General features: G+C 41.0%; 1 protein-coding gene across 3 annotated transcripts; it reads left to right on the top strand.

Moving 5' to 3' along the window:
* Positions 1 to 59,617: 59,617 nt before the first annotated feature.
* Positions 59,618 to 110,137, top strand: LOC126412502 (uncharacterized). 3 transcript variants are annotated; one of them, XM_050082125.1, is made up of 8 exons: positions 59,628 to 61,401; positions 64,359 to 66,356; positions 72,852 to 72,978; positions 90,261 to 90,464; positions 91,205 to 91,298; positions 103,257 to 103,407; positions 107,916 to 107,995; positions 108,074 to 110,137. In XM_050082125.1, the coding sequence occupies exons 1-8, from the start codon at positions 59,699 to 59,701 to the stop codon at positions 109,381 to 109,383; spliced, it is 5,667 nt and encodes a 1,888-aa protein (XP_049938082.1). In that variant the 5' UTR covers positions 59,628 to 59,698; the 3' UTR covers positions 109,384 to 110,137. The 3 variants fall into 3 exon arrangements, with proteins under 3 accessions (XP_049938083.1, XP_049938082.1, XP_049938081.1); XM_050082124.1 differs by having other exon boundaries at positions 59,629 to 61,401; positions 91,205 to 91,319; XM_050082126.1 differs by lacking the exon at positions 107,916 to 107,995 and having other exon boundaries at positions 59,618 to 61,401; positions 91,205 to 91,319; positions 108,074 to 108,222.
* Positions 110,138 to 140,181: the final 30,044 nt, after the last annotated feature.

Genomic DNA, 140,181 nt, shown 5'->3' on the forward strand with positions numbered 1-140,181 from the left:
GACGAAGATCTACAACTACAACTGTCATTAATGTTAATGTGTTTACTAAATCTAATAGCAAAATTTCTTCCTGTTCGATCTATATAAATATTTTCATTCTGTACCGTTAATTTTATAAACCCTTGAACGTGTGGTTTGATATCTTGCATGCTATTTTCGTATGGTCTTACTTAATCTGTTATGAATACAAAAGCCCATTTGTATTCTAATGATGCAGAACTGTCTAACTATTCTTTCAAATACAGATCCGCCATAGGGTGAGACATGCCGGACTGCATGCGGCAGGGTGTAAGCCACATGATATTAACTATATGTCTTGTTTTTGCTTCTTCATGTCATAAACTGTGAGGCGAAGTACAGGGTGTCTAAGAGGAATACTGAATACATTGGGAGTTGGTAGTAGGCGGTCCAGTGATACTAACGTGACCACTGCCTATGTTCGATGTCACTGTGCTATAATCATTCACACGTGGCAGGTGGCAGCACTAGCAATGGATGGTATACAGGGTGAAACGAAATTCGCGCACTCCTCACATGCCAGGAATAAAAAAACGTCTCACAAAATTTCCTCCAGCGCGTACATCCGGCAGAAAAAGGACGTTAGAGACTGGCAATCTGGCAACACTGTAAACACATGTATGACAACTACCTCTGGTAGCACATGTTAGTTGTGCTGTACAGTTGGTGAACTGGATAGAGTTTTGGGTTAGCATACAGGACGTCGATGGTTTGATCCTCAGTTGGGGCGCACTTTTTTTTATTTGCTAATTTCATTCTGACATTTCATACTGTAATATACACCGCTTCTTAGGTCACATGTATCCTAAATTTATAACATTTTGTAACGCTGTACATAACAAAAAATTTTCAAATGTATGTGAATTCCTAAGGGACCAAACTGCTGAGGTCATCGGTTCCTAGACTTACACACTACTTAAACTAACTTATGCTAAGAACAACACACACACCCATGCCCGAGGGAGGACTCGAACATCCGGCGGGAAGGGCCACACAGTCCGTGACATGGCGGCTCAAACCCTGCGGCGACTCCGCGAACATAACAAATTCGTGGTTAGGCAAATAAGAAGTAGGCAGTTGAAACAAATGACCTGTCATAGGGCAGAATAAATACAAAATCAATATCAATTTCAAGATGCTAAAGATGATAGCACAGCAAAATAACAAAACATCTACTTCTCATTTATACTACATGTAACATGAGCGTTCAGATGTACCACATTAGCAACCAGTGACAATAATAACGTCCATATTAATGATCATGTGATCTTCACAATAGAATACGTTGTCCTCAGAACAACAGATGGTCAAAGCAACCTCCCTGCATGTCCAAACATTGCGCAATCCGCTAGATCATACAGCTCTGGACCCTTAGCAGAAAAGCTACATACACAGTAACAAGAGCAGCACGTACATGCGCTACCAATTCTTCCACATTCATCAGTGGAGTAGAGTATACATGCTCCTTCAAGTGTCCCCACAGGAAGAAATCCATGGGGTTTAGGTCAGGTGAACCCAGTGGCCATACAACTGGACCTCCATATCCGAGCTATTTCCCTGGAAATGTTCTGTCCAAATACTGCTGCACATTAATTCAAGACTGTGGAGGTGCACCATCACGTTGGAACCATATCCTCTGCCGAACATGTAGTTGAACATCTTCCAACATGTCAAGCAGACACTGTTACCCAAGGATTTCTACTAGCCATCGTCTTTTACCTCTTTGCTGCCTTCACTGTTTCATCCCTCAAAGCTAACTATTCTTCTTCTACTTATTTCTTTCCCTCATTCCTGTCAGTCGTTCCCTAATGCTCCTGAAACTCTCTATAACTTGTCGTTCTGTCAGTTTATCCAGGTCTCATCTCCTTAAATACCCACCTTTTTGCAGTTTCTCCAGTTGTAATCTACAATTCATAACCAACAGATTGTGGTCAAAGTCCACATCTGCCCCTGGAAATGGCTTACAATTTAAAACCTGCTAGCTAAATCTCTGTATTACCATTATATAATCTATCTGAAACCTTCCAGCATCTCCAGGCCTCTTCCATGTATACAACCTTTTTCATGATTCGTAAACCAAGTGTTAGCTATGATCAAGTTATGCTCTGTGCAAAATTCTACCAGGCGGCTTCCTCCTTCATTTTTTACCTCCATTCCATATTCACCTACTACGTTTCCTTCTCTTCCTTTTCCTACTATCGAATTCCAGTCACCCATGGCTATTAAGTCTTCGTCTCCCTTCCTATCTGAATAATTTCTTTTATCTCATCATTCATTTCTTCAATCTCTTCGTCATCTGCGGAGCTAGTTGGCATATAAACTTGTACTACTGTAGTAGGCGTGGGCTTCATGTCTATCTTGGCCACAATAATGCGTTCACTATGCTGTTTGTAGTAGCTTACCCCCACTCCTATTTTTTATTCATTATTAAACCTACTCCTGCCTTACCCCTATTTGATTTTGTATTTATTACCCTATATTCACCTGACCAAAAGTCTTGTTCCTCCTGCAACCGAACTTCACTAATTCCGACTATATCTAACTTTAACCTATTCATTTCCGTTTTTAAATTTTCTGACCTACCTGCCCGATTAAGGAATCTGACATTCCACGCACCGATCCGTAGAACGCCAGTTTTCTTTCTCCTGATAACTACGTCCTCCTGAGTAGTCCCTACCCGGAGATCCGAATGGGGGACTATTTTACCTCCGGAATATTTTACCCAAGAGGACGCCATCATCATTTAACTATACAGTAAAGCTGCATGCCCTCGGGAAAAATTACGGCTGTAGTTTCCCTTTGCTTTCAGCCGTTCGCAGTACCAGCACAGCAAGACCGTTTTGGTTAGTGTTACAAGGGCAGATCAGTCAATCATCCAGAGTGTTGCCCCTGCAACTACTGAAAAGATTTCTGCCCCTCTTCAGGAACCACACGTTTGTCTGGATTCTCAACAGGTACCCCTCCGTTGTGGTAGCACCTACTATCTGTATCGCTGAGGCACGCAAGCCTACTCACCAATGGCAAGGTACATGTTTCTAGGGGTGGGGGGGGGGGGGGTGTATATTCACGGTACACACTTGAAATGGTCGTACAGGCAAATCCACACATCATCGCTACCTCGGAGATACTGTGTCCTATCGCTCGAGCGCCGACTATAACACCACGTTCAAACTCATTTAAATCTTGATAACCTGCCATTGTAGCAGCAGTAACCGATCCGACAACTGCGCCGGACGCTTGTCTTACGTAGGTGTTGCTGACCGCAGCGCCATATTGAGCCTGTTGACATCTCTGCATTTGAATACGCATTGCGCTTCACGTTTTCCGCGCTATTCCGAGAATAGAATTCAAACAGCTGCTAACCGGAAACTGTACAACTGGCCCTTATTAGTCTAGTGTTATTCCTGTAAGTCGTTTATTTCCACTCTGGTAATATGAAACTACGGATTTCGCTAATATTTATGTTAGATGCTCGTCCGCATACCCAATCAGCCACATGAACAAACAGCAATTGGCAGTCATCCATTCGGGTCTTCCTGCTCTGTAGAAAGCTTCGCTTGAAACAACCTCATAGTTTAAAGCTTGTTGTTTATTCCGATTAGACATGCTTGAACACCTAAGATAACATTCCACGTGTCGAAATCGTATTCTGCGACAAGCGGGGTCAAGTGCACCTTATTGACTTTTGTTTTGTTTCCTGGGTCGGCTGGCCATTCAGTGCAGTGTGGCCGTTGATCGCTGCGCCTCTACAGGTGGGAGCCGTTATCGATCTCACCTTGGCCGCACATACACTGCCAAGGCACCGCAGAGTGTTTCCCTCCTGCTGGCGCGGCAATGTCGTCTTATCGTAACAGCCGAGCGGCACTGAAGCTAACGGCTCACACGGAGGTTACCTGGAACTTTGCAGGCTATCAAAGTGTGTAACACTTAATAGTACAAAGGCTCACACCGGAGCTAGAGGGATATTAAACGTTAGATAATAAGCGAGAAATTCAATAAAACTTACGAGCCATGTTTCTACACTGCGTCTGCATTGTAAGTCCGTCTTTCGTTCCGAAGGTCTTAGCACAGTTTTGAAAAGACTAGTACCAGGATTCTGTAATTTAGTAAAATTGTTATTATTCTTACATGTCCTTGGATCATTTGGGCCACGGCACGGGACGCGTCACATTATTAAGAAATGAAAATTCCAATAAGAGTACAGATACATACATTTATTTATACGTAAGGACGTAAATGTGTGGCATAAATATGTCGGTCTATAAGTATATAACAAACGGGTATCCTAATCGAATTACATAACTACCTACATAGTATTAACGCATGCAAATATACTCAACATGACAAACACATACCTTTAGTATCTAATAAATTGTTCGATTTAGCGAAAATAATTTTTCGGTGAATGATAGCACGAAAAGGTCTTTTGTATTGCCCTCATAACGTTTTTCAAATGTTGAGTCACTGACGCAGTAATTTCTTCACAGGAAAGTGTATCGCTTTTTACCGTATTCGATAAACCTTGGAAACAGGAATATAGTGATATAAGGATTTACGCCGTCTCTAGCGAAACTTTTCGCATAAAAGACTCTGCAATTTGCTATAAATGAAGCCAAGACTACTGGGACTGTTGTGTTTTATATCAAAAGCCCCGTAAACATCTGATAACGTACAGGGCTAACACGTTCCTCGCTTACGGTTTAATTTATGCGATGCATATCGTTGGACACATCTTTGCAGATGATACAAACATTGCAATACATAGTAAATCAAATATAAATTTAGAAAGGGCAACTAATCAAATTTTTACTGACATTAGTAGATGGTTCATAGCCAATTCACTGTCATTAAACTTTGAAAAGACCCACTATATGCGGTTCAGAACTTCCAAGAGATTTCCTTCTAGTTTGTGTGTAACATGATGACATGGAAATAGGAGAAGTAGAGAGTGTAAAATTCTTGGGATTACAACTTGATAATAAAGTCAGTTGGGAGCGATATACTAACGAACTGCTAAAGCGCCTAAACAAGTCTGTATTTGCAATGCGAATGATGTCAGACATAGGAGATATAAATATAAAAAACTGGCATATTTTCCTTATTTTCACTCCATTATGTCATATGGTATCATATTTTGTGGTAACTTCACAAACTGAGAAAAAAGTTTTAGAGTACAGCAGGGTATAATAAGAGTAATGTGTAGCGTAAATCCAAGAACATCATGTCGAAACCTATTCAAAGAACTGGGCATACTAACCACAGCTTCTCAGTATATTTATTCCTTAATGAAGTTTGTTGTAAATAATACATCTCTTTTTCCAACTAACTGCTTAGCACATAGTATCAATACTAGGAATAAGAACAATATACATAAAGATTTAAAATCACTTACCTTTGCCCAGAAAGGAGTCCAGTATTCAGCAGTGCATATTTTCAATAAGTTACCAGCAACCATTAGTTTTGGACAAGGCACAATTTAAATATAATTTAAAAGAATTTTTGGTGGCCAACTCCTTCTATTTCATTCATGAATTTCTCAGCAAGTGCAATAGACCATTTTAATGAAAATTTATTATATTTTAATTTTTGACAATACTTGGTTGTAACAGCCAAGTAACTACCTACTGTGTGAATGATGGATGTATGGAAAGCAGATGTAAGTCTTAAGTTTGTAAACAGTGGAAGTTTAATTTTAATTCTTGTACATAATTTGACTGTTCTTAACTGAGGATCATTTAAATGAATAATTTACTTTAATTTTTGACAATACTTGGTTGTAATAACCAACTAACTAGCTACTGTGTGAATGATGTATCTAATGAAAGCAGATGTAAGTACTAAACCTGTAAATATTATAAGTTTAATTTTAATTCATATACATAATTTTACTGTTTATTGACTGAGGATCATTTAAATTAATGAAACTCAAGTTTTTCTAATTACATTTTTGTAATGGGTTTATCTGACATGTTCCAACCCAGGAGGATCCCCTCTTTTGTGGATCTATGGAATGAATAATTAATCTAATCTAATCTAATCCTTAACCATTAAATGGGTGTACGTTTATTTCCAGTCGCTCTCGAACGCTGTTAGAAAAGCCATCGCACTATTTTTTAATCATAGTTGTTTTAGTGCCTCTGTGGCCAAAATATTATGCGTATTGAGTCTGCAGCAAAATATTTGATCCCTTGCATACCATAACTTGGCGAAACCTTTCATTCGATATCTTGAATCGTCTGTGAAATACACTGAGGCGACGAAGGTCATGGGATACCTTCTAACATCGGTGTCGGATCTCTTTTTCTCGGCGTAGTGTAGCAGCTCGATGTGGCGTGGACTCAACAAGTCGTTGGAAGTTCCCTGCAGAAATATTGAACCACGCTGCCTCTATAGTCGTCCATAATAGCGAAAGTGCTGTCGGTGCTGGATTTTGGGCACGAACCGACTCTCGATTATGTCCCACAACCCTGTTTCCAAGCGATACACTTTCCTATGAAGAAATTAGTGCTTCAGTGACTCAATAGTTAGAAAATTTTGAGGAAAGTCCTCGGTCCTATCAAAGAAAACGGAGATTTTTGCCGAAGACACAACTGTGAATTATACGAACTTACAGAAGACATTGTTACCAGCATGAGGAAGAGGAGAATGATGTTTTTTGGTCATCTGGAAAGAATGAACCCGCAAAGACTTACTCATCGCATACATTCATCAGTTTCAAAAACAAAATCGCATTCAAAATGGACAAGCCAAGTTGAAAAGGATTTACAGGAAGCTGAAATTTCGTTTGATGACATTCAAGATAGAGAAGTTTTCAGAGAAAAAGTCAAAATTACTAAAACCCTTATTTCGCTTTCTACGCCAGTTCCACGTCCTGCCTACAAATAGTCAAAACAGAGAAAAGAAGCACAGTCAGCCAAAATGAAAATCTACTGGCAAAAGAAGAAAACACAATCAGGGAAGAGATAAAAATCTTCGTGGTCCATAGCAGGCCGAAACGATAGCAAAAAAAAAAAAAAAAAAAAAAAAAAAAAAAAACCGGTGGGATTGACCTGGGTGACCAAATTATTTGGCGCATGGCCATCCACAAACATTCCATCGTTGTTTGGGAACATGAAGTTTGCACCCTACCGTCATGTCTTACCAACTGAAATCGGGGCTTGTATGACCAGCCCACGGTTTTCGAGTCGCCTAGGGTGCAACTGATATGGTCACGAGTCCAGGAGAGGTGATGCAAGCGAGTCGTGCTGTTAGCAAAGGCATCTCATCGTTAACCTGCTGCTATAGCCCATTAACGGCAAATTTCGCCCCACTGTCCTAACGGATACGTTTGTCGTACATCGCATTTTGATATCTGCGATTATTTCGTGTATTGTTGCTGGTCTGTTAGCACTGACAAGTCTACGTAAACGCCGCTGCTCTCGGTCGTTAAGTTAAGGCCGTCGGGCACTGCACTGTCCCTGGTGAGAGGTAATGCCTGAAATGTGGTTCCTCGGCACACTCTTGACACTGTGGATATCGGAATATTGAACACCCTAATGATTTCCCATATACTAGAAAGGAGATAAGATGGAGTGTGGCAATTACAGAGGGATCACACTACTTAATTTGAGATATAAAATATTATCTAATATACTATTCAACGGAATACTCCCGATCATACAGAGGGAGACGGGGCCGTACCAATGCGGATTCCTTCCCAGGAACTCAACTATAGATCAAATATTCACCTTAAGACAAATCCTGGAAAAAACAAACGAATACGGGGTTGGCATGCATCACCTCTTTATAGATTCCAAAGCAGCTTATGATAGCATAAATAGAGAGCAGTTATATCAAGCTCTAGATGAACAGGGAATCTCGATAAAGTTGGTAAGGCTGGTGAGAATAACAATGAGCGAAACACAAGGTAGTGTAAGAATAGGAGGAATGATGTCCAATACATTGAATATTAAAAACGGATTGCTACAAGGGGATGCATTGACATGTCTTCTCTTTAATGCCGCCCTGGAGAAGGTGATGAGAAACGCAAACCTTCTGAATAGGGGAACGATCTTCTATAAATCAGTGCAGATACTGGCCTACGCAGATGACATGGAAATAATAGCAAGAACCCAAAAAGCTATGGGAGAGATATTTACAAAAAATGGCTCTAAGCACCATGGGACTTAACTGCTGTGGTCATCAGTCCCCTAGAACTTAGAACTACTGAAACCTATCTAACCTAAGGACATCACACACATCCATGCCCGAGGCAGGATTCGAACCTGCAACCGCAGCGGTCGCGCGGTTCCAGACAGTAGCGCCTAGAACCGCTCGCCCACGCTGGCCGGCGGACATTTACAGCTCTTGAACAGGCTAGTAGGAACATGGGGTTAATTATTAATGAACAAAAAACAAAACATATGGCAGCTGGAAAAGCACATAGCGAAAATATGCCAAATGCAATAACAATGGGCAATTATACGTTTGAGAGAGTTGAACATTTCAAGTACCTGGGCTCGACAGTTACGCATCTAAATGATACCTCCTATGAAATTAAGCAGAGATTAATACTAGCCAACAGAGCCCATTTTGCCCCAACAAGACTTCTATCCTCAAGGCTCCTGACTCGTACCACGGCCGGCCGCGGTGGTCTAGCGGTTCTAGGCCCGCAGTCCGGAACCGCGCGACTGCTACGGTCGCAGGTTCGAATCCTGCCTCGGGCATGGATGTGTGTGATGTCCTTAGGTTAGTTAGGTTTAAGTAGTTCTAAGTTCTAGGGGACTGATGACCTCAGATGTTAAGTCCCATAGTACTCAGAGCCATTTGAACCATTTTTGAACTCGTACCACGGAATTAACTATGTATAAATCACTTATACCACCAGTTCTTACATATGCCTCTGAACTGGGCATTAACAACTAAAGATATTGAAATACTGGATGCATTTGAAAGAAAGGCACTCAGACTAATTATCGGATCAATCTGTGAAAGAGGAAGATGGAGGAGGAGATACAACCATGAGCTGTATATCATATATAAAGGCCAACCCATCAGAAGGATAGTGAAATCATCCAGGCTGAGGTGGGCGGGACATGTGGCTCGCATGAATGATACACAAGCACCAAAAAGAATAGTACAAGGAAAGCCAGGAGGGCAGAGAAGACGTGGTCGACCAAGAACCAGATGGGAAGATGGAGTAATCGAAGATCTTAGGAAGATGGGCTATACATACTGGAGAGTATTGGCAAAGGACCGAGAGAAATGGAAGGAAATTGTAGAGGAGGCCATGGCTGATCATTAGCTGTAGAGCCAAGAAAGAAGAAGAAGAATGGTTTCCGGAATAGAATGTCCCATGCGTCTTGGTTCCAACTACCATTCCGCGTTCATAGCCTCTTAATTACTGTCGTGCGACCGTAATCACGTCGGAAACGGTTTCACATGAATCACTTGAGTAGAAATAACAGCTCCACCAATTCACCGCCCTTTTATACCTTGTCCACGCCATATTACCGTCGTCTGTGTATGTGCATATCGCTATCCCATGAACTTTTGCCACCTCATTGTTTTGTAGAAGTATTCAGCTCAATTGCGTATGTGCAATGTGTAACAGAATGACGTTTTAAAAATCTGAAAGACTGTACAGAATAAAATTTTGAGCGTTTTCATGTTAGGAACCTATAGTCGGACATGTGAAATGAAGTTTCTAGCCGGCCGATGTGGCCGAGCGGTTCTAGGCGCTTCAGTCCGGAACCGCGCGACCGCTACGGTCGCAGGTTCGAATCCTGCCTCGGGCATGGATGTGTGTGATGTCCTTAGGTTTAAGTAGTTCTATGTTCTAGGGGTCTGATGACCTCAGATGTTAAGTCCCATAGTGCTCAGAGCCATTTGAACCATTTTGAAGCTTCTGCAGCCACCAATGGGCTGTAGGAAATCAACGCATTTCATGTACTGTAAGTTACCACGTCAGATTCTCAGTGAATATTTAGGGCTGGAATTCATGGCGATGATATTACTGGAACACACATCTCATGAGATCGTTTGAATGGTGCATGGTGTTTGAACTTTCTGAAGAACGCCTTTCCTGAACTTCTAAAGGAAGTTCTCTTGCAGTGGTTCGCTAGTTTGCGGATTCAGAACGATGCTCTAGAGTCTTTTCATCGTAGAGTCCAGGCATATCTCACATACTACTTCAGGCAGAGATCAATTGGAAGGGGATACCCAGTCCCTCGGCCCGTGTGCTGCCCTGATCTCACCCCGCTCTACTTTTTCCCCTGCTGTTATAAAGACCCTTGCACCAGTAGGAACAGTACCTGAGCTTATTGGGCACATCTTGATAACATTTGATACCATCAGAGGGAAGCATAGAATCTCACAGAGAATCAGGCAAAACATGATTCGTCCCTGCACATTATGTAATGAAGTAGGGCGGTCGTCACATTTAACATTTATTCTATTCAATTTTCAGTTAAAATGGTTCAAATGGCTCTGAGCACTATGGGACTTAACATCTGAGGTCATCAGTACCCTAGAACTTAGAACTACTTAAACCTAACTAACCTAAGGACATCACACACATCCATACCCGAGGCAGGATTCGAACCTGCGACCGTAACAGTCGCGCGGTTCCGGACTGAAGCGCCTAGAATCACTGTCACCGCTGCCGGCCGATTTTCATTATTTGATTGTATTCTACTATTTCGGCAATAAAATTTTTACAAACTACAGTATTCTGGAGTCTCATTCAGCCACTCAATGCGCAGAAACTGCACGATGCTGCAGAAACTTCTTTCACATTTCCTGCTATAGGTTCCTGATATCAAAATGTTCCGAATTTCATCCTCTACAATCCCCCCCCCCCTCTCTCTCTTTCACACACACACACACACACACACACACACACACACACACACACATACACACGCTCGCGCGAAAGTTGCACCTCGATATGTTTATTCATTATGGATTTATTTCCGGTGGTCTGTCTTAACTGCCTCCAGACAACCCCAAATAAATCCATAATGTACAAGTATGGTCTGAGGAATGTTTTAGTTCCACTCCCTGGGAATCTCCTCATTCTGGAAGGCACAGTGGGTGAACAAAAATTTGCATCTGTCCTTGGGGACCATGACCACCCCTACATGCAGTTTGTGTTTCATCAGCACGATGGCATCTACCAGCATTACAATGTACTATGTTACACAGTTTGCACTGTACGTAAGTGGTTTGAAGAGCATCAGGATGAGTTTACCACTATGGTGCACAGCTTTCAGTGTACGTATGTGGTTTTAAGAGCACCAGGATGAGTTTACCGTACTCCTCCGGCCACCAAACTCCCTAGATTTAAATCCAGTCGAGAAGCTGCGGGAACATCTCGATCGGGTTGTTCATGCCATGGAACCTCAACCCATAAACATAGCACAGCTGGCCACGGTACTGGAGTCAGTTTGGTTCAAAAAATGGTTCAAATGGCTCTAGGCACTATGGGACTTAACATCTGAGGCCATCAGTCCCCTAGACTTCGAACTACTTAAACCTAACTAACCTAAGGACATCACACACAGCCATGCTCGAGGCAGGATTCGAACCTGCGACCGTAGCAGCAGCGTAGCTCCGGAATGAAGCGCCTAGGACCGTTCGGCCACAGCGGCCGGCAGTCAGTTTGGTCCACATTTCTGTTGGTACCTTACAGAACCACAGTGATACTCTTTCTGCACGTCTCGCTGCGCTCCATGTTGCAAAAGGTGAATATTCAGGCTTTTGACAGGTGGTCACTTTAATGTGACTGGACTGCGTATTTTGTTTTACGAGCCCTTTCATGTGTGCCTTATTGGAGCTAGTCAAGAAGCTAAGTTAGAAGACCATTAGTCAGCATGTTCAAAGAGCTGCACTTTGGCATCCAGTCTAGGTACTGGGACCCACTGACAGCTAACGACAAATGGCCAGTAACAGAAGACAAGTGACAAGTACATTTTATTTTGTTCCAGCACTATATGATTATGATGATGTTTGGTTTGTGGGGCGCTCAACTGCGCAGTTATCAGTGTCCGTACAAATTCCCAACCTTTGCTAGGTCCAAACTCGCCACATTGATGAATGATGATGAAATGATGAGGACAACACAAACACCATCTCGAAGCAGGTGAAAATGCCTGACTCCACCGGGAATCGAACCCGGGACCCCGTGCTCGGGAAGCGAGAACGAGACCGCGAGCTGCGGACTCCAGCACTATAGGCATCGTTGAACAATACAGTAGTTGTTGGATATGCAGGGGCTTCTGCTTCTTTCTTATAACTTCTCGACGACATTCAGTGACACATATAGTCTCTCTTTAGTGTGGGTGGTGACTTTTTACCCTATCACTGGACGACACGCCCAGGATCTAACAATAATTGTGGATGCGACTGTACCATGGGCGTCCACAGCACTTAAATGAAGACAGGACAACATTTTAAAACTGTCCTTTCGATATAACTGACACTCTGAAAACCATAAGTGCCCAGACCATAGACCGGTTTTGTGGAAAACAGATGTTCGTAAAAATCAAATTTGTAGACATACCACTGGTCTCATAGGACTGATTTGTTTTTTTATCACAATTTTGACATCTGATATTTCCTATGAAAAATATGATATACCCACTTCATGCTATGAAATATAGATTAATATTTATGATCATATTTATTACTATCTGGGGTACCTGGCTGCGCTCAGGGAGTTAGTAATCGAATTTTTTCGTTCATGCAACTGAATCCTCGTGCTCGCTCTTGAATTTTTTCGCGTTGCCAAATTGCCAGATGTTATCCGTTTTTTCGATTAAGACGTGTTTGTGGTTGTTATATTCTTTCTTCGGGTCGTAGTGGAATGCTTCAGTTGTTAGGTTGTACTCCTTACTTGTCCTCGTCCGCACTTCTCATAGAGTGATATTTTCGTGGCTGGCTTGAGTTCGTAATCTTTTATTATAAGATTGTGACGCAATTCTTGACTCTTCAATCCATCTATTTCGTTGTTCTTCTGTTTCTCTACTTCTCACGGTGCTCCTTGTCAGTCGTTGGGAACTAAAACGTGCTTCGCGCTCTTCGTCTGTTTCGTTTTTTCGCTGTTCTCTTTGTTTTCGCCGTTTTACTTCAGAAGTGGCAAGGTCTCCTCCTATTTTAAGTTTGGGCTTTGTCTAAAATATAAATCAAATCAACTTTGTATTAACAAATACATTAAGTACACTTTACACACTTTTCGCGTTTCATCTTCGATTTACGTTCAGTCACTGTATCACTTTGACTACCCACACTTCACTGTTTGTTTCTATTCACTCACTGCGCTACTTTTTCGGTTCCTCCACTCGTCACTGATAAGAAACTGACGTTCGAACCCACGACTGGTCTTGAATTATATACCCTTACCAATGTGTAGCCTCACCAGTGGTGAATTCCAGACCATACCAAAAAGGTCCACAATGTTCCAGAACATTCCACAACATTCGAGTGTTCTGGAATGTTCCATAATTATCTGGGATGTTCCCGAACATTCTGGAATCTTCCTGAGTGTTTCGGACTATTCTCGAACATTCCAGAGCACCCCGGATCACTACGGAACATTCTGGAATGTTGCTGAATGCTCTCGGGTGTTCTGGAACGTTCACGGTTACTTTCGAATGTTTTTATAGAGGGTGAAACTTCCCAGCCCTTACGTCTTCAAAAGCACGCCCTGTAGATAAAAACGGGAACCTTCAACATGGATGTAGGATAGACGGCCATCACACCATATAACTCCCTTGATTCTACCGGGACTCGCTTCTGAGTTTTAGCGGCATGCACATTGTTCATATTGATTAACTGCAATTCATAAAATTTCTACACATAGGCTACTAACTTAGTGCCTTTTGACAGTTGTGAAACTAGAATGAGAACGTAAAGAACAGATATTAACTGCACCAGACACACGATTGTGACCTATTCCAGCACTTTATTGTCCTCATTACCGTAATTGTCATTAAGTACATATTGTGGCTTAAGGTTCAGATAAAACTGCTGATATACCTCCGATTGCGAAGTACTACTGCTACGTACATGACGTAGATACTATATTACGATGCCAAACCTGAATAACAACTGAGCAAGGCAGAGCAATAATATTATGCTTTCTGCTTTGGGCCCAAATGGAAATGATATCCGAGAAATCGGTGAGACAGCTTTTTGTGAATGTACGTACATTCAGTGTGGGCCTACAGATATAGATAAAGCTGATTCACCATAAGATAAACAGATGTCAGGAGGATGCATACATGCTACAATCTCAAAATCGATGACGATGTGCTTCAGGGCCTTATGGCACTCATCGACCTATATGTATTATATCAGAGTATTTAATCACGTAGTGCAGACACCTTACAGGGAGTTCTGAAAACTTACTGTATCTCAAACTATTGATAGTCATCCACTCAGCATTTCTAAGATAGATTACTTTGATATCGAGATAAGCATATTTCATTAGTATAAATTAAATTCATCTTTTCATACATTTAATGTGAAATAAATGGAACGTTTTCATTCAATGACCTGTAATTATACATCCTTCATATGATTAAATTCATGATATCCAATAACTTAATTATAAAAAAATTTTATTCATATACTATTAATATTAGGTTTACAATGGAAATTAAAAATTTGAGAGATAAAAAAAATCAAAATTTATTGAAAAGATCCTATTTGTTATTCAGCAAGAGATGTCACATTAATTGTTCTAAAAATGGAGAAAAGGGAAATAAACTTTAAAAACGCTTTTTCAACAGTTATGCCAACTTGACAATTTTTTCTTACCAAACTTCACGTGCCTTTTATTATTCAATATTGACTAGCGTAATTTAAGTTAAACAAAATGTGTTTGACACGTACATTTTTGGCAAGTTTAGGTAAACTGTAACATAGGGTCAACATTCGGCTATACTAATACAATAAATGTCCCAAAACCACTCTGAAATTGGTCGAGGGAAGCGAATTTTAACAGAGTAGGTTTGAGCTGAGAAGATTTTCATCTCCTCAGGCTGAAACAATATAATGGAACCATGCCAACAGGACTGAGGATTGACTCATAATTTAATGATTCTATGTCAGAGATCGAGGAAATCCCGATTCCTGTAGGGGACATCTATTTTACGTTTTTATGGTTCTATACTTCAGTCGTTAAAAACGGAGCTCGACGTCTGTCTATCCGATTGTTAAGACTCCTTTTTCTCAGGAATGGCTACGTAGACTTGTCTAGTTGATATTTATGTCCCTTGGTCGTGTAAAACGTTTACGCTCCTAAGTCAGTGCAGTCAAAAGATACGGTCATTTTTTGATACTCGAAAACTCACTCATCAAAATCCTTCAAGTACTTTCCTTTGACGTAGAATCACGAAATTTGGCAAGAAGCAAAGTTTCACAGTATAAGTAAAGAACAAAATTCGAAAACTGTTAATTTATCATTATATCAAAAACTTACATTGTATTCGCAATCTGTCTAGAATCCCTGGAATTGCAGCAGGGATTATTTACTAATATTTCGTGCTAATTGACTGAGTTACGATGAAGTGAAGTCTCCTGCCGATACGAAAATGATGCAATCTAGCGGTGATAGGCGTACAGTAAAACTGACCAACTACTACTGCGTAACGCTGACACTAACATCGCTGGTCCTTAACAAACTGCTCATTCTACATACAAACACTCCCCGACAGCCTACCCCTATAACATGTACAGCATCTGTAACGTTTCAAAGCAAAGTAATACTCACATGAAACTACATGGTTCCAGAGACCTTTTTAAGTCTCAAACACCTATTATGTATATATGGAGACTGAATCGACAAATGAAAATTTGTACCAAGGCGGGTATCCTGCTCACTAGGCAAATATGCTAACCACTACGCCACCCTGGCACAGGGACTTTGCACAACTGCACGAGTACCCTAGAATGCCTCCCTCCTCATTCCAAATTCCCATCGAGGCAAGATCCCCCATTTCATTCGATATTGAGGTGCTGTTCCAATACAGCTGGAGATCCTCTGCAATGCTGTGGCATAGTGGTTAGCACCTCTGCCTGATAAGCAGAAGAATCAGTTTTGGAATCTAGTCTTCGCTCAAATTTTCATTCAGCGCTCAAATCTGCATGTATGCATCACAGATACTTGAGGCTTGAAAGCGCCTGTGGAACCATATAGTTTCATTTGATTAAAGCACCTATTCCTGGGTTTCAGGCAGGATCTCCCATTTCGTCTGACGCTGAGGATTTATTCCAATACAGTTGGAGAGCTCTTCAATGCTGTGCGTGTTCATGACGAATACCAAGTGTCTTTAGGCGTGAAAGGGCATTTGGATTGAGGAGGGAGGTGTGCTAGGGTAGTCCATGCAGTTGTGCAAAGCCACTGTGCCAGGATGGTGTAGTGATTAGCACACCTGCCTAGTGAGCATTAGACCTGGGTTCAAATCCCGGCCTTGGTACCAATTTTTTTCATTGTGTCAGTCTGAATATATACATCATAAATGTTTGAGACTTGAAAAGGTCTGTGGAACTATACACTTTCATTTGATTAAAGCACCAGTCTCTCTGAAAAGTGTTTTCAGTTGTAGACACATACAGAACACTTCTATGCTGTGTATTGTTTTTCCTTAGAAATGTGGAACGATTGCAGAACATTGCCCAGAGCGACTAAATCAGCATCGCAAAACCTGCGCCTAAACACCGGCATCAACACTGGGAGGAAGCTACAATATCAACAGCAACTGCTCTTCCAGTATCGCAGGCGGCACGTACACCTACTCCTATACCATCAACCCTGCAGGTACCTACATCTATCTGGATCCTGAACGTCCAGAGGCAGCTATATAGTAATAAATAATAATAATGATCTGTCAGCCAGCAGCAGCTTTTCGGCCTATCTTATTAGCAACAAACATCACCTACTTTTGAAAACTCCCCTTAGAAAAATTAATGAATTACTGTGCTGATAAACATCTTACGTTATTTGATTTTCAAACAGCTGAGCAAAACTGAACGTATTCAGACATTTCTCTCTTTACTTATTCTGATCAACACTAAACTGACACACAATATTTTCAGCGCAACGCAATCTGACTTTCAATAATCCCTACAAAAGAATGGCCCTGACTAACAATAACCTACACCTTTCGTGAATCACTTACCTCACAAAAATCTTCGTTACTCGAACTACTGCAATACAGCGAGCGCCAATACTGCCAGCTAAATAAAAGATTCTAACTACTGAAAGCACTAACTGCTGATAGGCATAGTTAGCAAATGAAAGATTTTAATAGAGAACAAACAATGTATTTACCTTAATAGTGTTCAAAAGTCATTATATATATATATATATATATATATATATATATATATATCAGTTCATGATATCCAGTATTACAAATTTACTCTTTCTGGCGGACACACGTCCAGATCGTCCGCTCTTAAAATTTTGCCATCTCTCCCCACATCCACCACTGCTGGCGGCTCATCTCCAACTGCGCAACGCTATGCGCTGTTAACAGCCAACTGCCCAACACTACAATAGCGAATATTCCAACAATGCAAACTAGCCACAGACTGCACACAGCACAGTCAGTGATTTTCATATAGAGCGCTACGTGACGTTACCAACATAAAAACCTAAACAGCCTACTTACACTTTGTGCCTCAGTACGACATGTTCAGTGATTCAGGGTGCACTTGGGAATAGGATATCACTTGTCCAGATCAAGAATTAGATTGGGTATCATGATGCAGTCCGATTCCTGCACGGGAGTTTTTCAGTATGTTAGATGATAAGTGATAACCTATCATAAAGTGTAATGTAGCGCCATGTTTCAAGTTTTAAGTCACAGGAAATGGTGTTGCCTGAACGGCTCCCATATATCTCTGGGGGCAAAATGGTGTGATGAGGCACCCTGCTTGCTCAGTGTTACGAAAGATCTGTCCAACCTGTATACAGAGCTGATTCTCTGAATTTCAGGTACTTTTTCTGGGAAACCCATGAATAGGGTCCTGCACTTGGTCATTCACACGCACATTTGTGATCCCTCTTTCAGGGGCTGTACCTAGAAAATGAGGCATTATTAATGTCCATATTTCCGACAGCTCTTGCTTTGTCCTTCTGACTTGCACAGTATTGTATATGATTAAATACCACATGGATGATATTTGTTGGTGTTCTAAGTATGAAGATATTGAATTCCTCACGGAACTCCGAATATCGCAAAATTTGAGAAGCACAATATCCAAAAATCGATTCTCATATACAGCCTGATATGAATGATGATGATATGCAGAAGAAGAAAATTGAGCATAAGGTTCATCTACATCTACATCTACATTTATACTCCGCAAGCCACCCAACGGTGTGTGGCGGAGGGCACTTTACGTGCCACTGTCATTACCTGCCTTTCCTGTTCCAGTCGCGTATGGTTCGCGGGAAGAACGACTGTCTGAAAGCCTCCGTGAGCGCTTTAATTTCTCTAATTTTCCATTCGTGATCTCCTCGGGAGGTATAAGTAGGGGGAAGCAATATATTCGATACCTCATCCAGAAACGCACCCTCTTGAAACCTGGCGAGCAAGCTACACCGCGATGCAGAGCGCCTCTCTTGCAGAGTCTGCCACTTGAGTTGGTTAAACATCTCCGTAACGCTATCGCGGTTACCAAATAACCCTGTGACGAAACGCGCCACTCTTCTTTGGATCTTCTCTATCTCCTCTGTCAACCCGATCTGGGCCTCTCCACTTTTCCCAGTTCGCAAGCCAGTTCTAGAAACGTGCTGATTTGTTGATCATCTCCCAGAGGTTAAGCAACACTACTCTGGATCAAGATCATGTCCTCCACAATTTCCTCCCAAGTGAAAGCACACAGTCAAGCACGGCATGGCTGTCTGAAGTGGCTGAATCCTTTTATTGAAGGGAGAGGTTAACAGAGATCAGCGGGACTCCTCTACCCAGCACCCATTAGGTGTGGAGATGCGTACTGAGGTGAAAGTTTCAGAATTTTCTACATGGGGAGCAGATACCTGACACTGAATGCCTTCTTGCTCCTGTGGCGGAATATGGGTATCACCATACTGTCTCACATAAAATGATTGTCCTTTGGACTTCAAAAAGTTGTCGGGAAGGTTGATGAGATGTTTCACACAAAAAATTTTCTATAATAACCACGTTCAGTCACTGTATGATAAAGCAGTTCATTATACAGTATTTGTGGGCCACCATTAACCAACACTGTCACTGTGTATGAATCAATACCACCTAATCGGAAAATTCCATGGCGCAGCACACAATTCACACAACCTGAATTATAAACTCTCACGACACTTACCCATTTTGTTTCCCAGTTTGATTGCGTATGTTGCTCATTTCCTTGTTGAGCGTTTGGCTGATTCCAGTCCGCGCAATGATTAGGTTAGCACCCTAGCTGGGAGCACAGGGAAATATAAACTCCTGGAAATGGAAAAAAGAACAAATTGACACCGGTGTGTCAGACCCACCATACTTGCTCCGGACACTGCGAGAGGGCTGTACAAGCAATGATCACACGCACGGCACAACGGACACACCAGGAACCGCGGTGTTGGCCGTCGAATGGCGCTAGCTGCGCAACATTTGTGCACCGCCGCCGTCAGTGTCAGCCAGTTTGCCGTGGCATACGGAGCTCCATCGCAGTCTTTAACACTGGTAGCATGCCGCGACAGCGTGGACGTGAACCGTATGTGCAGTTGACGGACTTTGAGCGAGGGCGTATAGTGGGCATGCGGGAGGCCGGGTGGACGTACCGCCGAATTGCTCAACACGTGGGGCGTGAGGTCTCCACAGTACATCGATGTTGTCGCCAGTGGTCGGCGGAAGGTGCACGTGCCCGTCGACCTGGGACCGGACCGCAGCGACGCACGGATGCACGCCAAGACCGTAGGATCCTACGCAGTGCCGTAGGGGACCGCACCGCCACTTCCCAGCAAATTAGGGACACTGTTGCTCCTGGGGTATCGGCGAGGACCATTCGCAACCGTCTCCATGAAGCTGGGCTACGGTCCCGCACACCGTTAGGCAGTCTTCCGCTCACGCCCCAACATCGTGCAGCCCGCCTCCAGTGGTGTCGCGACAGGCGTGAATGGAGGGACGAATGGAGATGTGTCGTCTTCAGCGATGAGAGTCGCTTCTGCCTTGGTGCCAATGACGGACGTATGGGTGTTTGGCGCCGCGCAGGTGAGCGCCACAATCAGGACTGCATACGACCGAGGCACACAGGGCCAACACCCGGCATCATGGTGTGGGGAGCGATCTCCTACACTGGCCATACACCACTGGTGATCGTCGAGGGAACACTGAATAGTGCACGGCACATCCAAACCGTCATCGAACCCATCGTTCTACCATTCCTAGACCGGCAAGGGAACTTGCTGTTCCAACAGGACAATGCACGTCCTCGTGTATCCCGTGCCACCCAACGTGCTCTAGAAGGTGTAAGTCAACTACCCTGGCCAGCAAGATCTCCGGATCTGTCCCCCATTGAGCATGTTTGGGACTGGATGAAGCGTCGTCTCACGCGGTCTGCACGTCCAGCACGAACGCTGGTCCAACTGAGGCGCCAGGTGGAAATGGCATGGCAAGCCGTTCCACAGGACTACATCCAGCATCTCTACGATCGTCTCCATGGGAGAATAGCAGCCTGCATTGCTGCGAAAGGTGGATGTACACTGTACTAGTGCCGACATTGTGCATGCTCTGTTGCCTGTGTCTATGTGCCTGTGGGTCTGTCAGTGTGATCATGTGATGTATCTGACCCCAGGAATGTGTCAATAAAGTTTCCCCTTCCTGGGACATTGAATTCACGGTGTTCTTATTTCAATTTCCAGGAGTGTATTTCGTTTTCAAAGAGAGCCATCACGAATATTACGCTGCGCTCCTTAGACTCATTAAGCTTGCTGAAACCATATGTCAGGAAGACATGCATCCCACTCGAGCTGCATAAACTAATGATGCTAAGTTTCAGCTTGCAACAAAGAAAGGGATCTTCCTATACAAATATCTGAATTCGATGGATAATTTCGATGAACCATGTTACCTGGCGTTTCCACATTCTCCACTAAGCTTACAGTTGGTCCCGTAATGGATGCAGAATATGAGGGCATGGTGCATGTTTCGCAGGAGTTCAATATCTCCAGCTTAAGAGAGTACACAAGACGTTATATGTGCACTGACATACACTTACTTGTAGACGTTTCAGAGCAATTCTGGAGTGTATGCATGGAAACATAAATACTAAACTGCACCATGGCTATTGTGGGATGCTGTGCACAGACATACAAGTGTCCAGCTTGGACTCTCAACTGATGTCAACATGCTGTTGTTTTTCGAATGTGGGATTCGTGGAGGTCTTTGCCAATGTTTCCATAAACACACTAAGGCAAATAACACATGAATGTGTGTATTGTACAATAGAACATTCGTTGACTCAATTTATTTCCTATACTTGGATGTTAACAATTTATACGGGTTCACTATGAAACAATTCCTATTGGAGTACTTTGATGGTTGGCTCATCCTGAAATCGACAGATTAGATCTTTCAGTTGTAGCAGATGATTGTTACATAGGATATATTTTGGAGGTAGGCTTAACATATCCTAATAGTTTGCATTATGTACTCAGCTATTTTCCATATGTACAGCGCAACAAGTTTTGCAAAACGTTTTTCACACCACGCTAATGACAATTCTTGGAAAAGACAAGATAAGTAATATATTATAGAACCCTTCAGCAACGTGTCAAGTTGGGGTTGCAACTTACTAGAGTCAGCAACGTTTCTGAATTGAAGCAGAGTCCCTGGTTGAATACGTATGCTGATAAAAATAAAGAAAATAGATCATCTGTGATATGTGATTTTGGTAAAGATTTTTACAGATTAATGAATAATTTAGTTTTTGGTAAGAACAGAAAATACAGGGTGCAGCAATGAAATAGGCCATCTGGCAACAGTGCTTATGTTGATTTTGTGTGAGTGATGAGAACAGTACCATCGTCACCTTGCAGAAAACCTTAAAGCATTGTTAGCTACAATGGAGCAGTGGACACACGCGCAAAGTGCTTATGCTACACAGGTATATCATAAAACGACAATGGCTACGTGATCACTCAACGTGTATTGCGAAGAGAGTTAAAGATTCATCATAATAATGATGTTCCATCAGCCCATGCCATCAAGATGTGGGTGCGAAATTTTGAGACCACTTGTTCGAAAGTAAATAACAGTGGTGGTAGTGGAAAATCAATGTGGCAATAAAAAAGGCCACTGAACAGAATTCACATCGCGCTGAACATTGTCATTCTCTGGCACTTTGGCTTTCAGATCGCAATGTTCAATGACTCTTACAGAAAGATTTCCATTTTTATGCATGCAGGATGTAAACAGTTCATACACTTCAGGGATAGGACTATGGAAACAAACTTCAGTTTCGCCACTTTTGCAGTCAATTAATGGAAACCAGAATCTTGTTAATAACTTGCTGCTGCACTCGTATTAGTCTTAGTCGTGGTAAAGGGGGAAGTGTGTTAAAAATTCAGTAAAGGCGAGGTTAGGCGATGAAGTATGGGTCGCTGGCAGTGTGTGGTAATAATCGGCAGCCAGTAGGCCAGACAGGGTAAACATGGCATGGAGCTATAGCAGCGTATTGCACGTACGATTTGTTTGGTGTGAAGCAACACCGAGCCAGGGAACTGCAGTGTTGCTTGAAGTTATTGCGATGTATGAGGCGGGGGCACTAGGCCAGAGCCAGGAGGGCGATGTGTAAGTGGCTCACGTATGGGAATTTACCCCTGCCATAGTTTCTGTCTCTCTCTGACACTATATCAGAAGCGAGGGGAAAAGCAGTATAAATAGTCAGGCACTTTTAGCTTGAGGGGTGTGCCAGGTCATACAAGAGTCAGGTCGGACCTGTGCTGGTCCACACTCGTAGGGGCCAGTCTGGCAGCGATGTTGTAAACATTCTGTGTAAATCTGTATTTTATTTCAATGTATTCCGCCTCCGGTAACAGAACACCGGGTCGGGATGGAACGGCAGCTGGGTGCTTGGAGATTGCACGGTCTGCCTGAAGGTGGGCAGAGACAGCGGTCTGCAGTGCGTCCAGGACGGGCCACGTTTGCTTCCCACCTGGCATACCGGGGTCCAGGAAAGGCATACACTATGGGTGGCATGGCAGCGCTGCAGCGGCGCCATCCGGCAAGCACCACTAGCAGCAAATTGCGGCACCACATCCAGGTGGGCGCGGGTTCGAGTCCGGTCCTGTCCTGGGAGCAGCAACGGCTGAGGGCTGAGGGCCACGGGTGACTAGTACAACCACCTTCATCCCATGGTCAGACAGAGCAGGCCAAATGGGGCAGAGGGTGGCAGGGACCAGGGACTGTAAAAGTCTCCGGAATCGCAGGCAGCTACGCGACGGAAGATCAATGGGTAGCGACCGGGCAGAGCGTGGCCAACCCCCAGCTGGGTGGCCTTGATGATGGAGCAACAGCGTTGGCATACCAGGAGTTGCTGAGCCGGCTGGACTCGCAGGGCAACTCTGCGGGCAGCACGCTGACACTACACTGCACCCATCGTAGTACTATAAATTATGTGAATAAAGCAATGTTTCCGAATACCACTGTATCACTCTGCACTGCCCCTTGACGCTATTGAACTTGCTCTGCCTCCTGACGAGAAGTGGCACGGTGGGCGCTGGCTTCAGCTCGGCCGTCCAAGGTTCGACCATTGACGCCCCTGCAACATTGCTAATGAGTGACGAAGGTCATTTCCATTTATCAGGGGACGTTACGAAGCAAAATTTTTGTTACTAGTCTAACACAAACCCGCAAGAAAACCGTGAGAAATCATTCCATGGCTTGACAGTAACTCTATGGTGCGCAACATCTTTTGCAATTACTGGACCATTCTTCTTTGAAGAAGATAGGAAAAGGACTGTGACTGAGACACAGCAGAACTTCTTAGGTCATGCAATTGCTCATCAGCCTGCGAACAAACAAACGTTCTTCCACCAAGATGGGGCTTTTGGTCACACTTCACGAAATTCCATGGTGATTGTGAGGAATCTGCTTTCCAATGATATTAGCTCAAGACATGTGAATACTGGATGGCTGGCCAGATGCCCCCGACATTTAAAGCATGTGATTGTTTTTCCATCCAGCTACTTGGAATCACAATTGTTCAGTTCTCCAGTACCACACACAATTCAAGAGTTTAAATGTCGAATTCAGCAAGAAATCCAGCGGGATGCTGGGCACCTAAAATTCGTTATTTTTGCAAAATAAAAACTTTTTCAGTTTCAGAACTAAATGTTTTTGTGTTAACTATGTGTTCTCATCTATTTCAAATAAACAAAGCTAATCATTCACTCGTGATAAGACATTTAAAATCGTCCGATTCACTGCTGCACTCTGTATTGGGAACCATCAGGATATTAAATTAATCCATCATTGTAAAGGGCGTTGTCGTCGGAGACAATTGATCATCAATTCTAACTTTAAATGGGCTACTATTTTCAGCGAAGAATTTATGCCTCTGGAGATGGGAAAGGTTGCAATACAGTTCACAAACCTGTTTGTATTAGACCTATCACATAGTGTATGTCGAATGGTATGATCCATTTGTAACAGTCCTTGTATACACCGATCAGTCAGAACATTACGACCACCGACACACTATAGATATAACCCTGTCCATATGATAGCAGCGTCACCTGGCAATGAGTGACTACTAGTCAGACACACTCATCGTGCATGTAGTATCAGTGAGCATGCTCTCTGTGCGTAGAATGGGGAAGATGCGCAATCTATCTCAGTCTGATCGAGGGCAGATCGTGATGACCCTGAGGCTCGGCGCAAGTAGTTCGGAAATTGCACGACTTGTCAGATGTTAAAGGAGTGCTGTAGTGAGTGTCTTCACCACGTGATGAAACCAAGGTGAAACCACGTCCAGACGTTGTGGAGTTGGGTGCCACGCCTCATTACTGATGCCGGACGTTGTAGGCTGGGCGGACTAGTCAAACAGGACAGGAGGCAAACTGTGGTGGAACTAACATCTGAATTTAATGCTGGGCAGAGAACAAACAGTGCACCGAATACTCCTAATGATGGGCCTCCGCAGCTGATGACTCATGCATGTGCCAATGTTAAGACCGCATCAGCAAACACAACTGAGATGGGCACATGACCACTGGCACTGGACGTTGGCTCGGAGGCAGAGCATTGCATGAGATGATGAATCCTGATACCTTCCTCGTCATGCCGACGGGAGGGATGATAGGGCGCAAATCCATCGTCTTCCAGGGGAACAGCTCCTCGACACCTGCAGTGCAGGACAGAGACAAGCTGGCGCCGGCTTCATTATGCTCTGGGAAACATTCACATGGGCATCCATGGGTCCAGTGGAGCACATGCAAGGCACCTTGATGGCCAAGGAGTATCATACAGTGGTTGCAGACCACGTACACCCCTTCATGGCGATCATGTTTCCTGATGGCAGTGGCATTTTTCATCAAGATACTGCGCCACGTCATAAGGCCAGAAATGTGACGGAGTTGTCGCAGGAGCACAGTAGCGAGTTCCACTTGATGTCCTGCCTCCCCAGTTCGCCAGATCTGGGATGTGATTGAACGTTGCGCCAAAACTCATCGCCCCCTCCCTGGAATTTACGGGGATTAGGCGACTTTTGTGAGCAGATGTGGTGCCAACTCCCTCCAGTGATCTACCACAGCCTTACTGCTTCCGTGCCATGACACGTCGCAGCTGTCATCTGTGCCAAATGTGAACACACTGGCTATTAGATTGGTGGTCATAATGTTCTGGCTGACCAGTGTTGGTGTTAGATGTATTTACACTGACTGACAAAAACCGTGAAGTACATGGAAAGGGAGTTGGAAATGAAATGAAACTTCATGAATCTGAGAGAGTATCTGATATTAATGCTGTGAATACAAAATCAATTCAAATTTAGAAAGAACTTGGCAATATGCGACTGCTTATTAGCATGACATTGCACTCCCTCTATCCTGCATGCATGCACTGATTCAGTCAGCAAGGGCGTTATAAAGCCGTTGTATCCTCTTTTGAGGAAAGGTGGCCCATAATTGTCGTATCTGGTCTTCGACATCCGGTATACAGGCACTGGGACCGATTTGATGTCCAAGCTGGAATCAATTATGTTCTGTCAGGGACAGATTTGGAATATGGCTAGCCACAAAAGTACCTCGACATTACCCAGACATTTCATAGTGATACATGTCATGTCTGAACAAGTACTGTTATGCCATCGGAGATCTCTCAGTCACTATGAGCCATGAACTGAATGGTGGTTCCCCACCCCATGACACCGGCAGTAATACCGCTGTGACGCTCCACAACATTGGAAGAGTGGGACCTGTCCACAGGTCGTCGCGATACTCACCAATAATAGTCATCCACGGTATTTCAGAACTGTGATTCTTTACTGAATGCAGTGCGACACCATTCATCAGAAGTCCATGCATCCTGATTATGGCACTTCGAATGCAAATGTTCGTCTTGTGGTGTTAACGGCAGCCTACACTTGGGATGATAATTCCCTAGTCCAATTGCTGCTAGTCTCTGACCAATGGTGTGAGATGACAGAATATTGCAGTCCAATACTTGTTCTCAGATGGCGGGCAAATATGTGAAGGGGTTAAGATATGGTGGATGCAAAATACGGCAATCCTCTCTCGTGGTGATTAGAACTGGTCGCCTGGAAACTTGATGAGAAGTATGCCTGCCCTCACATTACCTTGCAGTCCAGCATTGGGTCACTGTCACATCTGAATGCCCCACAAATCTGAATATTGCACGGTTCGACCAGTCAGCCAAATGGTGCCCTAAAATGGAGCCCATTTCAAACGCTATACTTACATGAATATGGTGTCTATTCTTTCGGACATGTCCGAAAGAACAGACATCATTGATGACTTGCAGCCGTCTAGAACGAAATTAGAATTATATATTAATATCTTCAGCTGCTGACGGGTGTTGATATATATCAATGGGGACAGGTGAAAATGTGTGCCCCGACCGTGATTGGAACCTGGGATCTCCTGTTTACAAGGCAGACGCGAGGCCACAGAGGATAGTGCAACTGCAGGGACTATCTCGTGCACGCCTCCTGCGGGACCCGCATTCTCACCTTATATGCCCACACACAACACTCTTAGTGTCCCCATCCAACATACTCGTTACTCGTGGAAGACATTCTTACCAAGTCCCATAAGAATTCGGGTAATATGTGTGCATCTGCACAGAAGAAGAAGGTCATGGCTGGTATTGCCAGAACTGTATACTTATATAGATATGGTGTCTGTTCTTTTGGACATGTCCGAAAGAACAGACACCATTGATGACCTGCAGCCATCTAGAATGAAATTAGAATTATATATTAATACCTTCAGCTGCTGACAGGCGTTGATATATATCAACGGGGACAAGTGAAAATGTGTACGCCTACTGGGACTGGAACCTGGGATCTCCTGCTTACAAGGCAGATGCTCTATCCATCTGAGCCACCGAGGGCACAGAGGATAGTGCGACTGCAGGGACTATCTCCCGCACGCCTCCCGCGAGACCCACATTCTCACCTTATACTTCCATTTGTAGTGTCCCTACCCAACATACTCGTGGAAGACATTCTTACCAAGTCCCACAAGAGTTCGGGTAATATGTGTGCATCTGCAGAGAAGAAGAAGGTCATGGCTGGTATTGCCAGAACTACGATATACACTCCTGGAAATTGAAATAAGAACACCGTGAATTCATTGTCCCAGGAAGGGAAAACTTTATTGACACATTCCTGGGGTCAGATACATCACATGATCACACTGACAGAACCACAGGCACATAGACACAGGCAACAGAGCATGCACAATGTCGGCACTAGTACAGCGTATATCCACCTTTCGCAGCACTGCAGGCTGCTATTCTCCCATGGAGACGATCGTAGAGATGCTGGATGTAGTCCTGTGGAACGGCTTGCCATGCCATTTCCACCTGGCGCCTCAGTTGGACCAGCGTTCGTGCTGGACGTGCAGACCGCGTGAGACGACGCTTCATCCAGTCCCAAACATGCTCAATGGGGGACAGATCCGGAGATCTTGCTGGCCAGGGTAGTTGACTTACACCTTCTAGAGCACGTTGGGTGGCACGGGATACATGCGGACGTGCATTGTCCTGTTGGAACAGCAAGTTCCCTTGCCGGTCTAGGAATGGTAGAACGATGGGTTCGATGACGGTTTGGATGTACCGTGCACTATTCAGTGTCCCCTCGACGATCACCAGTGGTGTACGGCCAGTGTAGGAGATCGTTCCTCACACCATGATGCCGGGTGTTGGCCCTGTGTGCCTCGGTCGTATGCAGTCCTGATTGTGGCGCTCACCTGCACGGCGCCAAACACGCATACGACCATCATTGGCACCAAGGCAGAAGCGACTCTCATCGCTGAAGACGACACGTCTCCATTCGTCCCTCCATTCACGCCTGTCGCGACACCACTGGAGGCGGGCTGCACGATGTTGGGGCGTGAGCGGAAGACTGCCTAACGGTGTGCGGGACCGTAACCCAGCTTCATGGAGACGGTTGCGAATGGTCCTCGCCGATACCCCAGGAGCAACAGTGTCCCTAATTTGCTGGGAAGTGGCGGTGCGGTCCCCTACGGCACTGCGTCGGATCCTACGGTCTTGGCGTGCATCCGTGCGTCGCTGCGGTCCGGTCCCAGGTCGACGGGCACGTGCACCTTCCGCCGACCACTGGCGACAACATCGATGTACTGTGGAGACCTCACGCCCCACGTGTTGAGCAATTCGGCGGTACGTCCACCCGGCCTCCCGCATGCCCACTATACGCCCTCGCTCAAAGTCCGTCAACTGCACATACGGCTCACGTCCACGCTGTCGCGGCATGCTACCAGTGTTAAAGACTGCGATGGAGCTCCGTATGCCACGGCAAACTGGCTGACACTGACGGCGGCGGTGCACAAATGCTGCGCAGCTAGCGCCATTCGACGGCCAACACCGCGGTTCCTGGTGTGTCCGCTGTGCCGTGCGTGTGATCATTGCTTGTACAGCCCTCTCGCAGTGTCCGGAGCAAGTATGGTGGGTCTGACACACCGGTGTCAATGTGTTCTTTTTTCCATTTCCAGGAGTGTATATCAATGGGGACAGGTGGAACGCCCTTCAGTAGCTGAAGATATTAATATATAATTCTAATTTCATTTCAAACTCTGTCAGGTGCTGATATCGCTGTGTCACGTAAGTAAAAAGCGTCTCTGTGAACTGCACGGTAATCCATCAACATCAAACAATGTTCACATCCCTTATGTACCTACCAGGCCTGGTAAACAACACTAAATACGAACTACAGTAATGCACTCTGGCAGACATTCAACCTATCATAGAAAGTTGCATCTCTAATCAGTTACATACCCACCGACGGTGTGTACATTTGTGGACTTACATTCACACCTGCCATGTTTTCTGTGTGCTCCACTTTTCTCGTCAGGCTATATGTTTCGCACATTCTGTGTGCTCGAACTGAATACTGTGTGTGAGACTCATGTTTTTCACGCTATGTGAATTATAAACTTACTTTTTGCACAGTATTTATGTAGTTTTGCACACGAAATGGGAATAAACTGCTTTCAGTTCATTAGTGTATATATATTAGTTTAGTTTTTCCTGCCACTGGGCCTACAAATCAAGATCACATGTTTGCCATGTAAAGTCTCTCACAGCTGAATTACACACTTTAAAATGTGCATGGCATATCATTCAAAAATGTGCTGCAACAAATGTTACAAAATAGCAACTCGCTAGGTCTTATTGGAAATATGTAAAAAAAATTATTTGTTATTTTACATGGTGAGGCAGTTATGAGATGCCATCCTAGTATATATCCAGACTGAATAAATACAATTTCATAAATGTTTTACTTGTTTGGCTAAAGGTGCTGGTATAATTTACATCTTTAATTTCCTATGGCAGGTTGTTCTACAGTTTTAATGCACGCTATATCACAATGTCTCGTATTTTAAAGTTGTCATTCCTGTTTGGACGTAAAAAGTGACTTGATCTGCTTCCATGGTCATGTATTGAGTCCTTTGAGGTACACAGATGAATATTTTTTCTAATGTCCATTATATTCTGAAATATATATTCATATGGGGCAGTATGGGACAGACAGAAATTTCAGTAATTTAACACAATGAAGCTTTTTTTTTTGAGTCATTGGTCTTCTGACTGGTTTGATGCGGCCCACTACGAATTCCTCTCCTGTGCCAGCTTCCTCTTCTCAGAAAAGCGTTTGCAACCTACCCTCAGTTGTTTTCGGGCTGTATTCCAATCTCTGCTTCCCTCTACAATTTTTATCCTCTACAGATCCCTGTAATACCATAGAAGTTATTCCGTGGCGCCTTAACAGGTGCCCTGCCATGCTGTCCTTGTTAATGTTATACACATATACCTTTCCTCGCCGATTCTTTAGAGAACCTCCTCATTCCTTACCCGATCAGTCCACCTAATTTTCAAGGTTCTCTGTAGCACCACATTTTAAACACTCCGATTATTTTCTTTTCCGGATTTCCCGCACTCCACGTTTACTACCATACAATACTGCGCTCCAAACGTACATTCTCAAAAATCTCTTCCTCAAATTAACACCTATGTTTGACACTAGTAGACTTCTGTTGACCGAGAATGCCTTTTTTCCATTGCTAGTCTGTTTTTTATGTCCTATTTGCTGTGTCCGTCATGAGTTATTTTATTCATTCCATACAGCAGATCTTCTTCACTTCCACTGGGGATAGCAATGTCATCAGCGAACGTTATTGATATTCTTTCATATTTAATTTTAATTCCACTTTTGAACCTTTTTTTTATTTACGTAGTCCCTCTTTGCTACTTCGGTGTTTAGATTGAACACTAGGGACGGGAGACTACATCCCTGTCTTACACCTTTTTTAATCCGAGCACTCCGTTCTTGGTGTTCCACTCTTATTGTTCCCTCTTGGTTCTTGTACATTTGCATTTTACCCGCCTTTCCCTATAGCTGCCGGCCGAAGTGGCCATGCGGTTCTAGGCGCTGCAGTCTGGAACCGCGAGACCGCTACGGTCGCAGGTTCGAATCCTGCCTCGGGTATGGATGTGTGTGATGTCCTTAGGTTAGTTAGGTTTAACTAGTTCTAAGTTCTAGGGGACTAATGACCTCGGCGGTTGAGTCCCATAGTGCTCAGAGCCATTTTTTTCCCTATAGCTGATCCCTATTTTTCTCAGGATTTGGAACATGTTGCACCATTTACAGTGTCGTACACTTCTTCCAGGTCGACAAATTGTCGACACAGAAGAGTCGCAAGGGAAGGGCGACACACAAAATGAACAGTCTTTTCAATATAAACAATCACAAGTCTGTGATACATAGACAGTACAAGCGAAGTAACTAGCGTTCATGCTGCTACGCGAGTGCTTAATCTTGAAGCTGCTATACAACTGGGGCGTCGCCATTCGGTCGCGGCGCTTCATATAGGAGCCGCTGCTGCCGCGTTGTCTTCTCGCAGCCACCTCTTCTCTATTGTTCCCCATTGGCGTGCAGCGTTTGACTTTACGCCTAACAGCCTGCACCGAGCACTGATCCTCTGCAGATCTTCCTGCATTTCGCTACAGTATTCTAGCCTTGCAGCTTCTCCGTATACTACAGCATCATCAGAGTAACGCCTCATGGAACCTCCGACGTCATTTACGGGTTCATTTAAATACAGGGCGATTCAAAAATTATGTCCGTTAGGACAAAGCGTACATTGGTGATTCAATAGTGTTGGTCCAGGACAAAGTCATGTTCAAGGATATGACAGGAACGATCGTTCGAAACAAAATGGTGAGTAAACATGGGCTCTAAAATTCATACCTTAGAGCTATAAGCACTTCTTCATCTTAGGCACTGTGAAACGCAGCCAGCCGAAGTGGCCGTGCGGTTAAAGGCGCTGCAGTCTGGAACCGCAAGACCGCTACGGTCGCAGGTTCGAATCCTGCCTCGGGCATGGATGTTTGTGATGTCCTTAGGTTAGTTAGGTTTAACTAGTTCTAAGTTCTAGGGGACTAATGACCTTAGCAGTTGAGTCCCATAGTGCTCAGAGCCATTTGAACCATTTTGTAAACTGATGTTAACCATTGTAGAAATAAACAGGTCTATGTACTTATAAAAAAATAGGAGACCTTACATTTGGGATTACCAAAATAGGAGACCTTACATTTGGGATTACCGTCGTAAAATACTGTACATACCTTAGAGCTATGAGCACTTGTTCGGAAGAAGCGATGTGTTTTTCACAGTATCGAAGATGAACAAGTAGTCACAGCTCTCAAGGTATGCAATTTGGAGCCCATGTTTATCACACTTTTTAGCTTCGAATGATCGTTCTTGTATCCCTGAATACGACTTTGTCCTATGGGCCAACGCCATTGAATTACCGCTGTAGATTTGGTCCTGTTAGATATAACTTCTGAATCATCCTATTTATTATGAAAAGAAGAGGTTCTTTGCTAGAAACTCTTAAATCCAATCACACAACTGACATTCCGCACGCTCATATTTTGTTCACTAGGCGGCAGTGCAGAACTGTACCGAATGCCTTCCGGAAGTTATGGAACATACACTACTGGCCATTAAAATTGCTACACCACGAAGATGACGTGCTACAGACGCGAAATTTAACCGACAGGAAGAAGATGCTGTGATATGCAAATGATTAGCTTTTCAGAGCATTCACACAAGCTTGGCGCCGGTGACGACACCTACAACGTGCTGACATGAGGAAAGTTTCCAACCGATTTCTCATACACAAACAGCAGTTGAGCGTCGTTGCCTGGTGAAACGTTGTTATGATGCCTCGTGTAAGGAGGAGAAATGCGTACCATCACGTTTCCGACTTTGATGAAGGTCGGATTGTAGCCTATCGCGATTGCGGTTTATCATATTGCGACATTGCTGCTCGCGTTGGTCGAGATCCAATGACTGTTAGCAGAATATGGAATCGGTGGGTTGAGGAGGGTAATACGGAACGCCGTGCTGGATCCCAACGGCCTCGTATCACTAGCAGTCGAGATGACAGGCATCTTATCCGCATAGCTGTAACGGATCGTGCAGCCACGTCTCGATCCCTGAGTCAACGGATGGGGACGTTTGCAAGACAACAACCATCTGCACCAACAGTTCGAAGACGTTTGCAGCAGCATGGACTATCAGCTCGGAGACTATGGCTGCGGTTACCCTTGACGCTGCATCACAGACAGGAGCGCCTGCGATGGTGTACTCGACGACGAACCTGGGTGCACGAATGGCAAAACGTCTTTTTTTTTTTTTTTTGATGAATCCAGGTTCTGTTTACAGCATCGTGATGGTCGCATCCGTGTTTGGCGACATCGCGGTGAACGCACATTGGAAGCGTGTATTCGTCATCGCCGTACTGGCGTATCACCCGGCGTGATGGTTACACGTCTCGGTCACCTCTTGTTCGCACTGATGACACTTTGAACAGGGGACGTTATATTTCAGATGTATTACGACCCGTGGCTCTACCCTTCATTCGATCCCTATGAAGCCCTACATTTCAACAGGATAATGCACGACCGCATGTTGCAGGTCCTGTAGGATCTTTCTGGATACAGAAAATGTTCGACTGCTACCCTTACCAGCACATTCTACAAATCTCTCACCAACTGAAAACGTCTGGTCAATGGTGGCCGAGTAACTGGCTCGTCACAATACGCCAGTCACTACTCTTGATGAACTGTGGTATCGTGTTGAAGCTGCATGGGCAACTGTACCTGTACACGCCATTCAAGCGCTGTTTGACTCAATGCCCAGGCGTATCAAGGCCGCTATTACGGCCAGAGGTGGTTGTTCTGGGTACTGATTTCTCAGGATCTATGCACCCAAATTGCGTGAAAATGTCATCACATGTCAGTCCTAGTATAATATATTTGTTCAATGGATACCCGTTTACCATCTACATTTCTTCTTGGTGTAGCAATTTTAATGGCCAGTAGTGTACAAAGGGGAGTGAAAAATATCTCCAGATTTTTACTTAATTCTGGTCCTTGAAATTACTTCTCCTCCCTTCATGGATTAGGTATTTCACCTGTTCCTGTCAACAGAGTCCAGCCATCTCTTCCGTGGTCTTCGCCTCTGTCTTGTCCCTCTAGGTTTGTTTTGGATGTCTATTTCCATGCATTCTAGCTGTTTAGATCTATTTTATTTTACTTTGAATCATCTTGTGATTCATTTGTGAAGCAATCTTCTCTGGTTGGCCGTTAAACACTACAGAGAAATCCCATTTCCGCAGCCTGAGTCCCGCTCATACCGTTTCAACGTGGGAACAAGGTTTCAGGTCCATTGAGCATAGTAGGAATTGCCATTACTTATAAAACTTCATCTGTGTCTGCTTTATTTTTGTAGCGTGTTGTAGCATGTATCCTAATCGTTCCGACCCTTCTTTGGTGCGTTCCTGCGTGCGTCTGTGTGTGTGTCTTCTAAAACAAACGCTTTTGGTTGATCCATGTAAACTTCTTCTTTCAAATCCCCGTTTAGAAATGCGCTCTTAACTTCAAATTATCTGATTTCCATATCGCAGATTCCCTATTTGATATGAATTTGTCTCTTGATAATGGTTCTGTAAACAAATCTGCCAACTCTGTACCAGAATAAAAATGTAACAAACTTCGGTCTCATTGCTTTCAGTATGTCCATGTGTATAACGCTATTTAATGCCTCTGTGTTTGGTACGTTTGTGAATTTTCTGCATTTTTAATCAAGCGAATAGCACGCTGATTATTGAAATATAGTGTGGTTGGTGTTTCCAACGAAAAACCATGTTCACTGAGATAAACAAGCAACCAAACAATTTAACTAACAGCGTCTGACGCTATATATTCGGCCACGTTGTTGATCTGATTACACGTTTCTGCTGACGTGACACCAAAACATAGGCCCACCCGCTAGCAAGCTCACATAGTCCGTTGTTGACGACGAGTTTCACAGTAACCGATAAAATTGACATCGGAGTAGGCCACCAGTCTAGTACAGTCGGCTTTGTACCTTAAGTCAGGTTCACACACGAAACAAAAGTGCCGCCACGACTAGTGGCTTACTGCAGCTGCGCGTATGAACTCTCAGTTTTTAGTGGAGCAACTTAAGAGATGCCCCTTTTTTGTCATACCACAAAAAATTCAATTTGGTTGTACTTTGTGGCGCCACTTTTCCTCCCACCACTGCCCCATGATGGCAGTATTTCGAAACACAAGTATTCTGTCGCAGTTATCGAGCAGTAACTGCTGTTGTAGTCCATTCGATTTCAACACTTTTTTTTATTACTGAAAAAAGTAATAACAGTGGTCGACAGGTACATTTTCGCGGCTTCTGGAACTACAAAAACAGCAAACTATGGTTGATTTTCTGCAGCCGTATGTGTGTGTGTGTGTGTGTGTGTGTGTGTGTGTGTGTGTGTGTGTGTGTGCAAACCAGAGACGTATTCCACAACGTTAAAAGAGTTTCGGATGAAGAAATAAATAAACTAAATATATGTAACCAAAAAAGCGAGTCATATGAGACGAAACATTGTATGAATTGTGCATTATATGCAGGAAATAAATCCTGAGCGTGATGTGGCAGCCGTTAAACTAAAAATTAGGTATTCGAATTGCCTATATAAACGAATACAATAAGAATCTTTAGTTGGCCTTTGCACATAGCATTTTCGTCTCCGAGTGTTATTTCTTTTATAAATGTGTTTGTGGCCGCTTATTTATCCCTGTGAGAAATCTATTTTCGCATCCAATGTTTGGGTTTCTCTTCCTTGTATTTAACTCCTGTCACAGCTCTGATGCCACAACCTGCAGTATAACGTTCATACCCATAGGATTTCAATTGACGCCATACTGAAAGTTGTGCAACTGTGTAGAATTTGTTGTGTCCTGTGTGAACGGTAGCTCACGATGCAACTACAGAAAGGCACAAGCTGTGGCGCCACATCACTTGCATAAATGAACCCAGTAGATACTTCACAGTCCTTTTAAAAGCGTGCCAATGATGAAGACCTGAGTTACGTGGAAAACTATTCACCATGCTCACCGAAAAAACGACTTCTGGCAGCGAGACAGTTGTTAAGCTGCCAACGCCTGTCGATAGAACTTGTTGACTATCTCCATTACCTCATATTATTATGTAGAAGATTGTCTACTGTGCTAATGGTTCCAGGATCAAAAGTAGTGGAATTTCTTTTTGTCTCGTCCATGCTGAAATTTTGAAGTACAATCAATCGGGATAAATTCGTATGACTTTTTTTCAATTTTTTTGAAAATACTGGACACAAAATAAGTCACTCATCACAACAGAAATTGTAACATTTTACATCTATAGTTACTGACTGCTTGGAAAAGTGAAAATATGCACTAGCTATATTGTATTAGATTAAAATTTCTATTTTAATACTGATACAACTGTCATTTAGGATAGCTTTAGACCATTTCTAAAAACATAATATTTTTCCAACATCTGATGCCATGGGTAGATTTAGATCATGCCAGAAGTAAATCAGGTTTTTTCTGAGAAATAAGAACAACAGTGTCACTTCTGTATTTCAGGTTTACTTTGAAATATGAAGATATTTGTATAGACCTGGCATTGTTGAACCTAAATCACTGTCGCCAGAAGCTCTCTTCAAACTACTGCAATTAAAGGATAATCATAAGCCTGGGAACTTGTAAAAATGTGGAAAGACAACTGAAATACTAACTAGAAGCCACAGACGTAATAAAAGGGATTACTTTTAGTACAAAATAATCCTAACAGGGGAGCAGCAGCCATTTGAAACAAAAGTAGTATGTGGTAAAATGATTGGCTGTAGCAGATTGATGTACCCTTGGTGAACTATCAGATTTCTTTTTCAGAGCGGTTGTGTCTTTATTTTCAATCCACAGAAGTAGTTCCCATTGCCCACAGTAATTTCCCTAGTTTCCTCCCGGTTAACCAAAAACTGCCTCCAGCCCTACCTACATCTGAGCCTTTGTGATCATTCCATTTCATATCCCATTTAACTGTTTCGCCCAGGTATTTGTATGTGTTGAGTGGTTGCAACCGGGAATCACTGATATTGTAGTCACAGCACTCTAGGCTTTTTTTGTTTTGTTTTGTGTGGCAAATAATATTACATTTTGTCTATATTTAAAATCCCTGCACCACTTTGAATCGTATTAAGATCTGATGTAATATTTCCGCAGCTTTGCTCGGATATTACTTCATTAAGCCAGGTTCCAATGGTTGCTTTAAACATGTTGACCTCATTGACCCGAGAAGTGAGGTCTCTGTTACCAGGACCATTCAGAAGGAAAACTGCACAGGACCTGAAAGAGTACCCGTTGGAGAAGTCTTCAATAGCAACGAAAATGAAAGGACAAAGTACTACTGTTTCATTTTTTATATATGTATGGTGAGTATCCACACAGTAAAGCTGCATGCCCTCGGGAAAAATCACAGCTGTAGTTTCCCCTTGCTTTCAGCCGTTTGCAGTACCAGCACAGCAAGACTGTTTCGGTTAGTGTTTCTCTACACATATGAAAAATTGTATATAATACATATGCGTATGTAATCCTGACGCAGCCTCTCCAGTCATAACTAGTAAACGACGCGGATCTAGTAATAAAATTCACACATGCAACTAAAGTGGCGCCACACCTCGTGGCATTCTGTGCTGCCACCATGAGCTACCGTTCACACAAGACGCAATAAACCCTACGTACTTGTACAGTTTCCAATATGGCGTCAAATGAATTCGTATTTATTTATTTTGCATCTGTGTCATCGTACAAATGATTCTGGACAGATGCTGCAGTGCGGGTTATGGCATGAGACCTGTGACGAGGAAAACGAAACGCAGATGTTAGATCCGAAAATAGATTTCACACAGAAATAATACAGGGGAAAGAGACACATATCACTATATAAATGAATTAACAATGGAAGACGAAAATGCTTTCTGCTATGGCTAATCAACCAACAACTGGCATATAAATAAGATTTTTAGAACATTAATGTATTAGTTAATGTAGGCATTTCGATACTGTACCTCTAATTTTTGTTTCACAGCAGCCACAGCACACGTAGGGCATGTTTTCAGCATACAATCCACAATTTATACAGTGACTGGTCTCTCAAACCACGAGTTTCATACATACGATTGACAGGTTTTTCGAAGTATGTGGTGGTTGCTATAAACGAAGTCATTCTGTTCGATTTACCTAATCGCATTTAACTGCAGAATATGTTCTAGGATTCTACAACAGATGGACGTCAATGACATCGTCATTTGTAGATAACTTTTTGTGAATCTCTCTATTTTGGTAAGCAAAGTTGTGCTCTGAAGTAATAACATAAATACAGCGCCAGTAACGTAAAGACAGACCGAGTCAATAACACAGCATGAATTTTTTTAGTCGATTATTGTGAATATTCCCTCGATAAATGTGATTCAGTTACCTGTCACTTCGAATATTTTCACTGAGACCTTTTAACAGGAAATAATCTGGAAGTACCCTTATATAACTGCTATATCTTGCATGTATCTCAGAACAAACACAAATACATATATATATATTTCAAATGAAATAAGTGTTAGCATTATTTCTCCTGTATTTATATCGTTCAGGATGGATTATTTCCATCGTGTGCTTTTTGTGATCTTGTTGTTGTTGTTGTGGTCTTCAGTCCTGAGACTGGTTTGATGCAGCTCTCCATGTTACTCTATCCTGTGCAAGCTTCTTCATCACCCAGTACCTACTGCAACCTACATCGTTCTGAATCTGCTTAGTGTATTCATCTCTTGGTCTCCCTCTACGATTTTTACCCTCACAATTTGTGTTCTTATTTTCGCTTTTATGGAGATACACGTAAGTTTGAACCTGCTTTGAAACATTAAAAATATTTTGTTTCACAGCCTGGACTGTCATTTTGACTCAGCACGTTTGACTGATAGAAAATGGAAGGTGAATCAATGCTGTTAGTAGCCATTCAACTTTGTTTCATTACCAGAGACTTTAGAAATTTCGACTTTTAACGGACAAAAGACTTTGCCTGAAACTGATTAACGATATTAAGTGAGTGCATTTTCGTATTTGCTTCTATTTTTGAGGCTACTGTATGACCACTGAGTACGATGAAATCACTTTAAATTTAGGAAAGATTTAATGTATGATATAAATAACCGTTACTAACGAATTCATTTTACTGCAACATATATAAAAAATATAGCAAAGGTTGCCCGTTAACTGGTTGTTTCTGTTGAAGTTCATTGTTAATATTTCTTGAAAACTATTATAAACTCACGGCCTCTGGAAACTCGTAAGAAAGCACTTAGAAAGCATTTTACTTAGAAATTCTTTTTCCAAGTAGAATACAGTATGTTCACGCCTTCTGATACACACGTAACTCAAAAAAGCATTCTTGTCAGCCTCCATTTGAAGGTTACCAGAGTGCGTTTTTCATAATATGCCATATTATGTCAACAAACGGGACTAAAGAAACACATTTACCTTCGTGCTTGAAGCTAAAAGCATAGTCGTAGTTGAAAGCAAATATAACACACTAACGATTACAACAACGTCCTTTCCCGTGTTTCCCCAGGCTATCGGAAGCCATTTCTCTGTAACAAGCGTTACATAGCGAGGAGACTGGGTTATCAAGGATTTCCGATAACTTTAATTAAAGGTGTAGTGAATAGTCTCTTCCTATGTAATGAAGCAAAACTAAGTGCTATTTTATTGTTGTTACGAGCTTTACGGCGTAACAAAGCATTACGAGCTAAATAAGAATACTTACTTTCGTGTTTTACATCCGTCCGCCATTTTGACGTTGCGTTGGTTGAGTTCCTGCTACGCGCCAGTACTTGCTGGCCGCTCAGCACTGTGGGTAAACATGTCGGCGTGCAGTACGTGTGCGAGCGGATGACGAGATGCAAGGTTGTGTTCGTACGGAAGAAAGCTTGCATTTGCATTAATACAACGACTGTGTTCATTTATAATCATACGAAAACAGGAACTAGTATCGATTGCGTCATATACTCTACAGGTAAGTCAGTAATAACTTCAAAACAAACTGTCTCGTCAGGTAGGCGTCAGCTTGTACCTTTGGCCTTCATTTGAAATCGTTGGAGTAAAATTTTATTCTTCAATAGATGCAGAATGAATTGATTGTGAGAATACGTTAGTAATTATGATGAAGATTGTTGAGGTGCTAGCGGCAGTGTTTTGTTGTTAGGTCTATGAAGTTGGTATGAAATGTGCAGCGTATGCAACAATGGTCTGACAATTGTAACGAACCAACTTTAAAGATGGCAGCGATGAGTTGTTGATCACAGTATTGTGAAAAAAACGCAATAATATTATACAATGCAGTACAGTTCTCCGCTTTTGCAGTATTCGTACAGTTTTGAGGACGAGTTGTGGAAGTATCTTAAAGTAGAAGTACGATATTTTTGGAAATTTCTTACATTTGATACTGCATTTGGAAACTTTACTAGCAATATTGGAAGCTATTTATTAACTCGTTTGATTAAGATTGGTAATATAAATACATATATACTCGTGTTTCTTTTTATGAAGATAGGTGACAGATGTAGGCCTGCCTTGACAGGTCATGAGGCACATGTATCTGAAATATGATAAAAGTCGTGGGTTCAAGAATATTTTTAATTCAAGATTATGATACATATTCACTGGGGATTCAGGCATGTTATTGTCGGATACAAGTATAATTCTTATGACATATTGCATTATGAAATGTGAAATAGTGAGCTCACATGTTACTGAAGCTGTTTCAGGCCAAACTGTGCTATTCATATTTGAATAATGCTACGAGTTTGTCATTTTTATCAGATAAGCAATTGTTACTGAAATTACCCAGTTGGAAACTACGTCATTTAAATTATCCATACACATAATTTGTAACTATTACAATAATATACACACAAACATATTCTCTACATACACAATATTATTCTGTATATAAGGAACTCGTCAGGTTGGTAATTTTATGAATAAAGTGAAAACAAAATGGAGACACTTGCCTGCTTTCCATCATGAATGGCCTACAGCACAGGAAACACACAAATGCCAAAGACTGCATTCAAAGCTTAGAATATAGCGTGTTGAATTGTTGATAATGTACTGTGTTTCAACTCACTGCTTCTACGCCGATAAACTTGCCTATGTATTGGGAACGGATTTTGTATGAACTGTTGAACAATGGCTGCCGGATTTTATATTGCTATGTATGGTATCAAAGTATTTCAAACATGTAGTAGCTTTAATATTGCGTTTTATTTATGTCATTTGAAAATCATTTTGTATTTTTGCAATTTACTGAATGACGTTTCTATCGTCGTTCATTGTGCAGGAAGTTATATCTTTGCTGTCCAAGTAATATTAAAAGGGTAATAGCCCCAAATACCAGTAAAGATAAGCAAAGCATTAAAATAATGAAAAATCAAATACATTTTAAAGACTGTTTTCCATCACTGGTAGCTGATTGAAATGTTTAAATGTTTAGTCCGGTGCAACCCAGCTGGTGTCATGAAAAAATAATTTTACTATGGAAAATACATACTATTTATTCCCTATGTCCAAATAGCTGTATTTATTTGCTTACCACTAGTTGCAATTGATTCAGAGGTTACAAGGCTTCATAGATCATTTGCAGATCTATGTCGTCGTATTGGCAACCTGTCACGTCTGTGTCAGAACCACGCTTCAAGGTGGTTGCGTCGTAGACATGATAGACTGCTGACGCAACTACAGAAATCTAAAGATGATCCAGAGGGATCGAAACATTCATGTATTAAAAGAATGTGCAACTGTGACTGAAAAATATGCAATGTATTAGAATTGTTTTAAATATCAATACAGTTGGTGTTCTCTTGTGATGAATATGTCGGCTATAGTGATAATCTGGAATCATTGAATTACACGTCGACAAGTATATCTTGCTACCATGAGACAGCATCAGTAGTGGATACAACTACACCTCAACTCAGTTGCAGCCATAGTCACAGATGGATACATGCTGCCTCATGGCCATCCTCATATAGCGTGGGAGTCAGTGTATTATGCGTCGATATGTAGGCTGTATTGGTTAAAGTGTAGCCATACCCAGTGATGGGGAGGTACTACATGGTAGTGACATGATACACGTGCAGATACGTAATCCATCAATTCCCACATTATGCCTGAGGATTAAGTGTTGTGGCTATTAACATGATTGCAATTAATAGACTGCAGTACCACAGCTTTGGCAAGTTATGACCCCATCTCTTCCGTTGTTATGGAATGAACAACATGGAAGGAACATTATATTGCAGTTACGTTTGTTGTGCAATTCAGTAATTATATTGACTTAAGATCATTTTTGTAAGTTTTGGTTGTTGCAGAAAATATGAAAGACCAGAAAAATGCACATCACTTAAGAGTTAAATGTGCCGTGTAAATTATATGTGATAATCCATATTCACAGCTTGTGTATAGGTATAAAGTTGCACAAATCCGCTTCGATTACAGGACTACCTACAGCCACTGTGGACGAAAAAAAGTTCACATCCATTTGGTGATGCTTAACAAGATGTACAGTGAATAGATGAAGACTAAGATGGGCATTGAAATTAGAGAAGATAAGAAACATCAAAGTTTATTAATTCTGCAGCTCCACGTAATTGAAAGCTTTTAGGATTGTGTTCGCATTAAACGAATAAAGCAGAAACCAGGGAAAACTAAAATACAACAATGTAGTGAAAGGGTGTTCTTTTATTATTTCTTCGGTTTTCCTTAATTTTGAATTGTACTATCATCTGTCAAATAATGACACATCAAGCTTTCAGATGTGCACTGCAACAATTCCGCAGTTCTGCCACTGTTGGAATTTTATTCAGCTGTTATTGGCCTCCATATGCTGTAATTAATGTTATTTTCTTGCCCTACTATGACTTCACTCACAACATCTGTTACCATAAAATAATTAATTAATAATTTTGTATTTTTATATTTTTGGGAGATTTTTCAGGTAAACTAAAAGTTATAGTATGGTATGTGGATGTCATTGTTTACTTCTTTGTCATCTTGTACTCTTACTACTATAAAACACTGTCTCATTGTTGCACATAAGGTGTGCCTCTTTTGTGAATAATCAACTGCAGAGGAAAACTGATGAACTGCCTGTGCTATGTCAAATTCATTTTAAAATAAATAAATGAAAAGACTGCTGTGCTGCCATGTGCTTACATTGCTCACATTGTTCATCTAGCTCTGAAATTTTATTTGAATGGCTTCATACATCTCTCTTTTCCATACAAAGATGTTGTTTTTCTGCTGTTGCTAGTGTTCACAGGCAATCGTGGAGCTCACTGGTATGAGTAACATTATGATTACTTAAAAATAATAAGAGTACTAGTCAAGTAGTAGCAACAACAGCAGTGCTAATTATTGCAGCATTCTTCTCCTAAGGAGTGCCCTAGTAAATACATACTAAAACTCACTGCTCGTGCTACATACATCTTGTCACTGTGTAAATATTTCTAAAGAGTATGAAGCATGAGGAATTTTAACTATTTAAATCTCTGTTATAAAACACCTTTTCTCTAATTTAAGCCATTTGGGTTGCAATGTTTATGTATGTGGTGTATAAATGCACTACGTTCTGGGCTGGACTATGGAGTCCAGAAAAATTATGTTGAATGCTGTTAAGCCAGATCATGATCGGTCAATCAGATAGGCATTTGTCGAAACATAACCTGATCCTATTTGTTTGCATTTGTATTCAGTTTTCGTATTGCCATGCTCCCTATTTCCCCTGAAAGCTGCAAATTTTGGTAAAAAATTATGATTTTAGCTCAAAATAATCCTTCTTACTCATGGTGCCCCCCATTTTTCCTCTTAAAAATTTCACTGCTCCTAGCCTGTTAATTCTTTCTTTCAGATTAATAGCTTGCACAGTTTGGAATTTTAATTGCCATGTCATTTCATATTAAAATTCCTGTGGTTTCCTTTGCTTAGGATTTTCTCGTGATATATTCTAGCCGTAGTATCTCAGGCCAATTTTCTGTGTCATTTCAAAAGCTCATAGCCCCGTGTTCTCATTTGTTTCCATGATCTGGGCACTGTAAATTCACTTATATGGAGCCAGAACACATCCACTAAGTAGTCCTTAAAATAATTTCAGATGGACATTTGTTGAAATTTTATTCAAGTATCTTAGTGATTAGCTTTAGAGAACTTGAGAAGACTGGTGTTTATTTGCACATTATTTTTATGTCGAGCCTCACATCTTTAAGATTTACTTCTCTTGTAATCAGTTTTATGTGATTCTGTTTGCACTACATAGTTCATATACACAGTTTTTTTTTTCATAATTTTCAGGTAAGCAGATGCTGACAACGAAAATATCAGAGATTAAACATTTGATATAGAAAGTAGACAGAATAACAATAAATTTATAAAGGCTTGGTATCTGAAATTGAACACAATTCTGCAAGGAAACATGCTTTCATTTGCTGCAATTCTTCATATGGATTATTTTATTTTTATTGTTAGTGACAGATCATTTTTACTGTACATATTGATGGCTCAAGTTATTGGCTTTTGAATTCATTTGAGATCAATTTTTTGGAGAAATTTCAAACTTACATTCTGCTTGTTCCTAACTTAAAAAGTTTTTTTCTGTGTTCGAGATTCATCCAGCAGACTGACTGCAGCAGGAGGCCCTAACATTGCACCTTTCCACAGTCACATAGAACATCAGCTTCACCTGGCAGAAACTTCTTGCATATTGATCTTACAACATGACATTCACACACACTACCACTCTTGTTACCTCTCGCATTAGGGTTAAGAGAACAACTGAAAATGTAAACTTCATTTCCTTGTGAAATTGTAACTCCAGGGGTAGCTGTCTGTTCTGATTAGTGTGATTTTCCTGGTGCAGGTCCTAACCAGCATGAAAAATTGTCATTCTATGCATCACTAGATTTATTTTTTCATTTTTTATAGTTTATTTGACTTTCCCGTACATCCATCCAGATCTTTCTTATTTTCTGCCTTGTCTAGGCTTACCACCTTTTGATGCCAAGATAGTATGTGACTTGCTAGCCAATACTATGACCAGTGACCAGTCTAAAATACTGTACAAAGTGTCTGGGTCTGTTTGAGAAACAAGATGACAGATTGTGTTCTATTCTTGCTTTGTTTTCTGTGTGTGTTTATCCTTTCTTTCTTTCCTTTCTGTATCTGTTTAAACAAGTTGTTTCCAGACAACCATTGCCAGATTTAACTTTAAATAGATCTTTGTGTTCAAGGTTCATCCAACAGACTGACAACTACAGTAGGAGGTGCAAATATTGCACCTTTCCATACTTTCATTCAGTAAAATCTTCCTGGTTTCCAAGCGGCGTCACTTTGAATAAAACACTTGGAACTTTTGATAGTTGTCTCCACCAACGACATCAGGAGTTAAAATCACTGACTGCAGGGGGTGGCGTGGTGTTCAACTTAAACAACATAAACAGAAATTGTCTGAAAAGCCCGCAATGGTCCCTCAGGGCAGGCAGGCAGCTCCCTAACAACCCTGTATCAGAAGAACACCGTGCCAGCTGCAGCAGTCGTTGATTTTAACTCCTGATGATGATGGCGCAGACAGCTATCCAAAGCTTTAGTGTTTTATTTGAAGTGATGCGGATTGTAAACTGAGAAGATTTTACTGATGTACATCACTTTGAAAGCCTCTGTGGACACTGATACTTGCATTGGTATGAGTATTCCTTCTGAAGCTTGCTCCTCCCCCCATCCCATTATAATGTCTCCATCAGTGTCATCATATTTCTTTTTTTATGCAGAACTTCTTTATGTTCTGTTATAACTAATTTCCAGTGATCTGTTTGAAAGAATTTTTAATTTTTTAAGTTTATACACCATTTCCTATTTTTAGTCATGTGATGTCCCTTGACTCAGAACATGTGGTAGCATATTTCAATCAAAACAACTTATGCCAGTTTTCTACAGCTTTCCTTTGTCTGCTTTGTTTCTTAAATAGGGAACATGCAACTGGAAACCCTTATTGCTCCCTCTCATCCTTTGCATGTTTCAAGCTGTTAGGCTGAATTGCGCAGTGGATGTCTATTTAGAGTATTAAGGAGAAGACATTCAGTGGGTTGGGTAATGTTCTTATGTAAATGTTACCAGCTGATCTATGATTAATCTAAAATAAAGAGATGTTATAATTTGTCTGAACATACAAAATTGGCAGGTTTTTACAGTAACAGCACTTGATAAGCAGTGAAATATGAGAAAATATACAGAGTAAAATGAAACTTTATCACTGCCTGCTTTATTAAGCTGAGTCTGAAATTGTGAAGTTTATAAGCATTGTCTTCATTACAGACTCATCATGTTTCTTGTATGGTCTTTCATTTCTTATCAAATAGGTGCTTCACAGGTATCTTTGTATCAGTATTGCAACCAGCATAATCTCCTCTTAATCTTCTCTTAATTATTTGCTCTTTGGTCAATATAACAAGCAAGATTGTGTTTGCTTCCATACATCTTGAGAAATAGTCTAAACCAGATAGTACTGTTGAATTGGGAGTGGTTTGAATACATTCTTCGTTGCATCCAAGAGTGTCTGTGGGACTGCTTGTTCATTACACTGCCTGCTAAGATACAACACTTAATGGGATAGAAAGCAAGAGCAACAACGGTTCTTAATGAGAGTCTGGATACAATTTACATGTGAAACCAAAACTCTGATGAGACTAAATAAATCCTGAACGTTAATTGTAACTAAAAGTAAAATGAATAAAGCTTCAGTACATGTTAGGGGAATTGAACACAATAATTTAAAAATACTGGATGGTACAAAATGTTTACGATCAATTCTGACAGACTGGAAACATCATCACAACATGCAAAGATCCAATGAAAATATGGAAAAATTTTGGTGTCTTTCTTGTGTGCGTGTGTCAGAATTAAAAGAGCAAAGAAATGGAGAATGAAGTGTATGCAGTCTGACTGCATTAGTCATTTGTGTATGTAACAAAAGCAAAAGTAGGCAGCAAATGTAGCACATCACCTGACCAGTATAAAATATCATCATAAGCTAAGTAAGAAGTTGTATAGCTGATGAGAAGTTATCACAACTTTATTAAAGTACAAGTGAGGTCTTAATGGAGAGCTTCGCTGTAACATCTGGCCCATCTCAAGATCGTCTGATAGGGTTCTTGTTTTTTATAGTATACAGAATATACACCGATGAGCCAAGTCATTGTGACCACTTGCTTGAGAATGAGCTGGTTGGCCTTAGAAACACAGTACAGCAGCAGTTCTGCATGTCATGGTTCAACAGATCCTTTACATGTTTACTTGCCTTTACGGTACCTGACATCTACGCACGTCATGCAGTTCCCACAGATAATGGACTAGTGGTTTATGGGCGGGAATCGGGCACCTGCTAGCATTCCATATGTATTCAGTGGGTTCCAATCAGTTGATTTTTGTGTCCTAGACATCACTGTCATTTCACCATCATGCCCCTCAAAGCACTGTAGTACAGTTTTGGCCTTGAGAGATGGACAGTTATTACAAACCACTGTAGTACAATTCTAGCCTTGTGAGACATCACTTATTCTTCTCAAAGTTGCAGTCACTGCCAGCAAGACACCAAGTATGAAGGGATGCAGGTGGTCCATAGTAATGTTCTTGTAGACCACACTTTGGTGTGGTCTACAATGGTGCTTTTGATTACTACTGCAAACCCCATGAAGCTCATGTAAATGACCCTATAGTGTAATACTGCCACTGCTGTCCTGTGTTCATGTTGTGGTGCATGTTTTGAACAGCTGTTCACCTGGAGGATGGTGTATCTGAACATGATCATGAGCCTGGTGTAATGAGAAATGTGACTTATCTGACCAGACAACACATTTCCATTGATGTACAATCCAGTCTTGCCATGCTTGCCGCTGTTATAATTGATGATGTCGTTGGGTTAACATGGGAACTCGTAGGTGTCACCAGCTGGGAGCCCCGTGTTAAACAGTGTGTACTGGAGGGTGTGTGCTGAAATACTTGTGCCTGCACCAGCATTTTACTCTGTCCTCAAATCTGCCACAGATTCAGACCTGTCCTGTTTTACAGAGCGAGAAAGCCTCCACATTCTGTGATGAGACAAAATGTCCAACACCTTGTCACTTACTTGTGTTTCATCATCCTTTAACTACTTTCCGTAGATAGTCATGACAGTAGCATGTGAACAGCTGACCAGCTCTGCTGTTTCCAAGGCTCATGGACATAACCCTGTCATTTGTCAAAATCGTCAGTGGATTTCCCCATTTGTGACCTGTATTGCCATTAGAATGATTGCCAGTTCATCTCTTGCTTTGCTCATGTATTTTCCTTACTAGGACCCATGTCTGCAATGCCACCAGGTGGCATTCAGTCCTGCAGTAATCTGCAATCTCAATGTTTATGCTTGTCAGTGTAAATAACATGGCAGATAACACCTATAACCTTATGGGGCTATTTGCTGTTGACTCATTTCTGTACAGAGTAATGACATTGTTAGAAACATGTTACAAATTTCAGAGAGACTTGCAGGTGGTCAGGTGCAAAGATTGGTTGTTGTTGTTGTTGTGGTCTTCAGTCCTGAGACTGGTTTGATGCAGCTCTCCATGCTACTCTATCCTGTGCAAGCTTTTTCATCTCCCAGTACCTACTGCAACCTACATCCTTCTGAATCTGCTTAGTGTATTCATCTCTTGGTCTCCCTCTACGATTTTTACCCTCCACGCTGCCCTCCAATACTAAATTGGTGATCCCTTGATGCCTCAGAACATGTCCTACCAACCGATCCCTTCTTCTGGTCAAGTTGTGCCACAAACTTCTCTTCTCCCCAATCCTATTCAATACTTCCTCATTAGTTACGTGATCTACCCATCTAATCTTCAGCATTCTTCTGTAGCACCACATTTCGATAGCTTCTATTCTCTTCTTGTCCAAACTATTTATCGTCCATGTTTCACTTCCATACATGGCTACACTCCATACGAATACTTTCAGAAATGACTTCCTGACACTTAAATCAATACTGGATGTTAACAAATTTCTCTTCTTCAGAAACGCTTTCCTTGCCATTGCCAGCCTACATTTGATATCCTCTCTACTTCGACCATCATCAGTTATTTTGCTCCCCAAATAGCAAAACTCCTTTACTACTTTAAGTGCCCCATTTCCTAATCTAATTCCCTCAGCATCACCCGACTTAATTAGACTACATTCCATTATCCTTGTTTTGCTTTTGTTGATGTTCATCTTATATCCTCCTTTCAAGACACTGTCCATTCCATTCAACTGCTCTTCCAAGTCCTTTGCTGTCTCTGACAGAATTACAATGTCATCGGCGAACCTCAAAGTTTTATTTCTTCTCCATGAATTTTAATACCTACTCCGAATTTTTCTTTTGTTTCCTTTACTGCTTGCTCAATATACAGATTGAACAACATCGGGGAGAGGCTACAACCCTGTCTTACTCCCTTCCCAACCACTGCTTCCCTTTCATGTCCCTCGACTCTTATAACTGCCATCTGGTTTCTGTACAAATTGTAAATAGCCTTTCGCTCCCTGTATTTTACCCCTGCCACCTTTAGAATTTGAAAGAGAGTATTCCAGTCAACATTGTCAAAAGCTTTCTCTAAGTCTACAAATGCTAGAAACGTAGGTTTGCCTTTCCTTAATCTTTCTTCTAAGATAAGTCGTAAGGTCAGTATTGCCTCACGTGTTCCAGTGTTTCTACGGAATCCAAACTGATCTTCCCCGAGGTTGGCTTCTACTAGTTTTTCCATTCGTCTGTAAAGAATTCGTGTTAGTATTTTGCAGCTGTGACTTATTAAGCTGATAGTTCGCTAATTTTCACATCTGTCAACACCTGCTTTCTTTGGGATTGGAATTATTATATTCTTCTTGAAGTCTGAGGGTATTTCGCCTGTTTCATACATCTTGCTCACCAGATGGTAGAGTTTTGTCAGGACTGGCTCTCCCACGGCCGTCAGTAGTTCCAATGGAATATTGTCTACTCCGGGGGCCTTGTTTCGACTCACGTCTTTCAGTGCTCTGTCAAACTCTTCACGCAGTATCATATCTCCCATTTCATCTTCGTCTACATCCTCTTCCATTTCCATAATATTGTCCTCAAGTACATCGCCCTTGTATAAACCCTCTATATACTCCTTCCACCTTTGTGCTTTCCCTTCTTTGCTTAGAACTGGGTTTCCATCTGAGCTCTTGATATTCATACAAGTCGTTCTCTTATCTCCAAAGGTCTCTTTAATTTTCCTATAGGCGGTATCTATCTTACCCCTAGTGAGATAGGCCTCTACATCCTTACATTTGTCCTCTAGCCATCCCTGCTTAGCCATTTTGCACTTCCTGTCGATCTCATTTTTGAGACGTTTGTATTCCTTTTTACCTGTTTCACTTACTGCATTTTTATATTTTCTCCTTTCATCAAGTAAATTCAATATTTCTTCTGTTACCCAAGGATTTCTACTAGCCCTCGTCTTTTTACCTACTTGATCCTCTGCTGCCTTCACTACTTCATCCCTCAAAGCTACCCATTCTTCTTCTACTGTATTTATTTCCCCCATCCCTGTCAATTGCTCCCTTATGCTCTCCCTGAATCTCTGTACAACCTCTGGTTCTTTTAGTTTATCCAGGTCCCATCTCCTTAAATTCCCACCTTTTTGCAGTTTCTTCGGTTTTAATCTACAGGTCATAACCAATAGATTGTGGTCAGAGTCCACATCTGCCCCTGGAAATGTCTTACAATTTAAAACCTGGTTCCTAAATCTCTGTCTTACCATTATATAATCTATCTGATACCCTTTAGTATCTCCAGGGTTCTTCCATGTATACAACCTTCTTTCGTGATTCTTAAACCAAGTGTTAGTTATGATTATGTTGTGCTCTGTGCAAAATTCGACCAGGCGGCTTCCTCTTTCATTTCTGTCCCCCAATCCATATTCACCTACTATGTTTCCTTCTCTCCCATTTCCTACACTCGAATTCCAGTCACCCATGACTATTAAATTTTCGTCTCCCTTCACAATCTGAATAATTTCTTTTATTTCATCATACATTTCTTCAATTTCTTCGTCATCTGCAGAGCTAGTTGGCATATAAACTTGTACTACTGTAGTAGGCGTGGGCTTCGTATCTATCTTGGCCACAATAATGCGTTCACTATGCTGTTTGTAGTAGCTTACCCGCATGCCTATTTTCCTATTCATTATTAAACCTACTCCTGCATTACCCCTATTTGATTTTGTGTTTATAACCCTGTAGTCACCTGACCAGAAGTCTTGTTCCTCCTGCCACCGAACTTCACTAATTCCCACTAAGATTGGTATCTCATCTAAACCCAAATGAATGTATAGTATTTTGCATAGGGACATGAAATTATCTCGCATTTTTTGATAAGTGACCAGCAGTTAGTTACACGACATTCAAGTATCTATTCAGAGTGAGTTAAGCAGGAATGAACACACAAATCTAGTAGTGGTGCAGGCAGGTGCCAGACTGATTCATTGAGTGGGAGGGGGGGGGGGGGGGATGTTATTTACACATTAAAGAGGTTATGTACAAAACTCTCATTCAGGTGCCCAGGATATGTCTTACTTCCTTCAGCATATACGAGGGCCGTTCAGAAAGTAACCTCCGGTTGATTTAAAAAATTACACCAAGTTAAATAAAAATATTTTAATATATACATCTTACAACTACATCTTTGCACTATTTTTCTACTTAGTCTCCATAGCGATTGAGGCACTTATCGTATCTCTTCACAAGCTTTGAAATTCCTTCTGCATAAAAATCACCCGCTTGTGCCTGGAGCCAGCCTGTGACCGCATCTTTGAGCTCTTCGTCGTCATCAAACCGCTGTGACCCGAGCCATTTCTTCAAATGCATGAAGAGGTGATAATCACTTGGCGCCAGGTCTGGGCTGTAAGGTGGATGGTTGATAACGTCCCACTTGAAGGACTCAAGAAGGGCCGTTGTTCTGCGAGCAGAGTGAGTACGGGCGTTATCGTGCAAAAAAAACGATACCGGAAGTCAGCATACCACGGCGTTTGTTCTGTATAGCCCGTCGTAACTTGTTTATTGTTTCACAGTACACGTCTTGATTAATGGTCGTACCACGTTCCATGAATTCAACCAACAACTCCCCTTTGGCATCCCAAAACACCATTGCCATCAGTTTTCTGGCAGAAAAATCTTGCGAGGCTTTTCTTGGTTTGGTAGGCGAATTTGAATGTGCCCACATCTTTGATTGTTCTTTTGTCTCAGGGTTCACGTACTTAATCCAGGTTTCGTCACTGGTCACGATTCTGTTTAACAATGGTTCTCCTTCGTCCTCATAACGTGACAGAAAGTCTAATGCAGAGGCCATTCTTTGAGTTTTGTGGTGGTCGGTAAGAATTTTGGGCACCCATCGTGCACAGAACTTACGGTAACCCAATCTTGCTGTCACTATCTCGTACAAGAGAGTCTTAGAAATCTGTGGAAAACCAGTAGACAACTCCGACATTGAGAAACGTCGATTTTCACGAACTTTTGCATCAACTGTCTGAACGAGTTCGTCAGTCACCAATGATGGTCTACAACTCCTCTCTTCATCATGAACGTTTTCTCGTCCACTTTTAAATAAACGTACCCATTCACGGACAACTCCTTCACTCATAACTCTTGGTCCGTACACGGCACAAAGCTCACGATGAATAGCTGCTGCAGAATATCCTTTGGCTGTAAAAAACCTTATGACAGCACGCACTTCACATTTGGCGGGGTTTTCTATTGCAGCACACATTTCAAACTGCCACAAAAACTAAACTAGCGCAGGTACGACGTTCACTCGACCACGGCTTGATGCCGACTGACCTGTTGAGTGCGTGAACGCACAGATGGCATTGCTACTCCCCCCACAACCCGCACTGTGACCAATCGGAGGTTACTTTCTGAACCGCCCTCGTAAATTGTGTAATGGTTGGAACATTAAAATTAGAGAAATGTGGGCTGATACAAAAAAGTACTGACAGTTATTGTTCCCTTGTCCCATATGTTATATAGTGACTTGTGGAGTACCAGTATAGGCGTAAGTTTTGGGGAAATAAGAGAGAAATACTGGCATAATTGAAGCTGCGAGTAATTGCTATGAGTCTCGTGTTGATAATTCAGTAAGAGGATTGTCCTAGTTTGAGTCATGATCCAGCACACTGAGTCTGTTAAGAACTTTCAAAGGCTTACACTCCACTGCAAAGTAAAAAATTCATCATGGAAGCAGTTATACCCACATTGGCATTAACACACTTGTAGGCATATGAGGATTTGAAGATGTTGAAGTAGAAAATGAAGAAGACTGCTTGGTAATTGTATAGGTAACTGTGGTATGCGTACTGTAAGACCTTCGGTACACACACCATCAGATTATTTGATTTGTCGCTCTAACGAAGTAGGCGAGTGTCAGCAATATGTCTCGTGGTCTTATTGTGGCGTGTTTATCTTCTGCTGTTAGGTCAGACGATAGAAATGCCACTTGCATGCTTAGAGTAGCAGATTGACGGTGACCAACTTTAAACAGAACTTGATTAATTTTCACACACATTTATTAAAATAATAAAAAGCATAGACATTACGTAACTTGATTCTGGATGCTGTTTACAATTGACAATCTGAAGTTCCTTTGGTCTTGGTACGTTAATCTTATTCTCACATACCTCTGATACTTGACAAAGTGTCTATTAATTTATCTTCATGGCTATGTACAGGAATATGGTAATCTTATTAGGCGCAGACTGAAACTTGACTATAGACTGGCACAGACTAATGTAGACTGTTACTGACAGGTGCAGATAAATGCAGACTCGTACAGACTAATGCAGACTGACTAATCGGAGGTCTGTACACTCGTTATAATACCTCGCGCGTTCGTGTATCACTGTGCAAGTGTGATCCGCGAGGAGAAAAGGTTCTACGTTAGCAGCAGTCTCCTTGGCTGCGTTACATATTAATACGCGGATCAGCGGAAGCAGAATTTCGTCCGTCTCTAAGGCAGCGCCATCTCGTAGTGCGGAGACGGAAGAGCGCTGCGCGTGCGCTGTTGTGCTTAGGAGTGCGCGCTCTAGTGGGAAAGTTGTGTATGCGCTGACTACGCGGAACTATGTACACACCAGTAACAAAGAAAAAACATGACACCCAAAGCAGCAAATTACATAAATTTTGTTTGATAATGAAACAATAAAGCAGCACACTAGACAAATTAGTCACTATGAGGAGATGTCATGCCAGTACTGTATAACACCATCTCTAGCCTTAGTAATGGTCTCAGTTCAGCAAAGAAGACACTCCAAAAGTGTATTCAGGTATGTCCTATGCAGCTGAAGTTGTTCGTTGATGATTGCTTTCTGTAGAGCTACCAGATTGGGGGGGGATGTTGATAGCTACATTTCACCCCAGTAGTTCCACACATTTTTTGTGCACCAGTTGAGGTAGGATATGGTGCATAAATGTTGTCACTCCAGAAATGTGTGTGCAGACCTGTGAACATGCTTTTTTCGTCTTGGGGGTGTTCACAGCACACTTTTTTATGAAGATTTGAAAGAATGGCAGCTATTGACCACTCAGAATGTTGTAACAAACAAGTACCCTGATACATGTTCATAGTAACCTGAATTAGTGGGCCAGAGCTATGGTACAAAAACACCACAGAACCAACTCTGGTCTGAATTACACACTATGGGTTAAATGCCAGCAGTGCAGTCCATACCTCGTATCTTTTGTAAAAAGGCAAAAATTGCAACTCAACAGACCTCACTACAGGTGTCCAGGCAGGTACTGTCCAGTCTCTGTTCATTTGGCCAATTGAAGTCAAACAGCCTTATGTGCTGCTGTGAAGAAATTGCTTTTGTGAGGTACCCAACTCCAAATGTCCATTGCTTGCAGCCCCTTCACAATGTTCACTCAGAAATTGGTTGAGATGTAACTGTATTCACTGACAGCAGCTATTGTTGTCAAGTTTGAAACTAATCATCATTGAGATGGTGTAACACTGGTGTCCCGTCCCTATGAAATAGGACCTGTTTAACAACCGCTGTTGTTACTCTGCATGCTGCAAGTACTTCACCGTTCCTTGTAGACGTGCTGGACACATCTTATTGATATACCAACAAGTTGATGACATCATTCGTGGTGTGATCGTGAGCATGCACAAACTTGATAGTTCCTTTCTGCCATTCTGTCAAGCTTCCACATTGACCCACCATATCTGCACTGACCCGAATACACCTGACTGACACTTATGCACAATTTCACTGCTGTGACTTGTCAATGATTGAGGATCATGTGACTGCCAGTACCAATTCTAAACCATCTACAATGCTCAGTAGCAACCAGTGTGCTGCTTTAAGGGGTGACTAATATGTGTCTGGTATGCACATGAAGTGTTCAAACCCTTGCAGATTTCTTTTACAAGACTTGTATTTGACAGTGTTGTGTATCCCAGACCAGATGGTCCAGTAAGACTGCACCGAAGATTGAAGTACTAACCACATAAATTTTTCTCATCGAAAATAAAGGATAAAAAGGAAGGCTCTAAAATATACAGCTTTTTGAGATGGGCAACTTTTACTACAGCTGTCTTTCATGTTGCTTATTGCTGTTTGTGGCACTGTGAGTCATTGCCATTTTTTGGTGTCCCTTTGCTAGGAATGGATTCTAATATAAAATATGTTATTCAGTACAACAATAAGAAAAGCTTGCTTGTAAATAATGTTGAATATTGTCCTGAATTGTCCATGTAACAATTAAATTTTTTTATTGTTGCCAATTTTTGAGTAATAACAGAAGTAGTCATTGATTGCAATAGTACTATCGGATACTTCTATAAAAGAAACAGTTGTACAGCTTGCCATTTATTAATTTTCACATAATTTAAAACAGGGATTCATGATTCACTCATGTGTACAGACAACTTTTAAAGTTATAGTGCCATGACACTATATGAAAAACTTCACTGAAAGTAGTTTTCTTACTTTAAAGAATGGAAAGTCCAAGATGGAATAACAACAGTAATACAGAAAGGATAGATTGCTGCTCGCCATATATAGGAGAGACTGGGTCGCAGACCGGCACAATGAAAAGACTGCTATCTGAAAGTTTAAATGGGTAGTTCAGTCTTTTTGATGTGTCTGTGTGCAACTCAGTACCTCCCCCATATGTTGAGTAGCAGTCTCTCCTTTTGATAACATTGTTTCTTTTTTTTAACTTCTGTTTTGATTATTATAATAGTTTATATTGTATACACATAGAGGATTTTATTGATGTCTTAATTCTTCGTAGAAGGTTATTGGGTGATTTTATTTTTGTGACAGGATTTGATGCTTTGAATTAGCAGATCAATTTTCTTGCTGGTGTGAATGTAACTTTCCTTTGTGTAATTATCATTATTTTTCCTAATGTGCAGCACAGTTTGGGAGCTGTACTCATTGATGCTGTTTGACATCCCTTAGCACTGAACATAATTTCTACAGTGAATTCAGTTGTTGCATTTAGTTACTAGTCATATCTGTAATTTGAAAATGGTTTCTGAATTGTGTGCACAGAAAACAATTCCTTGATTATGAATCAAATGCAGATTAGATTAGTTTGTGACTATAGAGCATGGTTTGTAGTGTGCAATTAGCCGGTTCTAAATTCTTGCCAGTATTCTTGTGTATTCATTTTAATTAGCCAACCATTCAAATCTCTTGTTTAAATACCAAATACATCCTCTAACTGCTGCTTAATATCACTTACTTTCATTACATTTGTAATATTAAATAGATCAAATGACACTCCTAACTGTAATAATTGAAATATTGTAAATTTTTCTCTTATGATTTCAGCTCAGCAGTACGAAATGGTATTATGTAATTAGATGCCATGGAAGAAAGGTCCCATTGAAGGTAGACTTATAGATAGAATACTTAATTATATGAATTGGTTGAACAATAGTAATTACTGTGAAATGTGACACAACAATGTGTAGCAGTCCACCAGAACTTGTACATTACTTGAAAGATAGGCATGAAGCCAAAATAACAGATGATGTCAGCCCACCTGAACTACTGCCAGAGGTAATAGTAACACGAACAAAACGAAGGAAGCAACAGTGTGACGTGCCTATTCCAATAAAGAGACGACGTGTACAAAATGTTGCATTCAAGAATCTAAAATTTTCACAAAAACTAAAGAGAAAGTACCTGCCAAATAAGTATATACTTCGATGCAGTTCAGCACCAGATAATTCTAACGTATTAGCTGGGAGCAGACAAACTACCAATGAGGACTTGGATGAAAATGTACAACAGCGGCACGATTCTCTAAAAGGGACAATTTCTGGTGACAGTCTGCCTGCAGAAGACAAGCTTTCTTCAGTTGCTGAAGAATGTTCACCAGTGTCTCGTGATACAGAGGATGCAATGGAAATGCCACAACTGAACTCAAAAGAACTTTGTGCTCCTAATGAACCAGAACTGCAGGAACCACAAGATGATGCCATGAAGGTTTCATGTGATACCACAGAAAAGGAGCAACATGGAAAAGCACATTGTTTCAACAGTGAATCGAAACAGACCGTAGCTGAGGACACGTTAAGTAATGATGCCCATAGTAATGGAGAACCCACTGTGCTAGAAGAAGCTCTCCATTCAGATTTCAGCAGTGAAGTCCCTGATCTACACTCTTCAGATTTAGAATGCCTTTGGAGTGAGGAAGAGTATGATGATGAAAATTTTTTTAAAACTCCAAAGTGTGTTAGTACAGGGAAAGAAGAACGTGATACAATAGATGGATACGAGTTCCTGTCATTTGAAACTGAGCATGACATGGTGGAATTCACGAAAATAGAACTAGATTTTAAAGGCATAACTTTAAATGATGAAAACCACTTTCAGAGCGACACAGGCCTGGATGTAATGTATGAGGGCTACACTGACAATGAATCACAAGGAGCTAGTCAGGCCATTGTGCCAACAAAAACGAAAGATATTACCAAGATTAAGGGATGGAGAACAAAACAGTTTCTTGTCAATAACAACCCTCCACATGCTAGTCGAAGTAGCAGTTGCAGTAGTGCATTTGACTGGGAGGATAAATACGGGAGCAGTAGTGTAAAATCTGTAACAGGAGATGTGAAAGAATCACAGAAGGACCAGCCAAAGAATCTAGATGAACCTGAATGTGATGAACACATGCAGAAGAGAATGTGTACTCCTACATTTAGTATTTCTGGAACATCTCTAGACTTCGAGGAATCTCCTGTTGACAGAAGTGTTACAGAAATTAATATGCATGGAAATGATACAGTGAGTGAGTTATCTCTGGAATTACAGAGTGGAAGACAAAGCAATTGTTATCTTGCAGAAAAAACCAACAGTCAATACTCTGCAGCTGAGAATGATGTTTTTAGACCATTTGATGGTGCATCCATGGAAATTTCGCAGGATTGTGAGAAATCTGCATTTATCAGTGATGTCTTGGACAACTTTCTTATCACCCAGTCTGAATTAAAAATCAGTTTTGAAGTGCCAAGTCTTGCAGCAGAAGAAGCCATCTCTTGCAAAAGCAAAGAAAATGCTGTGGAACAGAGACATAATGTACCAGAACAGTTGGAGTCTAAACACTTGAAGAATGTGTCAGTTCCTGACAAAAGGAAGTTTACCGGAGAGAAATTAAGAAAAGCAGATAAAAAGTTGATAAGTGAGAGTAAAGTAAAATTAGATGCTGGCGATTCCGATTCTCGAAGTACTTTTGATGGACACAGTTTCTACAGGTCGGCAGATAGGACAGAAAGAGGAATAGATGATGCTGATATAAGTGATCTGGATGAAATGGAAGCTGAACCACCACGTAGAAGACTGAGACGCTTGAGGCCAACTGAAGTTCCAAATTATAATGAAGATTCTGTGGACAGTGATTCTGAAGGTGAATCTCGTAGGCGACAGCCACACAGGAAGACTAAAAAGGTACCTTATCTCAGAAGCAGTAGACGTAATAAGAAGGACAACCGAATGACAACGAGTGAGTCTGAAAGGGATTCACATACTGATAGCTTATCCTCTCTGAAAGAGACAGGTGTCAGTGGTAAACCTAGTAGTAATTTGAAAAATGTAGTTAAAACAGAAAAAGTATGTATTTCAAAACCACCAAGTAACTGCAACAAGAATACTGTAACTGGATTACTTAATAACATTGGTGAAACTTGTGATATTTCATTTTCATTCATTGCTGGAATTGGTAAAAAATTACCAGAACCTGTCATACAACAGTTAAATAAAATTCGATCAGACACGTACCAAATAGATGCAAACTGGGCTAATTTTGCAGTTTCTGTACTACTCCCTGCCAAATGGGATGGTGTTAATTTACCAAAACAGCGTATTATTTTACCAGCAAGAAAGACTCAGTTTATATTTGAAGAGACACTGAAGGAGACAGATAATAGCCTAGGACACCAAATGAAGGCTAGTTGTTCTGAACCTGAACAGAAACTAAAACAGCTAGTACCACACAGAATTGCAACCAAGATTTCTAAAGCTGCCGTTGAAACATCACCAAGGAAACTAACACTTTTGAAAGAAAAAACACGTTTCCCAATGAATAATAATCGCTCCACATCTCCAGATCCTGACTGCATAATTATAGAGGAATTTCAGAAAAAAGAAAAAGAAGAAAAAACAGCAAACAAACCATTATGTAAAGAGACACAGCTGAACTTCATTGGCAGTGCACTGCAGATCAGCAATGTAAAGAGTGATAGCAGTGTAAGTCAGGAGGTTTGTGAAGTTGTCAGAAATATATTGACTTATGTGGCTAATAAAGAAAATGGAGATCGAGTGCATAATGATCCAGACACCTCTTACAGTGATACCTGTACTGGTTTTCATCGTACTGTTCGACTTGTGCGAAACTGTGAAAAGAAAATTGAAAGTAACCTGGCAAGCAAGAAAAAGAAGACTGTGCATTTGGTCCGTGAGATGGAGCGACTAGGTGTTAATGTTATTGAGATGAATGCTGGTCAGGAAACTATATGTGAAGAAGATTTTTGCAGACTAGGTTGTGTTTGCAAAAGTCTGAAAACCTGCAAATCTCTACCCAGAGGCCACTGTGGAGAAGTATCGTGTATGTTTGATTGTAAGTGCATTTCGGCAACATCTTTCAACAAAGAGGAAGTCACAAACAATAGACTTTTGTCACCCGACATGTTACTTAGGCTGCAGAACGAAGTAGGGCGAAACCTGGCAAAGAAAGAGAGAGAATTTCACCAGACAGTAATAAAGGGGGATGAAGGTGTTATTGTTGTTGGTGGAGATGGTAATATCAGAAAGAAGAGGGACAGGAAACTTCCAGGGAGATATAGGGACTCTGTATTGATTTCTCATCTTACCGTTCCTCAGATTAAAGCACTTGCAAAAAATGAAGATGAGAGAACTAAATCACGTTACAAATCTGATTCTTCAGAAATTAAAGTAGTTGGCTCGAGAGAAGAAAAGCCTTCTCAAGAGAAATATCCCATAGACAAGATAAAAATTGAAAGAACAGTGAGTGGCAAACTTCGTTCGCATAGAATTCCGTCAGAAAAAGTGAATACTTCTGCCAAAGCACCATTGCCAAATTCGCCAGTGATTATTCAGTTGCCAACCGATATTGAGGCTCGCATTGTTGAGGAAGGAGGGATATTAGCTCCATGCAACCCAAAGCTTGTGAATTCAAATGCACCTATTTTAGAATTGGAAAAAGTGGCTACCCCAAGTCGTCCTCCTCCTCCCCAGCTATGGACACCCAAGAAATCAGTGATCACCAACAATTCAGAGCCTGGTACCAAAACGAAAAATGGTACTGTACCCATTAGGTCACAGATACTGAACAACATCTGCATCAAAGATTTAGAAATAACTAAAGTTGTGAGTGAAGGAGAGTCAACTGCACAGCCAGCTGTCCAGGAACCTCAAAATGATGTTGAGATCAAAGTAATAGCTTGTGACTCCACTGCTGTTCCATCCTCCACTGCAAACACCACATTGGAACCTGCAGTACAAGGCAGAGCTGCAGAAGTGTCAGTGATTAAGAAGTCAGCAAATGCTGAAACAATTGCTCCTGATGCAGCTGCAGATTCGGAGTCTGGCGTGATTGAGAAGCTTCACAATGCATTAAAAGAAAGGTAAGTCATATTTTTAATTATTACCATGAAGTATTATACTTAAATAACACATGCTCGGTAACAACTGATAATAATTTATTTTATACAATTGCATGTATGATACCTATATATGGAAAAATATTTTACATTATAATAATTCCAGTTATCAATTTAAGAAAGAGCACTTCATCATTCCTTTTTTGGCAACCTATACAATGAAATGACTTATCGTGTGGGAGATAGGACAATGTAGAAAACAAATAAAATCAGACAAACCGTGAGAGCAGACAAAAAATCACCTACAGATAAATGATTGGTGGTGCAGGCACACTTAAAATCTCACTAAATGAGCACTACAACAGCAAACTAAAATCTGTCTAGGAAAACATCTGGTAACATCAAGGAAATATTGAATGGAATGAAATTGCACCTTGTTGCTGTTAAATTCAATTTCAACAGTAGTATGTGGTACAAATCCTAAGCAGTCCATGGTCATAGAATGCGGGATTAGGAGTGAATGTCTGGGAAATGAGAATAGGTTTGTGTATTGCACTATTACTGCAGCTGCTTCCTGTTCCATCAGCTGACATTGGGATTTACAGTGAAACCTTGGTAATTGAAGGTAATTGGGACCAAGAAGAGCTTGAATTTGGGAAAACTCGAATTATATAATGCGGGACAATTTTAGAAACTTTATGTAAAAATAGATTCAGAACTTCATGTTCACAGTATTATTACAGTAACACAGTTGTTTCATCAGTTAACACATTACTTAGAGTTTGTTATAGAGATAATATTCTAGTAAAAACTCAAACATTGTATTTTCAGCACATACATATTACTTGAAGTACTGTACAACTGATGGTACTGTGCATATTTTACTGTCAGAAAAAAGAATCAATAGTCTGTTTTTGTAAAGAAAATCTGTTCTTAGTAGTGTAGTCCCATTGTCTTCAAAGAAGCATAATGCCAGCTGGTGTTGCCACGATCTGTTGCTCCATTTAGTGCAGTGCTAAGTTTAATGGTGTCGTTCCATCACTACATACTGATCGTCTTGGTTCTACCACGTCTGCACTTCATGGTCTCCATTTTCAGACCCAGAAAGATGACAAACAATATGTAACAACAGTTCGTTTTTGTTTTCTTCTGGGAGAGTGTCATTATTGCTTTCTTTTTCTTTTCTTTCTTTCTTTTTTTTCATTTTTATTATGTTCTTCTGAGAGAATTTCCAAACACTTTTTTAGTATTTCTGATTTTAAGTAGTGCCAAGATTCTGCAACCCTGTTTACAACATCCTTCATTTTAATTTTTGCAGGGCAACTTCTATGTTGGGGGCACATTTACCGTCGAGTGCAGAAGTGGTAGCAACACATCCCCTCCCCCCCTCCCCCCTCCCTCAAATGTGTCAGTGTTCCTTGGTTTGTTGCTTGGACAAGGTTAGTAGTATTTGGAGGTAAAAAAGGGTAAATGTCTATAGCTTTGGAGGGAATTCCTGCATTGTATAGAGTAAGGACTCCTTGAGTGGTAATTTTTTGCTCATTAAAGTCCCTTGTTTTGGGAGGGGAGGGGGGAGGGTGGTACAAATGTGTCAAAAAGCCATCTCTAAAAAATTGAGATATCCATCCAGGCACTTTTTTTATTTTTATATAAAACTGATAAGGCTGACAACTGTATGTTTGTGAATGCTCTTGGTTTGGCAGACTTAGCAATTGATCAAAAGTGGCAATTTCAGCAATTTATGATCTCAAGAGACATTGCTGCAAGCTAGAATTGTTATCTATCTTTTGATTTCTTATAAACCATAGCATAAGCTCCATTTCTAGCTGCTAGCATTTTTGTTGGAAGCATTCTATAATTGAGTCCTCTCTCATTACAATTATAAACTTGATCCAGTGGCAGATTTTCTTCATTTACTATAGTTTTTTGTTTTTTCATGTATCACTTTGGCAGCTCCACTGTCAGCGGATAACTTTTCATCACAGAATTCAAGCTGGTGCACCCCATACCTTCTCTTCCATCCAGCCAGCTAGAGCTAGTGGAAGAACTTTCTTCTCCTGCTTCTAATTCTGTTCGAAATAAAAGCATCTTCTTCTGAATCATCAGATCACTTATTGGACTTCCTTTAGCTTGCTGTTGAGTAAATCACAACAAAAGACCTTCATTAGTCTTTTCATAATCTGATGTTTTCATGGTTTTATGATCTGTGAATTTTGATGTCATTTAGGAGAAAAACAAGACACTGTGGTTGAATACACTTTGCTAGTTTGGTTCTGCTTCGCTGCTAGTCACCTACTGTTACTTCATTTATGCTCAACTCTGCCTCCGCCTCTTTTATAGTCTCGTCACTGTCCAATCTTACTAGTGCTGAAACACCTATCACCAAAGAAACAAATATCCTCTTCTGTTTTAAAGAAGCATGACTCATATTGGCAAAAAATGGCAGGAACAATAATAGATATGTAACACGACGTGAAATGCATACACACTGCACCGAACTTGAGCAGACACTGGCTGACTGGTGGTGTGTGAAACAACAGTAGCATATTAAGCAGGCTTTATTGTAAACAGTGCGTACGTGCGCATCTTGGCCTCTGATCACACCCGCTCCGTGCATATTTTTTATTTTATGCGTGGTGTGTGTGTTGTTTTTCTTACAGTCGTGTTCCGTTTTCACATAATACATAAACTATAATACACTGTCATTTTTTAATGTGGCTGCAACGTTCACTGTGTCATTTTTTAAGCTATAGTATAGTTCTTCAGGATTTTGAACATGTATTGTATGTAGTCTTTAATATCATAGGGGAGACCTACCTTAATTAAACAGTTTCATCATGATTTACGATAAACAGATACTGTTTTAGGATCTAACATTCCTAGTATGCTTAGTGATTATTTTGCCGAATGCCTATTGTTATTGAAATTAAGTTTTGTATTTGTCTATCTTACAGGATTGTAATGTCTAATTTATTTTACAGGTATGGAATAGAACAGTCTTTTGTGTCCATAAACAAGGTGAAAGGTATAAAGAAAAGACCATACTGTATGGAGCATGATGAATATGGTTGTGATTGTATCAAGAGGAGAATCCCTCCCAGTCCATTGTGTGAGCTTATTAAATTAAACACTGCTATTAAAAGACTATGTTCCCCTCCTTTGTCTGCAGAGCAACGTCGACAGTTGGCCATGCAAGCATCAGAGCAGCAGACAAAATCACGCAATGTGGCTGTGAAGCGCACAACTCCTCTCAACACAGTTCACGTGCATAATCTACAGCGTGATTCAGCAAGGACAGCAGGCATTTCTCACACCTACCTTTCTAGACGTTTTCGCAGCAGTGTGATACGTCTAAATCGACGGGAACCAAATCAGTGCCAGAACAATGTAGGAAAGGTCACTGTGAAATCTGAGAAGGGTTCAGAAGCTGGAATTCAGATTGCAGCTGTCACTACCCTCACCTTAGAAGAATTCTGTGGACAGAAGCCCAGTGAGGATGCAGAGTGTGCTACTACTTATCAACAGCAAGGAAGTGTGATCAAAGAACAGTTCCCAAATGCAGTGGACACACAACAGTCTCTAACTCAACAGTCTCCAACTCAACTGTCTCCAGCACAGCAGTCTCCATTGCAACAATCTCCATCGCAATTGTCTCCACCACGACAATCTCCATCACAACAGTCTCCTTCTAAAAGTGAGTCTAGGAAGAAACAGCAGCTAGGTTCGAAGCTAATAAGTCTTCTCCAAGGCAGCAGCAATGAATCTAGGGCATCAATTATCAGTGAGGGTAATAGTTTTCCAGACTTGAATACATTCCCTAAAGGTCATATACAAGTGGTAAACTGGAACTTTCTCAAGCAACTTTTCGAAATGAACAACGTTTTTGTGTGGTTGCGTGTCCTTGATACTGGAATGAAACTTATCATCACACCAACTAATAGACAACCATCACCTCAGTTTATCAATCTTAAAAAAATGCGTAAGCTGCAAGGTTTCCCATCTGTTGTGCAAAATCTTGTTATCCCAGGTCGTATTGAGAATTCCAAATATGCAATCTTGAGGTGTGATGGTTCATGCTGGCAAATTGCCGGTACCATAACAAACCGTGTTAAAGGTACACAGGGAGAACAAGCCGGAATTCAGGCAGACCCAGAACTTGAAGAAGATTTGCAGCCATCTGAGACTGAGCATTTGTCTCCTGAGGCATGGGCAGGTTCTGGAGTTTCTGTGCCCAGTGACAGAATTCCCGATGGGGGGCCGTTTGCTGAACTTCGTTCTAAGATATCGCCAGCTCGCTTCAAAGCAAAGATGTTAGAATTGCTGGCGGCAGGAGAATCAACTGATGCAGAAATGCGATTTGAACTGGCAGATGTAAATGTGAATGAAGAAACGTATTGTGTCACTCAGGGTTTGTACACTTTGCCTCGAGGAGCTGACAAATTTCACTGGTTTTCTGTACCTCTTGTGAAGAAGTATGATATGGTGTATGTGGCATCCAAAAGGTGTGGTGTCGAATATGAAGAAATGCTAGACATGGTTTACAAGTCCATGCGGGATAAAGTGGCACTTTGTAAGCCTCTGCTAGAACGACGGGAAGGATACGTCCTGGTTAATGATCTTTCGTGTCCAAAATTTGGAGTTTATGCCACGTTTGAAGCCCCGCAGAAATTGTTGTTTGGCCCGTTCACAGCAACTGAGCAACATCGGATATCGCTGCACCGACTTGTCATGCCTCCTAATCCAGGACCAGCGCAAAGTGTAGGAGGCACCATTCTTTCTTCGTTGCAGAAGTCATCTCGCACAAATGTCATACATCGAACTCGTAAAGTGCCCTGTGTGTTGTATCCAATGATGCCTAGTCTAGGTTACATTCCTGCTGTGCGTCTACACACTGGTGAGATCACTTTCCGTCACTTTTTCATCAAGGATCAAGAACTCATGTTTCCCAACATGGATGCTGTAGACACATGGCTCGATAAGTAAGTAGTAGTTTTCCTTGTGATGAAACAAGGGTATTTATCAACATAGTAACGAACAGCTGGCTGGTTTAGATCTAAAGTTGCATGCATTACAGAACAGTAAAGAAAGAGAAAAACAATGAAACATGTGTTTTTGCATCTACATGTGTTATTTCACAGTTTACAATTCTTTTACATAATGAAACTAGACAATGAGGAGTGAATGTAATGATAAACAAATGCATTATGACACAACTAAGTTAATGATTTCAAACAAAGTTTTACAACAATGATCAGTTTAAAATATTTTCTATGTGAAACACTAATATTCAAAGTAAGTGTGATTAGTGTCATGTATCATATTATAGCCCATCTGGCAGATGATACTTGGGATCATATGCTGTTTTGTCCTTTATGTTTTGATCCTGTTCAACTGAACTAATGTTTCATATGATCCAGCAATGAAGCACATAGGCCCCACTTATTGTTTATTCTTTTACCAAGCACTATACTTTGAAAATTAAAATGACACATTGACCATTCTTATTTATTTAAAAAATATCGGTCTTTTTTGGTGCAGCAGATGCAGCTTATCCATTATTAGTGCAGGTGTGCCCATGGTTGCTGTGCTGGCTGAAAAATTAGTTTTCGAAACTAGGCTATTGTCAATGCTTTAGTCTACACCAAGATTACAATTCAAACACTAATTGCACTTTGATGTTGAATGAATTACTGTTTATGACCATATCAAGTCTTAGCTATTGTAATGATGCACGGATAAATGAATAGCCACATACCACATTCGGTTGACATGCTATAATATGATCGTTCAAATGCAGTAACCTACCACTAACATAAGTATTCACAAAATTTCATGTGCAGTAAACAAATATTTAACAAAGTCACAGAATTATACACTTAAAACACTGTTTTTCAGATCCAATATTCAAATAGGTATGAACATGATTTGCACAGTAATTATCATTTGGAAATAACAGAGTTCACAGACCAGTGCTAATGTTGCAGTAAGCATAATTGGAGTTGGATATTGTCCATAATAATTACACATTCACTGTCCAAACAGTCATTTAGAGCAAGTGGTAAATTATAGAACGATCTGGATATGAAAAATAAATTTAGAAACTCGAGACATTTTATGACTTGTAACGTGTACTAACTCATTTGCAGTATATTTCTGTGCATTGGTGGACATAGATCTCATACATTTAGTAGCCTTTCACAGACTGATTTAAAATGACTTCTAACACATCTCTTTTATAAGTTTACAATAATTAAAACTGAAACTAAATGAATGCAAGTGTTGGTAACATATTTACATCACTGATGTAACATATTTTCGTCACTGATTGTATGAATGCTTTCGTTATTTATGTAGCTTTTTCATCTATTTTATCAGTAAGTTAGTGTTTGTGTGTGTGTTTACGTATGAACAATGACAACAATACCTGAAATTACTGATTCTCTGTATTAGCACAGTTTTCGGCAAAGTAATCATACTAATGGATTCTAAATAACTAAAAGAAGGAAATAGACAATAAAGTTAAGTTGAATAAGCCCTGAGTCATTATTCAAAGATTTTAGGTATTGTGCGTGTCTTGTAAATGGCAGTATTAAAAATGTCACAAGATTTGAAAATAATAACAATGATAATTATAATAATTTTGGGAGAAAAAGAACATAACAATTCGAAAGGATCCATCTCCTTTATTAAACACACCAGTGTTCTTCAGCTGTTTTAAATAATGTTTCAATTCTATGTGTAGGTAAATTGATTATTTTGAAAGGGGATAAGACACTAAATTAGCAGAATGGAGTTACATTGTTTAATGTGACATACATAAGTAAATAGACGCTATTGTATGAAAAAACAGAAATTCAATCTATGCAGAGTCTGCCCCTTTTATAACAAAGTATTACATTTATTTTGATACACAAGTCACTGACTCATATCCTTTATGAGAAAAAGGCAAATATCTGCCCTCTGGTTAGATGTACTGGAACTGTGACTTGAATGTCATGGTTACCAAGGCTGGTTCAATGTTTTATTGTTTTGAGAGTACTATTTGCAATGTTTAGTACCAAGTATTTGTACACATTGTTGTCATATATTAATGTTGTATTGACATAATGTCTCCAGTTAGTACTAGCAGTGCTTTACCTTCAAGAGTATCTGTTGATTTGTCTAAAAAAAAAGGGAGAGAAGGATATGAAGAGAAGAGTCATATAAATACTTTACATTCAAAAAGCATAAGCTTCATGGTAACTGTCCTTTGTATCAGAAGCTCCACATGTCACTATGGGCGCCTCTGTAAATGCTTTGAAATATCTTAATTATTTATTTACCTATTGCTATTTATTTACCTAGCATTTTATGATCTTGGACACCCACAAGCACATTAACAATTCCAAAGAAAGAAATAATAAACAACTAGTTACATAAACTGAAAGAAAAAAATTAATGATTTTACAACTACTCTTTTGCTTTAGAAGCTGGTTGATGTAGTTCTTCCAGGAAGCTGGCAAAAGAATGGAAGGGACAGTCTTTGAACACTATGTGGCCATTGGCTGTGCCACAGTCACAGTTTGGAGAGTCTTGCCATCTCCAACTGCAGAGTGTGGTAGTTGTTCTCCTGTCCCACATATATCTTGATTCAGTTTTTGCCAGGTGACACAAGAGAAGTTGAAGTCTAGGCATTTGATAGTTGTGTTTTTGACTGACGAGAAGTGTTCCTGGGGTGAAGATGACCATTATGATTTTCAGCAGCATCACATAAAGAGGTTATGACTAGTGTTTGTTTGAGCTGATTCCCGATACACATTGCAAAAATGAAATTGCAAATATCTGCCAAAACACCATAGAAAATATGGCTCACAACTTTTAGGAAAAAACGCCTAGTACAAAAACAAATGTTCCAGAAAGTGACAGGAAACTTTATATGTTTTTAAATGGCTGTGCACAGAAATAATACTTTGGTGGAATTTTGGTTGGCTTTTATTCCATCAAAGAGATTTGACAAAGTATGTCACTTTTTTCTTGAGATTGAGATTTTGGTGCAGTAAAGATAAAATTATGTCTTCAGGATATAATTTATAGTTCTTAAGAATGAAATGAACGTGTTGCATTGTCAGTTCACTTTGCAACTGTACTTCGACTTTGTACACTTCGAACATTTCCATAGACTAAAAAAGTGATAGCCTAAGTTCTATTAAAAGAATTCTGTCTCTTTTATGAAGTTATATGGAAACAGAACTCCAAAAGACAGCAATGTGCCAGTCCGAATTTCCAACTATTGTTTGTTTGACTAGGACAGTTCAGCGCCTCTTACATCTACATCTATAGTCTGCAAACCACTGTGAAGTGCGTGGCAGATCATATATTCAATTGTATCGATTATTAAGGCTTTTTCCCATTCCATTAATGTATCGAGCGCAGGAAAAGTGTTTGCTTAAACACCTCTGTGTGTGCTGTAATTAGCCTGATCTTGTCTTTGTGATCCCTATCAGAGTGGTATGTAGGGGGTTGTAGTATATTCCTAGATTCATCACATATTTCCAAATGATAAATTCTACAGTGATGAACAATGTGTGGCCACAAAAATATGGAACACAACATTCTATAGAGAAGTAGTTCTGTGGAAAACAGTCAAAACATTGATATGTACCTCTCACAAACTGGGATTCAGTGGGGAAAGGCACAGAGCATGGACTGCAAACGAATGGACATATGCAACATGGTGCAGCAAGTCTACTTCCGTATTGTTATCTATTGCAGCATGTGTTAATATACAAACAAAACTAAAGGAAACGTGAAATTCAGGCTGATGATATACACGGTCCAGTCACAGCAATGTGACCACTGCATGTGTTTCACATCAGTGTGCAATAACCACTCACACATGGTAGGTGGCAGCACTAGCAGTGGAAGGTGTGTAAGGTGCATCCAGGGGATGTAGAAAACAGTGCAGTCTTTGTCACAATGTGGAAATCAGCAATTTACCTGACAGCCAGAATGGCACGATCATCGGCTTTCAGGCCAAGGGTGGAAGCATTTTCAAAACAGGTATGTTCGTAAACTGTTTGAGTGCCACCGTGGTTAAAGTACACCGTGCACGGGGAAATGTGCTATCTAAAATTGGCGCCAAGGCAACTGTGGTGCATCACTGGCCGTAGATGACAGGGGTAAACAACAGTTGTGGGGATGTATTCTGGTGAATAGACATGCAAATGCTGAGCAGCTAGCTGCCCAGATGAACCAAGAGGCTACCAGCAGTCTCTCCTCTGTGACAGTTCAGCAAATGTTGTTGCGTAAAGGCCTCTGCAGCAGGTGCCTGCTTCATGCACCCATGCTGACTGCTGTTCATAAGCAACGAAAGCTGGAATTTGCACACCAGTACTGCAACTGGACATCCACTGAGTGTAACAGATGGCATTTTCTGATGAATCGTGTTTTATGTTCCATCAGCTTGAAATGTCTGAAAGCAAACACTCTGCAACAATCATTGCAAGGGTCCAAGCTGGAAGAGAGAATGTTATGGTCTGGGGAATGTTTTCGTGGCATTCCCTGAGTATCTCATCATACTGGAAGGCACAATGGATCGTCACAAATATGCATCTGCCCTTGGAGGCCATGTCCATCCGTACGTGCATTTTTTTTCTCCTTTTCAGAATGGTATCTGCCAGTAGGACAATGCTAAGTGTCATGCAGCTCACAGAGCACCATAATGAGTTTACCTTACTCCCTGGCCACCAAACTGTTCAGATTTCAATCCAATCGAGAATCTGTGGGACCACCCCAATCGGGCTCATCGTGCCATGGATCTCACTAAAAAACCTACCACAGCTGGCCACTGCAGTGGAGTTGGCATAGCTCCCCATCCCTGTCAGTACCTTCCAGAATCTCACTGACTCAATTCCACACTGCAAAAGGTAGTTATTCGGGCTTTTGGCAGGTGGCCACATTAATGTGACGACAGTGTATATTGCTGCAGACAACAATTGGGAATAGACTTGGTGCACCACAGTGCATGTATTCATTGGTCAGTAACATAGATTTTGTGCTCTTTTCACAACCGAAATCCAGCTGATGAGAGGTTTTATCAATTGCTAGCATATCATGAACATATTATTTATGCTATTCCTACCATACTGTTTAGCTAAACACTGTGCTGTAGAAAACTATTAAGTTCAACAGCTTCTTTTGGACAATGATCGTTTTACGAGAGGTAAAAGTCATGTCTAGTGTCTTGTCTTCATTAGTAACAGGCATTGCATATGCAGTTCTCATGTAAAGTATGTGCTTGCAACATAAAAGATGCAATACCGTAGATAATCCTAGTAGACTGCTCCAACTAAGCAGTTTTTTTCCTTGTTGGGTGTCTGTGAGGTCTGACATAATAACAGTGATCACATCCATATCAGTCTCCCAGAATTCTTCCTAATATGTTATATTAGAGGTGAAAAGTATGTAACAAGTAAATTAGAAAGCAGTCTTCAAAAATGAGCTATTTTGTACACGCTCAATATTTTTTTTTTTTCTTTCTGCCTCTCCCCACTCGTATCACCGCCCTACCCATCCTGCCTGTCCCTTTATGGTCACAAATGTATTTTTGTGTGCCATTCAAGTTGCTCACTGCTGCTGCATTTGGTTATTCATGTAACTTAAATTACTTCTCAAGTATTTCATGTAAATTGTATGCTATGGTGATTTATACTGAAACTTTGTGGCAGGTCAAAACTGTGTGCCAGATCAAAACTTGATCTCTGTACCTTTGCCTTCCATGGGCAGGAGCTATACCAACTGAGCTACCCAAAGCATGACTCATGTCCTGTCCTCAGAGCTTTACTTCTGACATTCCAGACTTCACAGCAGTTCTCCTGTGAAACTTACGGGACTAGGTCTCACGGAAGAAAGTACATTGCAGAGGCATGACTTAGCGACAGCCGTGGTGACATTTCCGCAATGAATTCTTCACTTTGCAGCAGATGAGCTGTGTCTCTGCAATATCCTTTCTTCCAGGAGAGCTAGTTGCGCAAATTTCGAAGAAGAACTTTTGTGAAGTTTGGAAGGTAGGAGATGAGGTTACTAGCAGAAGTAAAGCTGTGAGGAGGGGGTCATGATTCATGCTTGGGTAGCTCAGTTGGTAGAGCACTAGCCTGTGAAAGGCAGAGGTCCCAAGTTTAGTCTCAGAGCAGCACACGATTTTAATGTGCTAAGAAGTTTCATATCCGTGTGCGTTGCACTACAGAGGGAAAAATTCATTCTGAATTTTTTACATTTATCATTGTACGTATAACTTCTGAAATGCAGTTCTTTGGCACAATCTGTGGCAAACATTATTCACATCATCATTATTATTATTATTAATTTAATCATCTGGTTTTATGTTAATTTGAAATACTTGTGTTCTCTTGTTTAGTGAAGCACTGAACTTTTTTCCTGTGTATGAAAGCATCTTTTGTTTCAATTATTTAATATGTTTTGTCCTTTTCTCATAGGTTCCTGCAGTCTAGGATTTTGTATGTACCTAAGCAATTAAGAGTAAAATGGAAATGTGTTCCTCTTGAATGTTTTGATCCAGCCGCCAAGAAAGTTTTTGACACAAAAATCCTCAATGGCAATCATGTACGTATTTATGTTACTTCGGTTTTTAAAATATGGGAAGAATTAGGTAGGCTTTTTAGTGTTATACACACACTTTAGACAGGTGCTTAATGAGTCACCCTTCTGATCTTAGTGCTTATTACAAAATCACAAATATTGTAACTTATACTTAATTACACATTGTCCAACCTGTACTATCTGTTTTGACACAATTAATGGTTAAGGTAAATTGGAAAAGAGCACATAAAATTAAATTAAAGGTGAAGAGATGAAAAATTTCACAGACCTATCACAAGTAACAAAATTTTCTGACACACTGTGAAACTTTAAAATGCAAATACTTCTGATTCAAGTGAAATGATGTTTATTCCAGGACAAAAGTAACACCTGTAAAGTAATTCATACTTTCATAAAATACACACTTAACAGTTAACATAAGCGGTTTCATATTGAGCAACCCTGGGGAAGGAAGCAGACACATGATATTTCAGGGGTACTTACCCACTAGGGGAGCGGTGTTAAAGGATATAAAATTTAAGTTTATTGCTTAGCCAGTTCTGAAGCAGAGTAAAGAAGATTTCAGAATGTTTAAAACTGAACTTGTAATGGAAGTGGAAGGCAGTAACACTTTAATCTTAGATTATATTACCACTGGAGTGTTTCAGATAAGTTCTAGAAAATCCAATGAGCCTAATTGAATACCTTCCTGCAAAAACATTTTAACAGTCAAAATGCAGATTTTTTGTAGGAGAGAAGAAAAACAAATAAACAAGCAAAATGTTTGTGAATGCTTATTCTGCAATTGGTAATCAGTATAAACGAGTTTGCTAGCTATTAATGGACAATAATTGTGACAGTGTTTGACGTAATAATCAAAATATGGTTGTGTGACATATGTGAAAAAATGTAACTCTATAAAGAAAGTAGCACATTTTTTGCTGTTTACGACACACGCTATTGAAAGTATTTAATAGTGTGTCTTGGTTTCATTCTGTATAAAGATAATGATTGAGAAACCATACTTGCAATTTACATTCTGTTTAACAGAATTCACTGAACACTAGAAATATTGTTGCAAATGAATGTTCTGCAATGCTTAAGCATCACACCACTTCACTTTATCTTTAGATTCTCATAAAAGGCTCGATGTTGTTCAGGAATATATCTCCATGTGTCTATCAGACTAGCTTTCTCTTCTGTAGATACAGTCATGGGCTCTCTATGCTGTCTGAGTAGGCTACTCAAGCTAATTATCACAAGTAGAACTGTAATGCTGTATTTACCTCTGAAAAGTTTTGCTAAGTTTGCAGATTACCAAGGTTGCAAGTAGTTATGACTCTTGCGGTACCAACATACTGTTGGGGAGTCTGAGGACATCTTCATCCAAACGTAATCCATTATTTTCCATTTTAGACCTTTGTGGATTTGCTTTTCAATAGTGATTAGTTCAATGGAATCATCTTGTTGAATGAAACATACCAAAAATGAGTTATTTGGTCTAGCAGTTGTTATTATTTTCACCCATTGAAATGACTCATACACTAGGTGGTTCTTCTTGTTTCTCTTGATTAATGCAAAATCTCGATCACAAAGCAGAAAGCTGTGCCTTGTACTTAGAAATGTTTGATACACAGATGTGAAGTACTTCAAGTTTAGCGATATTGATACAAAACGTTTTCCAGTTATCGTTCTGTCCTATGCACCGATCTGATCACACCATTCTTTCTTCACCGAGTTTTAGTACTGAAAATTCAGGAGGCATGAGGTAATTTCCGTTGATCCTCATCTGGCCTCATTTCTGGCCATACGTACACCCATACTCATTGTCACAAATGTAGTGTGTTGTTTTATTGTAAATTGGCAGGTGATGTTGACAGAGTATTGCAGAATGCTTAAGAGTAGGAGAATACAGGACCTGCTGGAGGTGTGTGCATATGGCAACATAGATTTTCAAACAATGAAAACTCCAGATTGGGATGTCAACAATGAAAAGATAGATTGCTACTTATCACAAGGATGATACATAGTTGCAGACAGGCACAGTTAAAAGACAATTGCCCATAAGCTTTTGACCACAGTCTCCACCAGAAAAAGAAAGAGAAACAGAAACACAACATTCATTCACACAAGCAAGCACGCCTCACGCACACATGACAGCCAACTCCAGCAGCTCAGACCAGACTACAACTATCATGTGGAATGGAAGCAGCAATCTAGAGGGGGCAGGGAAGGGGAAGGGATAGCAGTGGACAGAGGAGTGCTGTCTGATGGAGGAACTAGGTTGCCAACAGATGCAGCATCAGGAGGTTGTGGGGCAGGGAGGTGGGTAAAACGTAGTGAAAAAGGAGAGGAGTGGGGAAAGATGGGAGGGTACACTGGCAGGAAGCGGCAAACAAAGAGGATGGAAGATGAGAATGGGGAGGAGGTGATAGGACAAAGAGGTAGAAACAGTTGGATGGAGGGTGGGTGGACAGTATGTTACCATAGGTTGCGGCCGGGATGATTATGGGAGTGGAGAATGTGTTGTAGGGATAACTCCCACCTGCACAGTTCAGAAAAGTTGGTGGTGGATTGGAAGATCCAGATGGCTCAGGTAGTGAAGCAGCCATTGAAATCAAGCACATTATGTTCAGCTGTATGTTGTGCCTCGGGGTGGTCTATTTTGCTCTTGGCCACAGTTTGGTGGTAGCCATTCATCTGAGCGCATGGCTGGTTGGTATTCATACCAATTATATAAAAAGCTGTGCAGTGATTGCAGCAGAGCTGGTATTTGACATGGCTGCTTTCACCAGTTGCCCAGCCCCTGATGAAGTAGGATAAACCTGTGACGTGGGTGGAATAGGATGTGCTGGGTGGGTGGATTGAGCAGGTCTGGCGCCAGGATCTTTCACATGCAGGGGGTATACGACCATGGAAATCTGGGAAAAAACCCGGGAATTTTTTCATGTAGGAGAAAACCGGGAAAAACCCGGGAATTTTTAGGAATTCCAGAAATTTTTCATTGTTTTAGCTTTCAGTTAAATTTTTGTAATTTTGACTGGTAAGAATTGATTCTCTAGGGAAAAATGTTACTGTATCCTGCTACTGGAGAATGATACTGCAGCAATAAAATATAAATGTGAGGGAAAAAAATAAAACTTTAGTGGCAAAGGAAATGCGCCATTTACAACAACAAAACACCATGCACACACAAGTGTCTGTAAACAGCAAAATACTATGTAATACTTCGTAAAAATAAACTGTTTTCTATGAGCATAACGTCACAACTGTTTACATTAGGCATGTTTGACCAGTTGCCAGCAGACTCATGCGCATGCACAGTTGACTCACATATGAGCAGTATCTTCTCCCGCTTCCCGCTACTTGAAGTGTGGCTGTTAGTTGTATTGGCAGCAAGCAGCCAGATGCTAATGAGAAAAATTTTCCTCGTGTGCCCTAGCTGCCAGATTCACGCAATAGCAGAGTTCACTGAATTGCTGTGGGGAGGGGGTTAGTCTCCAGCTGACTCCTGTTTGCGTTAAGTGATTTCACTATTTACTCTTTGTTTACAGCTCCCATGTCAAATTTCAGTTTTCTGATTTTATTTTATTTCCAAATTATTAGCAGTCAAGCATTAATCGCCTTGCAGAACAATGAAGTTATTTTTGTCAGTTTGCTAAAGAAATTTGGCTTCATTAATCTTTCCGCTGATGCAATCAATTTATTTGAAACGAAGTGTTTTGTTCCACGGTATTGGCTGCTTCCAACTGTTCGCTGAATTTCAAGTGCACGTTTTCATCTTCTGCCATGCATGGCATTATGCCATAATAAAGAACCAAATATGAGATAGTACAGTACTGGTACTCCAAGAAAATTTACTTCCCAAAAACCACAGTGAAAAGCTTAATATCAGATGGGACCTACTTCATTGTGAATCGTGAAAAAACCAATGTGCACTTTAAGCCGAATTATGTATTTTAGTATGGTTTACGAAATTCCGATGCTTTTGGAATATCCTCTGATGTTCTGTTTCTTTTATGGCGTAATGCAAACTCTCTTTGTGCTTTATACATACGAACATACAGACTTCCTACACCACTGCAGCTGCGCATGTGCAATAATGCCTGTTTTCTGGCACTGTCTGGGAACTGCTAAATTGAATCTATTTCTAACAGTCTCGGGATAGCATTTTGAACGGTTGTTCGAAAAGCATTACTTTCAAAGTAAGTTTCTTTTTACACAAGATGAATTATGTTACGTGTGAGAAGGTGGGATGAATTTCTTGAATCATAGAGCATTATTAAAACTGAACACTGTGAGGACCAGCCACTTACAAGAATTTCGAGCCCAGAAGACCAGACATTTATGTCATTATTTTAAATTTACTGGCACATTCGTGTGATGTATCTTAAAGTATAACACATGCAAAATAGATCAATATTACATGAGAAAGCTTAGCTTCTCTTGTAGCTTATTAATCATCGAGACCAATATTATATGTGAAAGATTAGGTTTTCTCATAGCTATACTATGTGTATTAATGTAAACCATTAACTTTTCGCCTTTGTCTGTTCGCACTGTGTAACAGTGATCTTGCTATTGGCTGACTACATCACGTGTCCTATGCTCTGAATATCTGCTGTCATCAGCTGGTGAGATCATGTGCATGAGATATGATTGGCTTACGAAAGGACATTGCAATCTCGATTTCAAGGCCCCGGAAACTAATGTGCTGTTTTTGATGTAATTCGAATTTACACTTTCGTAATATGCAAATATGCAGTGTATATGTTGCTGCACATCAAAGGTCTTTCCAAAACTTCTCTCCTTTCTTTTTTATTATCAAAAGTCTTTCCAACACTTCCCCCCCACCCCCGACCTTTTATATGTGTATAAAACGCTAACCATTCAAATGAGTGATACGTTTTACAGTTACAAAGGAAAAATCTACAGAAAAGCTAATGTCACTTAGCACAGAAAAAGTGTTTTTTCGCCCGGGAAAAAGTATATTTTTTTAATGGGATGTCTGGGAAAAATCCTGGAATTTTTTTTCCTTGTCCACATATACACCATGACATGATTATTATCTTTGTGGAAAGGGTTTGGGATTGGGAGTGGAATGGGGATGTATTAGGACATTGTGGACAACAGAAAACCACTTTAGGAGATGTGGGAAGGATCTTGGGTAGGACATCCCTCATTTCAGGACATGATGATTGTAATCGAACACCTGGCGGAGGATGTGGTTCAGTTGTTATAGTCTGGGATGGTATTGGGTGACGAAGGGCGGGTCCTTGGGGGTGGTGGGAGGATTGAGGGTGTGGGGGGGAAATGGCATGGGAGATCTGTTTGCAGACTAGATCTGGGGGATAGTGCCTTTCTGTGAAGACCTTGGTGGGAGCCTCAGCATACTGGGCGAGGGAGTTCTTGTCACTGCAGATACGCCATACCCGGTTGGCCAGGCTGCATGCGAGGGATTTTTTGGGGTCAGTGGAATGACAGCTGTCGAAATGCAGGTACTGTTGTGGTCATTGGCAGGTTTAATTTGGAAAGTGGTGCAGACAGAGCCATCCGAGAGGAGGAGGTCAACATCTAGGAAGGTGGCATGCTGGGTTGAGGAGGACCAGGTGAAGCGAATGGGAGGGAAGGCATTGAGATTGTGAAGGAATGAAGATAGGGTGTCTTGGAACAGAGTCCAGATCATGAAGATGTCATGAGTAAACCTGAACCAAACTAGGGGTTTGGCATTTTGGGAGACTTCAGTGTCTCCTCTAGATTTTCCATAAATAGGTTGGCATAGAAAGTTGCCATGTGGGTGCCCATGCCTCTGCTGGAGACTTGTTTGTGTATCTTCCTTTCAAAGGAGAAGTAGTTGCTGGTTAGGATAAAGTTAGTAAGGTGTATGAGGAATGAGGAAGTCGGTCTGGAATCTGAAGGATAATGGGAAAGATAGTGTTCAATAGCGCTAAGACCAACGGTGTGAGAGGGTGCTGTGTACGAAGGTGGTATCGAGAGTGATGAGTAGAGTTCCAGAAGGTAAAAGGGTGGGGATGATGGATAGTTAGTGAAGGAAGTGTAAGGTTAGATTATGGGCAATTGGTTGGAGGTGTTGGTCAATGAGGGCCAAAATTCTTTAGTGGGGGCACAGTAACCAACCACAATGGGGCATCCAGGATTGTTGAGTTTGTGGGTTTTGGGAAGCATGTAGAATGTGGGTGTGCAGGGTGTCATTGGGGTGAGTGGGGTGAGGAGGGAAATGGATTCAGGGAAGAGTTTCTGGGAAGGGCCTATGGCTTTAAGCAGGGATTGGAGTTTTGTTGGACTACTGGGATGGGATCACTCTGGCAGAGTTTATAGGTGGAGTAGTCAGACAGCTGGCAGAGGCCTTCTACCAGTAGTCACTACGATTCATAACAAAAATGATGCAGACAGGATAATTAGGTCAGGATTTGTTTTGAGGTTGTGTATGGCTGTTATTTCTTCTGCTGAAAGATCAATCTTCTGAGGAAGGGGCATGGGGAAGGATGGTGAGACCAAGTTGAAGATAAGGAATTCCTGGAAGGTGACCAGCGAGTAGTTAGGTGGGGGGGATCATGGTTGGATGGTGGTGTGAACTGGGGGAGGGAGGGTTCAGTGTTGGAATTAGGTTGGCTTTGAAAGGAGTGATTGGCAACAAAGAAGTTTTTCCATGGCAGGGACCGTGAGAAGAAGAGTAGGTCTTTGACAAGTCCAGCATATTTAAATTTGGGTGTGGAGCCTTTGGATAGGACTGAAACTTCTATGGAGCTGAGGATTTTGACGGAAGGGTTAACAACAGTGATATGGGAGTGCATCGGCTCTGGATTTGAAGGAGTTTTGGTTGATGTGGCAAACTGAATAAGTCAGGTAGGCAGGGTATAAGTGGTATGAGGGGTGGACAAGGAGGAACACTGTGGGTAGGATACGGTTGGATAGTGGTGCCCCGAGGCTGCAGTAGGGTGTCAGCAGGGTGGATAACTTACGGAGGTGGTGTCGAGAATGCTCCTCCAGGTGTTGCAGAGAGTAAGGGATTCAATTTCAGAGATGTGATGTATGAAGCAGAGTTTTCACATAAGCAGTATCTTGTGGAGGGAGCAGAGATAGTTCTGGGATGCCTGTGCCATGATGTGCTTTTGCAGTACCAAGTTTGTGAGGGCCAGGGACTGACAGAATCTGAGAAGGTGAAGATCATTGTGAAAGGAGAGGTGGGATCCAGAGAAAGGAATTTTTATGGTTAGGCTATTGAGGGGATTTCTTGGTTTAGGCAGCATTTAAGAAATAGTATGTGGGACTGGGCTTTAGACAGGGAAAAGGACACTTTCTAAACTGGTGTAGGAAGCTGGAGCAGAGGTCCATTGTGTCAAGGATGGTATAAAGGAAATGGGAATGATGTGGAAATGGACAAAATAAGGTGTTGATGCTTGTGAGAAGAGCTGGATAAGAGAAAAGACGTACAAGCATACATAAAGACATGTAAAAACACACACAGATACATAAACATACATAAAAATGCTTGAAACTGCATGAAACTATGTAAAAATACACACAAATATGTTAAAACATATGGAAACATGGGAGGAAAGGAATAGAGGGTATGGGGGTATGTGTGTGTTGTGATAAGGGAAGAGAGAGAGATGGGGGCTGCTTTAGGTTGCGGATCACAAGTTTGTTTGGCAAGGGCAGGTGTGGAAAATAAAACACTAAAAGTATGTCAGGATGGAGAATGAAGTGGGATCAATAGGAAGAAATATGTTTGTAGTTATCGAAGGACAGAATTTGGGGCATCGGATGCTGCAAAAATAATCAGTGCGGTCATGAAGCATGCGTTGTGTGTGGACAATCGTTGATGCATTGTGGCTGAGAAGTAGATGCAGTTTGGAAGATGGTGAATAAACACAGGAAAGAAGAGAAAGGATGGACACTGAGAAGAGTAATCCTATAGAGAATAGTAACAAAGGAAAACATCAGAGGGTTGTGGGATGCAAGAAATGCAGTACAGCAAAATCAAACCAAGGAAACTCCAGGTTGGAATATCAACAATGTAGGAAAAGATAGATTGCTACTCACCATGAAGATGGCATGTTCAATTGCAGACAGGCACAATTAATAGACCATTTCTCACCTCCCATCCTCCTTGTTCGCTGTCCTCTGCCAGCACACCCATCCATCTTTTCCTATTCCTCTCCTTTTTCGCAATTTTTTCCCACCTCCCTGTCTCACAACTTCTTGACACTGCACCTGTTGGCAGTCTGCTCACACTGTCAGGCTGCAATCCTCTTTCGCCCTACCTGTACACTGCTATCCCTTCCCCAACCCACCCCCTCCAGATTGCAGAGTCCATCCACGAGAAACTTGCAGGCTGGTCCGAGCTGCTGGAGCTGGCTGTCATGTGCATGTGAGGTGTGCTTCTTCTGTGAGTGAATGGTGTGTGTTGTTTCTCTTTCTTTTTCCTTTTCTGACGTATGCTGTGGTGTAAAGTTTATGTGTAACTGTCTTTTAATTGTGCCTGTCTGCCACTTAATGTGTTACTTTTATGGTAAGTAGCACTCTTATCTTTCCCTACACTGTTGCAACACAGGTTTTATTTGTTTTAGGCTTCTCTGTACCATTCTGCAGGATTGAATATGCTGCTTCCAGCTGGAAATGGTGCAGTTCGCTCACTTCATGAATTTTCTTTAATTCTGTTTCAATTTTACTGTTAATTAACTAAAGGTGTCACAATACTCGACTGAGTCCAAATGTGGTATTCTGAAGCATAAATTATATCCTGCCTTGAAAAGATCTCTGTATGCTCTTTCACTGCATTGTATTGTAGTATTTTCTTCTTTAAAGAGGTGGTAAAGTTTATTCACATTCAAATCATAGCTCAGGCAGAGCTTTTCACTTTTATGTCCTGAGTAGTGGCTTTCTTGTTTTGTAGTTTCTTATTAAATTTTTCAGGTCATCCTGCAGTTTGTTCGGACAATTATTGTGCTTACCCTTTCTGTCTTGAAAGGGTATGCCATGGTTTATCTTCTCTTGGAGCATTTGCAAATGTCTAGCAGTGATTATGTACGAGGTGTGATAAAAAAATAACCATAATTTTTGTTTTCCTTGAGGAGTCTTTATTTTTTCATCAACATCAACTTTGTCCTCTTCAGATTACTTCCCCTTGGATATAGCACATTTGTGCCAGTGCTTTTTCGAATCTTGGAAACGCTTTTGGAACACAGTTTTCATTATGGTGTTCAACTCCTTCAGTGATTTTGTTTTTAACTCATCACAAGTGGCAAAACAAAATCCTTTCACAGTTCTCTTAAGCCTCGGGAATAGAACAAAGTCACAGGGAGTCATGCCCAGTGAATAAAATGACAGAAGAAGAAAACAGTTTTGTTCCTTACCAAAAAAACAATGAACGAGCATTGAGTGTGAATGGGAGCTTTATCGTGATGCAGTTTCCACGATTGGTTTTGACACAATTCTGGCTGTTTTCTTCAGATTTCTTCACATAAACAACATATAACTTCCGGATAGTATTCCTTATTGACCTTACGACCATATCCATGTCCCCTATCCCATTATAATCAAAGAAAACAGTGAGAAGATCCCCCACATATGATCAGACTTGAATTTTTGTCTGTCTTGGCTCTTCAGGCAGTTTCCATTAGGACAATTGGGCCTTGGTGTTGATGTCCTACCTATATATCCACATTTTATCACCTGTTATAACTTCTTTAGAAGTTCTGGATCATTATCGGCTTCATTCAGCAATTTCTGAGTGATGTCTGTGCGACATGGTTTTGGTCGAAATTTAACAATTTTGGAACAAACTTTGCTGCTACACATTTCATGTCCGAAACATCCAAAAAATTGCGTGGCTGGTGCCAAAGGACATGCTGACATCATCAGCAACCTCTCTGGTGGCAATTGGGTGATTTTCCAGAACCATTTTCTTTGCTTCTTCCACATTTTCGTCAGTACTTGATATCCCAGAGTGTCCAGGGCATTTGCTGTCATCTTCGACCCTCTTTGAAATGTTTGTCCCATTTGTAATCTCTTGTCTTATGTGTAATAGATTTGCCAAAAACTGCAGTCAACATTTCAGGTGTGGTGCTGCACTTTATTACATTTTCCATGCAGAATTTGTTGCAAATTCTTCGACTCATCTTTTTTGATAGTAAAATTTCGCCGAGCACTAAAAAACATGCATAACCTTTTCAAGTGACAACAAGAAACTAAATATCCAGAAACAGCTGAAAATGCAAACATACGTCAGTAATATGTGTGCCAACAGGGAAAAAAAATGGAAATTGGATGTAGGAAGCCTGTTAAATTAAAAAAAAAATCCTGGAACTTTTTGATTGCACCTCATATACCATGCACAAAGTTTTTTCAACATACCTGAATTTGTTCTGCATTTCTTCTCAGAATTACTAAAATGTCAGTATCTGCACAAAGTGGCCTCCTTTGTCTCCCTTACAACTTTTTGCACCCACCTGTTCAGACAAGATTTTCCCAGGCTCTGATTTTTTATTGTGAGCCAACCCGAATTCCATTTGTAATTCTTATTGTTCCTCTTCCATTTATTATGCTTAATGTTGTTCTTCTGTCTTTTATTTATATCTTTGCACATACACTGACTTAGCAACACATGACTTTCCTCTTCCATTTTTACAACGTTTGTACACCTGACTTTTGGTGAAATTACAACAAAAGGACAAAGTGCTCAACGTACATGTGTGCCAACAGTGAAAACCCAGTATTCCAGAAAAGGTAAGGTTACCATGTTCCTGGCAGTAGGTATTCAGTAAGTGACAGGTAATTTACACTGTATAATCACAACAAATAACCATAGAAACGTACACAATAATTAAATTTATGTGACAAAAAATGAGCCAAACAGTGGATAATGAGAGCTGTTAATTGGAATAAAGAGTAATACGTGTTTATTGTTGTAATAGTTTATCCACATTTAGCTTGAGACTGAAGTCTTGAGTCTTTAGAACCATTGAGTAAGGTAAATACTGGGAGTAATTTATGAAAAGTAGTAAATCCTTAAAATTGTTTGGTCCATAGATACATTTTATGACATGTAAAATAAAATGCCAGAAAGCAAAACTTTAGTTGTAGCAAACATGAATACTTTTTTGTCCCATTAATATCTATCTTCATCTTTTGCTTCTACACTTTTCTGTCATCTCTTCCTGCTGTGGCAGTCTTTTCATTTTTGCACACCTACTGCAGACAATGTCTTTAATACTTGTCTCTGTCTGCCTGTACAGTTCTTCTTCTCGAGTGCTCCTTATGGTCTCTAGCACTTAGTTAGCTATTACTGGGTGTCTTGGCACATATCCTATTACATGTTGTAGGACATACTCAAATCTGGAACATTACAAAGGTGGGGGGGATAACATTGCCATGGGCAGAGCTTGTGTAGCACAAGTTTCTGCCACTAGGCGTATATAGCGCAACTCATTATCAGTTCGGTGCCACCTGTGTTGTTGACCTGGCTTGTTCTGTTCATCTGCAATGCTGTTTTGTTCTTGTTTCGTTTTTTTTATGATGACAAGTTTAAGTGAACAACGTACAGCTGTGAAATTTTACTTTCTGCGTGGTAAAAGTGGTCTGAAACGGTTTTAATGTTGAAAACAGTATACCAAGATAACACTATGGGAAAAACTTAAGTCTACCAGTAGTGTGCTTGATTTCAAATGGTGACACATTCACTGATGACAAACCTCATTCTGGATGTCCATCAACTGCCCAAATTGACGAAAATAATGAAAAAATTCGAGAACTTGTGCTCACATACTGTCAACAGGCAATTGATCAACTGTTAGAGATTAGTGGGTTATCTTCATCAAAAAGGATGTGGTTTGTGATGCACAGGAGACTGATTCTTCCACCACTACAATGCGCCTGCACACACAGCCATCCCTGGTAGACAGTTTTTGGCTAAAAATGACATGGTTCCACTGCCCCATGCACCTTATTCGCTTGTCCTTGCTTTGTGTGACTTTTCTTATTTTGACACATGGAAAGGGGCATTAGAGGACACTGATTTGACAACATTTAAGAAGTCAATAAAAATGAGGGAGGAACTGTTAGCCATTTCTAAGGACGATTACAAAAAATGATTAGAACAGTGGAAGCATACAAAAAATGATTTGAATAGTGGAAGCACCAGTGGGACAAATGTATTAGTTGTAATGGAAAGTGCTTTCAAGGGAATAAGGTTGTTTTGAAAACAATTTGAAAATATATAGCTTTTAAAAATAATTCCAATTTTATATAACATCCATGGTGGAAAACAAGCTTTCCCATTGAATCAGGAAAATAAATTAAAGCCAGTTAGCTTTTTCACTTTTTTTTCTTCCTCAAATATTAGATGTAGGTGAACATCTGTATTTTATAATCTAAGAATACATAATATTCTTCAATTTCTTAAACATGTCTAACACTGTACCATAGTGTCAACTGATGACCAATATACTGTCATACAAAAGCAGTTCACAGTTATACAGTTGCTTCAAAGAATTTTGCATGGTAGAACAAAGTATACTATACTGCAAACCTTTGACAGAAACACAATTATTATCAGATGCACCCAAAGGAAGTGTAACAGAAAGATTGTTCAAATAAATAATTTATGTGATTGGGTCACCATTACTGACAATGCTGTTCTTTAAAGGACAGTGTTGTGCCTGTAAGTTTATGATAAAATACGGAGCTATGTACATGTTATTTCCTCTTGGTCTACTGAATAGTGGTTCTCATTAAATGTGTTTAAATGCAAGATAATTCTCATAGCAAAGAAAAGGGTAGCACATCATTATAAGAATAGTGGTAAACTTCTGAAGCTTGTCACATTGTCCAAGTAACTGAAGATGACACTAAATGGAAATGGAAAGAACACTTGAAATTGACATCAGGAAATGTGAATGGCGTACTTAAATTTATCTGGTGGATTGTAAGAAAAACATGCAAAATTGTAGTGTGACCTATTCCATAGCACCATCCAATTTTTAAAGTCCGTTTATAGTGGACATGACAACAGACATACAAGGAATTGAGATACAGCTTCTAGAGTTGTAACAAGTTGTTCTAGTCCATGATAAATTATAACAAAAATTCTCAGGGAATTTATATGGGAAACTGTGGACGAAAGGTGACATTGTTCCCTTGAAAATGTGTTTGGATTAATTTAGAAAACCTTTTCAAAGGAAGGCAGTATTAACTTCAATCATATATATCACTTAGGGATTAATTTAGAAAACCTTTATCAGAGGAAGACAGTATCACTTCAATAAAAGATACCTTGTCAGGACCATAAGAATAAGATAAGGAATAAAAGAAATAAAAGTTAAGTTTGTTAGGGCTTAACGTCTAGTAGACAATGAGATCATTAGAGACGGAGAATTATCTCAGAAAGAACAAAGATGGGGAAAGAACCATCCCCTCATTTGCTGTAATTGCTTTAGGAAAATATCTTTAAATCTAACTCTGGACACGGATTAGAACCCCACTCCTTCCTCGTGCAAATAAAGTGCCTCAGCTTCTGTACCATCTTTCTTGGTAATAAGAAGGTACATATGGAGCCACTTACACAGTAATCTTCCCCTTACTTTATGCGTCAAATGAATAGGTCAGAACGTGACAAACACTGGTATGAACCACCCAGTGCCATGCACTGTGTAGTGTTTTGTGGAGTGTATGTGTATATGGAGAAGTGTTCCTTCCTCTGGTCTTTGCACATATATTACTTTTAGCATCTCTTGTTGTTACTTTACTGGCCCTCATTGCATTTTAACATTCTTGTGTAGCATTACAGTTCAAAGATTTTCGATTTCTTATTTATTTGTTTCCCCATGCTTCATTTTTCAGTAATACTTTCCCCAGAAACACAGTTTCAGGCAATGTTGTGTGTTTTAGCATGTAGGTATCTAGGCTTAACTGCATCTCAAATGCAGAACAAATGTCGCAGTGCTATGGGCAGCCATTAGAAATTACTACTACCTATAAAACTAAGAGGGCTTTACATAACTGCCCCTCACCTCCCCAGAACTGCATTACCAAAATCAAACTTTGATAATTGGGAAAGAGCACATCAGTGTCAGAACATTTGTGTGTCAAAGAGAAAACAGGGGTCAATTGAGAAAGAACCCCCCTTTCTTCATCATTGATGGAACTGTAAAATCAGTTGAATGACTTTGCAGCAGAACACTATTGGTCTAAACTGCTGTCTTGCCAAGCGACAATTGTGCGTCAAAGAATTTTAGTTAATTTGCCATATCAAGTAGTGAAGCACCGCACTGTCAAATTCAGTAAGGGTATCATATGTTTCCAAGTCATCATTGATATGGACAGTGCTGAACTGCAAAAAGTATGGGAAATGGAAGATGAAATAGAAGTTAGAAATAAGAAGAAGAGAGTGAGTGGTTAGCTTTAGAAGTCTGCCATGTTCATCCTAACATTCAGTTTGTCTATCCTTAGAGAGCACAAAAGATCGTATGTTATAAATGCTAAAGATGTCCAAGAAGCAGGGCCATCGTGTTCAGTGAAAGACTTTTGTGAAAATTCCTTATGGAGTCACACTACTTGGAGCAGGTATTTTCCATAAGAGAGAAAATTGAAGTGACCAAGAAACTTTCATATTCCAAGAAAGTAAAGAATATAAAGAATTGCAGGCTACTGTTTTCTCAATTTCTTTTGCTACCACTTCAAGAAAAGCTGTAGTAAAGGTCATGGCTACTATACAGACAAAGGCAATAGGTATTGGCTTAGACTTGTATATGTGTAGATTTATATACAACAATGCCCTTGTTACGAAGCCTTTGGCTAGTCCTAACCCATTTCCAGCAGAGGTTGCCAAAAAATTATAGAGACAACCCTTATCACAAAGCTATATGCCCAAAGTAGTTCAATCCTTTCGAGACAGCCTACATCACTATTGCAAAAGGCAGAATCCACACCAAAGAACAAGCAAAATTCAAAGACACCTAGCTTGAGATAGCCTGAGACTCTCAGATAGGAAGACATTAGTATTAACTAACAATGATTAGTCAGAAAGGGAACTGGAAATGTGTGTTGGAGAAGTGGCAAGTCTCTTACCCCTCTACTCACTGACCAACAGGCATAACTAAAAACAAGACACATGGGAAAAGAAAATCCCTTCCATTTAGTTACTGCTGTACTGCAACAGAATGAGAAGAGTTTAAGAACACTTATGGAGTTATGGAGGAAGTCAAGTTTTCAACGCAGAATAACCCCTTATGATTAGGCATACAACAGACGTATTTCAGACCTTCTGCAACTGTATGTTTAAAGGCTATATCATCATCATCATGAACGATAATACAGATAGTGAGAATACTGAAGGTGGTGGGGCAATACTTGTCCATGATTCAGGTCATTCTGTACCTGTTACCGTTACCATTCACCTTCTAGCTGTTCGTGTTTCCACACCATAACCAATTGGTGCCTGTATCTCTCATCTGTTGAACTCATGGATGATTAAGCCCTCGTGGGCCCTGCAAAGTCCCTTAGTCCTTTCTCATTCTTAGATATTTCATATTGCTGTGAATATTTTTTATGCTCTGTGTGTGTGTGTGTGTGTGTGTGTGTGTGTGTGTGTGTGTGTGTGTGCGTGCGTGTGCGCGCGCGCATGCATGTGAGTGAGAGAGAGAGAGAGATAGAGAGAGAGAGATGATTGTAAAACATTTGTCTTTCTTCATTCATTCTAATTGTGACTTTACGCTAACTGTGTCAGTTCAGAAAAGTTGCTATGAGCAATCTCTCCCAATGCTGCCCTGTGCATTGAAACATAAAATCTATATGTGTCGCCTTTCACCCATGATACATAGTCACGTGAACTTCATTTCTCTAATGCTAATTCCAGCATTAAATAGAAGGCATGTTTGGAAATGTTTGGAAAGTAAGTACCATTTTGTTCTATCACCACCACAGCACTAGCATCGCAAAGCAGCACATTCACACATGTCTCTCTGGTCCATTGTTTTTTCACTGATGCCATTACAGCTGGATTGTGTTCACATTTGTTAGTGATTGTTCAAAATGTGTAAGACATTATCTGAACCTGTCGACTGTGAAGTGCACACTGTTTATCTGAGCCTGTCAACTGTGAAGTGCGCACTGTTATATGGTATTTAAAAGCAAAGAATGTTAAGCCAGCTGAAATTCGTTGTCAACTTGTAGGGATTTATGGTGAAAATATAATGACTGATGGAATAGTGAGAAAGTGGACGAGACAGTTTAATGATGGATGAACCAATGCTCGTGACCAAGCACACAGTGGGCAGTCTTCGGTTGTCAGTGGTGGTTTGGTTGAGTAAGTGAATGAAGAAATTCGAGAAAACAGATGGTTAACAGTAAGAATGCTTTGTGATGAGTTTTCACAAATTTCAAAAATTATTTTGCTTGAGACCATAACAAATCACTTAAATTTTTCCAAATACTATGCCTGGTGGGTTCCGAAAATGCTTACAGATGTCTGCAAAACGAAGCAACTTGGCAGTGCTTTGACACCTCTTACTCTATACAGTGATAAGGCAGATAAATTCTTAAATACAGTTTGAGTTTGTTACGTCACTCCAGAATCAAAACAACATCGTCATCACAAAAAAATCAGGTGTGCACTAGGTTCTGGGATAGACAGGGCATTCTGTTTGTTGAGATACTTCCCAGAGGTGAAACAGTCAGTGCAGTACAATACTATGAAATGTCGAGAAAACTTCGGCGTGCTTATTCAAAACAAAAGGCATGGAAAACTCAGTCAAGACATTGTGTTGGCTCATGACAATGTACGTTCCCATTCTGCTGTTGTCACTCGAAACCTTATTCAACAATTTGGTTGGGAGCAGTGCGATCTCTCGTTGTACAGCCCCAATGTTGCACCTTCTGACTACCAATTGTTTCTGAAGTTGAAGCATGATTTTGGAGGAAGGTACTCTGGCATCCGGGCGACGCAAAAAATGCAGTTCATTACTGGCTTTATCCACGTGTGGCATCTTTTTATAAAGAAGGCATAGAAAAGTTGGTTTCCCACTGTGACAGATGTCTGAACACTGTAGGCATCTTTGTAGAAACATGGTTTAAGAAATGCTCTTTCTTATAAAAATAAATTTTGGTTTAAAAATATGTTTTTATAAGTTTCTTCTAAAATGATACTCCCTTTCCAGACATGCCTTGTAGTAAGTGGAACATTGGAACACCTGAATTGTTGCTGAGGGCAGCATTATATATGTTCATTGTAATTACAACCTTTTTTTTGCTTTCTTCCATATAACTTTGAATTTTATTTATTGCAGGTGATGACAGTCGTAGGCGTCTTTGATTTGTATGAAATGAAGTACAATAATGCTGCAGCATATGGGCTGAAGAATTCACTTCTGCACAAACTGAAAGAGAAGCTTCGTCGGCGAGATGTTATGGAAGGTTTCAATGTTATTGGCCGTGTGCTTCTTGATCAAAGTGATTCTGGGCATATGTCAAAGTTGCAGCTTCTCAGGAAAGTAAGTCCTTCTATTTATTTATTTTTCTCTTAAAAAAAAGAGAGAGAAAAAAAAGAATGCTGTCTGAGCATTGTTGCATTGTCGTTCATGGTAATAATAATACAGAATGAATTTTTCACTTTTGTGTAACTTCATTTTTCATGATGTGGCATGTATCCTGAAGGCTTAAAGAATTCCATTTATCTTTTGTTAACATGTTGTCGTAAATAAAGTTACCTTCTTCATGTTAGTAGTTAGATTACATTTTGTCTTGTCTTCATCCATAATGTGGCTTTAAGTGATATCTTCAAAAGTAGTTCACTTAGAGCTATGAAGCTGCATCATATTTGTACATCAATAAATTATTGTGGCAGTTTACAGTTATTCCTGAGACTGAATTTACATGCTGCACAGAAATAAAAGCTGAAAAACTTTTGTCAAAGTAACAAGAATTGTGAAAAGAAAATATGTAACTTTGTTATATCTAATTTTGTACTTAATTGTTGATAATAACTTTTTGTGACACAGAGTAGTAGTTTAATGAAGTGTTGTCACTTTTGTTGCATGTTAGAGCAAGTTCTACATATCTACAAAGAAGAAAGTTCAAAACTTATTTCAGTCATGAAATTGTTTTAGGCCTGCACTATATAAATATATATAACTTTAATAATAGATATGACAGAAGTATACCAGTAATTTAAAGGAAGGAAAAATATACAAGTAGTGACTTTACATTAATTTTACTATTTCTGTTTTACTAGGCCAGAGAAGAAATTAGACAACTTGAGGCAGATTTTGTGAAACTTTCATTTGAAAAGAATCAATTGAAGAACAAGAAACAGTCTTTATTGAAACGTATGTACAAGGATGTGATGCGTAAGTAATCGTTCATGTAGCTTAGGTGATCTGACATAAATGAACTTATATTTTTAGTTTTGAGATCTGACATGTGAATCATGATTGTTTAATTGGAAAAGTAATTGTAAATTCAATTAGAACTGATTATAGATAGCAGCTGCCTGGACAGATGGAGGTTGGGAGGGGGTAGAGAAGCATACACAAGGCGAGGAGAGGGTAGTGGGATAGTGTCTATCCACAGATGACTCAGTGGCTGCACAACAAGATCAAAGGAGTTAGAAGGTGGAACATATAAGAAGTAGGGACAGGGAAGAGACAAAAAAGGGATGGGAGGAAAGGAGAGGAAGATAGAGATGAGGAAAGAGGCAGGGAGGGAAGAGAGAAAGGGAGAGATATGGAAAAGGGGGGAGTGAGGGAGAGAGAATGCCCACCTGTGGAGAGAATGGGAAGTGAGTCGGGAGGAGGCAGTACATGATCTGGAGGGGGAAGGAATGGTATTGAGGGAAGACAGAAGGGAAAATGCAAACCTAAAACTCCACCATCCAGTTGCCAAAAATGCAGCACATCATAACACAAATCGCTTAAACAGTGACTTCACCATCTCTCTTTTTATCCTCTTCCCATGTGGGCATTCTCTCTCTCTCTCTCTCTCTCTCTCTCTCTCTCTCTCTCTCTCTCTGTTTCCCTCTCTCTCTCTCTCTCTCCCCCCCCCCCCTCTACCCCTCCCTCCCTCCCTTAAACCCCCTCCCTCCCCCTCTCCCTCTACCTCCCTACCTCCTTCCCTCCCCCCATCTCGACCCTCTGTCTCCTTCCCTCTCTCCTTCCCCACTCTGTCCCCTTTTCTGTCCCTCTATCTCTCTCTCTTCCCTCCCTCCTCATATCTACCTTCCTTTTCTTGCCTTCCCTCTCTTTTACCTCTCTCCTTCTCTTATATGCCCTACCTTCTGATCTTTTGCCTTTTCATGCAGGTGTTGAGTCATCTGTGGAAAGATCTGCCTTACACTATCCCATTACCCCTCTTTGCATCACATGACTTTCCCTACCAACTTCCCACCTCGATCTGCCCCTAGCAGATAATCAACACTCTCACTGTGGCCACAGGTGTGTACATTTGGGTGTTTGTGTCATTGTGCATGTAAATGTGTGTACTTCTACTACTATAGAAAGAGAAAAAGTTTAAAAGCTAGTATAAATAATAATTTTCTGTTGCGTGTTTATATGTGTCACATGTCAGTCAGCTATAGGCGAGTGCTTGCCTTTCATTTATCTTGCACATAGAAGTAGTAGGTAAAGTTGCAAAAAATTTATTCATGTTTATCTACATCTACATATGAGGGAAAAGGAGAGTGTTCAGGAAAAAATAACCAAAACATTTTGTGGCCTTAAATTAATGCGACTCTCGTGCTGGTACATTTTTGGCAATGTTGTAGATTCTGTTTTCTTCAAGCTTTGATTCTTATTGCAAACATTTCTTTTCTTTGCCCCAGTTCGGAAATGTTGTCAATCCAGGGTTGATGTGCAGAGCAATCTGAATTGTAGTGGGGAGGTGGGTAGTCTCCATGTGACCCATGTTTAGTGATTTTGCTGTTTCCTCTTTGTTTACTGCTCTCACATCAAATAAAAGCAGAATGGTTTTCTGTGGCTGGGCGCTAACAGATGAATTAAAATATATTCACATAATTATGGAAGGCTAAAATGTGTTATTTGCACTAATCACCTTGCAGAATACTGAAGTTCTTTTGGTGAGTTTGCTACAGAAATTTAGCCTTTATTAATCTTTTCCACTGAGGTTGCCAATTTATTTGAAACAAAGTGATTCCATACTATTAGCTAGTTTCAACTGATTGTTGTTTCAAGTGCATGTTTTCATCCTGTAGCACGTATGGCATTATGCCACAATCAAGAACCAAACATGAGATAAACAGTACTGGTACTCCAAGAAAATTTACATCCAGTAAACCTCACTGAAAAGCTTAATATCAGGTCAAGGTCTACTTCATTGGGAATCTGGACATGCAGATGTGCACTTTAAACTGAATTATGCATTTTAGCATTGTTCACGAAATTCCAATGCTCTTGGATTATCCTCTGTCTTGTTTCGTTTATGACATAATGTAAGATCTTTCAATGTTTTACACGTACAAACATACAGGCTTCCTATATCATCGTAGATGTGCAAGCGCAGTGACGCCTGATATCTGGCGCTCTCTAGCAACTGCTGGAACAAACCTGTTTCTAACAGATCACGGGAAAATATTGTGAATGGTGGTTTGAAAGTGTTACTTTCGAAGTAAATTTCCTTTTACGCAAGATGAACTATGTGTGAGAATGTACAATGAATTTCTTAAACCACAGAGCGTTTTACGCTCATTTAAAAATCAACTCTTTGATGATGAGCCATTTAGAAGAATTCCAAACCCAAAAGATCAGACATTTATGTTGTTATTAAAAATTTTACTGGCACATTTGTGTGATGTATCATAAAGAGTAACACAAGCAATTCACATTATATGTGAAAGCTTAGCTTCTCTTGCAGCTTTGCTTTTCTTGTAGCAACACTATGTATGTTAATTTAAACCATTAACTTTTCCTGTTTGTGTGTTCATGCTACTTAACAGTGATGTTGCTATTGGCTGACTACATCACATGTCCTGTCCTCTGAATATCTGCTGTCATCGGCTGGCGAGACCGCGTGACATGAGCTATGACTGGCTTACAAAAGCACATCGCAATCTCGTTTTCGATGCTGGGGAAAATAACATGCAGTGTTTAGTGGGTCTGGGGAAAACAACATGCGGTGTTTTGAGTAATTTGAATTTAAACTATCATAATATGAAAATATGCAGTGTACTGTTACTGCACATCAAAGATCTTTCCAAAACATGTTTTTTCCCCAGAGTTTTGTTTTCTAAAGTGACGGGAAATTCTACACCGGTGTATAAAACCATAACCATTCAAAGGATTGCTAAGTTTTACAGTTCCGATGGAAAGTATATGTCACTTAACACGGAAAAAGTGTATTTTCACCTGGGAGAAAGTGTATTTTTACCTGGGAAAAATCCAGGAATTATTTTTCCTTGTCGACGTATACACCCTGAATTAGCTAAAACTATAGCATTCAGAATGTTTGTCAGTGTACATTCTATGTGTTCTGTGTGGTTATGTACTGATACACAAATTCCTTTCTGGTTCTTAAAGAGTCTAGTTTAGTGGAAGTCTTATGCTGTGTTGGGAAAATGGAATCCTGGTGTTTCTCAATGAATTTTTTTGTGTCGCATAATTGGCAGATTTTATCTATTTTTCTGATTATGATGTGTTTGTGTTTGTTATATTTTTTCATCAAGTCATGGTGGAATGGTTCAATTATTAGGTTGCACTGTTTAATTGTCCTTGTCCGCACTTCACATAGGGTGATATTTTCTTGGCTGGCTTGAGTTAGCTATCTTATAAGATTGTGTTGCAATTCTTGATTCTTCAATCTGTTTATTCCGTTGTTCTACGGTTCCTCCGCTTCTCAAGGTGTTCATTGTTGTTTGTTAGGAACTTAAATGTGCTTCATGCTCTCTGTCTGTTTTTCGCTGTTCTTTTTGGTTTTGACGTTCTGCATCAGAATTGGCAAGACCTGCTATTTTGCTTATAGGCATTATCTGGAGATAAATCAAATCAAGTTTTTATTAACACATACATTAAGTACACTTTACTTTCGGTTTATTTCCAGTCACTATGTTACTTTGGCTGCTGACACGTTTTCACTCACTCACTGCCCTACTTTTTTGGTTTCTCCCTTTTTCACTTATAAGGAACTGATATTCGAATCCACGACTGGTCCTTTACCAATGGTCAAGTCCTTAACATACCAAAAAAGCTTTGAATGGTCCATGATGTTCCAGAACATTCCACGACATTCGAGAGTATTCGGGAATGCTCCACAATGATACGGAATGTTCCGGGTTTTCCCAAACATTCTGGAATCTTCCCAAATATTCCAGACTATTCCCAAACATTCCAGAACACCCTGGATCATTATGGAACAGTCTGGAATGTTGTGGAATGCTCTTGAGTACTCTCGAATGTTCGAGAATTTTCTCGTGTGCGAAACTTCCCAGCTCTTATATTTTCAAAAGCACATCCTTCAGGTAAAAAAGGGAACCTTTTTCATGGATGGGGGATAGAGGGCTATCACATTATAATAACTCCCTTAATTGTACGGGACTCGCTTTTGAGTTTTAGCAGCATGCACAGTGTACACTTACTTTTATAATGTGCATTGATCACTGCTACATACATGATGTAGCCTCCCATGAACTATGGACCTTGCCATTGGTGGCGAGGCTTGCGTGCCTCAGCGATACATATAGCCGTACACCGTAGGTGCAACCACAATGGAGGGGTATCTGTTGAGAGGCCAGACAAATGTGTGGGTCCTGAAGAGGGGCAGCAGTCTCTTCAGTAGTTGCAGGGACAAAAGTCTGAATGATTGACTGATGTGGCCTTGTAACATCAACCAATACAGTTTTGCTGTGCTGGTATTGCGAACGGCTGAAAACAAGGGGAAACAACAGCCATAATTTTTCCTGAGGACATGCACCTTTACTGTATGGTTAAATGGTGATGGTGTCCTCATGGGTAAAATATTCCAGAGGTAAAATAGTCCCCCATTCAGATCTCTGGGCGGAGACTACTCAGGAGGACATCGTTATCAGGAGAAACAAAACTGGCATTCTACAGATCGGAACTAGGAATGTCAGATCCCTTAATCAGGCAGGTAGGTTAGCAAAATTTAAAAAATGAAATGGATAGGTCAAAGGTAGATATAATTGAAATTAGTGACATTCGGTGGCAGGAGGAACAAGACTTTTGGTCAGGTGAATACAGAGCTATAAATACAAACTGAAGTAACAATAATGCAGGAATAAGTTTAATAATGAATTTAAGAAATTGAAACACTGATAAGCTGCTACGAGCAGCATAGTGAACTCATTATTGCAGCCAAAATAGACACGAAGCCCACGCCTACAACTGTAGTAGAAGTTTATATGCTGACTTGCTCTGCATATGATGAAGAGATTAAAGAAATGTATGACGCGATAAAAGAAATTATTCAGATAGTTCAGGGAGACAAAAATTTAATAGTCAATGGGGACTGGAATTCAATAGTAGGAATTGGACGAGATGGAAAAGTAGTAGGTGAATATGGACTGGGGGTATGGAAAGAAAGAGGAAGTTGCCTGGTAGAATTTTGCACAGAGCATAACTTAATCGTAGCTAACACTTGGTTTAAGATTCATGAAAGAAGGTTTTGTATGTGGAAGAGGCCTGGAGACACTGGAAGCTTTCAGATAGATTATATAATGGTAAGACAGAGATTTAGGAGCCAGGTTTTAAATTATAAGATGTTTCCAGCAGCAGATCTGGACTCTGACCACAATTTATTGGTTATGAGCTGTAGATTAAAACTGAAAAAACTGCAAAGGTAGAAATTTAGAGAGATGGGACCTGGATAAACTGAAAGGGCCATAGGTTGTAGAGAGTTTCAGAGAGAGCATTAGGGAATGATTGACAAGAACAAGGCAACAGTAGAAGAAAAACGGGGAGCTTCGAGAGATGAATTAGTAAAGGCAGCAGAGGATCAAGTAGGTAAAAAGAAGAGGGCTTGTAGAAATCCTTGGCTAACAGAAGAGATATTGAATTTAATTTATGAAAGGAGAAAATATAAAATAGCAGTAAATGAAGCAGGTGAAAAGGAATACAAACAACTCAAAAATGTGATTGACAGGAAGAGCAAAATGGCTAAGCAGGGATGGTTAGAGCACAGATGTAAGGATGTGGAAGCTTATATCACCAGGGGTAAGATAGATACTGCCTACAGGAAAATTAAAGAGACCTTCAGAAAAAAGAGAATGACCTGTATGAATACAAAGAGCTCAGATGGAAAACCAGTCCTAAGCAAAGAAGGGAAAGCATAAGGGTGGAGGGAGTATATAGAGTGTCTTTACAAGGGTGATATACTTGAGGGAATGGAAATGGAAGAGGATGCAAATGAAGATGAAATGAAAGATATGCTGCTGCTTGACCCTCAAACTTGAAGAGGAATACAATAATTCCAATCCCAAAGACAGCAGGTCTTGACAGCTGGGAAATTACCAAGCTATCAGTTTAATAAGTCATGGTTGCAAAATACTAACACAAATTCTTTACAAACAAATGGAGAAACTGGTAGAGGCCGATCTCGGGGGAGGTCAGTTTGGATTCCGTGGAAGTGTTGGAACACGCGAAGCAATACTGACCTTACAACTTATTTTAGAACATACATTAAGGAAAGGCAAAACTACTTTTCTAGCATTTGTAGACTTAGAGAAAGCTTTTGACGATGTTGACTGGAAATTCTGAAGGTGACAGGTGTAAAACACAGGGAGCGAAAGGCTATTTACAATTTGTACAGAAACCGTTATGAGTCGAGAGGCATGAAAGGGAAGCAGTGGTTGGGAGGGGAGTGAGACAGGGTTTTAGCCTCTCCCTGATGTTATTCAATCTGTATACTGAGCAAGCAGTAAAGGAAACAAAAGAAAAATTTGGAGTAGTAATTAAAATCCATGGAGAAAAAATAAAGACATTGAGGTTTGCCGACAACATTGTAATTCTGTGAGAGACAGCAAAGGACCTGGAAGAGCAGATGAACTGAATGGACAGTGTCTAGAAAGGAGGCTATAAGATGAACTTCAACAAAAGCAAAACGAAGATAATGGAAGGTAGTTGAATTAAATCGGGTGATGCTGAGGGAATTAGATTAGAAAATGAGACACTTAAAGTAGTAAATGAGTTTTGCTACTTGGGGAGCAAAATATCTGATAATGGTCGAAGTAGAGAGGATATAAAATAGAGACTGGCAATGGCAAGGAAAGCGTTTCTGAAGAAGAGACATTTGTTAACATCAAGTATAGATTTAAGTGTCAGAAAGTCGTTTCTGAAAGTATTTGTATGGGGTGTAGCCATGTATGGAAGTGAAACATAGACGATAAATAGTTTAGACAAGAAGAGAGTAGAAGCTTTCGAAATGTGGTGCTACAGAAGAATGTTGAAGATTAGATGGGTTGATCACATAACTAATGAGGAGGTATTGAATAGAATTGAGGAGAAGAGGAATTTGTGTCACAAATTGACTAGAAGAAGGGATTGGTTGGTAGGACACCAATTTAGTATTGGAGGGAAGGGTGGAGGGTAAAAAATCATAGAGGGAGACCAAGAGATGAATACTCTAAGCAGATTCAGAAGGATGTAGGCTGCAGTAGTTATTTGGAGATGAAGAGGCTTGCACAGGACAGAGTAGCATGGAGAGCTGCATCAAACCAGTCACTGGACTGAAGACCACAATAACACGTGATGTAGATACCACTTTATTTTCCCAACCCTAAATGACAGATGAGCAATGCAGAACAACAAAATCATGCTTTGCATTTTGGGCCCATATGGCAGTGAATACCTGAGAAATTGGCGAGACAGCTTTTTGTAATGTTCATATATATTCAGTGTAGGTCTACAGATGTAGATAAAGCAGGCTCACCATAAGACTGACAGATCACAGTAACACACATAAATGTTATAATCTCAAAATTTATGATTGTGTGCTTTAGGCCCTTACGGTTCTCAGCTACACAACTGTTTTGTGATCAACTGGGGAAACTATGCACACACTGCTTTCACTCTAAGAGTACCATCTTAGCGGTGTTAAATTAAAAATTCACCCAATTTCACATTGCATTGTTGCTCTTGTAAATCAGATGTTGCAAAAACATCACAAAGACTTCCTGGCTGCATCTCTGAATAGCTACTGCACTCCACATTTATTTAAACCATCTGATTGTAGTCATTCCTTGGTCTCCCTCAATAGTTTTGACCCCATACTTTCTTCCATTACCCAGTTAACTATTCCTTCATGCCTCATAATGTGTCCTATCAAGTGATCCCTTCTTTTGGTCGGATGTGCCACAAATTTCTTTTTCCCCAATTTTATTCAGTACCTCCTCATTACTTACATGATCTGCCCATCCAACCTTCAGCATTCTTGTGTAGTGCCACATTTCCAAACTTTCTATTCTCTTGTGGTTTGTGCTGTTTATTACCCACATTTCATGTTTAATGCTACATTCCAGACAAATGCTTTCAGAAAAGACTTACTAACACTTAAATCTATGTTAAGTGTTAACATACTTCTGTTTTTCATAAAAGCTTTTCTTGTTGCTGGAAGTCTGCATTTTATATTCTTTCTATTTATGCCATTGTCAGTTATTTTGTTCCCAAAATAATAAAATTCATCTACTACTTTCAGTGTCTCATTTCCTAATCTAATTCCCTCAGCACCATCTGGTTTAATTTGATTCTGTTCCAGTACACTTGTTTTTGTTTTTGATGATATTCATCTTATAATCTCTTAGAGCACATTATCCCTTCTAACCAACTGATCTTCCAAGCCTTGTGCCATCTCTGATGAAATCACACTCTCGCTGATAAAGCTTTTCCAGTATTTTATTCTGGAAACAATCCCTCAGGCTGTGACCAAGCCAGTTGTCTGGAATAACTTTTCTTCGAGGATTGCCAGTTCCATAAGGCTTGCAGGAGAATTTCTGTGACGTTTGGAAAGTAGGAGGTACTAATGAATATGTGAGGGTGGATCATGAGTCATGCCTGAATTGTAGAGCATTTAACTGTGACAAGCAGACATTCAAAGTTCCAGTCCCAATCAGACACACAGTTTTAATTTGGCAGGAAGTCTTAACATATTTGTTTCTTCTCCTTGAACTTTAATTTCTTTTTCAAATTCTCCCTCCATTTCTGTTACAGCTTGCTGTATGCACTAATGGGGGCTAGGTTACAATCCTATCTTACTTTGTTCTCAGTTACTGCTTCCCTTTCATGTCTTTTGACTGTTATAACTTAAATCTGGTTTTTGTACAAGTTGTTGACGACTTTCCCAGTACATTATCCTTGCTACTGTCATAGTTTCAAAGAGAGTATTCAAGTCAACATTGTCAAATGCTTTCTCTAAATCTACGGTTCCCATAAATGTGGCTTTGCCTTTCTTCAGTCTGTCATCTAAGATAAATCATCATGTCGCTAATGCTCATGTGTTCTTACATTTCTCTGGGATCAAAACTTTTCAATATGTCAGCTTCTTACAGTCTTTCCAGTCTTTTGTAAGTAATTCTTTGGGTGTTTTAACAATGACATATTCAAATGATGGTTGAGCAAATTCACTGCCTTCATTGGAAGTATGTTTATTACATTCTTCCAGAAGCTGGAGAATATTTTAAATGTCACATGTATCGTGCATACCAGATTGAATAGTTTTATCATGGGTGATTGTCCCAAAGATCTCAATAATTCTGAGAAAATGCTGTCTACTTCAACTGCTTCCTTCCTCTCCCTCCATGACTTAAGTCTTTTAGTTATCTGTCAGATGCTTCTTGCAGTATCGTACATTTCACCTCATTTTCTTCTACTTTGTATTCTCCCCCTGTAATACTGTCTTCAAGTTTATTTCCCCTGTATAGGCCTATATATTCCTTCCACCTGTCAGTCTTTCCTCTTTACTTACTACTAGCTTCTTCCATTAGGGCTTCTTAATATTCATACAGCTGCTTCTCTTTTCTCCAGAAGTTTCTTTGATTCTGTGGATCACATTTTTGGATGCTGTCAAACAGTGGATTATCCAGGATGTAGCAACAACAAAATAAAATATGATACATTGCTACTCACCACACAGGGAAGGCACTGAGTGGCAGACAGGTACATTTAAGTAATGCGATAGATAAAAAAAAATCTATTCATCTAGTGATGGTAGGAGAACACGCATATAAAGTTTGCTAGCTTTCGGAGACAGTGGCTCCTTCTTCTGGCAGAAGGGGTGAAGGGGAAGAAAGAGGAGTGAAGAAAAAGGACAGGTGAGGTTTAGGAAAAGGGGTAGAGTTTGGAGAAGTCACCCTGCACCCTGGTTCAAGGGAGACTTACCAGATAGAGTGAAAAGGAAAGATTCCTCTTGGCATCTTTTCTGAACTTTGTCCCTTTTCCTAACCCCCACTACTCCTTTTCCTTCACCCTTCTTCCTTCCCCTTCTGCCAGAAGACAGAGCCAATAGCTCTGAAAGCTAGCAAACTCTAGTACCCTTTATACTTGTAAGCTCCTGTCGCTGCTTGTTGAATAGATTCTTTTATCTATCCAACTGCGCTAAGTACTTTTAAAAATAGACTAAGCTGTCGAACAAAATCATTCTTCAGAAACAGGAGGTGGGAGGGGGGGGGGGGGGGGGGGGAGAGGAGGAGAAGGAAAAACACACACACACACACACACACACACACACACACAATAAGCACGCATGCCCCCGTGGCCAGTGTGTCACCCTGGGTGCTAATACAGTTGGATCTCAGTGCCCGGAGATGACAGTAACTGTGTGTCCGTGAGTTGCACGTCTATGAGTAAGTGTGTTTTTCTGATACTGAAGTAGGACTTTGTCAGAAAGCTTAGTCTACTTTTAAATATACTTAAACATGCCTGTCTGATGTTTATCACCTTGCCTGTGTGGCAAGCAGCTGTGTGTTCTGCTATAATTTCATTATTGTGTGTATTACCCAATAACTTCTTGTCTTTTTGCCACTGCTGTCTTCACTACTGTCAGGGACAAAGGGGACAAAGAAAAAAACCTGTAGTAAATGTGAATATATTTGTGATTCTGCCTCAAAATGTGGAAACTTGAAACTGCATAATAAATGCCATTTCGTTGAGAATTGTATACAGATGAACTATTTTATCAGAGATAGTTTGAAATAGATTTATTTTCAACATATAAGTATAGAAAATTTAATCGATTTTCCTGTGAAAATGTGTCAGTTCTGCTATAGGCTGCTGCCCTGCAAAAGGGAGGCAGGACTCATTTCCCCGGTCCACTCCTCTCCCCCCTGTTGGTTAAAATTCTAGTTTGTTTACACTCACGGCCATCTGCCACAATACCTATAGTGTCTGCATTCTGCTACAGTGATAGAAAAACAAAATCTGTAACATTTTTCAACTGTGCCAAAATTCTTCCCCTAATGTTAAAATAATGTTACCATAGGTTTGGTTCTACTTTTATGCTAACTGCCTTGTCAGTCCTGTCTGTAGTGTTGTCAAATGCAAGTCATATGCTATGAATGCCTATGAAATGTTGAAATTAATAGTCTACAGATTTTGTAATCATCAAATTTGTGCAGGCAAAGACAAATAATGCCCAGAAACATCTTAAGTCAGAGACGTATTCAGTTCACCGGCAGCAAAATGCTGCTACTTTTCAACAAAACAATAATTTTTGAAAGCTCAAATACAGCCACATGCAGAAAACATGAGCCATTTCAGAAGAAAAACGAAGAACCAATGCTTTGTTTGTCTTCGCTTTTAAATTTGTGTGACTAATCATTTACAAACAAAAAATAAATAAATATGCCACTTTCAACAGAAAAAGATGCAAATTTCACAAAAAGTAGAAGTGAATGTTGCCCAAAATAGATTATACATTTTACGGTCCCTACCCACCACAATAAAATTTTTGTTTCCCTCAACATACTGAATAATTCCTTTTACTTTTCTGTCTCTTCATCTGCATGACTGTAGCAGAACATATATTTTGTGTCGAACAATGCTGTTAGCAGGATGTTATTAGAATGCTAAAAATGTCCATGAAAAAAACATTTGTTAGTTTTTTGAACAGATCTTGTGCAAGTCCACAAGGAAACCAGATGTCCACTGTCATAAATAACTACTTCCACTCAGTACTCAGTGACTAATTGTGTTCCTTCATATCATTAACTATGTAGCTTATAAAATGTGGAACAAAGAATAATTCAGCTGGTCTGTCATCACTTTCTTGTAAAAATGTCTGTTATCTTGTTTTGTGACTGCAGATTTTTAGGTGTATTATTTTATTTCTAGGCATGTCATACAAAGAAGATGTAGAAAATATAGTCAGTGAATTGAAAAAAGTGTGGGAGGTGAATGACACTCCACCTGTTGTGGAGTTAACTGAAAGTGAAGATGCTGATAATAAAGAAAATATTTGCAAAGTCCCATTGTTTTTATCACGGTAAGTAACCGGCAAGGCACTGACAGAATCATTTAATGAAAGGTCGCCTTCTCATAAGTGACTCATCAAAGAACGTTGTTTAATACTTTAGTACCCATTTGTTGCCAGTAAATCGTTTCTCTTCCATTTCTTTAAATATCTATTAAATTGTGTGTTTTCATATTTTGGATTCATTAATGACATTACTTCTTTGACATTGGAGCTTTTAATCTATAGAGTGATAATGCAAGGGATTATCATGTGATTTATAGTGTCATCTATTATTTTTTATGTATTACTGGAGTATTTTATTTGCACCTCAGCATTAGAATGATGGATGTTACCAGGAATCTTCTTTCAGATATGGTAAATAACAAATAAATAAAAATGTATAAATTTCTGAATATTCATAATCTTAATAGAGCATCTAACAGTTTGTGAGAAGATGGATTTGATTACTCGGAGCTAGTTAAACAAGTAGAACCAAATAAACTTAAACGTGTACACAATGTTCCATGAGCCTGTGTTCAGAAAAGATCATTTAAGGAAATATACGAGGGCCGTTCAGAAAGTAACCTCCGGTTGATTTAAAAAAATACACCAAGTTAAATAAAAATATTTTAATATATACATCTTACAACTACATCTTTGCACTATTTTTCTACGTAGTCTCCATAGCGATTAAGGCACTTATTGTATCTCTTCACAAGCTTTGAAATTCCTTCTGCATAAAAATCACCCGCTTGTGCCTGGAGCCAGCCTGTGACCGCATCTTTGAGCTCTTCGTCGTCATCAAACCGCTGTGACCCGAGCCATTTCTTCAAATGCATGAAGAGGTGATAATCACTTGGCGCCAGGTCTGGGCTGTAAGGTGGATGGTTGATAACGTCCCACTTGAAGGACTCAAGAAGGGCCGTTGTTCTGCGAGCAGAGTGAGGACGGGCGTTATCGTGCAAAAAAACGATACCGGAAGTCAGCATACCACGGCGTTTGTTCTGTATAGCCCGTCGTAACTTTTTTATTGTTTCACAGTACACGTCTTGATTAATGGTCGTACCACGTTCCATGAATTCAACCAACAACACCCCTTTGGCATCCCAAAACACCGTTGCCATCAGTTTTCTGGCAGAAAAATCTTGCGAGGCTTTTCTTGGTTTGGTAGGCGAATTTGAATGTGCCCACATCTTTGATTGTTCTTTTGTCTCAGGGTTCACGTACTTAATCCAGGTTTCGTCACCGGTCACGATTCTGTTTAACAATGGTTCTCCTTCGTCCTCATAACGTGACAGAAAGTCTAATGCAGAGGCCATTCTTTGAGTTTTGTGGTGGTCGGTAAGAATTTTGGGCACCCATCGTGCACAGAACTTACGGTAACCCAATCTTGCTGTCACTATCTCGTACAAGAGAGTCTTAGAAATCTGTGGAAAACCAGTAGACAACTCCGACATTGAGAAACGTCGATTTTCACGAACTTTTGCATCAACTGTCTGAACGAGTTCGTTAGTCACCAATGATGGTCTACCACTCCTCTCTTCATCATGAACGTTTTCTCGTCCACTTTTAAATAAACGTACCCATTCACGGACAACTCCTTCACTCATAACTCTTGGTCCGTACACGGCACAAAGCTCACGATGAATAGCTGCTGCAGAATATCCTTTGGCTGTAAAAAACCTTATGACAGCACGCACTTCACATTTGGCGGGGTTTTCTATTGCAGCACACATTTCAAACTGCCACAAAAACTAAACTAGCGCAGGTACGACGTTCACTCGACCACGGATTGATGCCGACTGACCTGTTGAGTGCGTGAACGCACAGATGGCGTCGCGACTCCCCCCACAACCCGCACTGCGACCAATCGGAGGTTACTTTCTGAACCGCCCTCGTAACAATAAGATGACCTCAAGAAACTAATATGAAATATTATTGCACCAAACAGAAACACTGATGCTGTAAACTGGTGTATACATTGGTTTCTTTGAAATATTTTGTAATGCATTCACAAATGTTTTTGAAGTCCTCAGGATAAATGCCATTCAGGCTGTTCTTTCTTCAATTTTTTACTTAGTTCAATATTAGGCTTAGAAGAAGCTCTAGGCCTGAACATCCCTCCCAAGACTCTCATTAATAGTCTCTGGTCCTGCATCACTTTTTGTTTTAATTTTTTAAGCCTGTTCACCAATACAATAGAATTAATCTAGTATGTAAGAGTGCAATCTTTAATGCAGAACTTTTTTAAACATGTTCCTACACTTCTCTGTCAGAATAATTTGGATGTCAGTTAATGATTAAAAAAAGAGTTGATTTAAACAAAGATTCATTCACATATTCCATAGAGACCATCATAAAGTGAAATATGGTTAGTGAATCAGTGTGTCCAGCAACCTTGAAATCTTGAAAACCTGAAAAAGGCCAAGAATTTTCAAAATGGAAAAAACCACAAAAAACCTGAATTTTATTTAAATACTTTGACATTTTAAAAAAATTTTGGTACGTATACATATTGATATATTATCGGTTTCAACTGTCTCTCATATTTCAAATAGCATTCAAATATTCAAAGGGGGTCTACACGTTATGCACATACTACCTGTTGGTGAGCCAATGTTTACACAGTGATTCGTAACTTTTATACTTGTTGAGCTGTCACATGAGGCGGGAATCTGAGGAACCTGATGTGTCAGAGGTGGGGAGAGACAGGAGAATTTATTGCTTTGAATTCTGGGTTAAAGTACAGATCAGCCACGGTTGTAGAAATACACAGAAGTAATTACGTTAAGCCTGTAGTAACACTTATTGTATCAACTGTTAGATCACTGTAGTTGGCAGCAGTCGAAAACAGAATATCATAGTCACAAAGAGTAATGACTTGTACTGAAAAGCATTGAACATGTCTGTGTAGCTGAACAACTGCTCAACGGTGAGAGACTGACATAAATGAAGAAGTTAAAGCTAGCCGTCGATTTTGCCGTGGGGTAATCTGCAATTTTTTGTCGATAGATCTGTAGCTTGTGAATGCTTACTTGGCCATTTTGGTGAGTGGAGTGGCAATAATAACCTTGAGTAGTAATGAAAACTTGGCCATTTTGATGAGTGGAGTGGCAGTAATAACCTTGAGTAGTAATAAAATTAAATGAAGGTGGTTGTAAAACAATTATTCAAACAGGAAGAGACTAATGAAATTTTAGACATTTATAATCATGTCTCATTTTGCAGCATTTACAAAATTATCAGTATTAAGTAATTAGTGTATTCACCTCCCCCCCCCCCCCCCCCCCCTCCACCCCTTTTTTTAATGTAGGCCTTTCATCAAACTTCAAAATTATAGTTGAAAATCAGACAGAAAAATGTCTTATTTTTCAAAGATACTTATATGACGCAGTGCAGGATGCAAATGGAGTTGACAGTTTCAAGTCTTATATACTGTTTTTGCAATGCACGTTGTTTGTACGAAGCCAGTATGAAACATTAAGATGAAGGAAAGTGAAAGAGAGGAGGAGGAATGATTATTGAACAAACGAAAGAAGATGAAATCAAAGAATTCAAAATGAGTGAAGCCTCAAAGATTTCAGCAGAGATAGAAAATTTAAAGAAATGATTTGTTCATTTTTATCGCCTTTAAATCAATATACAGCATTTAATATTTTAAAAGTATTTTAGTTTTTTATTTGTAATTTATACTACTAAAGAAATAACTTAATGTTATAATAATTATCAATATAATGTTTTGAAAAATGATGTTTTAGTCTCAGATTTAAGGAAAAGGTGACATGAAAAAAATTTGTCTTGAGAAACCTGTAAAGAACCTTTAATGTGAAAATTATCAGTCGCTGGACACCCTGTGAATGTATCACAGTATACATTAACAAAGAGAAGCAGCTGTTGAATGTTTTAACAATAAAGCAACACTGAATTGCTGACACTGTTTGTGCTTACACTTGCTAAATCAACGTAGTAAATTGGCAGGAAAACCACTGCTTTGAATAATGTTGCTTCTGCTTCAGTTACACTAAATGGCTGCTGTTTATTTTGTACCACTAGCTTAATATTTACTTAATCATATTTACATGTATCAAATAACAATAAGTGAAATATAATCTTTAAATGGATTGAATCTATATTATTTTTACTTTGTAGATATTAAGTCCCTGCTTAAGTACCCATTTTGATTCATTGTTTTCTGTTTGAGTTCTGAGGTCATTGGTGATCAGTTGTTCATCTGGTATCATACTTCATCAACTAGAATGAGGTTTTAAAATTCTTGTCATGAAACTAAGATGCTTTTACAATCTTCAGTGTCTTCATTTATGTGGAAAATGAAGGGGATCTGAAAAGTTTCTGTTCTCGATTAAGACAACAGCATTTCTTGCTGCATATTTACTCAGTGGCTTAATCTAAATTATTTTATTTTGGAAAATTTCAATGATTATTTATATGTGAAGTACAGATTTAAGAGCCATGTTAGCAAGTTTATACAAATTCTCTGTCTTCAGATTTATTAAAGTTCTCTTTTTCTTTCATATCAGCAATACTGAAGGCTCAACAGATAAAACAGATAGAAATGATGCAGTTATTGACATTGCCAGTAGTGACAGTGATCTGGATGGTTAGTACCTTGAAATTTTAAGGTACAATTTATGTTAAATATATAAAGACAATTAACAGCATTTCTATTTCTTTGCAGATTACCTGTCAGATGATCAGCTGATGCCAGAAACTGGACAAAATGATGAAAGTGTGCAGAATAAAAACTCTGATCCAAACAAAAACAAGGGAAGTGGAAAGTTCCAAACTCACTCTTTCAGTGCATGTGAAGATCAGCAGTCGTGTAGTTCAGGTTCAGAAAATATAAGTGTTAAATTAGAGAGACAGTGCAGCACTCCAGATCTTAGGACAATAGACCAAGCTTCCAGCAGTGTTGAAGAAAGAAAGCTTGGAGATTTAGAACAGACTACACTGAGTGTCAGTAATCTTAGTAGCAAGATCAAGAGCGCCTTAAATAAAACCTCACCGAGTGCATTAAATCAGGACCAAAGAAATGGTGTGGAAGTAATCAGTCTATCAGATGAGGAAAGTGGCTTTGGTGATATAAAAAATTCTTGTTCCACTAATCTCGAAGTGACTCCAGAAACGTACCAAACCTGTCACAAAGAAGTGCCAAATGTTAGTAGTGCAGAAAAGCATATCATAATTTATCCTGATGTGCAAACAAAGTCGGTAGTGAATACATTGGGACTACATAGTAATGTGGTAAACTGTGAGCCAATGCCATCTTCCTTATTAAATGGGATAGTTGCCTCCAGTAGTTCAGGTGTGAATATACAGCAAGATTTGAATCCACCGACCATTGTGCCAGTCAGTGTTTCACGGGATAGGTCCTCTGGGCAGTGTATATTTAAGATCGAAGGAGGGAAACTGTATGTGAAGGGTAAAACTGGAGAAACAATACCAATAGTTCCAGGACAGTTTGGAAGTATACCAACACCTGTTCTGAGACTTCCTGAAACTGCTACACCTGCACTAAATTATTCAGGATCACCTCCAACATACAGTGATGCACGTGGACAAATCCTTTCTGTACCTTGTGCAAGTCGTGATGATAATTATGTGCCATCTTCAACAGTGTGCCAAGCAACTTCTTCTGTGAGCAGTGTTTCAAGCTGGCATGTGCCTTGTGAATCTCCTGTGATATCTGATGTAATCCAGTCCAATGTATTACCTCAGTCCCCAGATACACAGTATTTGAGTTCACCCCCTGTCCCAGTGTATACTTCACCTCAGATATGTAAATCTACTGAGACCGGGAGTGAACCTGTGTCACCAGTGAGTTTAAAGTTGAACAGTACACTTCCACATCTCAATTTAAATAGTGTGTCAACCTTAAGTTCTGGAATAGTACAAGGTTCTATTTTTACACAAGCTGGATGGACAACAGATAGTATGTTGGCTACAACTGGTAATTCAGATGCTGTAAACCACAGTGAAAGACAATAATGCAGCTTGCATCTTTTGAAGTGTTGTGTACATTGTGTCATTCTTGTGAAGTTGAATACAATTCCCCTGTTGATGAACACTATGATAAAGAGAAGTGGTACAGTGTGATACCTGCAATGAAAATTTCTGTGATGTCTGTAATATATGGATTTTGATTGTTAATCTTTTCTTCAAGGTATCTGTTCAGACACATGTTTATGTGCTTCAGAATATTATCCTGTTATTGTGTGAATTGCCCGTTTTTATACTTTGTGCTTGTGTTTGTTTTTAATTTATTCCATCATGGTATCTTTCAAAGGAGACAAATTTACAGGCATCAACATACTGCAAGAGTATATCATAAATTTTATTTATTTTGAAGCATCATGAGCAACTAATTTAATAGTGTAATTAAACAGTCTTGCTCATTATGGCAGGGTAGTAACTGCATCTTATTTATTCCATTGAACAGATAAAATTGTTTCTAATTTTGTGATATTGTACATAAATATTTATAGAGGAAATGTGCAACAAGTTCTTGTGAATTTCTGATTTTCGCTAGTGCGGATAGATTGTTTTGAGTGAATTGTGTTTTGGGTGTACATAGACTGTAAATATCAAAGTATTTTACTTTCTCAATTTTTGTATTTAATTATTCAAAGAGACTTATAAATATTTTATGTGTATACAGTTTTGTACATAATAAACAAAAAATATGAACTTGTTAAAACATTAATGTTTATGTAACATTGCATATAGTAAATAGATGAAGCATTTTGTTGTTTTAATTATGTAGAAGTAATTCATTAAAATAAGTATGAATGTTTTGTTCAATCTTAGTCACACTTGTTTTCAGAAGTGTTGACAGAATGAGAGGACAAAATGATGTTGATTTTTGGTTTTATTAACATGCTCTTTTAAAGCAGCATAATAATTTTATATAATTTGGATCATTTGCTGGGTAATACAGCTTTTTAATGGGAATGTATAATACCAAGAAGTATTTAAATATGTTGTAAACAGGTTAAAATGAAACAGTGGAAAATCCAGGATGAATGTAACAATGGCAGTGCAGTTTCAGCTCTTTGAGGCTGCAGACGTGTGTGCTACTTGCAATTGCGTGAGTGTGTGTGTGCGTGTGTGTATGTGTGTCTACTGCTGACAAAGGCTTTAATGGCCGAAAGCTATGATTGTATGAATCTTTTTATTGTGCCTATCGCGACTCAGCATCTCCGCAATATGGCGAGTAGCAACTTTCCTTCTCAGGTATTGTAAACAGGTTATCAATGCAGGATTCCATGGATACTATTTTTTTAGGCATAGAATATGTCACATGCTTGAAACAAAGTTTTTCATACCTCCTATTGAAAAGTGTGTATATACTTGTGGGTGTAAGTATGCTACTCTTGAAGCATAACAATTCGACAACGTGATTTCATTAGTAGCAACTTGTGTAGAATAACTGAAGCATAGTGTATAGAAGGTAGAAAGTGTGACCACTTAGTCGAGTACACACTTTGCGCCGCTTGGTGGCACTAGCTCCAGTTTAGCACTACTCTCCCATGCATTTGTACCTCTGTTTTACGTGTTATAGAGTCACCATTCTCATGTGCGCTGTGGGATCATATTTATCTAGACTAAGCCCTGGCTCAATAATGATAATTGACTTTTTTAATTGTTCAGACATGGAAATATGAGAACACGGCAATGCATAAACTGCATGATTTTGCACATAATAATTAATTTTTGTGTTGTCAGTGTATTAAAGTAGCAAGGGAAAAAAAAGGAATCGCTGGATGTTATACGGCAATACTAATATTTATTCTTACAACATCAGTTTGTATTTCTAAGGCTGACCAACTAAATAATGATTGTGAAATCTACTGCTAAATATAACAATTCGCTTTTAGTAATGCTGTGAATAATCTAGAGCTATAATAATACAAGTCATTTCTTATGAAAAGTTTTCAATTCTGTAATATATATTGCAGAACATTGTCGATCTTTAATTCTCTCCCAGTGTTGTGTTTTCAACTATTACTCTCCAGCCTTTTTGTCAGGGTTTAGATTTTCTTGGCCACTAGTCAACCAAAAATGTATCAGCACCTATAGCTCACAAGGCACAACAAGAGTACTCTTAAAATAAATGCTGCTTGGCCAAAAGTGGCATAATAGAGTGTGCGTACAGTGGAAAAGATGAAAATTCTCATGGGTCTACCGGACCATAGAGCAAAACTAGGCCACGAATAAAAATTACTACACACTAAAATAAAAAATTAAAAATGTTTTCTACATATTTTCTCACCTTAAACTGCTGGACACTTTGGAAAGTTTCCTTTTTGATTTACTTTTTGTCCCTCAAGTTCCTTGCTGAGTTCTTTCATTTTGAAGCAGAACTGACATTTCATGTAGTAAGAAATTAGTTTGTGTACAGTCTCCAAGGCATGTTCTGCACTACAAGCCAAGCCGAACGTCTTCATTTGTATTTTTGCAGTGCTTTCCAAACAATCATAGAACAAGTCTTCATTTGTATTTTTGCAATGCTTTCCAAACAGTCACAGAACAAGTCACCCCAGAAAGCAGATGGGGAAGAAAGATTAGTACTTAAGGTTTATTCTGCCTGTAGGAAGACATTTAACAATGCTTCTGAAGGGTAACGTAAATAACTTTGTCCTTGATGAGTACCATAGTCCTTCGAGTTACTGAAAAGTGAAACAGGACAAATTTCTATTGAAGAATTCTTTGGCACAACATTTAGTGATTTTTGAGGCCTGAAGTACAACATAACCTGCTGTGTTGTGTACTATACATTTATTTATTTATTTTTTGCCTTATCAGTAACACTGTTTGAGGACTTATTGGCTTTCCACTTAGAATGATTTTCAATTGCATGACAATCAGTTTTTCTTCTATACTCCGTAGTACAGATTTTTTTATGTCAGTATATTCCTTTTTAGTCTTCTTTGCCAAGATTCATACCTGACTGACATAGGATGTAAGAGCGGGTTCTATCCCTCATTCACAATTCCCTCCCTACGATAAAACTTTCTTGACAGGCACATGTATTGACTGGAGCATATGTAAATGTAGAAAGTTTACTGGTGAAGGGTGGTCATGGCAGGCCACTGATCAAATAATACCAAAATGTCACTCTAGGGGATCCTGGGTGAAATTTGCAGTCAATATGTGTCTGAATCTTTTATTCCACAAATATTCAGATATTTCTAATGTGCTCTGTACTGTTACTCTGAGCGGTTCCAGTGTTCTGTTTGAAGCAAAATTACTGTCTGGATCGGCCAGAATATGAAAAATTTGCTGCAGAATTTTATGGTGATCTGAATCTTTTCTCATACCACCTTATGTTGTTTTTGAATTTGGAGCATTGGGAACATTGCTTATATACTGAGTAAATTTTTCAGTTGGATCACTATCCTCAAATCCCACAATGCCACTTTCAGTCCATAAAATAAAAATAAGAAAAGCTTTTGCCATTCTGGTATTAAATAACAGGAAAGGAAGGCAAATACCATTTGCTGAAAGGAGGTCGGGTGGATGTGTGCATATGTCAATTTACTACATGCCTTTACACCAGCAAACTGTTCTTAACTGTCAACTTTATAAACACATTCATGAAATCCATACCTCATGATGTCAGTACCAAACAGCACAGTACATTTATCATGATAGTGGTTACGTATGTATTTCAAAATATGTACTGCACCTGAAAAAGCTCAAACTTTTCTATTTCCATCGACAGGATTTTGAAGATAGCATTTAGTATTCCCCTTCTTTCCTGATATTTGCAAATGTTTCCGGGCTTGTTCGTTAGATTGACTGCCATCACATATAAATTCTGCAATCTACCTGCTCCAGTTGTATTATAATGTGAATTAAAACTTTTTCTAACAGTTCTCAGGAGTTGCATTTCTGTTGGCATAGACTACAACTGGTTGTACCCAACATTAACACAGAGTTAAAAACATGAAAACAAGGGCATGATCATCAAAGATAATTACCCATGATTTTCTGTTTTTATAAGTCTCTTCTCTAAAATTCTCCTTAGAACATCTATGGCTGTCTTGTTAACACCGTATGTGCATTTCAACCTTTTAAGAGTCTCCTCAAATGCACATCTGAAGGAAGAGGTACCCATAACCCTTAGGAGATTCAATGTATAATAAAAACTCTAAAAGAAATTCACTATTTTATCTCACTCCTTTTATATCCTTCCTCTGGCACTTCTGTAAGATAGTATCTGCAAGTATTTTTTTACTTACTAGATAAGCTTTCACTACATTTACATTTCTTTAGTCTACATACTTCTGTCTGCAGCACAATTACTCTAGCCTTGTCTGACTTGAGTTTATTGTTTCCCCTAGCCAAGTTAGTTTTTAATTTTTTGTTTGTTTGTAGTTTCAATACAGTTACTTCATCAAGCAGATCAACTGATGCAGACTTACCAAACAACTGGGTGCTGCTGAAACCAGAAGTGGTATCACTTTCACAAATTCATAAACATTTAATGGGTGCTTTATTCACTATTTTGCAATCAGCTTTCCTCTTCATGGGAGATTTTCTTAGCTTTAATGGGGTAGACAAATACTTGGGAAAATTCAGGACAATTTGAGGAACTGAAATTGGTTTCAAGTGACAGTTAATTCTGGGCAATTCTACTTCCTTTCTATCAATAATGAATTTGTCTGTTCTTAATATCAAATTTTCAGCATAGTGAGTGTCTCAAATGTATGAGTTTCTTGTTAGCTCCTTGTCTTCTCCTGGGATAACTTTCTTCCATTTGTTAAAATTTTCTATACCTTTCAGGAGCTTGAAAAAGCATCTGATTTGCAACCCAGCTCAAAATAGGAAGGTGTTGTCAGTACAGTTTAGGAGACGGCAGAGCCAACTGTTAATTTTGATCGAAATATTCGCTTGGCAACCAGGTATTTTGGTTTAATTTATAATCAAGCTCCACCAATAATCTGTACCATTGCAGAATTGCACATACATAACTCAAAATATCTGTAAATCAGCAACAAAGCACACGATATAGCATTTACAAACATAGCCAACTCAGCTCGCAAAACGATCACAGTGGTGTGCAGTGGGAGATTACTGCACTAACCCTATTCAGCCCATGTTATTGGAGACAATAGATTACACTTTCTACCTCTATATTGTATGACTGAAGCAAAATCAGAAAAGGTACTGTAACATACAGTTGGTCCACATTCATAACATAATTTGTCAGCATAATTTTTTCCATGTTCAAGAAAAAAAAATTTAACACAGGCGAGTCTGTAGATATTTTATTCTTGTTTGCAGATCACATCATAAGCTTCATGTATGATGAGCCAACTTATCTTGCTGCAGTTTTAGGGAGGCAACGTTACTTGCGTTTTGTGAGGATTTTATAGTACCAAAGACAGTCTTTTTGATTTTGTTGACATTTAAAAACGGGGGAAAGTTATTGTTCTCCATTATTTCTACTATTCTGTCATCATTTTTGTCACATGTATAGAGAATAACAGTAATTTGTTCTTATGGGCTGTGAACAATGACACTCATTTGTAGTAGTTAACCTGTCAGTATAAGTCTCCCCATGTAATGAAATAATTTTGTTTTGTTTTGTGTAGTGAATAAGTATAAACTCACATTCTCATTTGTTAATATGTGTTCTGAATGTGAAGTGAGACTTCATCTTCCAATTGGTCCAAAGACAGCCAAGCCACTAGGACAGGAAGCCGAAAGGCACGCGTTTAAGCTCACGCAGGCTGGCGTGAGGTCTGGAATAGTTAAAGGAGTTGAGTCTAGTAAAAAAAGTACGTAGCTTCTGGAATACTTAACTTTAATCCATAGTTGGTGAACATCAGTCTGACGGTACATGCATCACAAGATAAATAGCAAATGATAATGGTGCCTTGCTAGGTCGTAGCAAATGACGTAGCTGAAGGCTATGCTAACTATCGTCTCTGCAAATGAGAGCGTAATTTGTCAGTGAACCATCGCTAGCAAATTCGGCTGTACAACTGGGGCGAGTGCTAGTAAGTCTCTCTAGACCTGCCGTGTGGCGGCGCTCGGTCTGCAATCACTGGCAGTGGCGACACGCGGGTCCGACGTATACTAACGGACCGCGGCCGATTTAGAGGCTACCACCTAGCAAGTGTGGTGTCTGGTGGTGACACCACATTCCTCCCCCGCAAATCGGCGGACGATTGTGGTATAAGGCTTCCGCCCGCCGTGGAGAGGACCCCATGTTGGCGTATGCGATGAGGTGGGGAGCCTAACAACAGGCGAGGCTGTGCCACCCGCACCCTGCCATTCGGTCCGAGGGGAGCTAGGAAACGCCTGAAAACCTAGTCCAGGGTGCATGCCAACATGCGGTGTATGCGCCCGCAGAGAGACAGGAGCGGCCGAAGGGTCGACCTCCATCAGGTCGGGGCACCCGACGGGCGAAGACGACATGGTCTGGAGTGGGCAAGAGGTCCATGGCAGAGGACAACTGGTCACGGGAAGCAATTGGTGGCGCGTGACCCATGGAGGCGCCCGGCGGTTGCAGCGACGCATCCACTGCGGGCGTCGCTGGCGGGAGAACAGGCGGCGGCGGCGCGTCGCCATGGGGCAAAATGGAAGGCAGCGTCGGTAATACCTGGGGCTGAGGTGAGCCAGTAGATGGATCCCCAGGGCGCTGACCGGACGGCACCGTCGCTGAAAGCAGACGGGGAGCGGCCGATCCCGTGCGACGACAGAGGCGCAGCTGATTGAGATGCCGACGCACCTCACCAGAGGCCCCCAAAACCAGATACATCGCGCGGCCCAGGCAACGAAGAATGCGCCCTGCGAGCCAACGCCGTGAACCTCGATAGTTGCGGTAGTAGACAAAGTCGCCTGGGGCAAAAGCAGGTGTCTGCCGCTGCACAGGAACCTGATGCGGCAGATGTAGCAAACACATCAAGGTTCGATGAGGGCGACCGTGAAGCAACTCAGCCAGTGAGTGACCATCTCGAGGCTGAGAGCGATACGAGGACAAAAAGAGCAATAATGCGTCCTCCTGAGAATGCGACTCTTTCAACTTCAACATCTGTGACTTGAAAGTCCTGACCAAACGTTCAGTGGCACCGTTTGACTGTGGCGAAAACGGCGCGGACGTCAGATGTTGAATACCATTGGCCTTGCAGAATGACTGAAATTCTGCGGACATGAATTGCGGGCCATTGTCAGAAACAATAGTCAGTGGAAGACCTTCAATGCAAAAGATAGCAGATAACGCTTGGATGGTAGCAGATGATGTGGAAGACATCCGGACAACAAAAGGAAAATGACTGAAGGAATCGACAACAACCAACCATCGAGCATTCCAAAAGGGACCAGCAAAATCGATGTGTAAGCGTTGCCAAGGGGAAGTGGCTTTTGGCCATGCAAAGAATTTATGCGGCGGTGCGGATTGTTGTTCGGCACACACCATGCAAGAAGAGCACATAGCCGTAATCGCAGCATCGATTCCGAACCAAGTACAGTGCTGATGAGCAAGTTGTTTCGTTCTCACTATACCCCAATGTCCTTGGTGGAGAAGCTTTAAGACAGAGGACTGTAACGAACGTGGGACCACAACCCTGGACTGATCATTATCAGAACGCAACAGGAAAACACCACGTCGTACAAAAAGTCTCTCCTTGTGAGCAAAAGATCGGTCAAGCAACGGATCCTCGATCCATGACTTTGAGAAGGGCCATTGCGTAGCAACAAAACGCAGAACGGTAGCAAGGACAGGGTCTGCAGCTGTGGCTGTAGCTACACGACGAAAATCAATCGGAAACGATTTGACCATGTCATCGGTTTCCGAATCAATGAACATGCAAGAAAGTTTGGAGGAATCGAATGCTCTATCCTCAGCAACAGGCAAACGGGACAACGCATTGGCGTTTCCGTGCTTAACAGTGGACCGATACAAGATATCGTAGCGGTACTGCGAGAGGAAAATAGACCAGCGAATGAATTTCTGCGCTGTACGTGGAGGTACAGGCTTGGACGGATGAAAAAGCAATGTCAAAGGTTTGTGGTCTGATGATGGTAAAGTGACGACCATACAAGAAATCATGAAACTTAGTAACACCAAATACAAGAGCCAAAGCTTCTTTCTCGATCTGTGAATAATTTCTTTGTGCAGACGAGAGCAATTTGGACGCAAAGGCAATAGGGCGATCGTGCGAACCATCTTTGTGCGCAAGCACAGCACCGATCCCGAAATCGGATGCATCCACCATCAACAAAAGGGGTTTCCGGGGATCGAATGGTGTAAGGCAAGTATTGGAAAGCAACGCCGATTTCAACTGGCGAAAGGCGCGTTCGCATTCCGTCGTCCAGACGAACGGAACACCTTTACGGCGTAAGCGATGAAGCGGAGCTGAAATGGAAGAGGCATGGCGCACATAGCGATGATAATAATGTATTTTTCCCAGCACACTCTGTAGCTGCTTCAAATTCTGCGGCGAAGGCAAGTCTTGTATGGCACGGAGGTGCTCTGGACTCGGATGTATGCCTTGGGCATTGAGTACATGGCCCAGGTAGGGTAAGTCCCGAGCAAAAAACACATTTGTCCTTCCGCAAGGGAAGACCATTTTGTCGCAAGACCTGAAATAATGTTCGAGGTTGTCTAAATGTTCTTCTTCCGTCTTTCCAGAGATCACAATATCATCCAGATAGTTTGCTGCAGTAGGGACCGACGCACAAACAGTTTGTAGATATTGCTGAAACAATGCAGGGGCGGATGCACACCCGAATGGTAGTCGTTTGAATCGGTACAAACCAAGATGCGTGTTAACCACCAAAACGCGCTGGGATTCTTCATCCACCGGTATTTGCAAGTACGCATCTGCTAGGTCCAACTTCGAAAAATATTTACCCGGGCACAGTTTATCAAAAAGATCTTCCGGGCGGGGTAAAGGAAAAGTTGCAGTCACTAGTTGGGGATTCACTGTTGCCTTGAAGTCCACGCAAAGTCTCAATTTTCCGGAAGGTTTTTGCAAAATTACTAAGGGTGATGCCCAGAGAGAAGCCTGCACACGTTCAATTACACCTTGTGATTCCAAATTGTGTAACGTTCTTGCGACCTCATCACGCAATGCGTGGGGAACATTGCGCTCTCTGAAAAATTTCGGTTGCGCGTTTACTTTCAGTTCCAAATGTGCTTCATAGTTCTTAGCGCAACCAAGGCCCGGTGCAAAAATGTCTGCAAACTCTTCACATAGACGAGAAACACCGTCGGAAGGCATAGTCTGGTTCACTGATAGGACCTGATTGACTATAGACAAGTTAAACAACTGAAATAAATCTAAACCAAACAAGTTCACAGCAGAAGAAGAACGAAGGACATAAAATGACACAAGTTTCGTTTGTCCCTTGTATGTTGCAAGAAGGTTGCACTGTCCTAACACAGGGAGCCCGTGACCTGAATATGTAGTTAGCTTAACATTGGCGGCATGCAACGGAGGTGTGCCCAGCTGTTTGTACGTGTCGTGATTGATCAATGAAACTGCTGCTCCGGTATCGAGCTGGAATGGTATCACTGTGCCGTGAATGGCCAAGTCCACAAAAAGTTTATTGTCCTGCTGACGACAAGAGCGACTGTCTCATGCAATGTGAACTGACACTGGTACAGAATCACGTGCGACTTGACGGGATTTCCGTCGATGTTGATGCACACTTTTTGTGGGACGAACACAGTCACTGCGAGAGAGAGTGGCACTGGGCGGAGTGGAATGAACTACATGAATTTCCATGGGCGAAGGTTCACGAGCCCGAGTATTCTTGGTTCGATTCCGACGTGAAGCAAAGGGCCTGGAATGGTTGTGAGTGTCCGATCCGAGCTTTTTCTGGCAAACACTTTGAACATGTCCTTTTTTATTACAGAAAAAGCAAATAGCCTGGCATGACGGGCAATTCTCACGCAAATGTCTAGTAGCACACCGCGGGCATGATTTCACTGCATTTGCTTGCTGGCGCGGTACACGCAGCCGAGAGCCAGGCGGCTTTGGCGCGGCCGGGCGCGAGGACTGTTTACTGTTCCGTGCAGCTCGCCCGGCGGGCCAGTTAACCTGACACACGGGAGGTGAAGTTTCAAATGATGCCCGAGCAAAGTCAAGTGTGTCCTGCCAATCCAATATGTCCATCACTTGTTGAAGGGAGGGATTGACTAGTTTCAAAATCTGTTCCCGTATACGAACATCAGAAACGTTCTGTGCAATTGCATCATGCACCATAGTATCTGAATAAAGGAGTCCACATTCACACTCAAAAGCACAATCCCTAGTAAGGCCTTGCAAGTTTGCAACCCACTCCCGATTAGTCTGACCGGCCGTACTTTTTGTACGAAAGAACGCATACCGTTTGGCAACCACATTGACTGATTCTTTGAAATATGCATCTAATGCAGACAAAATTTCTTCATAGGACAGCGTTGCCACGTCACGTCGGGGAAATAATTTCACTATCACACGGTAGGTGGACACTCCGACACAAGAAAGCAAAAAAGGCTGCCGCTCTTTACCTTGAATTCTGTAGGCGGCGAGATGGAATCCAAATTGGCGTGACCACTCCATCCAGCTTTCCAGTGCCGCATCAAAAGGACGAAAAGGTGTTGCAATTGCATGTTGTGACTGCGGGAGCGGTGGAGCGGCGGCTGCCGCATCGTTTTGCATTCCACGTTGACCCTGGACGAGCTGTCCAAGGGCATCCAATAAGGCCTGCACCTGCTGATTCTGCAAGCGATAAAATTCGGACAGTACATCTGGAGATGGTGGCGAAGCCATTACACAAGGAAATCAGTCTATCAATACGAACGCAAAATCCTCGTCGTCAAACTGTTGTGACTTGGCAAGACAGCCAAGCCACTAGGACAGGAAGCCGAAAGGCACGCATTTAAGCTCACGCAGGCTGGCGTGAGGTTTGGAATAGTTAAAGGAGTTGAGTCTAGTAAAAAAAGTACGTAGCTTCTGGAATACTTAACTTTAATCCATAATTGATGAACATCGGTCTGACGGTACATGCATCACAAGATAAATAGCAAATGATAATGGTGCCTTGCTAGGTCGTAGCAAATGACGTAGCTGAAGGCTATGCTAACTATTGTCTCGGCAAATGAGAGTGTAATTTGTCAGTGAACCATCGCTAGCAAAGTCGGCTGTACAACTGGGGCGAGTGCTAGGAAGTCTCTCTAGACCTGCCGTGTGGCGGCGCTCGGTCTGCAATCACTGACAGTGGCGACACGTGGGTCCGACGTATACTAACGGACCGCGGCCGATTTAAAGGCTACCACCTAGCAAGTGTGGTGTCTGGCGGTGACACCACACTTTGCTTTTTCTTTTACAAGCTGCTTTTATCATCAAATTTTACTGAATTGAATTGTTGCTCTTGGGTTCATAGGAGTTTTCACTTGTACATTGTAATCAGATTCTCATAAATGCAAGCTTTTAATTAGAAGAATTAATAGTGTCGGATTCCCAGCTTAAGCACTTTGCAAGCCTCCTCCACATTCCCCTGCATAAACTTCTTTTCAGTATCCATTCAATAATTCAAAAGTGTCTTCTGGTGTTAGGTTTGAAGCTCTCAGACTCACATCAGAAGAATGTGTTTATTTTTTAAATATTCCGCACATTGGGAGACCCCACTAAGATATGAATCTTTGGCTGAAAGGACTTCCTTCTGCACTCAGAAAGTAATATGCAAGCCCAACCTCCTTTTTCTCCCCAAATTACAGTAGCTCTCTGGTTCTCCAGTTCTGCCTTAGGGAGCAGCTAGTGTCACTCAAAGTGATGTCAAAATGACGTGGGGACTGATGGCCTTTGTAGTCTGGTCCCTTCATCCGCCACAAACCAACCAACCAAAATGATGTGTCTTCCATAAAATTTAATGTAACCTCAGCATTTGATAGCAATTGACAAATGAAGACCATAGACATCACATTGGATTTAATTGTTTTTGTGTTATGACAGTATGCCATTTCAAGGCAATGACACATTGAAGATTTATCACAAACACATCACTCTGGGTAATACTTGTTATAGTTAAATGTCAGTTAGTGACATCAGCAGCAAAACCCTTCAATAGTTCCTAAGATGAAAGCCATCTGTTGAAAGTTATGTACTGTCACAATGGTGTAGGGGAGAGACATGGAGTTGTTTGTTGCTGTGCTCTTCCGTCTGAAGGCTGGTTTGATACACCTCTCCATGCTGCTCTACCCTGTGCAAGACTTGTCATCTCCGAATAACTAATGCAAGCTACATCCTTCTGAATCTGCTTACTGTACTCATCTCTTTGTCTCTCTCTACGATTTTTATCGCCCCTCCACATACTTCCCTCCAGTACTTAGCTGCTGATCCCTCAATGTCTCAGAATGTGTCGTATCAGCCGATCCTGTCTTCTAGTCAGGTTGTGCCACAAATTTCTCTCCTCCCCAATTTTATTCAGTACCTCCTCGGTAGTTACATGATCTACCCATATAATTCTCATACAGAGTCGAAAGAAGTAGGTTTGCATCCTGTTATATTCAAACATTTTTTATACGTCTTCACATTTGTGGAAGATTCTGGGACTGTCTTATTAATGCAATGGAAGTATATTCTGCAGTATTTGATGTTGTTTACATATTACAGTATTCTCTCTCCAGATTGAGTTGTTTGACATTTGTAATCTTGCTTTTTGCAAATATTTGACTCTCTTTTTTTTTCAGAATATGTTAAGATTTCTGAGGGTGTGGTTAAGCAGGAACCTAAGTTTACTGATTGGTCACAATGATTCGCAGAGTGACCACCAGGAGTGTTCGGTGTTCCTTGCCCCCCTCCCATTAAGATGGGCAAGGGAAGAGAAGTGGTGAGAGGAAGGCAGCACCACTTCTCTCCATTACCTGTGTGCTGTGCCTATAAAAAACAGATGTGACATTGTTGCAAATATTGTCAGTACTCTGGGACAAATAAATATCTTTCAGCTACTGCCAATTTTCCCTGCTTCTGGCAGCACCAGCAAAGTCAACAACTTATCATGGCCAAATTATAAATTGATGTTAGTGAAATGAGCAGCAGTGACATTTATGTTCTTGCTTGTCACAAATATTTGGCTGTTTATTTCCATATATATCATGATTCCTAAAAGTGTGGTTAATCAGGAATCTGAGGACACAGCTTGAATTGGTGCAACCAAAACAAGTTTTTTCCGAATATTTAGCAATTTCCATGGGTCTTCTCCCGTATCGTACTTACATGAAACTTGTGACCATGAACAGCAGTTGACACATGTGTCAGACAAGTACACATTGTTTTGACGTCATTTTCCAATAACCTTCAAGTAAAACTAACTTCTCCCATCCCCTAACAGTACATACTTTTTTGAGTTACAAAAGTAAATAATGACAAGCAGAATGGGAAAATTTATTGAACAGTACCTCACCGCAACTGACAGGAGCATATGTAAATTAACACCATATTTTCTTTAGAAAAAAATTGCAGAAGATTGAAGAAAATATGATGCTTAAATTTCAGTTACCTCTTTGTTATTAAATTTCAGTTATCTTTTTGTTTTACTGTGAATAGGCCGTCTGGGCGGCGTGTTCCAATTTCAATTCTTCATTCTTTTCTTTTCTTCCAGTATACCTTCATCTTTTCACTATGCTTCTTCTTGCTGTCTGCAGACCATTTTGAACCATTCTTTTTAGCTATCCTGCCTTGGAATCCTTCCATTTTCAATACTTTTTCCTGAAAGGCTTCTCTATTGTTTATACCTTCTGTTTTTATATTGATCTTTGTAGCTGCTGTTTCGCTTCGTTAACCCAGCTTGTGGAGTTCTTATCCCACAAATATTTGAAAATCTTATTAGTTAATCTACTGTCTTGCATTTGAAATAGATGTATGAACAGCATGAGTCTTCTTTTTCTCATTATATTTAAAATATTTTCTATATTTTGCTATATTTCAGCATTACTTCGTAATTTCCAACCTTCTGCTGTGTTTTGTGGTCTTAATATTTATTTGCCTTTCTAGTAGTTCTAATTTATCTAAATTATAGTTTAATGCCAGGTGTTTGCTTGCGTATAGGCATTCTGGCCTTTTTATTGTGTTGTAATGCCTTATTTTTGCATCTTTGGATAGGCACTTTTTATTGTAGAGGTCTTTGGTGATACCATATGCTATCCTCATTTTATGCAACTTTTCCTCTGTTGCTGATTTTTCCAAAGTTTTTCTTGGATTATCTCCCCTAGATATTTGAATTTTCTTACCCTCTCTATTTGGCCAATATCTGTTTTCAGAAATTCTAGCGCATCCATAAAGTTTGTTACAAATTTTGTTTTTTCTGCAGAAATTGTTAAGCCAATCCTGCTGCCTATTTCTTCCAGGAGATTTATATGTGCGATAGCAGATGCCATATTTTCGGAAAGCATAGCAATATCATCTGCAAATGAAAGACAGTTGATTTTGATCTTTTTGCTTCCTCTTGTCTTCCTAACCTTATAGGTGACATGTTAAGTTCAATAAGTTTTTTATTCCAAATTCTTACTATTTTCTCTAACATACCATTAAAAAGAATTGTGATAGGCTGTCACCTTGTCGTATACCTGTTTTTATTTTGAAAGGCTGTCATATTTCCTCCATAAATTTTACTTTATAGACTGTATCTGTAAGTGTTAATGTGGATTAGGTTTGCCAGTTAAGACTTTACTCCAAATTCTCAGGTTATTTTATATATGGTTTCTCCGTCAACAGAATCAATAGCCTTTTTAAAATCCACAAACATAACTACAATATCCTTTGAATTAAGTAATCTGTGATAGATTACTGACTTGACATTAAATATCTGTTCTGAGCATGACCTTCCTTTCCTAAAACCACCTTGATATTCATTTAAATGACTGTCTAGTGTTGTTTCTATTCTGCTTAATAAAACCAGGAAAAATACTTACGCTACTGACAGTAAATAGATTCCTCTGTAGTTATTTACATCCTGTTTACTACTTTTTCGTGGAATGGGTGTATCAAGGCAACTTTCCATTACTCTGTGATTTTTTCAGGTTTCCAGATTTCTTCAAAGAGCAAATTTAGCTCCTCTGCTATATTTGGCAAGGTCCATTTCAAAAGTTCAGCTGTAATAGAATCTTCTACACTAGCTTTGTTGTTTTTGAGGGCCATAATTACTTCTTGAATTTCCTCTGTAGTTGATTGTAAATCTTCTTTCAGATTTTCATTAATATCTGAGAATTCCAATTTAGTACAGTTCAGAAGCTGATGAAAATGTCTTTCTAGTATTTCAAATACTCGATATTGCTTAACACAATTTTGCAGTTTCCAGTTTTGAAACAGACATTTTGAGTTTGGTAGCACTTTAATTTGTTCTTAAAAGTTTGATAAAAGTCGCGAGTGTTATTTTTTTACAAAATTTTTGTCTATTTCCAAAAATTTCTCCTTTTCAAAATCACATTTGGTATTTTCGATTAACCTGGCTGTTTCCTTTCTTTGTTGTTTAAATTGATCATAATCTTCCATTTTCTTTCAGCAGTTCCATTTTCTCCACTTTTTAGTCCTCTCTGCCATGGCTTCTTCACATACTTCTTTCGACCATATTTTGCTTTTGTTTTTTATTGACCTAATTACTTTCTGTGCAGTATTATTAATTTCTTTGAATATGCCTTGCCAGTTGCCATGTTTAGCCACTTTAATTTTATCTTGTTAGTTTTTAATTGATTCTTTTGTTATAGTAAGCCTGTCTATTATACAGGGTGTACATACAGTCTGGGAACACTTTCAGCTATTTATTGCACAAGAACCAAACATTGTACAGATATCATACATATGTCATTTTGAAGAGAAACCCTGAAAGTTTTTTTTCCATGTATACCGCCACGGCGTAGTTTGGTAATTTGCCAATAGTCAGTGCTAGTCGCAAACATGGCGAGTTCAGGTGCGGAGTGAGCTTCATGTGTGTTGGAGTTCGACAAAAACAAGTGTGCTACAGCTGTTCAACAGATGTTTAGACTCAAATACGGTAAGAAGCCACCAACAAGGAAGGCTTTTTACCACTGGCTCAACAAATTCATTACGACGGGTTGCTTGGGCCCGGCAAAGAGAAACGGACAGCCCAGTATGAATGTAGAGCACATACAAGAGACATTCATAAGGAGGCCAAAGAAATCAATGCGTCGTGCATCCCGTGAACTTGAAATGGCTCCAATGACAGTGTGGAAAGTCCTACGACAAAAGCCATTCAAATTGGAGCTAGTGCAGAAGCTCAATGACAATGACAAAGACAAGCATTTTGAGTTTTGTTCGCAGTTGCAACAATCGAATGCAGATGGGGATAGCATTGTTGATCCCTAAATTTTTAGTGATGAAGACACTTTTCACACTAATTGGAAAATGAACAGGCATAATTTTCGAATCTGGGTACAAAGCATCCATACAAATGCATTGAATTTGAGTGTGATTCCCCAAGGGTAAATGTTTTTCATGCCTTGTCATGTCAAAAACTGTACGGGCCATTCTTCTTCGCCTGAGCACTGTCACTGGATATTCCTACTTGGACACGTTGCAGCAATGGCTGATGCCTCAAATGCAATTGGACTCTCCGTTCATCTTCCAGCAAAATGGTGCTCCACCCCATTTTCATTGTGAAGTTTGTGGGTACCTGAAAGCAGAGCTGCCGCATTGATGGATCGACCATGCTCCAGAGGGGGACAGCTGTTTCATGAAATGGCCTCCCCAATCATCAGGTCTCACTCCATGTGACTTTTTTCTGTGGGGACAGATTAAAGATCTTGTGTACGTACTGACTCTACGACATCATGTAGCAGAGCCATGGGAGAGAATACGGGAAGCAATTGCTACAGCCAGCGATACCATGCTGGGACGGGTATGGCAAGAATTCGATTATCGTATTGATGTCTGCCAGGTCACTCAGGGTTTGCTCATCGAATGTTTGTCAGAGAAACTTTCAGAGTTTCTCTTCAAAATGCAATATGTATGACATCTGTACAATGTTTAGTTCTTGTGCAATAAATAATTGAAAGTGTTCCCAGACTTTATGTTACCCTGTATTTTATTAACCTTTGTGACTTCCTTTCTTTTTAAATTATTACTATTAGGTAGGAGACTGACTTTAATTTTAGAGAGATAACGACCAGAATCAAAGTCACCATTCCTTGCTACTTTCACATTCATAATTTCCATTGTACTTTTTGTGAAATAGCCACATGATCTGCTGAAATTCTTCTAACATTGAGTTAAGAGATATCCATGTTTTAGCTTTTCTTGGGAGTTTCCTAAAGAAGATTGACCTTTGTTTCAGGTGAGAGCTTTCACACAAGATAGTTAGCCTCATACCATTTGTGTTAGTTCTACTATGAGCTGGGTAGTGTCCTACATTTCTAAATTTCTTTTCTTTGCCTATTTGTGCATTCAAGTTGCCTAATAGTAATATGGTGTTCATCTTTGGAATTTTGGTTATTTAAGTTTCTAAAAGATCCCAGAATTCCTCTGTTTTTTGTGGATTTTTTTCCAGTTTTCATTTATTGGTGCATGGCAATTAACAAGTGTATATAGCTTGTTTTTGCGTTTAACTGATAGGAAGTATACTCTCTCTCTGAGGTGGATCTAAATTCTGTAACATTTCCTATTACCCTTTTATGAACATAGAAAGCTGTACCCATTAATGGCATCTGATTCATAATTTTGATTGCTGGTTTGCCTTTGGAGATTCTGTAGTTACAAGTATCTACTACATTTTCATGTAGGAACATTGTTTCTTGAACTGCTAAAATTTGAATTTTGTTTTATTGATATATTAATTCAATAATGGGTAAGAACAATTATTCCATTGGCGAAGCTGCATGTTGAGATGTACTGATAAATTCTAAGGTATCATTAGTGCACCTCGTCGTGTAACTTCCTGCATCTACATCTGTATAGATACTCTGCAAATCACATTTAAGTGCCTGGCAGAGGGTTCATCGAACAACGTTCACAATTCTCTATTATTCCAATCTTGTATAGCGCGCGGAAAGAATGAACACCTATATCTTTCCATACGCGCTCTGATTTCCCTTATTTTATCGTAGTGATCGTTCCTCCCTAGGTAGGTCGATGTCAAGAAAATATCTTCGCATTCGGAGGAGAAAGTTGGTGATTGGAACTTAGTGAGAAGATTCCGTCGCAACAAAATACACCTTTCTTTTAATGATTTCCAGCCCAAATCCTGTATCATTTATGTGACACTCTCTCCCATATTTCGCGATAATACAAAACATCCTGCCTTTCTTTGAACTTTCCAATGTACTCCTTCAGTCCTACCTGGTAAGGATCCCACACCACGCAGCAGTATTCTAAAAGAGGACGGACAAGTGTAGTGTAGATAGTCTCCTTAGTAGGTCTGTTAAATTTTCTAAGTGTCCTACCAATAAAACACAGCCTTTGGTTAGCCTTCCCCATGACATTTTCTATGTGTTCTTTCCAATTCAAGTTGTTCATAATTGTAATACCTAGGTATTTAGTTGAATTTAAGGCTTTTAGATTACACTGATTTATCGTGTAACCGAAGTTTAATGAGTTCCTTTTAGCAGTCATGTGGATGACCTCACACTTTTCATTATTTAGGGTCAATTGACACTTTTCGCACCATTCAGATATCTTTTCTAAATCGTTTTGCAGTTTGTTTTGATTTTCTGATGACTTTATTAGTCGATAAATGACAGCGTCATCTGCAAACAACCATAGACGGCTGCTCAGATTGTCTCCCAAATCATTTATATAGATAAGGAACAGCAAAGGACCTATAACACTACCTTGGGGAACACCTGAAATCACTTCTGTTTTACTCAATGACTTTCCATCGATTACTACGAACTGTGGCCTCTCTCAGTGGTATTGATTGATTCCTAGACCAAAAATCATTTTTTAGTATCAGAAGATGCTGTTATCTGATTTAATCAAAAAAGTATATTTTTGTTGATATTAACTCTATGGCGTGCAGAAAAAATTAGTATTGAGAAGAAAAACGGTTTGAAATTTTTGTATCATATTATGTTTGCAAAGGCAGCTGATTTCATTTATACATCCCTACATATGAAATCGATTTCAAATTGGACTATAAAGCAGCCCAAATACAAAGACATCCAGTATAATGTTAAATAATTTGTTTATACTTACCTCCAAAAGGCTCCTTACAAAGATCAACACTTGCAGTAATAATGGTTGTACCCTTATTTCCACAAAATGTGGAAAAAAACTAAAAACTACAGCAATTTTGGAAAACAAATCAGCTGACGTGAAAGTAGAATATGTTACAACAGTGCTGCCACACTGAACCACCATCCCAAAACCAGGGTCATAGCAATCTGCTTGTGCCACATATATATTTGAAAGTAGGATGGCAGTTAATGCTGTGAGAATAAGAGAAGACAACTGGGATAGTCAAATAGTAGCTGAATGGATGCATTGGGATTCTGTTAACATAGGGTCTGACGATTGTCCATAAATTACATCAAAAGTTTTTGCCCACAAATTCTATAGTTTCCTGTTTGCAATGTCACAAAACTAATAAAGCTTCAGAATAAACATCAATATTTCATACAATTTACAAAAGTACATGTGTTATTGAGAAATACAAGTTGAATGAAGACAGCAAATACTAGAGAAACAATTGACATTAATAGGTTTCAGCTGAATAGTTCATTAAAATACAACTTTGAGAAATAAATGATAGTAAATACAGTTGAAACTATTTACAATCAAGGCAGATATGATGTAAGACACAATGCCTAAAAAGTGAGAATAGTCACAGTAGATACTGTAAGTTTAAAGCAATTATGAGAACTGTGTCCCAGCAAAAATTTCACAGAATTGTTGACACTTTCGTGACTTGACAGCCTAGCCCGCCACCAGCAGTGGAGGGTGAACTGACAATGTTAGCCAGTTGTACTGGTAAAATTCCAGGAAAAATTCTTAAGCCAAATGTCCTGCCTGAGATAAAAGCCAACAGGCAATATGTCAAATAACCTTGAGGTGGATGCTCGGGTCAGTTACACCAAACAACACCTTATTATCAGGAGTTCATTTATTCACCTCTTTACACAAATAAGGCTTACAAAGAACTGGATGGCAGAACTGCACAAAGATAATGTTTAGCTTAGTTCAAAGACAATACTCATATCAATACTGGTGTCGACCTCATCGGCGCCACATAGCCCCCCCCCCCACCCCACCGCCGCAGTATGGAGTACTCTTGAGTGGCCGGGGGGGGGGGGGGGGGGGGGAGGAGCGACTATGGCGTTGGCAGGGGTGGTCCGCAGGAGCCGGACCACGGTCAGCTCAACAGCGTCGTCGGGGAGCTGTGTGGGTAGATGCCGTGAAGGAAGGTCCGGCCACCAGATCTGGAAGTTGTTGAAGCGCGACATGCGTGCTAGTCATGCGGCGACAGGTAGGCCGGCGGTTTACGGGAGGAATGGAGCAACGATGACGATGTCTCCGGTGGGACTAGCGAACACACGAAGCATGTCCAGGTCAACGTCGGGCGAGAGGGGAACACATTTCACCAGGTGGCAGGGAATGGCGGAGGTTGTGTCATGAGCACCAGATGAAGGGAAAAACACGACGAACAGTGTGTCATCGCGTAGTATTATAGAGATGTTGTGAGTTATGTCCGGGGGGGACAGGCACAGACACCTCGAGCAAGGGCACGTTCAAGATGGGGGGGCGTGAGAAACCTCGACAGGGTGAGGCATGCAACGGAGGAGAGATCAAAGGCATCAGAGAAGGGCCCGGTGGCGAGGGCGTGATCATAGGTAAGCTCGACGTGGGGAATATGTGATCACTTGATGGAGTGTGTGAGACCGGAGTAGAGGGCGAGGTCAGAGAAGAGCTCAACGATTGAAGCTGGAAGTGACCGAGTCTGTAGGTCCGATGTAGGGGGAGTGGTCGGAGCGTTGTGAGCCACGACAGTGAGTGGCGTGGTCGTGACCTGAAGGGGGGTAGAAGCGGGCTCGACATGAGCAGCCTTAAGTCTGCTGAGAGAGACTGTAACAGCTGAATCTTTTATCTGGATGTCATAGGTGTTGGCCGAGTGCCGGAGAACTCGGTACGGGCTGGTATATGGAGTTTGGAGGGGAGCACGGACAGTGTCATCTCGGAGCATGACGTACTCGCAATTGTTCAGAGATTTCAGGACGTGAACCTTAGGGTGGGAATAGCTGGCAGGCGGAGGTATGTGGAAGTTGATGAAGTGGCATCTGACGCGGTCCATGAAGGAAGGTAAGTCAGACTGAGGGAGAGAAGCGGAAGGGCTCACAAGTTCGCCAGGGAGAACAATGTTCTGGCCGTATATGAACTAGGCTATTGTGCCTTTGAGGTCTTCCTTATAGGTCACACGAGTGCCGAGTAGCACAAGGGGAAGGGCCTCCATCCATAGAGAGTCGTGGCATTGAAGAGCCGCTGTGAAAGTGCGGTGCCAGCGCTCAACTAGCTCGTTACTTTGCGGGTGATATACTGTGGTCTGGATGCGCCAGATGCCGCAAATGTTACAAATCTCGTTGAACAAGGCCAACTCAAATTGTCTGCCCTGGTCAGTGGTGATGATGGCTGGACATCCGAAACGCGATACCCATGACTCGACGAAAGCCCAAGCAACAGTTTCTGCCATGATATTGGGGAGGGGAACAGCCTCGACCCAGCGACTTGTTTGGTCGATAGACGACAGAACATAATGAAAGCCATTAGAGGGGGGGAGAGGACCGACAATGTCAATATGAATATGCTGGAAACACCCAGGAGGGATCGAAAAGTCGCCGAAGGGGGGGGGGGGGTGCTTGGGTACTTTGCAGCGCTGGCATGCGACCCAGGAGTCCTTGTTGACATTTCTCCACGCAAAGTGCTCCGCTACAAGGCGGGCAGATGCACGAACACTGGGGTGGACTAAATTATGCAGTGCGTTGAAGACAGCTCGACGGAGCATGGTTGGGATGAGGGGGCATAATGTGGCCGTACTGTTGTCACACCAGATCTCACCAGAAATGCCAGGGAAGGTGGTGCAGACGAAGTGTAGTGGAGAGGTAGAGTCTGAAATCAGGTTTTGCTTGTCCTCGTCGGCATGTTGGAGGTTAGGCAGTTCAGAGAGGTCTAACAGCGAATGAACGGCGTCGACTTGTGAAAGGAAATCGGCATATATTGTCAGCACTCTTTATGTGTCTGACATCGGTGGTGTACTGAGATATTAAGTCCATGTATCTGAAGTGGCAAGAGGCGGGTCAGCTGGCGGGTTTGAAATGGCCGCAGCCAGGGGTTTGAGGTCTGTTAAAACATAGAAAGGGCGTCCCTTAACGTCAGTCTTAAAATGCTTGATTGCTTCATAGACCGCGAGCAGCTCCCTGTCAAACACGGAATATTTCCGTTGTGCATTGGTGAGCTTGCGTGAGAAGAGCTGCAGAGGCGAAGTTCGGCCGTCGACTGTCTGGCTAAGGACAGTGCCAATGGTTGTATCGCTCATGTCTGTGGTGATGAAAAGCTGCGCATTGGGATGAGGATGCGCGATGGTGCAGGTCTTGGCAAGAAGATTTTTGAGGGCAGCAAAAGAGGCAGTCATAGCAGGGATCCATGGAACAAGCCAAGATCCAGAAGTCTTGGTGTCTGCCAAGGCGTCCGTCAGTGGAGCCTGAATCTCCGCAGCCCGAGGTAGATGATGGCGATAATAATTAACAGTCCCCAGAAAGTGCCAGAGCTCTTTGAATGACGAAGTATTGTTTGTACTTTCTCAGGGGGCGGTGAAATGCCATCATCAGAGACCTGAAAACCAAGAAAAGTGACAGCGGGTTGATGTAGCTACAATTTGTCCTGGTTGGTCTCGATGCCTGCTGCTGTGAGAGTGTTCATAACAGTTTGCACATGTCGAATGTTGTCCTCGACGGAGGATCTGAACACAAGAATGTCATCAAGATGTGCAAAGCAGAATTTTAGTTCAAATAGCACTTCGTTGATGAAGCGTTGCCAGGTCTGGGTTGCGTTTTTCAGACCAAAAGGCATGAATTGAAACTGAAATAACCCAATTGGGGTGGTGATTGCTGTCTTCTCTATGTCTTCAGGAGCCATGGGGATCTGGTGGTAGGCCCATTTGCAATCAATGACAGAGAACGTGGTCGCACCTGCGAGGGAGCTGGTAAAGTCGGCAATGTTGGGTATGGGGTAGGTGTCCATAATTGTTTGTGCGTTTAGTCGATGGCAGTCTCCGCACATGCGCCAGGACCTGTCTTTCTTGGGTGTCATATGAATGGGCGTAGACCAGCTGCTGGCAGTGGGTTCGATGACGCCGGAGCTTAGAAGTCCAGAAATCTGCTTTTTAAGGTCGGAGAGGCGCTCGGGACAAAGTCGACATGGTTTACTGGAAATCGGGGGGCCTGGTGTGAGGCAAAGCTTGTGAACCGTGCCACTGGTGACGACGGAAATGTTGCTGGCGGCACGGGAGGTGCTTTGTTTACAATGTGAGGCGGGCAGGGCAGGCGAAGCGAGGTCGTGGTGTTCGGAGCCACTTGGCGGATCCAACAGGAGCCGAGACGGTGAAATGTCCCAAGAGTCAACGTGACAAGATGGCCGCCGGCCTGAAGCAGTGGCACCGTGGTCGGGTGAGCTTGGTAGAGCTCATGAAGCGTTAGTGAGTCCATTGTCCGAGGGCGCGGCCTGTGGCAGCACAGTAGCAGGCGAAGCGCTAGGCGTGAGTGCACTGTTTGTGTTATCAGTGGCGGTCGCATGGCGGTGCGCAGGAGCCGAAGTTGCATAGTTTGAGGTGCTGTCCGCTAGGGGAAGGGTAGGAGCTGTCAGTTCGGGAACACGTGATGTTCATTGCGCATGCGCACTCATGTCCGGCCGAGTGTCAAATGATGCCGTGTTAGGGGGGTGTGGTTCTGTGGAACTGTCAGTACACGTTATGGTAGACTTGATAGCACAGTTGCGACGGGTAGCGGGAAGTAAGCACATGGAGGCTCGATTTCTGGGACTAGAAGCAGATTCGGCGCACTTACTGACCTTGCTTTGTCCTTGCTGCAATGTCTGTAATTCCTTTGCTGCGTCAGAGAGCTGGAACTGAGTTGCGTGGAGCCGGAGTGAGAGCTCGAAGCTTTCCTTGCATAGGCGAGCGACGTTTTCAAGCTTGACAAGGCACTTGGGCGTTGTTTCTTGGAACGTCGTCGACAGAGACGAGCATGTACGGATGAGATGAGCGCGGACTGACGTGTCACAGGGGGGTTTGCTCGACGGAGCACAGGGGAAGTGAGTTTTGGACGGGTGACGAAACACGGTGTTTCACGCTAGGTCCGGTGAAAGTTTGTGGTCTTGCAAGAAGTCAATGCCTTGTATAGGTTCCTCAATATTGCACACTAAAAACATCCACTTGAGTTTGCAGTTTGTGGAGAGTTAGACGACGTGGGAGGTTGAACCCGAGCATTGTAGTTTAGTTGAATTCACAGCTTGCAGTGAAGTATGATGAGGGTGGATGTTCAACGACACTAAGGACGTAGGCAACAGTGAAACATCGGCGCCTGTGTCCACTAGGAAAAAGTATCCCAACGAAATGTCTTTAATACAAAATCGTCCATTTCCCAGACAGAATGGAGCACTGGGAGGTGACTGTCATGTTGTGCGCAGGGGGCGGTACCCGGACCTACCTGCGACTGGCGTTTGGGAAGCACCAGGGTGGTCTGCAGTTCCGTGCCACCTCACCAAACCGTGGGTGGAAGTAACAGTATGGGATGAGGAGCCTTAACCTGAGACTTGCAAGGTAGGTAGTGGCTGGCGAAATAGAGCAGTGATGCATTATGTAGTTTGTCAGCAATTGTCATTCGTTCGCTCGAAAGGTTCGGGAGACCTCTGAGCCAGAGCAAAGCGGATGTGGGGAGGTAGTTTATCTGTCCAGATGGCGAGGAGAGCTGTGTCAGAGAGTAGATCGTCGCTGAGCAGGACCCGTAGCCGTCTCCAAAGTTGTGAAGGTTTGTCATTGCCTAGTTGCTCGACGTGGAGCACTTGCCTTATTGCTGTCTCAGATGAGTGCGCAAGCCAACGTAGAACTGTCTTTTTGGCTAGAGTGTACCAGGTAGCTGAGTCTGGGACGTCGACCAGCAATCAAGCCCTCCTGGTCGTGCAGGTGGGTGATAAGGCACAGAAGTCTGGTTGATTCGTCAAGTTTGAAATGGTCGAACACTTTGTCCACAATTTTCAACCAGGTTGTTGCCCTGTCGGGATTGAACGGCGGCAGCATCGGTAAGCGTTGTAGAAAGTTCGGAAGAACAGGGTGAGTTGAATTCATCGGGGCACTGCCTGAAACGAGCTGCTGTTGCTGCAGTAGTCCAGGAGAGTGTGTCCCCAGGGTATGTGGCGACGACGGCTGGCCGGTGGCAGCGTGAAGGTGACACGTTGTGGTTGAGCGCGATCCGTCGCGACGCGGAATGCCGATGCGGGTGAGACACCGTAATGTGTCGATTGCGGTTGTGGAAGTTCAACACATTGCGGGTGTGTTTGGATTGACGTGTCACGGAAGACCGACACGGATGAGGCACCGAGATGTGCCGAGAACAGTAACAGAAGCTCGACTGGAGCCGGTGCAAAGGCGACAGATGAGAAAAAGTTCAAAGTTTGAAAACGCGTGCCAGTCTGCGGAAAACTCGACGTACAATCAGAGTCGGAGCCACCTGTGTAGCAGGGAGGTTGTGGAGGTGGGGGCTGTCCAGAAGCACAGTGAGGAACGTTGGGCGGAATGTGTGAAGGTTCACTGTTCATAGTCACTTCACTCAAAACGGTGTGCGGGGAAGGTGAATCTCGTGGCACAAAACACTGAGGCATAGCAGTAGGACGGATATGGAGGTCAGGCACAGATAACAAGCCATTGCTCCTGTTGCAGGCCGAGGTATTGAAGCAGGAAGGCATGTGCTGATGCTGAACCGAGGCAGGCGCGGGCGTGGTCGGATGCTGAGGAGGTTGACCTGTGAACAAAGCAGTTCCGGCCACGTGGCATGAATCCACGTGGTACTGCACGGACTGCGGCGTGGCAAACTGTTGTCCTGGCGGTGGTAGGTTATCCGACGAAGCATTTCCAGAAATCGGCATTGATCCCGCACTGCACGGAGATCCGTCAGAGGTAACTGCACCGTCGATGAGGGAGGGCACATGTGGTGGGAACAAAGGCGTCTGATAGCCAGAGTCATGCACACTCCTAACCTCACTTATTGTTGCAGGCACGAAAACGTCTGGCGAAATCAGCATAATCGTCGAGTGAGAGGCATCGTGTTGCAGTCCTGGCGGGTGTACATCGCCCGCAACATGATGCGTGTCGATCACAAAATGCGGCATTAGGCATTGGGCCGAAGCCATTGTTCAAATGTTGTGTTGATGTAATACATGTGAAAATAACTGACGCAGAGGCTGCGGACACAATAAAACGGCAAAACCAGAAGACATTACAACTTGGGGTCACCAGTGAGGTGGATGCTCGGGCCAGTTACACCAAACAACACCTTATTATCAGGAGTTCATTTATTCACCTCTTTACACAAGTAAGGCTTACAGAAAACTGGTGGCGGAACTCCACAAAGATAATGTTTAGCTTAGTTCAAAAATGATACTCAGATCGATACTGGTGTTGACCTCATCAGCGCCACAGCCTGCTTTGGCAATGGCAGCAGGTGTAGAGACTGAAGTGACAGCTCAAGGTTGGCCTGTATCTACACTCCTGGAAATGGAAAAAAGAACACATTGACACCGGTGTGTCAGACCCACCATACTTGCTCCGGACACTGCGAGAGGGCTGTACAAGCAATGATCACACGCACGGCACAGCGGACACACCAGGAACCGCGGTGTTGGCCGTCGAATGGCGCTAGCTGCGCAGCATTTGTGCACCGCCGCCGTCAGTGTCAGCCAGTTTGCCGTGGCATACGGAGCTCCATCGCAGTCTTTAACACTGGTAGCATGCCGCGACAGCGTGGGCGTGAACCGTATGTGCAGTTGACGGACTTTGAGCGAGGGCGTATAGTAGGCATGCGGGAGGCCGGGTGGACGTACCGCCGAATTGCTCAACACGTGGGGCGTGAGGTCTCCACAGTACATCGATGTTGTCGCCAGTGGTCGGCGGAAGGTGCACATGCCCGTCGACCTGGGACCGGACCGCAGCGACGCACGGATGCACGCCAAGACCGTAGGATCCTACGCAGTGCCGTAGGGGACCGCACCGCCACTTCCCAGCAAATTAGGGACACTGTTGCTCCTGGGGTATCGGCGAGGACCATTCGCAACCGTCTCCATGAAGCTGGGCTACGGTCCCGCACACTGTTAGGCCGTCTTCCGCTCACGCCCCAACATTGTGCAGCCCGCCTCCAGTGGTGTCGCGACAGGCGTGAATGGAGGGACGAATGGAGACGTGTCGTCTTCAGCGATGAGAGTCGCTTCTGCCTTGGTGCCAATGATGGTCGTATGCGTGTTTGGCGCCGTGCAGGTGAGCGCCACAATCAGGACTGCATACGACCGAGGCACACAGGGCCAACACCCGGCATCATGGTGTGGGGAGCGATCTCCTACACTGGCCGTACACCACTGGTGATCGTCGAGGGGACACTGAATAGTGCACGGTACATCCAAACCGTCATCGAACCCATCGTTCTACCATTCCTAGACCGGCAAGGGAACTTGCTGTTCCAACAGGACAATGCACGTCCGCATGTATCCCGTGCCACCCAACGTGCTCTAGAAGGTGTAAGTCAACTACCCTGGCCAGCAAGATCTCCGGATCTGTCCCCCATTGAGCATGTTTGGGACTGGATGAAGCGTCATCTCACGCGGTCTGCACGTCCAGCACGAACGCTGGTCCAACTGAGGCGCCAGGTGGAAATGGCATGGCAAGCCGTTCCACAGGACTACATCCAGCATCTCTACGATCGTCTCCATGGGAGAATAGCAGCCTGCATTGCTGCGAAAGGTGGATATACACTGTACTAGTGCCGACATTGTGCATGCTCTGTTGCCTGTGTCTATGTGCCTGTGGTTCTGTCAGTGTGATCATGTGATGTATCTGACCCCAGGAATGTGTCAATAAAGTTTCCCCTTCCTGGGACAATGAATTCACGGTGTTCTTATTTCAATTTCCAGGAGTGTATTTATATACCCAGAAGTATTGCTAGTGATATGGGGCACGTAATGGTGCTGATCTCTTAAACTGACAATGTCATACTCCATACAGGATATAGTTCATAGAGTTCTAAGGATGGTTAAAAGTAGCAACATCCTTCAATAACTAATATTTGTCGGTTTTTATTGAAATAATCAGCAACCAGTTAACTGGTTTCAGGCACCATGTGCCCTTTTTCGGAAGGCTTATTGCGATAAAGTTGTTATGCATACAATTTATGGTCTTTCCTTCCTGCATTTACTGAAAGGGGGCCAGGTATAGGCAGAAGATCTGAAGATTTGCAGCTGATGTTGTCAGCTTTTTACTGTTACCCCTTTCATTTGTGCAATATGGCAACAAATACACAGTTCCATACCTATTTTGGTGACAGAATACTTCATCAAAATCAGCACCTGAAATATCTAGGTATTACAATGGACCATACACTGCCCTATAGAAAGGATATGGAAAACTGGCAGTTATATACAAAAGTAGGAGCAACATCCTGCATAAGCTGTGTGGAGCAACGTGGGGTTCCACTACTGAAACTGCGCTCTTTAGCTGTAGGACTAGTCTGCTGTCCTGCAGAATGTGGTGCTACGGTGTAGCTCAGTAACACACACACAGATGCTTCATGCACAGCTGAACAGCACAGTGAGAATTATAAGTGGTACTCTAAGATCAACCCCCACAGAGTGACTGCCCATATTGAACAACGTTTTGTCCACTGGTCCTCAACAAAAAGCAGCTCTTCTCAGTGAGTTTAAACATGTATGAGGCAACTCGAAACTCCCAGTCCATCAATATATGGTTATCCTGGAATGAAACTGGATTTGATCAAGAAAACCATCTGTGGAATTGTACATGTCTCAGTTCAGTTTAACAGAATAATGGGAATGAGACTGGACAGAGGCTGGTCTTCTGCATTGCCAGTACTTGCTCTGCATAAGGCAGAAACCAAATAACCATATCATAAATAAATAATACTGAAAGAGTGATTACAAATGGAGGTGTATCTAACTAGCCATCAGTGTAATGTTCACACCTAACAACAGGAGGGAGTAATGGACTGAATATGACATGTAAAATGGCCTGCAGATCAACAGAGAATTAGCCTCTAACATGAGCCCTGGGTTAAATAGCAAAGTAACAGCATGTGTGCTGATGAGGCAAGAAAATACAAGTCATTGGGTAATGAATACAACACAATTTATTCGTAAAAGACCTACAAATACAAGTTACCAAAATAATCATGCCCAGTCCGAAAGCTAGTGACAGTATCCAGAGAAGCATGAAAACTAACCAGAGCACATATGACAGGTAAACAAAGATTGCTGTGAGGTACGTCTGTTGTAATGCAGAGCCATGCCATGGTGATCCTGTGCCTCTGGGAAAGCTGCACCACTTCCTCGCCCATGTCTGAAAAACTGCCTTCCTACTTTTTCTTTTTTTAATAAAAATGAATCATCATTGAAAAACATTATGTACATGAACTATATTGGGATGCAACAAATAAAATGTATCATTACAAAAAATATTACTGATTGATTGTGTAAATTCTGCTATAAAACAAAGTCCATGTCTTCTTGTTTCTTGTAGCTACTGTGCATTAATTTTAGTATGATGTATAATAAAGAACAGATTTTATTTGCTTCTCATAGATTATAAATGGTGCATAAATTATTAGTTACACCTAAGTGAAAAGGGCCTGTAAATAACAGTTGAGAAAATATCAATTTTCAATATTTGAATTTTTATTACAACTTCACTTTGAATTTCCTTTCTTTGAGCAAAGTAAATTCATTGATTATGTAATTGAAATCACATTTAGCTGTTCACATTTGAAAATTTGCTTTCACCTACGCCCACTCTCGAACTTAACTAGTTTCTTATCATATTTCAACGATACACACACATAAAAGACTGTAGTAATTGGCAAGCTTTTGGAGCCAGTGGCTCCTTCTTCAGACAGAAGGGTTGAAGAGGAAGGAAGAAGGATGAAGGAAAAGGACTGGAGAGGTCTAGAAAAAGGAGTAGATTTCAGGAAAGTCACCCACAATCAGGGGAGACTTACTGTACAGGATGAGAAAGAAAGACTGATTGTTGGGGGACTGCATCAGACAGGATTTGAAAACCAGAGCTTAAAGATGGAAGCCAGGATAATATGCAAGACACAGATTACTACTAAAACATTGTGCACAAGTTAATAAGCGCAAAAAGCTAAGTGCATTGTACATAACAGAGGTGGGAGGGGGGTAGTGAAAAATAGACAGGAAAGACAGTGAAAGATGTAGGAAAACTAAAATGGAGTGAAGCAAAGAGAATTACAGTGAAGGAATGCTGAGATGAAAGAAATTAATGTAAATTAAGACCAGGTGGGTGGCGAGAACCAAGGACATGTTGTAGCACTAGTTCTCACCTGTGGAGTTCTGAGAAACTGGGGTCTGGAGGAAGAATCCAGATGGCACATATGGTGAAACAGGCGCCGAGGTCATGAATTTCATGTTTTAGAGCATCCTCTATATAGTGAGTTGCCAGTATGCACCGCTGCCACTGCCCATTCATCCAAATTGATAAATTGGTGGTAGTCATGCCAATGTAGAAGGCTGAACAGTGTACATAATAGCTGGTATATAACGTGTCTCCCTTTGATAG

Source organism: Schistocerca serialis, chromosome 7 (genome assembly GCF_023864345.2).
Source record: "Schistocerca serialis cubense isolate TAMUIC-IGC-003099 chromosome 7, iqSchSeri2.2, whole genome shotgun sequence".
In the NCBI taxonomy this organism is placed as follows: domain Eukaryota; kingdom Metazoa; phylum Arthropoda; class Insecta; order Orthoptera; family Acrididae; genus Schistocerca; species Schistocerca serialis.

What these genes read in the sequence shown, in the direction of transcription:
- LOC126412502 (XM_050082124.1), top strand. Translation starts at nt 59,699, where the DNA reads ATGAAGGCTAGTTGTTCTGAACCTGAACAGAAACTAAAACAGCTAGTA. An exon ending in GTAGACACATGGCTCGATAA is followed by an intron (nt 66,357 to 72,851) that starts GTAAGTAGTAGT and finishes CTTTTCTCATAG; the next exon opens with GTTCCTGCAGTCTAGGATTT. An exon ending in AGTTGCAGCTTCTCAGGAAA is followed by an intron (nt 90,465 to 91,204) that starts GTAAGTCCTTCT and finishes CTGTTTTACTAG; the next exon opens with GCCAGAGAAGAAATTAGACA.